Source organism: Schistocerca serialis, chromosome 1, assembly GCF_023864345.2.
Source record: "Schistocerca serialis cubense isolate TAMUIC-IGC-003099 chromosome 1, iqSchSeri2.2, whole genome shotgun sequence".
In the NCBI taxonomy this organism is placed as follows: domain Eukaryota; kingdom Metazoa; phylum Arthropoda; class Insecta; order Orthoptera; family Acrididae; genus Schistocerca; species Schistocerca serialis.
Genome location: NC_064638.1, coordinates 744,398,556 through 744,542,734, shown reverse-complemented (window position 1 = coordinate 744,542,734; position 144,179 = coordinate 744,398,556).

The window sequence follows — 144,179 nt, the reverse complement described above, 5'->3', positions numbered from 1 at the left end:
ACACTACACTCAGATGATGACAGTATGTTGGAGGAGAAAGTGTTATGTGTTTACCTGAACAAAGAGAAAATTTGTTGATCAGTTTCCCGACCATGCGTTCCAACAATTTACTCTTCGAGTCCCTCGGTGGCATATTGTACTTCAGACTCCTCAATTGTTCCAGTTCAAAAGCACCTATACAGTCAAGTGCGTAGTCCTTATGAAATATATTATTATTATTATTTTCGATTATTCCCTTTTAAGAGAGCGATTGAACTTGTGTAGTCATGATTTCTTTTTCATTCTTCGTTCTTCCCAAATTCTCTTCATAAGTTCACTGTGTTCTCTCTTGCGTTCTTCCGATCATCTTTTTCCCATTCTGCTCTCCATATGTCCTTGTTTAAGTGTGTGTTTCTTTACGATGTTTCTGAAGTGTCATCTGTTGTCTATGTTGTCTTGTGTGATCCTCAATTCTTTAATGTCTTTTTCTGTTTCAGTGATCCACGAACAACTTTGTCTTGTTTTTGCTTTTGTTTACTATCTCAAAGATTTTACTTGTGAGCCTGATTTTATTCATCCTGCTGATATATATATATATATATATATATATATATATATATATATATATATATATAACGTTAGGTGACTCACCCTATAATACAAAAATGCATGGAAGTATGTTTTTTAACACAAACCTATGTTTTTTTAACTGGAACCACGTTAGTTTTGTTAGCTCATCTGAACATGTAAACAAATACGCAATCAGTGCCGTTTGTTGCATTGTAAAATGTTAATTACATCCGGAGATATTGTAACCTAAAGTTGACGCTTGAAACCTCCGACGTTCAGTTGCGTGTTGTAACAAACATGGGCCACGGTCGGCGAGCAGCATCTGCAGGGACATGTTTACGATGACGACCGTGTTTACGAGTGTGGCTGTAGTGCACTGTTGTGGTTTGGTCTAGCTGTCGCAGTGTCCGCATGTAGCGCTTGCTGCTATTGTTATTCTGCATTCGTCTCCGCACGCAGACCAACTGTAGTACACCGTGTTACCAGACGTCTGTGATAGTGTAGTGTCGTAGGAACTGTGACCACGGTGTATTCGAACTCTGAAAAGGCGGAAATGATACTCATCTATGGCGAGTGTCGACGAAATGCAGCTGAAGCCTGCAGGGTGTATGCAGAACGGTGCCCAGACAGAGAGCATCCAACGTGCCGCACATTGCAAAACATCTACCGCCAACTGTATGCAACAGGTATGGTCGTAGCACGCAAACTGGTCCGTAACAGGCCCGTCACAGGGGAAGCGGGTGCAGGTGGTGTGTTAATTGCTGTTGCCATGAACCCACACATGAGTACACGGGACATTGCGAGAGCCGGTGGACTGAGTCAAAGTAGTGTCAGGCGCATACTGCATCGTCACCGCTTTCACCCGTTTCATGTGTCGCTACATCAGCAATTACATGGTGATGACTTTAATCATCGAGTGCAATTCTGTCAATGGGCATTAACAGAGAATGCGTTGCAGTTCTACCTGTTTACCGATGAAGCGGGTTTCACAAACCTCGGGGCAGTGAATCTACGGAACATGCATTACTGGTCCGTGGACAATCCTCGCTGGTAGAGCGACAGCGACCGTGGACTGTAAATGTATGGTGCGGAATCATTGGCGACCACCTCATTGGTCCTCACTTCATTGCAGGGGCCCAAACAGCTGCAACATACATCGCGTTTCTACAGAATGATCTGCCAACGTTGCTCGAAAATGTCCCACTGGAAACGCGTCGACGTATGTGGTATCAGCATGATGGTGCACCTGCATATTCCGCAATTAACACTAGGCTGACCCTTGACAGGATGTTCGACGGGCGTTTCATAGGACGTGGAGGACGCATGAACTGGCCAGCCCTGATCTTACACCTCTGGACTTCTTTCTGTGGGGTACGTTAAAGGAGAATGTGTACCGTGATGTGCCTACAACCCCAGAGGATATGAAACAACGTATTGTGGCAGCCCGCGGCGACATTACACCAGATGTACTGCGGCGTGTACGACATTCATTACGCCAGAGATTGCAATTGTGTGCAGCAAATGATGGCCACCACATTGAACATCTATTAGCTTGACATGTCGGGACACACTCTATTCCACTCCGTAATTGAAAACGGAAACCACGTGTGTACGTGTACCTCACCCCTCATGGTAATGTACATGTGCGTCAGTGAAAAAGACCAATAAAAAGGTGTTAGCATGTGGACGTAATGTGCTGTTCCAGTCTCTTCTGTACCTAAGGTCCATCACCGTTCCCTTTGGATCCCTACGTAATTCGGTGCTCTCCGATATACACGATCGAACAGCGGAGGAGTGTTACTCAAGCGTCAACTTTAGGTTACAATATCTCCGGATGTAATTAACATTTTACAATGCAACAAACGGCACTGATTACGTATTTGTTTATATGTTCAGATGTGCTAACAAAACTAACGGGGTTCCGTTTTAAAAAAAACGTAGGTTTGTGTTAAAAAACATACTTCCGTGCATTTTTTTGTGGTTTGTATTAGCCAATTACACTAGCTCCTCTCCTCACGTTCGGTCTGTGGAATCGATTCGTCAGTATGTGGTTTACGTAATATATCTAGCAGTAATGTTAGGTGACTCACCCTATATATATATTCAATCCACCCCCTTCTCGTGTACTTCCTTTATGCAGTTGGGCTAAATTACTGACAATAACTTCGTGGCAGATAAAGTCGTCTCTGCTTTTCTCAGTGCAGGGCCGCCAGCTTTTAATCACTGTTATGACTACTGATTAGGTTGGGGCATAAAGTGGCGCTCATGCATTTCATCCGCAGTAACTAACTGCCATCCACAATTACTGGGATTTTTATAGTCTTCCAAAGGAAATGGTTTTCTTATTTTCTGTTGGCAATCGTTAAGGAATGCGATGCTCTACATCTACGTCCGTGCTCACAAGCTGCGACATAGTCGCGGATAGAAACAGTGATCCAGGTACTATCAAATTTTTTTATTCCAGTCTTTGATCACAATATAAAGTCCTTCGACGATGACCGGTTTATGTCAGTAACGCCCATCTTCAGATCTACAATATAAACAATATACAGCTATTGGGCAGTCTATCTTCCTAAACAATACAGTATTTCCTATCGCAATGTACTCTGATACAAACTGGGAATGTTCAGATAAAATAAGGTATAGTGTACCTGTTCTACACCATATCCTAATGTGATAAAGCCGTGATGGCATCGTCAAAACATATAAATACACCCAGCAAAGCATCGTCACGTAGAACTAAAGTATGGTGTAAAATAGGCCACATCGTCCACACAATCTTTTTGCAACTGGTGTTACTGTACAAAACATACTGAAGTACAGTAGCTACCAGAAATACGAGGTACGACAATAAAGTAATGAGACTGATTTTCTTTGCAAGATGTGGCAACCCTGCAGGCTTGCGTAGGCACAATATCTTTGACCTTGGTCTATAAGCTGCATCTAGTCCAAGAGGCACATCCATGCAACTGCTCAGTCCTGAGTTGTGATGTAACAAGTTAACACATGTTTGTGTCTCTCATCATGGAAATGGAACCGCATAATACTGCGCAACGATATGTCATTCCTTTTTGCGTTAAATTGGGTGAAAAGGGGGCGACAACTTACGGTAAGCTTCAGAAGGCTTTTGGAGAGGAGCTTATGTCAAGAGCTCAAGTTTTTCGTTGGCATAAAATGTTTAGTGAAGGCAGAACGAATATTGAAGATGAAGACCGCAATGGACGACCATCAATCTCACGGACGGATGTCAACTATGCCAGGGAGCGTGAATTCGTACGAACTGATCGAAGATTATCCGTGAAAATGATTGCAGGCTGAACATCAATCGAGAAACAGTTCGTCTAATAATAACTGAAGATCTTGGTATGAGAAAGATTTGTGCAAATATGGTCCCCAAATATCTCACACCACAACAGCGAGAAACACGGAAAAATGTGGCAGCCGATCTGTAAAAGCAAATGGAAAAAAAATCAAGAATTGTTGAGCCGTGTTATTACTGGTCATGAAAGTTGGTTTTTTCAGTACGAGCCAGAGACAAAACGCCAAAGTTCGCAATGGTGCTCAAAGGGATCACCAAGACCAAAAAAAGCTCGCATGACAAAGTCAAAAGTGAAATGCATGCTTGTGTGCTTCTTTGATTCCAAGGGAATTGTTCATGAAGAGTGGGTGCCTCCTGGACAAACAGTTAACCAATATTACTACAAATAAATTTTAGAAATACTTTGTAAAAGAGTTCTTCGTGTCTGTGCCAACATTGCTGATAACTGGATTCTGCATCATGATTATGCGCCATTCCATACTAATCTGTCAGTAGAGCAATTTTTAACCTCAAAACAAATTTCAATACTACCACAGCCACCTTATTCACCAGATATCGCTCCGAGCGGCCTTTTTTTTATTTCCAAGAGTCAAAACGGCGATCTAGGGACCCCATTTTCAAACAACACAAGATGTCCAAAAAGCTGTGACGCGAGTCTCGGAGGATATTACAGAAGATGAGTTCCAGAAATGTTACCATCAATGGCAGAAGCGCTGGAAAAAGTGTGTGCAATCAGAAGGGAACTACTTTGAAGGAGACAACACTAAACTAGACTAAAACGGTAAGCAACACTTTTTTCACATCAGTCTCATTACTTTATTGTCGCACCTCGTATGTTTGCCTATATGCTTCATAGATGTCGCTACTATGGGTTTAGATGTATTCTTCATTTACGTAAGAACTATAATATGATAAAAATACCGTAGATAAAATACACGTAGCAGACTTTTAAATATTGATAACTATTACAGAAACCAGATGTGATAAAATAAAAGACGAATACACTAATATATATAAATTATTTAAAGGAAGTAAATAAAGATAATAGGTTTTTCACACTTTTATGATGAATTTACGGTCAAAAGTACAATATACGTAAAACACTGCCTATAGCAACCAGTAAATTACCTATGAAGGGTAAAATGTATATACGACAAAATAACTGTGTGGAACAAAAGACAGATCAATGATCACAGCCTTCTGTTGGCTCGGCCGCCAGGATGTTACGTAGGCTCTCATCTGATTTTAATGGGCACTCTACAAATCACACTTCAGCGCCTGGCAGAGAGTTCATCGAGTCATCTTCACAATAATCCTCTATTATTCCCCTCTCGAACAGCCCGCGGGAATAACGAACATCTATACTTTTCCGTGCGAGCTCTGATTTTCCTTCTTTCATTGTGATGATCGTTCCTTCCTATGTAGGTAGGTGACAACAAAATATTTTCGTTTTCGAAAGAGAAAACTGGTGATTGTAATTTCGTGTGAAGACCCTGTCGGAACAGAAACGCCTTTGTTTTAATTGTGCCCACCCCGAATCCTGTATCATGTCCGGACATTGTCTCCTCTATTTCTCGATAATATGACAGGATATGCCCTTCTTTGAACTTTCACAATGTACTCCGTTAATCCTATCTAATAAGTATCCCAGACCGCGCAGCAGTACTCCAAAAAGAGGGCGGACAACCGTAGCGTAGGCAGTCCCTTTAGTAGATCTGTTCCATCCTCTAAGTGTTCTGCTATTTAAACACGGTTTTTGGTTCGCCTTCCTCACGACACTTTCTATGTGTTCTTTCCAGGTTAAGTTATCGTAATTGTAATTTCTAGGCGTTAGTTTAGTTTACAGCCATCATACACACATTAAAAAAAGTTTTGCATCACCTCAGTTCCGAGAGTTCCGGAACCTGTACAGAAAATTGGAATAGAGATCAACATAAACATCATTTCCGCCCTTTTTATTGCTCATGAAAACCACACACTGCATGTTGTACCACCATATAGCGAGACCTTCAGAGGTGGAGGTCCAGATTGTTGTACACTCCGGTACCTCTAATACCCAGTAGCACGTCCTCTTGCATTGATGCATGCCTGTATTGGTCGTGGCATACTATCCACAAGTTCGTCGTGGCACCGTTGGTCCAGATTGTCCCACTTCTCAACGGCTATTCGGCGTAGATCCCTCAGAGTGGCTGGTGGGTCACGTCGTCCATAACCAGCCAATTTCAATCTATCCCAGGCATGTTCGATAGGGTTCATGTCTGGAGAACATGAAGGCCACTCTAGTGGAGCGATTTCGTTATCCTGAAGGAAGTCGTTCACAAGATGTGCACGATGGGGAGGCGAATTGTCATCCATGAAGACGAATGCCTCGCCATTATGTCGCCAGTATGGTTGTACTATCGGTGAGAGGATGGCATTCACGTATCGTGCAGCCGTTACGGTGCCTTCCATGACCACCAGCGGCGTATGTCGGCACCACGTAATGCCACCCCAAAACAGCAGGGAATCTCCACATTGCTGTACTCTGTGGACAGTGTGTCTAAAGCGTTCAGTCTGATCAGGTTGCCTCCAAATACGTCTCCGACGATTGTCTGGTTGAAGGCATATGCGACACTCATCGGTGAAGAGAACGTGATGCTAATCCTGAGGGGTCCATTCGGCTTGTTGCTGGGCCCACCTGTACCGCTCTGCATCGTGTTGTGGTTGCAAAGATGGACCTCGCCATGGACTTCGGGAGTGAAGCTGCGCAACATACAGCCTATTGTACACAGTTTGAGGCATAACACGACGGCCAGTGGCTGCACGAAAAGCATTATTCAACATGGTGGCGTTGCTGTCAGGGTTCCTCCTAGCCATAAGCCGTAGGTAGCGGTCATCCACTGCAGTAGTAGCCCTTGAGCAGCCTGAGCGAGGCATTTCATCGACGGTTCCTGTCTCTCTGTATCTCCTCCATGTCCGAACAACATCGCTTTGGTTCACTCCGAGACGCCTGGACACTTCCCTTGTTGAGATACCTCCACTGCACAAAGCAACAATGCGGACGCGATTGGGCCGCGGTATTGACCGTCTAGGCATGGTTGAACTACAGATAACGGGAGCCGTGAACCTCCTTCCTGGTGGACTGACTGCAATTGATCGGCTGTCAGACCCCTCCGTCAAATAAGCGCTGCTCATGCGTGGTTTTTACATCTTTGGGCGGGTTTAGTGAAATCTCTGAACAGTCAAAGGGACTGTGTCTGTGATACCATATCCACAGTCAACGTTTGTCTTCAGGAGTTCTCGGAACCGTGCTGATGCAAAACTTTTTTTGAAGTGTGTATTTGATTGATTTATCTTGTAACCGAAGTTTAACGGATTCCATTATAGCGCTCATGTGGGTGACCTTGCTCTTTTTATTATTTAGGGTCAACTGCCAATTTTCCCACCATACGGATAACTTACCTAAATCATGTTGCAATTGGTTTTGATCTTCTAATGACTTTGCTAGGCAATAAACGATAACATCATCTTCAAATATCCTAAGACGGCTGCTCAGATTTTCTCTGAATCGTTTATAAAGATAAAAAACAACACTACCTTGGAGAACGCCAGATATCACTTCTGTTTTACTCGATGACCTTCCGTCAATTACTACGAACTGTGACCTCTCCGACAGGAAACCAGGAATCCATTCGCATAAATGAGATGATATTCCATAAGCACACAATTTGAATATAAGCACTTGTGAGGTACGGTGTCAAAGAAGTTCTGGAAATCTACAAATGCGGAATCAACTTGAAATCCTTTTTCGATAGCACTCACCACTTCGTGTGAGCAAAGAGCTAGTTGCATTTCACAAGAACTATGTTTTCTAAATCCGTGTTGACTATGTGTCAATAGATCGTTCTCTTCGAGATAATTCATAATGATGTTCCAAAATCCTACAGATACCGACCTTAATGATATGGTCCTATAAGTTAGTGCCTTACTCCTGTTGCCTGTCTTGAACATTGGTGTGACCTGTACAACTTTCCAGTCTCTGGTTACGGATATTCCGTCGAATGAGCGATTGTACATGATTGTTAGGCAATGAGCTATTGCATCAGCATACTGTGAAAGGAACCTAACTGGTATGCAATCTGGACCGAAAGACTTGGTTTTATTAAGTGATTTAAGTTGCCTCATTACTCTGAGTATATCTACTTCTAAGTTACTCGTGTTGGCAGCTGTTCTTGATTCGAAATCTGGAATATTTACTTCGTCTTCCTTGGTGAAGGAATTTCGGAAGGCTGTGTTCAGTAATCTGCTTTAGCAGCACTGTCATCGACAGTATTTCCATTGCTGTCGCGCAGAGGAAGAATTGATTGTGTCTTGCCGCTAGCATACTTTACGTACGACCAGATCTCTTTGGATTTTCTGCTAGATTTCGAGACAAAGTTTCGTTGTGGAAACTATTATAAGCATCTCGCATTGAAGTCCGCGCTAAATTTCGAGCTTCTGTAAGAGATTGCTAATCCTCGAGATTTTCCGTTCCTTTGAATTTGGCATGCTTTTTTCGTTGTTTCTGCAACAGTGTTCTGGCGTGTTTTGTGTACCATGGGGGACCAGTTGCGTCGTTTGTTAATTTATGTGATATAAATCTCTCAGCTGCTGTCGATACCATTTCTCAGAATTCAATCTACATCTGGTCTACACTCACATCGATGATTTGCAGGAAGTAGACATTGTCTGTCAGGAAACGTCTAGCGAACTTTTATCTTTTTGGAATTGGTACATTATCTGTTTATTTTTGATGGATTTGGGAGTTAAGATATTTGTTCTCGCTAAGACAACCTTGTGTTCACTAATGCCTGTATCGGTTTTTTGTTATACCCGATATTAGCTCAGAATCACTTGTTGCTATGAGTCAAGTGAGCTTTCACAACCGTTTACTATTCGAGTCGACCCATGCACTAATTGCTCGAAATAACTTTCATAGAATGAGTTAAGCACAATTTCGTGTGATGTTTTATGCCTTCCTCCGGATTTAAACATATATTTTCGCCAACACATAGAGGGTAAAATGAAGTCACCACCAACTATAATTATATGAGTCGGGTACGTATTTGAAATTAGACTCAGGTTTCCTTTGAACCTATCAGCAGTTGTATCACCTGAGTCTGGAGGCCGGTAAAAGGATCCAATTATTGTTTTATTCCGGTTGCCAGGAATGGCCTTCACCCTTTCTAACTCGCAGGAACTATCTACTTTAATTTCGCTACAAGATGAACTACTTCTAACAGCAACAAACACACCCTCGTCAACTGTATTTAGAGTATCTTTTCTGAACACCGTTAGGTCCTTCGCAAAAATTTCGGCTGAACTTATCTCCGGCTTTAGCCAGTTGTCAGTTCCTATCACGATCTAGGCATCAGTGCGTTCTATTAGTGCTTGGAGCCCTGGAACCTTCCCAACACAGCTACCACAATTTACAACCGTTGCACCGATGGATCCTAGACCTTTCTTCCTGTGCTCGACCCGCACGCTTTGAGACTGAAGTGTTTCCCTGAGGCCCTCTAACATCAAAAATCGCCCAGTCCACGCCACACAGCTACCTGTGTAGCCACAACATACGGACAGTTTTTTCATACTTAGGACTAACTCTTCTTGTAAAATCTGCTTTGCATTTCCTAAAGACGTGCCCATTGTGTTAGCTATTAAAGGTTTACTTTAGCCACTGATCGACCACTTCGTCGGTGTATTTACTGTCGGTGTTTGCAGATTACGGGCATTGTCTATGTGGATAATCTACAAGGCAGTTGCGCCAAGTTCGAATTCGTTCATCAGTTTCGTAACTGTCGTTCACCAGCTACAGATGAATTTTCGTTGATGATAGACTGTTCAGAAGAAAGAATTTTGTGGCGGTACGATATTCCAGTTTATCCATCTGAACAAAATACGCACAGTGTGGGCGTATTTTACCGCGAGAGACGTTGGCATTTTCGACGAGGAATCTCAGAAGGCCTGTGCATTTCTGTCAAGGATTACTGGCAGAGCGCGCAGCGGCGAGCGCTCCAGATTCCTGAGGAAGTGCGCCAAGGCCTTGGAGTGCCCATGTGCGGTCAACGGCAAAGCGTTGCCTTGTGGTCGCCGCGCCCCCCTTCCCTAGCAAGTAGAGTAGCTGCGCCGGCCTGACGTACTGCCTGATTGTTTGGAAATGAGCCGCGGTCTCGGGGCGCGTCTGTCATACCGGCACGACGGCGTACCACGCAACACCGCGACACACGCGGTATCTTTCTGCGGAAACGCGTGGCTTCCCGTTGCAGGGAAAAGCAGCGCGGTTAAATGCAGATCAGCCTCCAGCCCTACGAGCTAGGAAACAGTGAATTCACCTAATATGGCGCCGAGACGTTAACAAAGACGTTTCCAGGACACAGTGACTGTGGAAATCCTCTCATAAATCAAATATATTCACACATGACACCCGTCAAGATTGTCCGAGCGAATCGTATGCATGATAATGAGGCCAGCTCTACGCCGTATAGGCGGCCGGTGTGGCCGAGAGGTTCTAGGCGCTTCAGTACGGAACCGCGCTGCTGCTACGGTCGCAGGTTCGAATTCTGCCTCTGGCATGGCTGTGTGTGATGTCCTTAGGTTTGTTAGGGTTAGGTAGTTCTAAGTCTAGGGGACTGATGACCTCAAATGTTAAGTCCCATAGTGCTTAGAGCCATTTGAACCATTTGTTTCTACGCCGTATAGCGCTTCAGATGGGAAAGCGTGAAGCTGTTTATATGCTGAGGGTAAACTACAGGAAAACACCAACCAAAATGGTTGCAGAGTGTATTTTCTTCCTGGAGCACAAATATAGAAGTATAGGGAACATAGACTGAGGTGACGAAAGTCGTGGGATATCTCCTAATATCGTGTCGGACCTTCCTTTCCCAGTCGCAGTGCAGCAGTTCTAAGTGACATGGACTCAAAACGTTTGGTGAAAGTCCCCCGTAGAAACATCGAGCCATGCTGCCTCTAAAGCCGTCCATAATTGCGAAAGTGTTGCCGGTGCAGGATTTTGTGCACGAACTGATCTCTCGATTACGCCTCATAAATGTTCGATGGGATTCATGTCGGGCATCCGGGTGACCAAACGATTCCCCCGAACTCTCCAGAATGTACTTCAAACCAATCGTCAACAATTTTGGCTCGATGACAAGCCGTACTGTCATCTATAAAAACCCCATCGTTTTAGGGAACATGAATGGCTGTGAACGATCTCTAGGCAGCCGAAAATAGCCATTTCGAGTCACTGATCAGTTCAGTTGGACTACAATACCCAGTCCTTTCCAAGTAAACACACCCCACACCGTTATGGAGCCACCACCAGCTTGCGCGGTTCCTTTGTGCAACTTGAGTCCATGCTTTCGTGCCGTCTGCGCCACACTCAAACCCTCCCATCAGCTCTTACCAACTGTAACTGGGACTCATTTTACCAGACCACCGTTTTCCAGTCGTCTAGCGTCCAACCGATATGGCTACGAGCCTAGGAGAGGCACTACAGGCGACGTCCTGCTGTAAGCAGAGGCACTCGCGTCGGTCAACTGCACTGCACTCTCCTAAGGGATACATTCGTCGTAAGTTCCACATTGATTTTAGCGGTTATTTCAAGCTGTGTCTGTTAGCTCTGAGAACTCTACGCAACTGCCGCTGCTCTCGGTCGTTAGGTAAAGGCCGTCGGCGTCTGCGATGTCCGTGGTGAGACTGAAATCTGGCATTCTCGTCACATTATTGACACTTTGGATCTTGGAATATGGAATTGGCTGGCCGCTGTGGCCGAGGGGTTCTAGGCGCTTCAGTCCGGAACCGCGCTGCTGCTACGGTCGCAGGTTCGAATCCTGCCTCGGGCATGGATGTGTGTGATGTCCTTACGTTTGTTAGGTTTAAGTAGTTCTAAGTGTAGGGGACTGATGACCTCAGATGTTAAGTCCCATTGCGCTTAGAGCCATTTGAACCATCTGAATATGGAATTCCCTAACGTTTTCCGAAGATGAGTGTCCCATGCGTCTAGATCCTACTAGCATTCCACGTTCAAAGTTTCTTAATTCCCGTCGTGCGTCCATAATCCTGTTAGAAACCTTTTCACATGAGTCACCTGAGTACAAATGACAACTCCGCCAATGTAATGCCTTTTTATACCTTGTGTACGCGATACTGCCACCATCTGCTGGGTTACTGAACAGTCTCAAGCTTATGCGTACTGCATTACTTTCACTGGAATCCATTCAATATTCCCTTGTTGTTACAAGTTTGTGACACTCGCATTGAGTGACACTTGTGTGGAGAGGGAATGTGTTCACGTTTATACTGAGCCCTGGACATTGTAGATAGTGGACAGGGGTTCCAGAAGTAGGGTACACCGGCTTGTCCGCCGTCACCTGCGACTTACTCTGGCGAAGGCCAAAGTCCATTTCGTACATAACGTTCCCTGGCCCCGAACTAATTCGTAGCCTGTGTGGCTTTCACCCAGAGTTCAGTACTGCAGTTGGCTTCTGACTGGCAAGTAGTGCTCCGCGTTCCACGTTTTAATGCTGAGATAACGGAGTTCACCGAGACCTCCTTTACTGATTTACAATGGGTATCAGTATATAATGGACTATGCAAAGAAACAAGAAGTGACTTGTTGGCGACCGATCGAAGTGGCGCAGTGTTTAGCACACTCGGTTCGCATTCGGGAGGACGAAGGTTCAAACACGTGTCCGGTCATCGTGATTTAGTTTTTTCCGTGATTTCCCTAAAACCGCTTCAGGAAAATACTGGGATGGTTCCTTTGAAAGGGCACATCCAACTACCTTCTCCATTCTTCCCCAATCCGATGGGACCGATGACCTCGCCTCCCCCAAATCAGCCAACCAACCAATTTACTGGCGGTGTGTAAACTTAAAAAAAAAAAAATGCAAAGGGAGATCATCACACAATTTGAGGGGCAGGTAGCTATGTCTGTATTCTATATGAAGCAGCAAATGAAGTACGAAAGCAGTTAGCCAGCGCAAAGAAGCGGGCAAAAGAAACAGACGCTACAGTTTCATCTGTTTACATTGAAGAAGTAGCACAGATATTCAATCGAGGCTACGACTTAGTAACATCGTCGACATTGAAACTTCCTGGCAGATTAAAACTGTGTGCCGGACCGGGCAAGTGCTCTACCAACTGAGCTACCCAAACACGACTGCCAGTACAGAAGTAAAGCTGTGAGGACGGAGAGTGAGTCGTGCTTGCCACAAGTAAAGCTGTGAGGAGGGCCGTGAGTCGTGCTTGGGTAGCTCAGATGGTGGAGCACTTGCCCGCGAAAGGTAAAGGTCCCGAGTTCGAGTCTCGGTCCGGTACACAGTTTTAATCTGCCAGGAAGTTTCATATCACCGCACACTCCGTTGCAGAGTGAAAATCTCATTCTGGAATCGTCACCATTACACAAAAATGCAAACAATTCTTACGTCGCATTAGGCGAATATATATGTGGGAACTTCACAAGATCCCACCGACTCTGGAGGAATTTTCTTCCAAGAAAATAATTTACTGATGAATGATTGCAGCATTTTTTTGTTTTCAAATGATAACAGAAGATTGAACAAAAGAAAACTGGTGTTTGGCAGCGACAAGGAAACCAGACTGCGAATCAGTCTTTGTGGATGGAACGTTCAAAAGTTCGAGCAAGCAGTTTCGACAGTTGCTTGCACTCTACGCTGACCTTAACAGTTCTTGGGAGGAAAAGAACACCATTCCACTTGTTTAAGCGATGCTGCCAAATCTAAAGCGAGAACATATGAACGTTTTTGTAAAACTGTTAAAACTAACGTGCTTGGATGGAACCCTGCAGCTCTCACCAAAAAATTCAACTTTTCTTCTACTTTGACGGTAGCAACCAAATTTTAAAATAGTCTGTTATGTAAAGATGTAGCAATGCCCAAGCTTTGACGTCCGTAACTTCATTGTTTTTCGAGTTTTGAGTTATCATCAGGTTTTTAATAGTATTCTCGAAAAGCAACTTTTGGTAATCACTCCACAATTTTCATATGCCAGCTTAGGTAGGTACAGTCACAAGAGGGAGTTCAACGGTTCTGTGCATTCAATTCATGAGAAGTATTAATAATTTCATTTCAGTGTTTATTTCAAATTGCTGTCTTAAATTTTATTTAATTATCGGTACATAAATGTGGTGTTAAAAATAAACAGATCACATTTTCGATAATATTAATGCACAGATGTATGCAACCACATCAAGACTACTTCCTGCAAAAATTTCATTCAGATTGATTAATATTTATAATAAAACATTGGCATTGTACTTATAAAATGAAACTTATGGTAAAATGGAGTAACATTTTATCAAAAAGTGAACGTTACTACGAGCACACACACACATGAAAATTCTCCAAAAGTTTTTCGGCTCCAGCTTACATGAGGCTGCTTCTTGTAATTTCGAGATCAGAATGCCTTTTTCTTGAATTTTCTGAATAAAAGTCTACTCACGGTCTTCTAGTGGGTGTGCAGTGGTCGTGATATATGATTGGAAGCCAATGCCTATTTCCTTGGGTTTGTTGATTGTCTTGAACAGGACTCCAGTATATTCCCTAAATTGTTTTTACACAGTCTACAAGCAAAGTAATTGATTCCCAACGACTGGCTGCCAATTGTTTCGCTGCAGTTTCCTGGAAATCTAGCAACTTGTTTTTCCCGGTTTGAGTTTATGCCAAGCTCGGACTGAAGATGGTTCTTTTTGATGGTTATAGAAATCAAAAATTATCTTTGGCATCTTTCGGTGCCACGTCTCCTTACGCAGTCCGTATTTCAAACACTTCTTAGGCGTACTTGTAATTCGAATACAGTCAAATCGTTTTGTGATCCAAAGATGTGGAATAGCCGTTAAATTCTCTTTTAAATTAAAGTTTTAGGTTGGAATCTCTCCTTGAAATGGAGAGTAGCCGTTTCTAAAGGGGTGAAAAGTAGCATGATGGTCAGTTTAGGAACTTCAAAGCGGTCAGACACATCAACATCAACGTACTGTGCCTAGTCTATTTGTTGATAATATGTGATGGATCTTGATACGTTTAGTGCTTCAAAACTTTGAACACAGCGAAATAATTAAGTTTACAACATCTCAATAGATTACCTGCAAAAGATTATTGACACTTGGAAGGCGAACAACGAGAAGTCGACATGCAAAAATTAAAAAAAAATGAAAATGATTTTAAGCGACTTGACTGCAGAAGGGGAGGAGAAATAATTTTCCCAAAATTTTAACTATGAATATACATTTATATTTTCAGGAGAAGCACTATGAAATGAAATGATCGTATGGCATTTTTGGCCGGGAGGCCCCATGGGGCAGTTCGGCCACCGTATTACAAGTGCTTTTTAGTTGACGCCACTTCGGCGACTTGCGAGTCAATGATGATGAAGTGATGATGAATGATAGTCATCTCGAGGCGGAGAAAATCCCTGAGCCAGACGGGAATCGAACCCGGGACCCCGTGCACTGGCGAGAACGCTACGGCAAGATCACGAGCTGCGGACAGGAGAAGCACTCAGCAAATGAGTCTTCAGTTAGATTAAATTACCATTTTGCTTTTCAGCTTGCAAAGTTTTGCACAGTTTCACTGATTTTCGGTTTACGTTGACAGTGTGGAAACTGGGCTACAGCTAGAACTTATACACCTATAGTGCGATGTTTCGTGATTAGTTTCACAGACTTGTGTAGACTTGTGTTTCTTCAATGAAAATTTTCACGACTTCACAAGTCTGCAGCTACGATTGTGTCGATGTTTAGGCTTATATGTACATGCTGCTTTTTTACACGATGAAGAGAACGAAATCACCCACAGAAGCTCACTGGCAGACTTTAGCTGAACAGCTTGTCCTCGAATTAGCATTACTCGAAAAGTGATACCACACATCGATTCTTTAGTGAATACCAAAATAAGTGATATTCATTGACATCCTGTGCCTTTGCGTTTAAGGTTTAAATAAAATGGTAGCGAAGTATAAATCTGTCAATTTAAATTTTGTCCTAAAACGGCAGTCATCATAAGGCTGCAATAGTCGTAAGAAATACCATGTTTCTCGCATCGTCAAAATGTTAAGAGAGATACTCAGTTTCATTGTAAGTTCTCATTATGTTGAATATCGTTGTCAGCTCTCGTTAATACAACGATCTTAAAAATATATTTTGCACGAAACGCGTAAATGAACCAACCTGGAACGATACATGGTTGCTCACTGGTGTGGTGTGAGCGCGAGTCAGCTTCTGAGTGTGGCTGTAACCTGTGAGAGACCGGTTAGCCCGGCAAGAGCCCCAGGCTTCGTCCAAGTGTCACCCCATGCAAGTGTTCCAACCCATTGTTACTACAGCGGCAGTCACATTGGGTACCAACTTATTTTCATTGTGTTTCAATAAAAACCTTTTTACGTAGATGTAAAATTGCCGATGAGGTTACGCTACCTTCAGAGAGGATGGCCATCGATATTTCCCGTGGAAGACGTTTTATGTAATTTTTTTAATGCAGCAACACATGCTTTCATTTTTGTCGAGTGTGTTTGTAACTAGCATAAATGCAGGTAACAACCGTTTCAACATCGTGTATTCTGTGAGAGTCCAAGTCCTCAGTCTCTCCCACAGAAATAGCTGAGTTGTGGCGAAAACAAAAACAAAAAATCTTGTACGACATTACGTGTACTAATCAGGGTTATCTCAAGTTATTCCCAGCAGAAGTGTCCTCCGAGCCCCTTAGTATCCTGCAAGCATTGCAGCACATAAAATAAGTAGGGATTCTGGAAAATGATCTAGCAGACTGTCATCTTTCAGTTGACCCTAAACGCCAAGGAATTGTGGGAGGAGTGGCAAGGCATTAGAGTGATTTTTTAATTTATTCTTGACAATTACATCTCATTATCTGGTAAGCTAACACAGGTCATACACCCACAGTTTTCTTCATAATGGTGAATCTATATACTAGTTAGGTGTTCTTGGTATATAGCATACCCCATACCGGTCACTCCGACGGGATGACCTCGCTGTGACTTGCCTCGAAATAGGAACCGTCCATTAAGCATACATGCCTTCCTAGTCTACCGGGAAGACCACCCTGTCTGTCCTGCTTGTAGTGCAAGACTGACCAAAGCCACACTTTTAACATAGTGTAACTGATATTTGGACCAGGGGGGCATCTGTTGTAAGTTAGCTTCTATCTTCTGTTTTGCTAACGAAAAAACGAAAATTGAAAGGTTTTAAAAGCTTGTTCTTTGTCGAGACTTCAGCCTAAGGTCTTTATTAATTTTGAAATCCTACATGTCTAATCCATGAAAGTGCCTTTTAGACCCCTTTGTGAAAAAGCCAGCTTTCGTCAGTTTACTTATCTTTGGTGTGAATTGCGCATTATGTTGGCAAGATAACTCAGAAAAATTAACACCTCGGCACACCTACTGCAAAAGCTAGAACTCAGGATTTCTTACCTCAAAATTGTTACGAATGCGCATGAATTTAGTTTCATGAACAAAATAATTAAATAATTACACAAGATACTTCTATACTTTACTAACAACAAGGATTCCATACTATCTGTTACAACAAAAAGATAATCTGAAGTCAGCACAAGTGATTATAATTTTGAATCAGCAATGCTTGGATGGCTTGAAGATGAAAAAGTTTCTGGTCAGGAAGATGACAATGATTCAGACACTGATCGACCCTAAGATAATGAATTCACGCCTTCCAGCGTTTCAGGTGAAGACGAACTTTAGAAGGGTTGGGTTCCTTCAAGGTCGTGATGGAACTCAGTCAAGTAAATTACTGTCACCTAGCACTAGAAACTCGAGTACACAATATCTTGAAAATTTCACCTGTACCAGTAACAGCGTAGCTGTCACTAATAACTCATGAAACTATTTTATCTCGAAAATTATCTTAAAGGAGATTGTGAGTTGATTAATTTAGAAGGTAGGCTCACTGCTAGTATTGAGAAAAAATCGGCAGAATATTTTATCTGAGGAAATGGATGCATTTTTGTTACTTGGTCACCCAAAACCAGAAAGTGTTGCTTCTGCTACAATAAGGACACTAACGAAGACAGTTGGAGGAAGCTCAGCAAATATCAGATTGGATAACTTTTTCACATGTTTTCCGTGATTTGAACAATTACAGCGGAAAGAGATTTCAGCAGTGAGAAAATTGAGACGAAACGACGAGGAAGTTCCACCGGAAATGAAGGCTTGCAAGTCCAGAGAAGCCTTATTCTCATAATATGGTTTCGAAACAATTTGGCAAGTGCTCATAAAGGAAAAAAAGTCACACTGTTCAGTTCCGTGCACCACAGTGTCACAGTTGGTGGAGGACGTAAAAAGAAGGCAGAGACAGTTTTATTCAATAACAAAGCTAAATCAGGAGTTGATTCTCTTGGACAGCATGAGACAGTCAACAAGTTGGACTTCGACTTAAGGACAAATGTAACTGATGTAGATCCCATGAATACTCGGTGTAGGTTTTCACAGCATCATCCCAACCACCAGGAAGGCAGATATGATAGAAGAAGAAGTTTTGGTGGCGTTGTGAGATGCCATAAGAAATAGCTGCAGTCAAGATGGTCCATCAATCACCGCTGTGACTCAGTATCGTGGCTGCGCCGGTGGGGCACACTGTGGCACCCAGCCAAAACAGGGATGATGGCATTGCCTCAGTAAACACCCGAGGCCCGTGAACTAGCGCCGCAATCCAAATCACGGCAATCTGCTCCCTTAGCCATATGCGTCTGTCATGACGACTGCGAAATGCCCATCTTACAGCTGCAGTGCCATGCTGAGTACGTCGAAGGTCCCAGACCTGACGAGTGGGTGGCACCGCCGTAACAAAGACACAGATAGGGAGCTGGGCAACTTTCGCAGTCGGCATTCGGCACCCGTTCCACTTTTGACCCCGTGTGGCTTTATCAAGAACTAGTTGTGAAATGTATGGATAGCGATTCAGATGAGTAACTGATGGAGACCATCCCGCCGCAGGTGGTGTCATATCACGGCACGCGACAGCGGAGAACACCAGGTATTTGGGAGCCTTCGTCGGCCGTGGCGATTCTTTAATGGGATGTTGCGCGGCCCGCTCACTACGTCCCTCGCGCGGATATGTGAGAATTTCTACTGACTGATGGACTGCTTGGAAAACGACAACTCCTGCGTTGGAACAGTTCTGCCTCTGGTTCACCTTTTCAGCTATTTAGTGCAACAGCAATCTCAATCTGCAGTGTACTTATTTTTCTTTTTCTTCAACGAAAATCTGTTTTCACAGCGATAGGAAGCCTGCTTTCAGAATACTACACTTCAGGAAGCACTGCTCTCCTCCAAGATACACGCTTCGGTTGGTCGGAAAGGAACATGCTGACTTTCACGTTCAAATCACATGCACTAGTCAATCACAACATTATGATCAGCTTTCTTCTGAAAAGAATACCTCGCTTAGATCACGTGGGAGAGAAATGATGGAGAGCAAAAGGCAAAGGAAAGATACAGGAAAGGCAGAACAATCATTCTGTCGACATCGTGAGCAGAGATTTGGGCAAATTGCTTAAGATAAGGCGGTAAGCTGAAATTTTACAAAAACTCAATTTTTAGTTTTTTGTGTAATTAGATACTACGTTCTTTTTTGAATGTCTACATCTATTATTTACTACTGTCCACTAGTTAGATATAACTGCATTATTATTTTTAAATTATTATTACATGTGTCCTCGGATATAATTTTCTATCTCTTTTAGCACAATCTTATATCTCTGGTTCTTTCACAGTTAGCGTGTTAGTTTTTTTATGGTTTGTAGAGAAATGCACGGTTCAAGTGGTGGTTATCCTGCTACAGCGCATTTCGACAGTCGAATGTGTGCAGACTCACTCTTAAACAAAAAACTATGCTGTAACTATCTGACACAGGGGCTTTGTGGAAAAAAAAAATTGTAAACTCAAACATGAACTCTGTCTCTGAAACCGTGATTAATGTTTATTTACTCCACATCTCGCTTTCGTTGCGATGTATTATCTCATGCGATATAACACGTAACTTTTTTGAACAGTCATTATTTTGCGAGTATTCTTTGGTTAATCGAAACCAGACATTTACGATATGAACACTCCACCTATGAGATCAAAGAAGAACACGTAATACCGTATCGGTGCTTTTTACGAAACAGAAGTTTAGATGTCATAGGTATGTTATACATACGTCAAAAAAAGTTTTGCATCACCACGGTTCCCAGAACTTCTGAAGATAGACGCTGACTGTGGATATTGTATCACAGGCACAGTCCCTTTGACTGTTCAGAGATGACACTAAACCCACTCAAAGATGTAAAGAACCATACATGAGCAGCGCCGTTCGCATTGTTACTTTGTGCCAAGAAGGGCTCTCAATAAGGGAAGTGTCCAGGCGTCTCGCAGTGAACCAAAGCGATGTTGTTCGGACATGGATGAGATACAGAGAGGAGGAACTGTCGATGACAAGCCTCGCTCAGGCCGCCCAAGGGCTACTACTGCAGTAGATGACCGCTACCTACGGATTATGATTCGGAGGAACCCTGTCAGCAACGCCACCATGTTGAATACTGCTTTTCGTGCAGCCACAGGATGTCGTGTTACGACTCAATCTGTCCGCAATAGACTGCATGATACTCAATTTCACTCCCGAAGTTCATGGGGAGGTCCATCTTTGCGGCCATGATACCATGCAGCACGGTACAGATGAGCCCAACAACAAGCCGAATGGACCGCTCAGGTTTGGCATCAAATTCTCTTCACTGATGAGTGTCGCATATGCCTTCAACCAGACAAGCGTCGGAGACGTGTTTGGAGGAAACTCAGTCAGGCTGAACGCCTTAGACACACTGTCCAGCGAGTGCAGCATGGTGGGCATGGAAGGTGCCGCAACGGCTGTACGATACGTGAATGCCATCCTGCGATCAATAATGCAAACATATCAGCAGTATATTGGCCAGGCATTCGTCTTCATGGGTGGCAATTCGCGCCCCATCGGGCAGGCCACATCTTGTGAATTACTTCCGTCAGGCTAACGACATCGCTCGACTAGAATGGCCAGCATGTTCTCTAGACATGAACCCTATCTAACATGCCTGGGATAGATTGAAAAGGGCTGTTTATGGACGACGTGACGCACCAACCACTCTGAGGGATCTACGCCGAATCGCCGTTGAGGAGTGGGACAATCTGGACCAACAGTGCCATGATGAACATGTGGGTGCCACGACGAATACAGGCGTGCATCAATGCAAGAGGATGTGCTACTGGGTATTAGAGGTACCGTTGTGTACAGCAATCTGGACCACCACCCCTGAGGGCCTCGCTGTATGATGGTACAACATGCAATGTGTGGTTTTCATAAGCAATAAAAAGGGTGGAAATGATGTTTATGTTGATCTCTATTCCAATCTTCCGTACAAGTTCCGGAACTCTCGGAACCGGGGTGATGCAAAACTTTAGTTCCGGGTGAAAGAATATCAGTCATAACATTCGCTGATGATGTTCCTATCATTTGTGAAAGTGAAGGAGTATTACGGTGACTGTTGAATGGAATGAAGAAATACGGAGCACAGGCAAAGGTACCATTCCTCGTCAAAACGAATCTACTAGTATTAAACGTTCGCCTTAGTTAAAGAAAACAGTTTCTGAGAACGTTCTTCTGAAGGACGAGATTGTATGAAACTGAATCATGGATTGTGGCAAGAGCAGGAAAGAAGAGAATCTGAGCGTTTGAGATGAGGCATTGCTAAATAACGCTAAAAATTAAGAGTACTGATAAGAAATTCTCTGCAAAATCGGCGAGAATCACTACCTACACCCGAACACCAAGGACAAAATACGCAGTTATCAGTGGTTCAAATGGCTCTGAGCTATACGCGACTTAACTTCTGAGGTCATAAGTCACCTAGAACTTAGAACTAATTAAACCTAACTAACCAAAGGACATCACATACAGCCAAGCCCGAGGTAGGATTCGAACTTGCGACCGTAGCGGCTGCTCGGCTCCAGACTGCAACGCCTAGAACCGCACGGCCACTCCGGCCGACTCAGTTAGCAGTGGACCTCATCTCGGAGGACGTGAAGGACATTAGTTACGATATTCCTGTTGATACTGGTATGGGCATGTAAGGATTGTTACAGCCGCGGAAGTAGTGAACCAAATGTGTGGGATTAGTTGCATTGCTGACACTCTGCCACAACCATAGTGCTCGACAATTTAAACAATATCTCTAGGGGAACAATTCTGTGTTCAGACCTGAGACTGGTCTGATGCAGCTCTCCATACTACTCTATCCTGTGCAAGCTTCTTCATCTCCCAGTACCTACTGCAGCCTACATCCTGCTGAATCTGTTTAGTGTATTCATCTCTTGGTCTCCGTCTACGATTTTTACCATCCACGCTGCCCAATACTAAATTGGTAATCCCTCGATGTCTCAAAACATGTCCCACCAACCGATCCCTTCTTCTAATCAAGTTGTGCCACAAGCTCCTCTTCTTCCCAATTCTATTCAATACCTCCTCATTAGTTATGTGATCTACCCATCTAATCTTCAGCATTCTTCTGTAGCACCACATTTCGAAGGTTTCTATTCTCTTCTTGTCTAAACTATTTATCGTCCACGTTTCACTTCCATACATGGCTACACTCCATACAAATACTTTCAGAAACGACTTCCTGACATTTAAATCTATACTCGATGTTAACAAATTTCTCTTCTTCAGAAGCGCTTTCCTTGCCATTGCCAGTCTACATTTTATATCCTCTCTACTTCGACCATCATCAGTTATTTTGCTCCCCAAATAGCAAAACTCCTTTACTACTTTAAGTGTCTCTTTCCCTAATCTAATTCCCTCAGCATCACCCATCTTAATTCCACTACATTCCATTATCTTCGTTTTGCTTTTGTTGATGTTCATCTTATACCCTCCTTTCAAGACACTATCCATTCCGTTCAACTGCTTTTCTAAGTCCTTTGCTGTCTCTGACGAACCTCAAAGTTTTTATTTCTTCTCCATGGATTTTAATACCTACTCCGAACTTTTCTTTTGTTTCCTTCACTGCTTGCTCAATATACAGATTGAATAGCATCGGGGATAGGCTACAACCCTGTCTCACTCCCTTCCCAACGACTGCTGCCCTTTCATACCCCTCGACTCTTATAACTGCCATGTGCTTTCTGTACAAATTGTAAATAGCCTTTCGCTCCCTGTATTTTATCCCTGCCACCTTCAGAATTTGAAAGAGAGTATTCCAATCAACATTGTCAAAAGCTTTCTCTAAGTCTACAAATGTTAGAAACGTAGGTTTGCCTTTCCTTAATCTTTCTTCTAAGATAAGTCGTAAGGTCAGTATTGCCTCACGTGTTCCAACATTTCTACGGAATCCAAACTGATCCACCCCGAGGTCGGCTTGTATCAGTTTTTCCATTCGTCTGTAAAGAATTCGCGTTAGTATTTTGCAGCTGTGACTTTTTAAACTGATAGTTCGATAATTTTCACATCTGTCAACACCTGCTTTCTTTGGGATTGGAATTATTATATTCTCCTTGAAGTCTAAAGGTATTTCGCCTGTCTCATACATTTTGCTCACTAGATGGTAGAGTTTTGTCAGGACTGGTTCTCCCAAGGCTGTCAGTAGTTCTAATGAAATATTGTCTACTCCGGGGGCCTTGTTCCGGCTTAGGTCTTTCAGTACTCTGTCAGACTCTTCACGCAGTATCTTATCTCCCATTTCATCTTCATTTACATCCTCTTCCATTTCCATCATATTGCCCTCAAGTACATCGCCCTTGTATAGAACCTCTATATACTCCCTCCACCTTTATGCTTTCCCTTCTTTGCTTAGAACTGGGTTTCCATGAAAGCTCTTGTTATTCATGAAAGTGGTTCTTCTTTCTCCAAAGGTTTCTTTACTTTTCCTGTAGGCAGTATCTATCTTACCCCTAGTGAGATAAGCCTCTACATCCTTACATTTGTCCTCTAGCCATCCCTGCTTAGCCATATTGCACATCCTGTCGATATCATTTTTGAGACGCTTGTATTCCTTTTTGCCTGCTTCATTTACTGCATTTTTATATTTTCTCCTTTCATAAATTAAATTCAATATTTCTTCTGTTACCCAAGGGCTTCTGCTAGCCCTCGACTTTTTATCTATTTGATCCTCTGCTGCCTTCACTATTTCATCCCTCAAAGCTACCCATTCTTCTTCTACTGTATTTCTTCCCCCCATTCCTGTCAATTGTTTCCTTATGCTCTCCCTGAAACTCTGTACAACCTCTGGTTCTTTCAGTTTATCCAGGTCCCATCTCCTTAAATTCCCACGTTTTTGCAGTTTCTTCAGTTTTAATCTACAGTTCATAACCAATAGATTGTGGTCAGAGTCCACATCTGCCCCTGGAAATGTCTCACAATTTAAAACCTGGTTCCTAAATCTCTGTCTTACCATTATATAATTTATCTGATATCTTTTAGTATCTCCAGGGTTCTTCCATGTATACAACCTTCTTTCATGATTCTTGAACCAAGTGTTAGCTGTGATTAACTTATGCTCCGCGCAAAATTCTACCAGGCGGCTTCCCCTTTCATTTCTTAGCCCCAATCCATATTCACCTACTATGTTTCCTTCTCTCCCTTTTCCTACTCTCGAATTCCAGTCTCCCATGACTATTAAATTTTCGTCTTCCTTCACTACCTGAATAATTTCTTTTATCTCATCATACATTTCATCAATTTCTTCGTTATCTGCAGAGCTAGTTGGCATATAAACTTGTACTACTGTAGTAGGCGTGGGCTTCGTGTCTATCTTTGCCACAATAATGCGTTCACTATGCTGTTTGTAGCAGCTTACCCGTACTCCTATTTTTTTATTCATTATTAAACCTACTCCTGCATTACTCCTATTTGATTTTGTATTTACAACCCTGTATTCACCTGACCAAAAGTCTTGTTCCTTCTGCCATCGAACTTCATTAATTCCCACTATATCTAACTTTAATCTATCCATTTCCCTTTTTAAATTTTCTAACCTACCTGCCCGATTAATGGATCTGACATTCCACGCTCCGATCCGTAGAAGGACAGTTTTCTTTCTCCTGATAACGACGTCCTCTTGAGTAGTTCCCGCCCGGAGATCCGAATGGGGGACTATTTTACCTCCGGAATATTTTACCCAAGAAAACGCCATCATCATTTAATCATACAGTAAAGCTGCATGCCCTCGGGAAAAATTACGGCTGTAGTTTTCCCTTGCTTTCAGCCGTTCGCAGTACCAGAACAGAAAGGCCATTTTGGTTGTTCACATAATAACTTTATTTTATCTAATCGGATTAGGGGTTTCATGTCCTCGCTTGCATCGGACCAAGGTTTAACACATACAGCTTTTTTTATGTCACAGTTATCTACGAAGTAAAAATAATTTTAATACGACAAATAGTAATAAAAAATGAACACCGACAGATTTAACACCGACTCGTGGCGATAACATATTAGACCTTCTGGTGACAAACAGACCCGAACTATTTGAAACAGTTAACTCAGAGCAGGGAATCAGCGATCATAAAGCGGTTACTGCATCGATGATTTCAGCCGTAAATAGAAATATTAAAAAAGGTAGGAAGATTTTTCTGTTTAGCAAAAGTGACAAAAAGCAGATTTCAGAGTACCTGATGGCTCAACACAAAAGTTTTGTCTCAAGTACAGATAGTGTTGAGGATCAGTGGACAAAGTTCAAAACCATGGTACAATATGTGTTAGATGAGTATGTCTCAAGCAAGATCGTAAGAGATGGAAAAGAACCACCGTGGTACAACAACCGAGTTAGAAAACTGATGCGGAAGCAAAGAGAACTTCAAAGCAAACATAAACATAGCCAAAGCCTTGCAGACAAACAAAAATTACGCAAAGCGAAATGTAGTGTGAGGAGGGCTATGCGAGAGGTGTTCAATGAATTCGAAAGTAAAGTTCTATGTACTGACTTGGCAGAAAATCCTAAGAAATTTTGGTCTTATGTCAAAGCGGTAGGTGGATCATATCAAAATGTCCAGACACTCTATGACCAAAATGGTACTGAAACAGAGGATGACAGACTAAAGGCCGAAATACTAAATGTATTTTTCCAAAGCTGTTTCACAGAAGAAGTCTGCTCTGTAGTTCCTTCTCTAGATTGTCGCACAGATGACAAAATGGTAGATATCGAAGTAGACGACAGAGGGATGGAGAGACTATTAAAATCGCTCAAAAGAGGAAAGGCCGCTGGACCTGATGGGATACCAGTTCGATTTTACACAGAGTACGCGAAGGAACTTGCCCCCCTTCTTGCAGCGGTGTACCGTAGGTCTCTAGAAGAGCGTAGCGTTCCAAAGGATTGGAAAAGGGCACAGATCATCCCCGTTTTCAAGAAGGGATGTCGAACAGATGTACAGAACGATAGACCTATATCCCTAACGTCGATCAGTTGTAGAATTTTGGAACATGTATTATGTTCGAGTATAATGACTTTTCTGGAGACTAGAAATCTACTCTGTAGGAATCAGCATGGGTTTCGAAAAAGACGGTTGTGTGAAACCCAGCTCGCGCTATTCGTCCACGAGACTCAGAGGGCCATAGACACGGGTTCACAGGTAGATGCCGTATTTCTTGACTTCCGCAAGGCGTTCGATACAGTTCCCCACAGTCGTTTAATGAACAAAGTAAGAGCATATGGACTATCAGACCAATTGTGTGATCGTATTGAAGAGTTCCTAGATAACAGAACGCAGCATGTCATTCTCAATGGAGAGAAGTCTTCGGAAGTAAGAGTGGTTTCAGGTGTGCCGCAGGGGAGTGTCGTAAGACCGTTGCTATTCACAATATACATAAATGACGTTGTGGATGACATCGGAAGTTCACTGAGGCTTTTTGCAGATGATGCTGTGGTGTATCGAGAGGTTGTAACAATGGAAAATTGTACTGAAATGCAGGAGGATCTGCAGCGAATTGACGCATGGTGCAGGGAATGGCAATTCAATCTCAATGTAGACAAGTGTAATGTGCTGCGAATACATAGAAAGATAGATCCCTTATCATTTAGCTACAAAATAGCAGGTCAGCAACTGGAAGCAGTTAATTCCATAAATTATCTGGGAGTACGCATTAGGAGTGATTTAAAATGGAATGACCACATAAAGTTGATCGTCAGTAAAGCAGATGCCAGAGTGAGATTCACTGGAAGAATCCTAAGGAAATGCAATCCAAAAACAAAGGAAGTAGGTTACAGTACACTTGTTCGCCCACTGCTTGAATACTGCTCAGCAGTGTAGGATCCGTACCAGATAGGGTTGATAGAAGAGACAGAGAAGATCCAACGGAGAGCACCGCGCTTCGTTACAGGATCATTTAGTAATCGCGAAATCGTTACGGAAATGATAGATAAACTCCAGTGGAAGACTCTGCAAGAGAGACGCTCAGTAGCTCGGTACGGGCTTTTGTTGAAGTTTCGAGTATATACGTTCACCGAGGAGCCAAGCAGTATATTGCTCCCTCCTACGTATATCTCGCGAAGAGACCATGAGGATAAAATCAGAGAGATTAGAGCCCACACGGAGGCAAACCGACAATCCTTCTTTCCACGAACAATACGAGACTGGAATAGAAGGGAGAACCGATAGAGGTACTCAAGGTACCCTCCGCCACACACCGTCAGGTGGTTTGCGGAGAATGGATGTAGATGGAGATGTGTGATAAAGGTCTGGAGGTTGTTGCATTATTCTGCATTATTTATTGTAGTTTTGGTGATTGCATATTACCTGTCCTGCTCTAAGGCCCAAGGGACGCAAACAGCCGCCATGCTAAGAGGGGTGCCAGATATGAGACAACTGCAAGAAAAGTACAGGACGTATCATAATGTAGTAGGGGCCGCTTGGGGCGCCAAACTGAAAGCGGTTCTAGCAGCGCCCAAGCGCAAGGATTGTGTACAGTGCGCATCACAGTTAGTAGCAAAAACAGATAAGGGTGAAAGTATACGAGGGAAAAGAGGGGGGGGGGCAAGGGGGGCGGCAGAAGGTAAGTCGCTTATGTGTAAAAAACTGGCCTTGCGTATTAGAGGCTTTTTCATTGTTCTGAAGGTATTTTCACAGAGACAAACGTAACTGGATCGAATTAACCGTAATTACATTGTTACTCTGTAAAGACCCACCGGAGACGACAGGTGTTTTGCAGCAAAATGCTCAGAAAATGTTTCTAAACGCACCCTAAAGTTTTGTTGGTGGTGTACGAGTTCACCTCTTAGACAACGAGTCGGGATGATAAGGCATGGGAAAAACATCAGACACTAACATCTGTGGTACTACAGGGAGCCGTAGAGCGCAAAAATAAGAGACCGAAAATTACGCTAAACAGCGAAATATCAAAATTTAAAAAAAACAGGAACTATGACGATATACTCACATTAAAAATACTTTTACTTGAATAAATGGAAATTATGATAATTTTGCATGTCTTGCATCGTCTGACAGAAAACTTGGTACAAAAGTATAATAAGATAAGAATTATGAGATATATGGAAATGAGAAGTTAGGTAATGACATAAGAGCCATGCTTCACTTTCAAGAAATCACTGAATTTGCGAAGTATCACCTCACTTACCCCTGAGCAGCAACAAACAGTACAGCATTCGTACCACTGACACAACGAGAAATAAACACCCTGCATTGTACTCCAAAAATTCGACCATGGGTAAAGGGTCCTACTGGTTTTCAACACTTAATTTCTTGGTCAGTGGGAGGCGAGGAATGTTTCCTAAGATGGGAAAATCTTGCGCTTTTAACCCGAAAATTAGACTATACTTTGTTTTACTCCATTATGCTGCATAACAGATAGTAAAATTCGATAGATTTCAACATACATCACGTGTAGTGGTTCTTTGTGAGCAACAGCTGCCCCTTTGTTTGTTAGATACGGCTTTCCTTGAACTCCTGGCTCAGTATCCTTCTTCAAGTTTCTAATTTTGTCTTTCTTTTCCATGTTGAAGCACTGGACGTAAAAGATACACATCGAAAATGACTGAAATTAGGTAAAGCGCGTTATTGCTGGTTCCAAATCGAGCAAGAAACGGGTTGTAATCTGTTTGCTGTCGCGGACATAGTCGGCACACTCAGCATTCCTCATGTCCCGAATAAAGCAACTCACATACTACTGAATATAGCGGAGGCGTTCTGAAGTAAAGGAGGCGTTTCTCGTAGTTCCAGCCTGTCTCGAGTTATTAACCACGGCACATCCACAAGTTTGAAGAAAAACAAACAACTGTGTCCAGTTGTAGCTTTCGGCGTTTCCCATTTCGAGCCATCAATTGTAGCTCATGCCAGAGCGGCATACACCCAACAAATAACTGAGGACTAAGTGCTAGTCGGCGTTGCAGAGGTTGGCACAGGAGGGGAAGTCGTGATCCAGCTACGTTAAATCACGCAGAAGAGTGATGTCACAAAAACAGAGGTTGTTACGGTTCAGGCACTAGCCTTTAGGTAAAACACTGCTGAATCGTTCTCTCTAAATGCCTGAATCAGGAGTGGATAGTCTTTTGTGCGTTAACAAGCGATATTGTCCTTTCCCTGTGCTATAAAACCGTGGATAGACATCACGGCTGCCTCCGCTACAATGGTAGTGGTCACTGTTGTGTGTGTGTGTGTGTGTGAGAGAGCAGCGGGAGAGCTCACGAGCGGCAGCGCCCTGACCCCGGGCCGTCGTGCTGGTCTGCGGTGTGTCGTGACGCACGCGTCACGCCCCGGCAGCCGGCAGCCACCACTGTAGCTCGGGCGGCCGTGCTCCCGCTGGGCCCCGCCTGGCTCTGCACACGGCGGACGCTCCCACGCTACCTGCTGTCGCCGTCTCTCGCGCGATTCTCTGGCAGCAACGACGAGGCGCTTCTCGTCCACCTGCTCGGTCATCGTCTGCTGTACGCTCGCTTCCCGTTATAGACCAGGCTCTAACGTGAATTAAAAGTACTCTGATTACGGTGGGATAATATATAGGCTCCACAACAGCTCGGGGATAACAAACTTCCTGACAGATTAAAACTGTGTGCCGGACCGAGACTCGATCTCGCGGGCAAGTGCTCTACCAACTGAGCTACCCAAGCACGACACACGCCCCGTTCTCACAGCCTTACTTCTGCCAGTACCTCGTCTCCTACCTTCCCAACTTTACAGAAGCTTTCCTGCGAACCTTGCAGAACTAGCACTCCTGTAAGAAAGGATATTGCGGAGACGAGGTACTGGCAGAAGCGAGGCTGTGAGGACGGGGCGTGAGTCGTGCTTGGGTAGCTCAGTTGGTAGAGCACTTGCCCGCGAAACGCAAAGGTCCCGAGTTCGAGTCTCGGTCCGGCACACAGTTTTAATCTGCCAAGAAGTTTCATATCAGCGCACAATCCGCTGCAGAGTGAAAATCTCCTTCTAGCTCGAGATAAATTGCTAAAAACTAACCCGAGTCACAATCCGACTTGCAGTTTGCCTGTCTAATGGTTTCTAGGGTCAACTTAATTTTGTTTTCAATATTTCATATAATTATTGGTGGAGTTTAAAAATTTAATACACCGACGGAAAAAAATTAGAACATAAAGAAATAATCAATGTATTTGTAAGGCTGTAGAGGCTTATCTCACTAGGGGTAAGATAGATCTGCCTACAGGAAAATTAAAGAGACCTGTGGAGAAAAGAGAATCACTTGTATGAATATCAAGAGCTCAGATGGAAACCCGGTTCTAAGCAAAGAAGGGAAAGCAGAAAGGTGGAAGGAGTATATAGATGGTCTATAAAAGGGCGATGTACTTGAGGGTAATATTATGGAAATTTAAGAGGATGTAGATGAGGATGAAATGGGAGATAAGATACTGTGTGAAGAGTTTGACAGAGCACTGAACGACCTAAGTCGAAACAAGGCCCCGGCAGCAGACAACATTCCATTAGAGCTACTGACAGCCTTGGGAGAGCCGGTCCTGACAAAACTCTACCATCTGGTGAGAAAAATATATGACACGGGCGAAATGCACTCAGACTTCAAGAAGAATATAATAATTCCAATCCCAAAGAAAGCAGGTGTTGACAGATGTGAAAATTACCGAACTATCAGTTTAATAAGTCACAGCTGGAAAATACTAACGCGAATTCCTTACAGACGAATTGAAAAACTGTTAGGAGCCGACCTCGGGGAAGATCAGTTTGAATTCCGTAGAAATGTTGGAACACATGAGGCAATACTGACCCTACGGTTTATCTTAGAAGCTAGATTAAGAAAAGACAAACCTACGTTTCTAGCATTTGTAGACTTAGACATTGCTTTTGACTGGAATACTCTCTTTCAAATTCCGAAGGTGGCAGGGGTAAAATACAGGGAGCGAAAGGCTATTTACAACTTGTACAGAAACCAGATGGTAGTTATAAGAATAGAGGGACATGAAAGGGAAGCAGTGGTCGGGAAGGGAGTGAGACAGGGTTGTAGCCTCTCCCCGATGTTATTCAATCTGTATATTGAGCAAGCAGTAAAGGAAACAAAATAAAAATTCGGAGTACGTATGAAAATCCATGGAGAAGAAATAAAAACTTTGATGTTCGCCGATGACATTGCAATTCTGTCAGAGACAGCAAAGGACTTGGAAGAGCAGCTGAACGCAATGGACAGTGTCTTGAAAGGTGGATATAAGATGAACATCAACAAAAGCAAAACGAGGATAATGGAATGTAGTCGAATTAAATCGGGTGATGCTGCGGGAATTAGATTAGGAAATGAGACGCTTGAAGTAGTAAATGAGTTTTGCTATTTGGGGAGCAAAATAACTGATGATGGTCGGAGAGGATATAAAATGTAAACTGGCAATGCCAAGGAAAGCGTTTCTGAAGAAGAGAAATTTGTTAACATCGAGTATAGATTTAAGTGTCAGGAAGTCGTTTCTGAAAGTATTTCTATGGAGTGTAGCCATGTATGAAAGTGAAACATGGACGATAAATAGTTTAGACAAGAAGAGAATAGAAGCTGTCGAAATGTGGTGCTACAGAAGAATGCTGAAGATTAGATGGGTAGACCACATAACTAATGAGGAGGTATTGAATAGAATTTGGAGAGAAGAGAAATTTGTGGCACAACTCGACTAGAAGAAGGGATAGTTTGGTAGGACATATTCTGAGGCATCAAGGGATCACCAATTTAGTATTGGAGGGCAGCGTGGAGGGTAAAAATCGTAGAGGGAGACCAAGAGATGAATACACTAAACAGATTCATAAGGATGTAGGTTGCAGTAGGTACTGGGAGATGAAGTAGCTTGCGCAGGATGTCTTTGGACTGAAGACCACAACAACAACAACAACAATACACCGACGGAAAAAAATTCGAACATAAAGAAATAATCAGTGTGGAGTTACGAAATTATGGGAATACATTTGTCTACGTAACATATTTAAGTGATCACAAGTAAGGGGGGATGTAATGGATTTTGGTCTAAAAATCGATTTTTCAAAAATATTATTTTCTTGATCTACACAGTTTAATCTATGTTGTGTGTGAATTTTATAGTCATAACAGCTTTAGAAATGCCTTTAAATTGTTAAACTAATCACTTCTGCACTGGTGGCCAGTCACACCTTTCCCGACATTTTGGAAACTGCTTGCTTCAGCGGAATTTTTGTCTGTGTGAATGCTATTTTCTTTAGATATCTTTGGCTGACATCTATGTCTCTGACTGACATCTATATCTTTGCCTGAAAACTTTCTTGCATGTTGTTTATTTACGTTCTGACAATACTAACACATATTAGTAGGTGGAAGGTTGAATTCGAAAACCCTTACGTGGAAGTCAAGATTTATGCATAATGGGTGGTGAAAAAACTTTGTTTAGGAAACGGAGTTTTCATGGAAATCGGTTTACCGACAAAAACGCGGAAGCAGCTCGAAATGAAGAACATAAGCTCTCAGCTTCTGCATCGAAACTTGGGACAGGAGAACTGTACAGGTGCGTGAAAGATGTTGATACGGATTCCACTGGATTCAGACTTACTGATTTAGAGCTTCTCTGCCAGGCTATAAAGTTGTCATGTTCATGAGTTAGCTGTAAAAATACGGAATGCGTGATTGCTGTTGAAGAAAGAAGAGTGGGAATAGCTTGTGATTTTAAATTAATTTGTAATTCGTGTGGCTATGAATTTCCGTTTTCCTCCTCCAAAAAAACTGACACTGGTACCGATGAAAGCTATTTTGGGTTAGCATATGCTCTGAGATGCCTTTGGCAGAGCAGAGAAGGAAGTAATTTATTGTGTGGTTTTCTGAATATGCTTTCACCTTGTGCAAAGTTTGAAGTAATAAACAAAGAAATGTCTGATATTGTATGCGACACTGCCAAAGTTTCTATGAAGAAAGCAGTAGAGGAATTGGAGGAAATAAATCAAAAAGAAATAGATCCTGGGGCAGACATTCATGACAGTGAATCTCCCACAAATGTTACTGACCTATGTGTATCTGTAGATGGGGCCTGGATGAAATGGGTCACACATCTCTGTATGGAGTTGCATCTGTTATTGATATTGACTCAGGTAATGTTTTAGATGTAGAAATTATATCTAAAATACTGCCACCAGTGTGCAAAAAGGAAAATGTCCCACAATGAAGACAGTGAGACACTGCGGCAAGAAAAGCATGTAGTAGCATGCTCTAGAAATTATAGTGGTTCAAGTGGGGGCATTGAGGCTGGTGCAGTTGTGAGGATGTTCTCCAGATCTGAGGACCAGTTGGTGATGGGGACTCCTCTTCTTTCAAAGCTGTAACAGATAAAAATCCGTACAATACAACAATAGAAAAGTTGGACTGTGTTGGCCACACCCAAAAGAGTCTTGGTGGTAGACTTCGTCGCTTGCTGCAAGAGAAGATAGGTGAAGTACTTGAGGATGGTAACCACTAGGAAGAACAGGTAGGCTTACTCTGAAAGAAATTATTTCTCTTCAGTTATTTTATGGGAGAGCTATCAGGAAAAAAAAACATAATTTAGAGGCAATGAGGCTTGCTGTGTGGGCGATTTTTTCCACAAACTATCTACTGTTCAACAGAAATGAGACGTATTCACATATACACTCATTACCAGAAACTGTTAACAATACAATTAAGCTCACATTCAGGTTTCTTGAAAATCCTGATTTATTGAGGGAATGACTTCACAAAAAGACACAAAATGCAAATGAAAGCCTCAGTAGCTTAATTTGGATTAGATGCTCAAAAAGGATATTCTGTGGAATTGAAGTACTCAAAATAGGTGTCTAAGATGCAGTTTTATGTTACAATAACAAAAATAATGGCAGAATTGAAGTGCTGAAGAGAGTTGGTACAGATCCTGGTGTGTTTACAACAAAAGCATTTTACACCATCGACGAGAGCGGGTTCAAGATAGCTAACAGATCAGTTTCTTACCTGCAAATACAGGCCAAGCAGATTCGAAGAGGAGAGAAGAGAAACTTTAAGGATGAGGAGTATTAGTATGGAGAATTTTAAAACTGAGGTAAGCTTATTACATGTAGAAGTATGAGAAGAAAATCTTTGATCCCCATTTTCTCTGTTTTACATTTTTTACGTTATTAGAAGTCTTTTGCCAAAAATGTATGTAGAAAAGGAAGTTAATTTTGGATGTGAAAAATTAAAAACTCTGTTAATGATACAATTTGTACGATAAATTAATAACTGTAGTTCAGTGGTGTTGTAACCTTCTCAGGACAGTACAATAAAATTTTCAGATTAATTGCATGATTAAAATTTGAGTTGTGGCTTTTTATAAAAAAGACAATAAAAAATTAAAAATTCAAATCTCTGGCAAAATATTAATCCTGCATATTTTATTATATTTTTTCGTTAAAACACAGTTCATTTGCTTTGCACATGCAAACTTTTAGATTTATACATTAATTAATATGGCTGAATTGATTTTTTAAATAAATGTTTGCATTTTCCGTTACAGCGATGTAAACCATTGCAAATCTGAAATGCTGGTTTATTAACAATCGCCACAATGTTGCATCCAACAATGTAAATGCGCATACATTGTGTTGTGTTTGTGGGATGAAGTTCCATGCCTGTTGCATTTGGTTGGTCAATACAGGGGCATCATTGCTGTTTGTAGATGACGCTGGACTTGTCGTCCGATGATGTCCCATATGTGCTCGATTAGAGACAGATAGGTGGTTGAGCAGGCCAAGGTAACATGTCAAACTCTCTAGAGTATGTTAGGTTACAACAGCGGTATATCGAGGAGCGTTATCTTATTGGAAAACACCTTCTGGAATGCCGCTCATGAATGGCGGCTTGGCAGTTCAAATCACCGTATTGACGTACAAATTTGCAATCAGATTGCGTGGGATAATTCCGAGTGTGGTCCTACTGTCATACGAAATCGGACCCCAGAACATAGCTCCAAGTGTAGGTCCAGTGTCTCTAGCGCACAGACAAGTTGGTTGCAGACCTGGCCTCCATCTAACGAACACATAACCATCATTGTCACCGAGGCAGAGCTATCTTTCATCAGAAAACACCATAGGCCACCATCCTGGCCTCCAATGAGCTCTCGCTTGGCACCACTGAAGTCGCAAATGGCGGTGCCTTGGGATCAGTGGATGCGCGCTACACGGGGTCTGGCTCGGAACTGACGTTACCTTGAAGTAACCTATGAAACTGTTCGTTGTGTCACTATGGTGCCAAGTTCTGCTCAAATTGCTGTTCAGATGCAGTACGATGCGCCAGAGCCATACGCCGAACACGATTATCTTTCCTCTTGGTAGTGCCACGTGGCCGTCTGGAACCCCATATTCTTGCTACCGTACATTATCATCTCCACCGCTGCTAGCAATCACGTACAGTGGCTAAGTTCTTGTCAAGTTTTTTTTGGAGCATCGCAGAAGCAACATCCAGCTTCTCGTAGCCCTATTGCACGACCTCATTCAAACTCAGTGAGGTGTTGATAATGGCGTCTTTGTCGCCTTAAAGTCATTCTTGACTAACATCAATACACCACGTCCAATCTCATAGGTATCTTATGCTCACGGCTTTACAGCGTGCATTTAAGGCAGACTAGATTTGCATCCTTATAGCTGCGCCACTAACGCCACTCTTATGCGACTGGCGCCAAATTGGAGTATACATCACATTTCAGATGTATAAACAGTCGTACCAACTTTTCCGCATCAAATGAACTCGCAGTTGCGAATAAGGACTACCATCAGCTGTAGAATGGAATGACGGCAGTGAAAATTAGTAGCCGACCGGGACTCGAATCGGGATAGCCAAATAGTAAGCCGACCGCTCGCGATAAGCGAGAAATCCGGGTGGTAGTCGTTATTTGCAATTGCGGCTTCATTTGATGTGTCTTGTAACGGCTGTGGTCGCATCGTAATAAGAACAACATAGACACTGCAGTGCCGTATGTACCAACTTTCGTTTATATCCAAGACCTCTTTCTTGGTGCTGCGATTTTTTTCTTTAATGTATGATATAATCAGCGTAGTAAGAGGTATAATGTTTCGTTAAAAGTTTATTACAGTTACAAATGATTTACACATAATTTCAAACGTTTACGAAATTTGTTTCTGATAAGCCCCCCCCCCCCCCCCCCCCCCCCCGCCACCCCCTGTACCCCATGTGACGCTGCATGGATAGATCCATTATGTTCTACAATGAAGAGACAAAGAAACTGGTACACCTACCTAATATCGTGTTTGGCTCCCGCGAGCACGCAGAAGTGGCGTAACACGACGTGGCATGGACTCGATTAATGTCCGAAGTAGCGCTGGAGGGAATTGACACCATAAATCCAGCAGGGTCCCATAAATCCGTAGTAGTACGGAACAACACGTTGCAAGGCATCCAAGATATACTCACTAATGTTCATTTCTGCGGTGTTTGGTGGCCAGCGGAAGTGTTTAAACTCAGAAGAGTGTTCCTGGAGCCACTCTAGCAATTCTGAACTCTTGGGGTGTCGCCGTGTACTGCTGGAATTACATAAGTCCGTCGAGATGTACAATGGACATGCAACTGATCAGGCAGTACGTGTGACCTGTCAGAGTCGCATCTAGACGCATCAGGGGTCCCATATCACTCCAACTGCACACTCCCCACACCATTACAGAGCCTGCACCAGCTTGAAGAGTCCCCTGCTGACATGCAGGGTCCATTGATTCACGAGGTTGTATCCATATCCGTGCACGTCCATCCGCTCGATACAATTTGAAACGAGACTTTTCCGACCAGGCAACATGTTTCCAGTCATCAGTAGCGGTGTTAACGGGCCCAGGTGAGGCGCGAAGCTTTGAGTCGTGCAGTCATCAAGGGTACACGAGTGGGTCTTCGCCTCCGAAGCACATATTGATAATGTTTCGTTGAATGGTTCGCACGCTAACGCTGGTTGATGGCCTTTACGGGAATTAACTGACTATGAACGCGGAATGGTAGTTGGAGCCAGATGCAGCAGGCATTCCATTTAGAAAATCGTTAGGGAACTGAATAGTGTGAGATCCACAGTGTCAGGAGTGTCCCAAGAATATGTCCCCATCGACAACGCAGTGGCCGACGGACCTCACTTAACGATCGAGAGCAGCGGCGATTACGTAGAGTTGTCAGTGCTAACAGACGAGCAACACTGCGTGAAACAAAAGGGGAAGTCAGTGTGGAACGTACGGCGATCGTATCATTTAGGACAGTGTGGCGAAACTTGGCGTTAATGGGCTATGGCAGTAGACGACCGACACGGGCGCGTTTGCACACAGGACGACCTCGCCTGCAGCGGCTCTCCTGTGCTCGTGACCGTATCGGTTGGACCCTAGGCGACTGGTAAACCGTGGTTTGGTCAGATGAGACTCGATTCAGTTGGTAAGAGCTGGCGGTAAGATTCGAGTGTGGCGGAGACCCCAGGAAGCCATAGACTCAAGTTGTTAACAAGGCGCTGTGCAAGCTCGTGATCGCTCCATTATGGTGTGGCCTAGTCCAACTGAACCGATCGTTGACTGGAACCATTTGCAGCTATTCATGGACTTCATGTCCCCAAACAAAGATGGAATTTTTATTAATGACTATGCACCATATCATAACATTCTGGACAATTCAAGCGAATGATTTGGCTAATCAGATGGCCTGACATGAACCCATCGAAAATTTATGGGACATAATCGGGAGGTCAGTTCGTGTACAAAATCCTGCACCGGTAACACTTGCGCAGTTATGGACGGCTATGAGGCTGCATGGCTCATTATTTCTGCAGGGGACTTCCAACGACTTGAGTCCATACCACGTGGAGTTGCTGCACTCTACCATGCAAAAGGTGGTCGGACACCATGTTAGGAGGTATCCCACGTATTTTGTCGCCTTAGCGTGGATCGCAAAGATTGTGGATGCAGCTCAAAAGAGAAATGGACGTAGGTCCCTAATGATCCCATACAACACAAGATCAAGTTTAACAACCGCAGTACGAAATTAACAACAGTTAAATTTTATTGATTTTAACGATTCAGTGACTTATATTCATGGTGACAGAGTTAGGTAGGTGGTCTCAAGACGCGACCAGCAATGGCAGTGTCCAGACGATAGTGCAGCGTTCTGGAATGTCTGACTTCTTGGTGAAGTTAGTGGCGCCAGCACTGGCAATGAAGCCAGTACTTCTACTTCCCATGTCTCATCCCGCAGTTCATTATTCTAGGACCAAATTATTACTACAAAGGAAGTTTAATATAATGAACGCTTAAATTAACTGTCTTCGTGAAATCGCTGTTTGAATTCGGGGATCTATCTTCCCTTCCTCGTAACACACGATCACAGGATGGGGCCACAGGAAAAGACCGAGCTTTTACCTGCTCTTCCCTCAAACCATACGATTTCAGGGATGAGGTCACACGGCCTTGTAAGCAAACACTTGTTGCGAAAGTGATACCTCCGCACGGCAAAGAGCGCTCGGTTGCTGCTTGAGAACAATGGTATCCATAGAGTGTAAACTCACCGTAGTCACCGCGCTTTGTTTGAAATTATTGCACAACTACGTGAAACTGTGAGCTACATTCCCAGTAGCTACACACTGCATACAGTTACATCACACGGGGACCAAATAGAGTAATGGCTCAGATTGTTCCTGTCACCTGCTACTGATGCACGGTGAACTGACGACCACGTGTAACTACGTAACACAGGTATACAGAACGAAGGCTATAATTGTCATCAGAATGGCTTTGAGCATTTTTCCATTCGCAATCACATATTAAACGTACTGACATGCACTTTGCTGAATTTGTTGTCTTGTGCTGTCTGTCGTACAAAATATTTTACAGACGGCGACAGCCACTAAATAAACTATATACGTCGGGTTGCGTTCCTCAAATACCTGTAGCCGTCGTTGACATAGTGAATAAGTTCATCAGAGAGCACCACAGATTTGCCCAAGTCTTTCATTCACTCACTCATCGTGTTCAGTAGATCTCCAGAAGGAGAAGAACCTTCTGGAATGTAGAACGAGCCAACGAATACATTAATAAAATACAAGTAAATAATAGAAGCTCAATCTGTATACTGAGTGAGCAGCATACTGCTTGTTGCTATTCACGCTTCTTGTTGTTCTTGTTGTTGCTGTGATCTTCAGTCTGAATGCAGCTCTCCACGCTAGTCCAGTATGTTCGAGTCTCTACATCTCTGCACAACTACTGCAATATACGTCCATTTCAGCCTAATTATTGCACTCAGGCCTTGGTCTCCCTCTACAATTTTTAGCGCCCCACACTTCCGTCCAGTTCAAACTGACTATTCTTTATGTCTCAGGGTGTGGCCAATCAGCTGCTCACTTTTCTCAGTCAAGTAGTGTCATAAATTTCATTTCTACCATATTACGTTCAGTTGCCTCATCATTAGTCACTGAATCTACCCACCAACGTTTAACATTCTGCTTTAGTAACACATTTATAAAGCTTCTACTCTCTTCTTGTCTGAAGCGATTATCATCCACGTTTCACTCCCGTACAATGTTGCGCATCACACATGTACCCTGAGAAACTTACTGTCATTGAAATTTATATTCAATTCTAACAAATTCTCGTTTATCAGAAAAGCTTTTCTTCCTATTACCAGCCTGCATTTTTATACCCTCTCCACTGCAGCCATCATCACTTAATTTGCCTTCTGCATTTCTATATCCTCTGCACTTCAGCCGTCGTCAGTGATTTTGCTGTCCCGACTGCTTTCAGGGTCTTATTTCCTAAACTTCTTCTATTTTAATTCCACTAAGTCCGATTACATTGGTTTTCCTTTTGTTGACCTGCTTTTTATAACTTCTTTTCCATTCTGCTGAACTGTTGTCCTAAGTCTTCTGCCGTCTGTGGCAGAATTACAATGTCATCAGCAGAATTCAAAGTTTTTATTTCTTCTGTTTGTAGTTTAATTCCATTCCAAATTTCTCCCTGGTTTCATTTACTGCCTGCTCAATGTACAGGTTGAATAACACTGGGGATACTCCCTTCTCAATCATCTGTATTTTATCCCTACTAACCTCAGAATTTCAGACATTGTATTCCAGTCAATCTTGCAAAAAGCTTTCTCTGATTCTCAAATACCATATAGGCACGGTTCCTTTTCTTCAGTCTATCTCCTTATATGAGTCATGGGGTTAGCATGGCCCTGCATGTTCCTAGATTTCTCCAGAAATGAAATAGATCTTCTCCGAGGTCGACTTCTACCACTTTTTCCATTCTTATTGATAGTTCGGTAATGTTCACACATGTCCGCACCTACCTTTTTTGGAACTGAAATCGTTACATTCAATGTTGTACTAGCTAAATTTCGCTACATAAATTAGAAATCAAACAGCTACTTGTAAATAAACTATCGTTTCCTCATTTACATTAAGTAACTGTCGTTTATATCACATTGGTAGTTTAATATTTCCTTCATTATGTCAGCATTTTTCACAGAAAACAGTAACCCACATTTATAAATACGAAGTTCTGTGTACAGTACATTAATACTTGTCGTGCAGCTTTACAGTGGACAGTCGGTGACAAATAAAGACAAATAACTACACGTTGGTCTACAAGCACTAATGTCACCAGATAGCTACCACAACAAGCTACACTCCTGGAAATTGAAATAAGAACACCGTGAATTCATTGTCCCAGGAAGGGGAAACTTTATTGACACATTCCTGGGGTCAGATACATCACATGATCACACTGACAGAACCACAGGCACATAGACACAGGCAACAGAGCATGCACAATGTCGGCACTAGTACAGTGTATATCCACCTTTCGCAGCAATGCAGGCTGCTATTCTCCCATGGAGACGATCGTAGAGATGCTGGATGTAGTCCTGTGGAACGGCTTGCCATGCCATTTCCACCTGGCGCCTCAGTTGGACCAGCGTTCGTGCTGGACGTGCAGACCGCGTGAGACGACGCTTCATCCAGTCCCAAACATGCTCAATGGGGGACAGATCCGGAGATCTTGCTGGCCAGGATAGTTGACTTACACCTTCTAGAGCACGTTGGGTGGCACGGGATACATGCGGACGTGCATTGTCCTGTTGGAACAGCAAGTTCCCTTGCCGGTCTAGGAATGGTAGAACGATGGGTTCGATGACGGTTTGGATGTACCGTGCACTATTCAGTGTCCCCTCGACGATCACCAATGGAGTACGGCCAGTGTAGGAGATCGCTCCCCACACCATGATGCCGGGTGTTGGCCCTGTGTGCCTCGGTCGTATGCAGTCCTGATTGTGGCGCTCACCTGCACGGCGCCAAACACGCATACGACCATCATTGGCACCAAGGCAGAAGCGACTCTCATCGCTGAAGACGACACGTCTCCATTCGTCCCTCCATTCACGCCTGTCGCGACACCACTGGAAGCGGGCTGCACGATGTTGGGGCGTGAGCGTAAGACGGCCTAACGGTGTGCGGGACCGTAGCCCAGCTTCATGGAGACGGTTGCGAATGGTCCTCGCCGATACCCCAGGAGCAACAGTGTCCCTAATTTGCTGGGAAGTGGCGGTGCGGTCCCCTACGGCACTGCGTAGGATCCTACGGTCTTGGCGTGCATCCGTGCGTCGCTACGGTCCGGTCCCAGGTCGACGGGCACGTGCACCTTCCGCCGACCACTGGCGACAACATCGATGTACTGTGGAGACCTCACGCCCCACGTGTTGAGCAATTCGGCGGTACGTCCACCCGGCCTCCCGCATGCCCACTATACGCCCTCGCTCAAAGTCCGTCAACTGCACATACGGTTCACGTCCACGCTGTCGCGGCATGCTACCAGTGTTAAAGACTGCGATGAAGCTCCGAATGCCACGGCAAACTGGCTGACACTGACGGCGGCGGTGCACAAATGCTGCGCAGCTAGCGCCATTCGACGGCCAACACCGCGGTTCCTGGTGTGTCCGCTGTACCGTGCGTGTGATCATTGCTTGTACAGCCCTCTCGCAGTGTCCGGAGCAAGTATGGTGGGTCTGACACACCGGTGTCAATGTGTTCTTTTTTCCATTTCCAGGAGTGTATGAGCAACATTCTGCCAAACTAACAATGACTATATCTTAACAAATTGTTATATGAGGTGTCAGTTGAGTTGTTTAGAAAACAGCTAAAGTGCTACAAGTCCGGTCCCCAGTGATCTACAGGGAAGGGAAGCTCCCGATAAGATATTGCTAATTTAGTAGAAATTGTTATGCACAACGAATAAGGTCTTGTTAAATGGAAATTACAAGGGAGTGTCTAAATAGAGCATTAAAATGCAGCTACCACATCTCACAAAGATATTATTAATGAAGGATCTCACCTAACTACAAAAGGAAATCAGAATCACTAGAACAATTCGATTTATGACCATAAGGCATAAAACAAATGATTCACCCACTGAATCAAACATGTAAACATACAATAAATAGACAAAAGGTTGTAATTATGAACTATATAAGCCTTTGTGCAGGTTGGTGGTGGCATGAAGCATGTTATGAAATTATATCCGGATACGGCCAATGACTGCGTAAATTGTTAGTGATTTAAAGAAAGAGCCCTAGAAAAGCAAGTAAGAACACTAACAGGTCCGACAAAGCACATGATGGGTGAGCTAGCTGGTTGTGAATGATAAAATTGCTCATTTATACCCTTATACAAATTCACTGCTTTTGACAATGCTGAATCCAAACTGTCTTTGAAATTTTGAAGATAGAGGGGGTAAAATATAGGGAGTGAAAGGCTGTTTACAACTTGTACAGAAAGCAGACGGCAGTTACAAGAGTCGAGGGGCATTGAAAGGAAGCAGTGATTGAGTGAGACACAGTTGTAGCTTATCCCCGACGTTATTCAGTCTGTGATTTGAGCAAGCATTAAAGGAAACCAAAGAAAAATTTAGAGAGAAAATTCAGGGAGAACAAATAAATACTTTGAGATTTGCCGATAACGTAATTCTGTCAGAGACATCAAAGGAATTCTAAGAGCAGTTGAATGGAACGGACAGTGTCCCGAAAGGAGGATATACGCAGGGTGAACATCGATAAAAGAAATACAAGGATAATGGAATGTACTCGAATTCAATCAGGTGGCTGAGGGAATCGGATTAGGAAACGAGACATTTACAGTAGTAGATGATTTTTTCCATTTGGGCAGCAAAATAACAGATGATAGCTGAAGTAGAGAGGATATAAACTCCTGGAAATGGAAAAAAGAACACATTGACACCGGTGTGTCAGACCCACCATACTTGCTCCGGACACTGCGAGAGGGCTGTACAAGCAATGATCACACGCACGGCACAGCGGACACACCAGGAACCGCGGTGTTGGCCGTCGAATGGCGCTAGCTGCGCAGCATTTGTGCACCGCCGCCGTCAGTGTCAGCCAGTTTGCCGTGGCATACGGAGCTCCATCGCAGTCTTTAACACTGGTAGCATGCCGCGACAGCGTGGACGTGAACCGTATGTGCAGTTGACGGACTTTGAGCGAGGGCGTATAGTGGGCATGCGGGAGGCCGGGTGGACGTACCGCCGAATTGCTCAACACGTGGGGCGTGAGGTCTCCACAGTACATCGATGTTGTCGCCAGTGGTCGGCGGAAGGTGCAAGTGCCCGTCGACCTGGGACCGGACCGCAGCGACGCACGGATGCACGCCAAGACCGTAGGATCCTACGCAGTGCCGTAGGGGACCGCACCGCCACTTCCCAGCAAATTAGGGACACTGTTGCTCCTGGGGTATCGGCGAGGACCATTCGCAACCGTCTCCATGAAGCTGGGCTACGGTCCCGCACACCGTTAGGCCGTCTTCCGCTCACGCCCCAACATCGTGCAGCCCGCCTCCAGTGGTGTCGCGACAGGCGTGAATGGAGGGACGAATGGAGACGTGTCGTCTTCAGCGATGAGAGTCGCTTCTGCCTTGGTGCCAATGATGGTCGTATGCGTGTTTGGCGCCGTGCAGGTGAGCGCCACAATCAGGACTGCATACGACTGAGGCACACAGGGCCAACACCCGGCATCATGGTGTGGGGAGCGATCTCCTACACTGGCCTACACCACTGGTGATCGTCGAGGGGACACTGAATAGTGCACGGTACATCCAAACCGTCATCGAACCCATCGTTCTACCATTCCTAGACCGGCAAGGGAACTTGCTGTTCCAACAGGACAATGCACGTCCGCATGTATCCCGTGCCACCCAACGTGCTCTAGAAGGTGTAAGTCAACTACCCTGGCCAGCAAGATCTCCGGATCTGTCCCCCATTGAGCATGTTTGGGACTGGATGAAGCGTCGTCTCACGCGGTCTGCACGTCCAGCACGAACGCTGGTCCAACTGAGACGCCAGGTGGAAATGGCATGGCAAGCCGTTCCACAGGACTACATCCAGCATCTCTACGATCGTCTCCATGGGAGAATAGCAGCCTGCATTGCTGCGAAAGGTGGATATACACTGTACTAGTGCCGACATTGTGCATGCTCTGTTGCCTGTGTCTATTTGCCTGTGGTTCTGTCAGTGTGATCATGTGATGTATCTGACCCCAGGAATGTGTCAATAAAGTTTCCCCTTCCTGGGACAATGAATTCACGGTGTTCTTATTTCAATTTCCAGGAGTGTAAAATGTACATTGACAATGGCCAGGAAAGCCTTTCTGAAGGAGAGAAATTTGTCAAAATCGAATGTTGATTTAAGTGTTGGAAGTCTTTTTTGGAAGCATTTGTATGGTGTGCAGCCACCTATGGCAGTGAAACTTAGACGATAAATAATTTAGACAAAAAGAGAATAGAAGCTTTTGGAATGTGATGCTACAGAAGAATGCTGAAGATTAAATGTGTAAATCACACAACTAATGAAGGGATACTGAACAGAATTGAGGAGGAAAGAACTCTGTGGACAACCTGACTGTAAGATGGGATGAATTGGTAGGATACTTTCTGAGACGTCAGCATATCATCAATGTAGTATTTGAGGGAAGTGTGGGGGGTAAAAATCGTAGAGGGAGACCAAGACATGAATTATCCATAAACAAGCAGATTAAGAAGAGTGTAGGTTTCAGTTGTTATTCGGAGATAAAAAGCCTTGAACAGGACAGAGGAGCATGGAGAGCTGCATCACATCAGTCTTCGAACTGAAGATCACAACAACAAGACAAACTAGTTAATTTCGCGTTCCTCTCGGTTTGGTTGTTGTATCGCCGGCTCATGCTTACCTCTCTTAAGGGTGCGAGTGTGGAACAAGGCTTTACTCTCTGAAACTTGGCGGGTTAGGGGCTTTTGCCCTTGCAGGAATCTCGCCGGATAATTGCAGCAGACTATGCGAGTTTCGACCAAAATAATTTTATAAACAAGTTTAACGAACTCCTGCTCGAGTGGCTTTTGTCAAGGTTAAAGTGTAATGACATGGCACGGGAATGAAGACAGAAAATCTGACCCACTTCATGACAGGTTCTCAATCACAGCCAATCAAAATCCAGGCATGTAGACACGCACTGGGAACCATGCATTCTATTAAAATAATTATTGTGAACCAATCACACTCTCACTCGGATTGAAGCAGACATTCCTGAGTGGTGTGGTTCTGACAAACGGCCAGTCCTATGGTCTCAAGCTCTAAGTTCTTCACTTGGCTTGCACGTCTTATCTCGCAAAAAAGGATCCTTCTAGCATCTCATACAATGTAGTTTTTGTGGAACACAACCCGCCCATCTACGCGATTGGTGTGCGGAGACAGGACTATGCCACTTCCCCGTTATATACCTGCTCGGAGGCAGCTGCCAGCGCCGAAGCAGTTTATATCACTCCAGTTTTTCTAAATTAAATAAGGTACACATGATACGCTGTGGCGTGATCGGTACGGTTGGCAATGAAGAACTTACATTTATTGTTCCAAGATGACCGGTTTCAACCGTCTCATGGCGCCATCATGTGATCTTATGGAACTTGTTGTAAAATGTTACATTACATAAAGTCAAAGCATAAAAGGCACTCCCCACGTATACTTATCCAAAAAAGCCAGTTGTTAAAACGCACACAGTTTATAAAACGCACACAGTTGATAAAATTCTGGTATCATCCATAAATATTAGCGGTGAGAGTCATGTTTGCCGCCAAAACTTACATTTAATCAGCCTCCCAGCGTAGAGTTTAATAAATTGAAGAGCTCTCCCCACAGCACACACGCCTGCACACCTTGTGTACGATCAATAAACAACCACAACAAATCATATGTCAGGCATGGGCTTCCGTGCAAAATGTTGTTTGCTACTGAACACATCCAGTGTACGACTTGTATCAACCACAAAACAACCAGGGTGCAACCGTCAGCTACTAAAGCACTCAGTTAATGCTCCTATTGACATGCAGAAGCTCTTTCTCCGCCTCCACTGGGATTACTGTCAATTCGTTGGGGAAAAGACTCCAACCGCTCCACTAGACTGCTGTGTCCACACAGTGACCGCACCCAAAGCTGACCTTAGTCAGTCCGGCTGACCGTATAGCTGCGCACCAGCTTCTCGAGACTCTCGCTTCTGGCTCTGCCTAGCACTCTTTCGTTCGTGTCCGTGTAGTAGCTGTCTCAGGACCTCCAGAAGCAGCCCACCGCAACGGACACCTGGCTACTGCATCTATGTGACCCCTGACGACGCACTGCAGTCTTGTCCACCTTCTCCACCGCGGCGACGGCACTGGTCTCCAGAAGGTGTTGCTTGTCCACCTGTTGCAGCTGACTGACAACGCAGCCAGTGCTTGCCATCAGTTCGGCCACAGCAGCACTCGCAGCAATCAAGTGCTCCTGCAACACACTCCACTCAAAACGACGACGGGGAGAATTACGATGCTGTTAGGCATGGCACGAAGTTGCCAAAAAAAGCTCAGTAAAAAGGTCCATCTTCTTCCACCATAGTACATGGAAGAAAAATAGTCATCTACGATCACTACAGCCAGTAATGACAACATTCTCCGTGGCGTGCGCTTTCTTAATGGCATTATGTAGTATTCACAAATGGATTTAATAACGTTTGCCATTTTATATATCTCGCAGTATTTCTCATCACGCTGACACATACTTCTCTATATTTCTGTCATAGTTTCAGTGAATGAAGACACTGAGTTGCCACAGTTTTTAGTCAGGCATATGTGACCCATTATAGTAAAATGGTGCTTACATTACTTAGGACCCCATTAATTAGGTGATGGGCAGCAAACTATTGACAGTAGCTAGCGCTTCAAGTTTCTGTCTCGTCCATCACATCAGACTGAGGAGATGGACATTCGGTGGGGCGCTAAGGTGCTGGTAACGATAAAGTCACAGAAGACTGAGACATACTGTAAGTCTATAACCTTATCGGCATTAACCTGATTTTATGTTTATTTGCAAACAACGTTGCTAAAGCTCTTAGCTGCAATAAGATATAATTATTTATATCGTTCATAACTGATGAACGGTTGACGAAAGCGAAAGCCGCAAACTAACCCAGACTACCTCTGGATGACGATCAGGTAGTGATAAAATCCACACTCGGGCTGGCTGGCATAATCGAACCAAACGACCTGGGTTCTATCTAAGACGACGTTGGCGGGGCAGGTAACAGGATTCTTGCTTCACACCCTCTGTTACGAATCGCTAGAGGCCACAGGGCGCCACCATTTACGGACCGACGCGTGACGGATACAGGTGTTGGACAAAAATATCGAGCTCCAAAGCGCAATAGGTTACCGTGTCTAGTACTGTGTAAGAAAACTTTTCCCATTCAAACCAGCTTCCAGTTGTCTCGAAATGGATAAATACGGGTCCTGAGTGGTTTTCAAGGACTTCTTACGCCGTTCTTCCTGTAACATAGTGGCATGTTCAGGTAACGATGATGGAGGCGGATAGCGATCAGCACCCTTCTCTACGAAGTAGACCGGCTAAGGCTCAATAATATTGAGATTTGGCGTCTTTGGTGGCCAGGGGAGATACGACAATTCATCCTCGTGCTCACAAAACCAATACTGTCGTCTTGGATCATACCATAACCATTTGGGATCAAACGTTGTGCCATGGGATGGACCTGATCACCCAAAATGATCACATAATCCTTGGCAGTAATGCAGCCTTGCAGATTGACCATAAAGCACATGGAATACCACGCTATGACTGCCCAATTCATCACCGAACATTGTGCAACAAGACTCACTCGAGCAAATTACTTTCTTCCATTCCTCCATAGTCCAGGTATTATGCCTTCGGTACCACATTTTCCTCTAAAGGGCATTTGCACCACTGGTGTATGGCTTTTGAATTGCACCTTGCTCTGCAATACCCAGCTTCTGGAGCTCCCCTCTTGTCATTTTGGTGCTGACAGGGTTCGCGAGGGCGACTTTCAGTTCTGCAGTGACTTTTTCAGCTGTCGTCCTCTTATATTTCGTCACAGTCGTCTACAGTGATCGCCTGCCACGATCATTCAACCCACTTTCGTCCGCGATGTGACACAGCGAATGATTTTTTTCCGCCTTCCCTGTACGTGTTATAAAACTTCGGTACGATACATCACGGAACACCTAACACTTCAGCTCCCTTGGTTACGGAAGCACCCACCACATGAGCACCAACAATACTGCACACGTTCGTGTTCATTCGGCACCGACATAATGCTCTCACAACTATACAGAACACAGTCCTGAGCACGAATGGCACTTGCAACGCACTGAGGACATCTAGCAAGTGCCGTTCGTGGTCAAATACAACAGCGCAACCTGCAGACGTGGCTTGTATTTATGTCCAGGCATGCACTTGTCACGGTGTTTCGTATTTTCATCCAACCCCAGTACCCCCCACAGGCTCTACGACGGCGACAACTGTCTGGCTTGGCGGAACGCTGCTGGTGTTATCTAAAGAGAAGATTTAATTCTAATTGTCGTATCTACTAGTTTTAGTACTCGCTGTAGACTTAAATATCATTTCCAGTAAGCTAGCTGCGATGTAATTGATGACAACTTTCTTTGCTGATTCACAAGCTGAGTACCATGAGTTATTTCAGTCTTCTGCAGCCCATCTGTCCTCCCTCCTCTCTCTTTCTGCCTCTTCCACCCCTACACTCTGTCTATCCCCTCCTGCTCCTCTCTCTGTGCATTTGATTCTCCGCCCCCTCTCTGTCCATCTGTCCCCCCCCCCTCTCTGGCCCATTCACTCCTTCTCCCTCTCTCCCTCTCCTCGTTCCCTATCAATGTCTTCTCACCCATCTAACCCCATCTCCTGCTCCCTCTCCCATTGCCCATCTCCTTCTTCCAACTTTATCTATCCATTTCCCTATCTTCTCGCCTCCCTTTCTCTGTGGATCTTCTCCTCCCCCTCAGTCCAGCTCCTCCTCCCTGAGGTTTGGTTTGTGGGGCGCTCAACTGCACGGTCATCAGCGCCCGTACGACGTCCCAATTTTTATACAGTCCAATTTTTTTCCATAGTCCAATCGAGTCACTGTCACTAATGATGATGATGATGATGATGATAATGAAATGATAAGGACAACACAAACACCCGGTCCACAGGCAGACAAAATCCCCAATCTGGCCGGGAATCGAACCCAGCACCTCGTGATCCAGAGGCAGTCCTCCTTCCTCCTCTGCCTGCCCGTGTCCTCTTTTCTTTCTCTGTCCATCTCCCCCTGTTTCTCCTCTCTGTACAATTCCTACTCTTCTCTTTCTGTCCGTTTTACTCACCCCCTTTTTCTTTACATGACCTCCTCCCCCTATCTATGTCCACCTCCTCCTTTCCCATCTCTCTCTGTCCATCTCCTAGTCCCCCTTTTCTTTCTCTGTCCATCTCACCCTGTTTCTCCTCTCTGTCAAATTCCTCCCCTTCTCTTTCTGTCCGTTTTCCTCACCCCCTTTTCCCTTCCATGGCCTTCTCCCCCTATCTATGTCCACCTCCTCCTTTCCCCTCTCTATCTGTCCATCTCCTATTACCTCTTCTCTCTCCGCATTATCACCTCCACTCCAATAGGAGGTTGCTGGTTCTTAGCCCCACTATATTTCTTTCCAGGCAGTAAATTATACCTGTTCCATGCTCGGTTGAAATGCGTCCATCGGTTTAGGAGGAGCTGTTCGCTCGTGTACGCACATGTCACATATATTTAACACATTTCAGCAATGTTTGTACACGTATTTCACCCGTATCTCTAGCTTTCGCCCTGCAATTTCATTTTGCATCTCACTGTTTATGGCACCATAAAATTAAAACGTCATGTACCATGCGTCAGATTTCACACATCTCAGTGTTTATGACGTCATAACGCCTGAACTATTTGTCGTAAAATGATATAATTTTGTAGGTACATTCAGCGGAGTATGTGAATACTGTCAACGAAATGTGTTGTGAGTAGAGTTAGTAAAAAAGAAGTAATAAATTAAAACGTCATTCATGACGCGGCAGTTTCCCACGCATCTTAGTGTTTATGATGTCGCATCTAGTCTACCGCGTGTCGTACAGTGTTATAATTTTGTACGGATATCCAGCGGTATATGTGACTCTTGTCTGCGGAAAGTGTCACGATTAGACGTAGTAACAAAGAAGTAAAAAATTAAAATGTCATGTATGACCCGGCAGTTTCTCACATATCTGACTGTTTATAACGTTATACCTCCTGAACTATGTGCTGTACAATGATGTATTTTTGCACGTGGACTCAGTGATATATATGTGAATACAGCCTGCAAAAAGTGTTGCCCATAGAGTTAGTAGTAAGGAAACAATAAATTAAAAAGTCATGCCTGATGCGGCAGTTTTACTACTTGAACAACGAAAATGTAGTAAGCGTTAAACTTTTTCCTTTCATTATTTCGTGCGTAGTGTCATCGAGGAAGAATCTCGTAGACGTCTGAAATTGTGTATACAGTTGCAACTTCTTTATTTAAGTTTGTGAATCTGTACTTAAATTGCTGAATGACTGAGAAGATGAAACTTCTTCGTTATTTGATTCTGAAACAGCTGAGTAAAACTGGACGTACCGAGCCTACTTTCTCTTTACTTTTTATTATCATGTCAACACTGACCCACAATATTCTAGTGCAACGCAATCTGACTGCTCAAAAAAATTGCAACCTGACTTCAAATAATTAATTCAAAAGATGGCCCTGACTAAAAAGCAATCTTGCAACGCAATGTGACTGCTCAAAAAAAATTGCAACCTGACTTCAAATAATTAATTCAAAAGAATGGCCCTGACTAAAAAGTAATCTTAACAATAACCTATACATTTCATTAAGCACTTACCTCACAAAAATCTTCATTACGCGACCTACTGCAATACAGCGAGCGTCAGTACTGCCAGCTAAATAAAAGATTCTAACTACTAAAGCCACCATCAGGAAAGATTTTGTTGCAAACCAAATAATGTATTGTTTACCTTACTAATGAGAATCCAGTTCAAACACGAATATAAATTGTCGTTGACATCCAATATAAAGATATATAATCGTGAATAATTTTCAGTCTCCAAGTCGGATACTTTCAGATCGTTAGCCTACGCTAAAACTTCAGACCTCTACCCTACATCAATGCTAACTTCTCACATTTAACATCCATCACTGCTGGCTGTTCACCTCCAACTGCCCAACAGTACTTCCATCACTGCTGGCGACTAACTTCCAACTGCCCAACACTACTGGCGATTAACTTCCAACAACGAGTCCAACCAGCCACAGAGTCTCTTACAAAGAAAGCGCAGTCAGAGATCCAATGCAAAGCGCTACACAGCGCTGCCAACACAGAAGCAGCCCACATACACAGTTAGTTGCAAGTCCCTAAGTGCTCTCATTGTCCCATGTTGGATGGCTACAGTTTGGCTATTCGCGCGTCGTGAGCTACGCCTCTTTTTCGTTCCCACCCCGCCCCATTGAGAGGCAGATGTTTCTCACCCACACGCTGGTTCTTTCCAGACAGGTGCACCAAGTTTGGCTGAAACTGATCCATTGGTTTAGGAGGAGATGTGGAACATGCATACATACAAACATACATGCACACATTTTTATAAAAGCTATAGATTATTATAAAAACAAACTACCCGGCGGATAGTTGTGGAGATAAATTTTGATGGTACCCAAAGTCAAATAAACCTTTGAATTGCAGGTTACAGTGGTTATTAGTTTTATTAATAGTGCTTCTAGAGAGGGAACGTAATGGAGAAATAAATTTCAATTTCTGAAATGAGAGGGGTAAAGTTTAATCTTATGCTTGTTTACAATTCCCTTACATTAATACCCACAACTAAAAATGTTGAGAAACCTTTACAGCTGCAGCTCATGTCTCCATAATTTTCATGTTATTAAAATAGTTAATGCTAATTATACTACTACATATTGGAACATGATATTAATACATCGGATTATTTGAAATGACAACTCAAAACACCGGGTTTTGCTAAAGAGATAAGCTTACTTAGTAACATTGTCCAGTTGACATCAAGTTGGTCAACAATCACAAAAATCGGTGGCTCGAGTTCTGCCCTGACAAAGTGTTTCTTGCTAGCAAGCCCTTCCAAAAGAATTCCCGCGAATGAGCTCGCAGCTGCCTGTCCTCGTCAGAACAATTTCATTTCGATGCTAACATATAAATATTTATTATTGTGGTTTGATTTTCCGCAAAATATATCTTCGATAAACCGAGCGAACGCCATACAGTAACAATAGCGGTGTGACCATTACTGATGCAAGCATACGACACGAAGGATACTGAAGTATGTAATCCACCATAGTAAACAGATTTTATCCGATAAAGAAAGAAAGGTTTGTGCGTAACAAAGAAGGTGGCCTTTTCTTTTTTCCTGTGTTAGCACATTGGCTACTATAGTGTGTTTATCAAATGCCATTTTTTATTTGAGGTTCTAGTATTATTCCTGTGGTGACACACTGATTGTTGCATATATAAAGCTCAGAAAATGGTACGTCAAACGAAAAAAGTCATCGATTTGAGCCGAGCGGTCTAAGTCGGTGCAACCATGGACTGTGCGGTTGGTCCCGGCGGAGGTTCGAGTCCTCCCTCGGGAATGGATGTGTGTGTTTGTTCTTAGGATAATTTAGGTTAAGTACTGTGTAAGCTTAAGTCCCATAACATTTCACACACACACACACACACACACACACACACAAACAGTCTTCGATTTGTGACAAAAAATGGTTCAAATGGCTCTCAGCACTATGGGACTTAACATCTGAGGTCATCAGTCCCCTAGAACTTAGAACTACTTAAACCTAACCAACCTAAGGACATCACACACATCTATGCCCGAGGCAGGATTCGAACCTGCGGCCGTAGCGGTCGCGTGGTACCAGACTGAAGCGCCTAGAACTGCTCTGCCACTCCGATTTGTGACATTTTGCTCACTTATCATATTAAATGGTCCTTTTTATGTGATTCATTCCCCATATACCATGGGCAAGGATCAGAAGTCGGGAAAAAAGAAGGTTTGAAGTCCCATTGACAATGATGTCATTAGACATGGATCAGGAGGGATGGGGGCGGAAAATGGTCGTATCCTTGCGAAGGGACCATCCCAGTATTTGCCTTAAGGAGTTACAGAAATTCTGGTAAACCTAAATAATGATGATGAGATGGATATTTGATCCAACTTTCCCCTGAACAAGGATGGAGAGGGACTGCATGTTGCTATTCAAAGCAACAAAAATCAGTGGATGGCCAGATATGTGTATCTGAGCGAACGTTATCAGCTGCCCCAGCGATTACACCCATCGAATATCTTTACTAATGACGGGGTACATTGCCTTTATGTCAACTGCATTAAAGAAAATTATTGGTTGAACACAAATTCAAATCAAGTCTCATGCAGATGCCTGCGTATGTACACAAAGAAGGTGTCGTGAACTATGAACTACTTCTGGAGGTATGTCCACCGCAGTTAGTATCTGTTGTCAACTTGTGAGACACCTTGTGGCTGCAATATATGAGAAACGGCCAAACAGTCATAACTCACATGCTCCAAAATAATGAAAATTGAGATTCTGACATATTCTCATATAGCTTTATACATAGAACATAATTCACGAAACAGTTATTCACATTTGGCACAAGATCCTTGAGAAAACCGGTGTTAAACTTCATGGTTAGTTTCAAAAGTCTCATGATCCGCGGGATCTTGTGAGTTTTGTCCCGTACCTCATCTTGACCAATCAGCGATTAGCTCACTCGGTGCCATTTTCTTGTGTGGTAGTTAATATTGATGCCAGTGGAGTGTGTTGTCTGGTCTGTTTAGTTATTTTTGGGAATATAATTCAATATAGTGGTTGGAATAAAAGTGATTTGAGACAGAAGTCATGGAAGAAAACGTTTCACGCGTAGGAGAAACAAGAATGGAAAACTTGTAAATTTCTTTGATCATTAAACTGAAGAAATGTGCACGGTAGACATTTCTTTTATGAAATTGCAAACGGTATTCCAAACTAGAGAATATCTTTTGTAAACCAACACAAGCAAAGTCCATAAAAGATGATTAATTGGTATTTATCACGATTAACATCGGAATGTAATATTATATATACACTGTAGAAGAGAAAGTGGCTTGCAGTCGGAACCAAACAGTGTTGCATATCGAGTCGCAACACGATAGTTCCCGCGAAACCAACATCGTCCAAACAGCTCAGTACCTAAACTCTCAAGATCCAAAATGGGGATTGTCAAAACTTACATGTTCCATAGCTCATTAACAAAACTCACATGATCCATAATATAACCTTAAATAATTGTAATTTCTCAATAAACAAACATAATCTGAAATATACATAATGATTTCTAACCATTGTTCTTGCACATACTGATGTCAATATATGGGACATGCGCACGACGCATGTAAAACACGTTTTTAGTCATTTGTGAAAATTTATGTTTTTGGAGCATGTGAGTTATGCTTCTAACCTACTCATATTTAACTATATGGTGTGAAACCCAAAACATATCTGAGCATTATTAGGTTGTTTTAGATGAAGCGGGACAATATATTGTTGATGATCAATTTCTCTCTCCTGTTTGTCTATTTTCTTCAATAAACTAACAAAGAATGGTATAAAGTACCAACACAAATGGATTTAACTTATCATGATAACATTTCAGTAAAGAGTATTTTTATAAAACAAAGTATGTGTGCTCAAATGGTGCCGAATCAGTGAGGTGTTATGCACTTTTGGCTTCGAAACGGGTTGTGTCACATGCAGTCCGCAGTCATATTCAAGAAGCAATATAGAACTATCATGAAAGTATGGATGTGCGACTCTGGACGTAGACGCATAATGAAACCCAATTACCAAATTATTCAGTACCACAGTTTCGTTGGTAAACATGTGTGCTCTTAAATGACTAAAACGTGTCTTGTCAGTAGCGTAAAAATGTAGGCAACAAGTGAGCAAATTCTGCAAGTTTTTCACGTTAGGATCTACAGGGTACTGAATCAAGCAAGCAAGAAATTTATGAGGGAGAAGTATTAAGATTTCCTTACTGGCTGTCGGTCTGGCACCTTGCTGTTCAGTCAGCGAAGAGGTAAAAAATATCCGTAGACTATTTCTGAAATGTGAAATTCACATCTAGGCTAGACTAGAAATGCATTGATAGAATCCGACGCCTTATTGTATCTAGTGCCATTATTTCATGTCTTCAGTAAAAACCATGTCTTCAGTAATGAAGCCATACCTGTAAAATGGTTTTGCTATTCTGTATCGCTTGTTTAACGCTTTATCAGTCAGCTGTCACAACGGAAAAGCGGGACAAGGGTACCCGTCCACACTAGTTTTAGCATGTACATGTGGAGAGTGACTTCGGCGATACTGTAAGCTTCCTTCTGCATGAACTTCACTATGTTACAGTGAACACGCTTCAGTAAAAGCGTGAATTTCTAAAACCTGAGGTAAGGACCTTACATTCAGAATTTTGATATGGAGAACTTGTGTCTGCGAGGCTAGCAAAAAGAGATATGGGCATAAAGATTAAGGTGATGCTGTTGTGTCTCCTGTCGTCCAAAAAGTAGCTCTCTTGTCGTTACACGCTGTAATAACACATCCGTATGATGACAATGAGAAGTGCGCCTTTCATGAAATATTGTAGAATCAATTTTATTAAATATTTCTTGTAAGAACTGTAGATTACGAATTAAGCGCTGAGCGCGTGGACAAAGATCACGATATTAGCGCTACTGTCAGAGAAACATTATCAACTGCGAGAAAGGAGCTGTCTGTTATGTGGAGTATTCTGAGGCGTTATTGGGACGAGGAGAAGAGGTGAACGGAGATTATAATTTTTGTCCTCAGGTGATAGCGAGAATAGGCGTTGAGTAGTATGCGGAAATTTTCCTGATGTTGAAGAGCCGCCATTGTGATATTTTTTAAAGACATAAGTTTATTTAAACACTAAGGCGAAAAAAGTCAGCTCACAAGGGGACCCTCCACACTGTAAATCACGGACTTTGATGCGCTTCAAAGGTGTTTTAGAGGCACTTACCCTGAGTACCTGGCTATCTGGTTTTTTAGCGACGGGCCTTAGTTTGTGAGAAAATCGATTTTGAAGTTCTCTGCGTGCTTTGTGTACTCGTAACACTTCGTGTATTTCGAGCAAGTCAGCGTAGCGTAGCGGTAAGGGTTCTCAGCTACTGCGGTGGAGGTACCGTGTTCGAATCCTGCTCACATATGTTTTTTTTATGTATGCAAGAACCGTCCGGTAAATTTGGTCCTAACATTCAAAATCGAGTAGACGAATTAACTGGGAAATATAGAAATGTAGGCATGTCCTGCAAAAAATCCGGGAAGTTCACGAAACTGATGTGTGAAGAATTTTTGCGATCTGTAATTCTTCCGTACTTGGGACAGAAATTTTTTTGTACATTATCGATTCGTGGGGAGGGTTAACCAATTCAACTTTATACGATATTCACTGATGAAAGGAAAGCGAGCACCTGCATCCTAAAAGTCGTCCCACCAAAGTGTGCTCCTTATTGCCAGCCCTGCAATGTTTATTTTTACCGACAGGTGAAAAACTTCATGAAAATTATTCAGTATGCTGCCGAATTGATGAAAGACAATAGAGAGATCGCTTCCAGGGAAGATTCGATAAAATTAAATATTTATAAAAAAAAATACACGAGCAGGAATTGATCACAGTATCTCCAGCGCGGTAGCTGTGAACCTTTACCGCTGCGCTACGCTGACTTGTTCAGAATATGCGCAATGTTACCGGAATATAAACGCGCAATGAACTTCAAAATCGATTTTCTCAAAAAACCAAGGCCCGTCGCTAAAAAAACCGGATAGTAAGCTACTCAGGGCAAGTGCCTCTACAACATATTTGAAGCGCATTAAAATCCGTGATTTATAGAATGGAGGATCCCCTTGTCAATTGTAATTAAATGTTACTAAAGGCTACAAGAAGATTAAATAAATAAAAGTTTGTGAAAAGATGAGCTATTTTTCATTCGCAACGAACTTCATTGAAATGTGTAACTGTTCACATGTACCCTCATTTATGAATGTGTGTCGGTTCGAGCTATCACACGGCCCAGTTCCATTGGAATCGGCCTCCTTTCATCGGAGCTGTTTTAATTTTATCAGTAACTTTTCCCCCATCTGATGCCAGCATTCAAGAATCATCGGAGTGTATCAATACACGTACCGCGTACTCACGTCTGTCTATAGCAAAGATGTATACATAGGAACGTTTCAGAGAACGACGGAGTCTAACAGTATCAGCAGCGTGGAGCAGAAGAGAGCTGCAACTTTCCAGCACAATTGTCTTTCACATTACGACGACTGTGAAAATTCAAGTAATGTAGAAATACTTTCAGAACTTGCTATGTGAACTCTGTCCTGGTGATGGATATTTAGGCAATGAGGAGCCTATACAGACTTTTTAGTATTACACATTCCATACAGCAGAAATATTTAAAACTATATTAATTTATGAGTAGTAAGTAAATAGACAACCATTACAATGCGCCGCTGTTTGCTTCTCCAGAAAAAAATGCTAGGTGTGCCTCGACCATAGTATTCGGGATTTTCCCCATTCGACAGTTGGTTCCTGCAACAATGGACATACCTATTTACGGACTAGGTGATATTCAAAAAATGGTTCAAATGGCTCTGAGCACTATGGGACTTAAGAGCTGTGGTCATCAGTCCCCTAGTACTTAGAACTACTTAAACCTAACCAACCGAAGGACATCACACACATCCATGCCCGAGGCAGGATTCGAACCTGCGACCGTAGCAGTCGCACGGTTCCGGACTGCGCGCCTAGAACCGCGAGACCACCGCGGCCGGCAGGTGATGTTCACTCGTGATGGTATTCGGAATAAGATGGGCAGTTCATTAGTGATTCGGAGCTAACAGGTGCTCTTTAAGCACTTGCCACTCACTGCTGACAGAAAGGTTCATTACATATACTGTAAGTGTGATGTCGGCTTTGATATGTTCCAGCACCTCGTCATCGACGGCTTGTGTTCGGGCCACATTACTCGGTGTCTGTTTTCGTTGTATCAACGAACCATTTTCCAACACGCACCAAGCGAGGGGATTCAACACCCGTTGTAGTGGATGCTGCCTGGCACACGATGCTTTTCTACCATACGAGACCGGCGCCTGGCAGCAATGTGACACTGAACTGGTACTGAGTCATAGTTCCCTGTGGGTGAAAAAGATGAACTGCATCGCCCCTTTTGTCACACACGTCCCGCAACACTGTACGCACGGCTGCGACATTTGGGCGATAATACATCTTGTGCCGCTTGCAAGACTTTGGCTGAAATTGCCTTTTCTGGCTCGTAGACAACATGTTCTCTTAATGAAATTTTCACACTGCAGCGAAGTGTGCGCTGATGTGAAACTTCCTGGCAGATTAAAACTGTGTGCCGGACCGAGACTCGAAGTCGGGACCTATGCTGTACCATATGAGCAACCCATGTTCGACTCACGACCCGTCCTCACAGCTTTACTTCTGCCAGTACCTCGTCTCCTACCTTCCAAACATCATAGAAGCTCTTATAACACTATCGTCCGCTACTGTTATACTATAACCTTAAAGCTGGCGGCAGTTCGTATAGTGAAATTATTTTTATCAAGCAATTATAGTATAAAGAAGCAGAGCAGGATGCCCTCTGAGAGGAATTTTGTTGTATTGACCGTGTTGTTCCTAACGGAGGTGGCTTATCGGAAGTCAAAGTCAAAATTACGTAAATATTGAAACAATAACAAACAATATTATTACCTATCTACACTGTTCAAAGAATAAAGATAATGGTCGATAGCCTAATTAGGCAAGAGAATGATTGACATTCTAGTTCAACAAAATACGCATGAGTAACTTTAACGGACAAACACAAGCTATACTTTGCCACACAAGAGTGCAATGAACTCTGGCACCTGCATGTTCACGTTAAAGAAAGTGCTAACAGTTATAAGAGAACGTGGCTATTTGTATAATGGTAACAGAAAATTACATATACTTTTGCCTTCAAGGCTTGGTCAAACTGAATGGTCTCAATAATATTACTATCAATATTCACTGTAGAATCATAAAATAGGCATAGGTTCAATATTACTTTTCAAACATTTTCCTATCTGACAAAAAATTGTAAATGTAGTTCACTGCAAAATTATGAACTGGCCATAGGTTAAGTCTCTCTCAGCTAAATGCTTCTCTATTTATAATGAAAGTTAAATGTATTTCACTAACAAACAATTTCTCACTGAATTTTGAATAAAAGAAGTTACTGTTTTCATAGATAGTGGTCTTTCTATTAATTGTTATTTGTCATGAGCATAAAGGATAAACCGTAAATGCTATTACATTATGAAAATGCAGTTTTAATACACAAGAGGAACCCAATATTGCACAGAATTTGACTTGAATAGCAAGAGTAATTAAAACTTTCTATAATTAAGTAACTTTGTGCATTTGAACTACTTTCAATGGAGGGGGGCCCTTAATCTTGACCACTGTAGCAGAGCAAACTAAACACACCTCAGTACACTAAAGAAACAAACCATTAACAAACATGAACACGTAACTTTCAACAGTAATAGTTCTAAACTTTTACCGCAGTAGAACACAATTTGATTTGGTTATAAGACAACAGCTCACCTTTGGGTGATTTTCAACAGATCATTTAATTCGCAAAACTCTGCCACAATTTTGAGAACATTCACTTTAGAAGTTGGCAACAAAATATTAATAAGCAGTTTTAATAGAAAAATTATTTTCAGCAACCATCATTTACCATATTACTCAGTTCTGCTAAAACACTGAGTTTTAATGTTCTTTCAATAACGACACTCGATAATCACTTTAGCATGGGAAGGACCCTAAGTGGTTGTGTGACTAGGGATAAAAAATCAAGGTAGGTATAAGAGTTCGAGTATAAGTTACCTTATATTTGCACACACTAAAACATCCAATGAGCTGATCCTTCACCATACATTTCTACTATTCCTTGGTTCCTTTCCAGTGACTGCGCAACGTGGTGGCGATTCCATGTTGGTAGGTGGATTTGCAGGTAGAATTGCTGGACTCTGTCATTTCTTGGTGGCGATGATAGATATCAATTCTACAATACTTCCAGCTCCTTATCCATCTATCTGAGACATTGGAAAGTGGCACGGAAAGCCTCTCTCGGCACCAGCACAATATACATCTTTTACATGAGTATTTCATGGTTTGGTAACTCGTCCCCGACTGACTCATTGTTCCACCTTTCTATCCATACCAACCACAATTTGCGCGCGCTGCATGCTTCCGTTCCCGAGGGGAACCACAACACCTTTTGTATATGAAATAACTAAGAACCTTTAGTGAAGGTCAGCAGTTTACATAACAGCAACCAAACACATTAAATAAAACAGAACATTTGCACATACTGACATTTCTAAAAAAACTTGTTGTTGTTGTTGTGGTCTTCAGTCCTGAGACTGGTTTGATGCAGATCTCCATGCTACTCTATCCTGTGCAAGCTTTTCATTCTCCCAGTAACTACTGGAACCTACATCCTTTTGAATCAGCTTAGTGTATTCATCTCTTGGTCTCCCTCTACGATTTTTACCCTCCACGCTGCCCTCCAATACTAAATTGGTGATCCCTTGATGCCTCAGAACATGTCCTACCAACCGATCCCTTCTTCTAGTCAAGTTGTGCCACAAACTTCTCTTCTCCCCAATCCTATTCAATACTTCCTCATTAGTTGTGATCTACCCATCTAATCTCTAGCATTCTTCTGTAGCACCACATTTCGAAAGCTTCTATTCTCTTCTTGTCCAAACTATTTATCGTCCATGTTTCACTTCCATACATGGCTACACTCCATACAAATACTTTCAGAAACGACTTCCTGACACTTAAATCTATACTCGATGATAACAAATTTCTCTTCTTCAGAAACGCTTTCCTTGCCATTGCCAGTCTACATTTTATATCCTCTCTACTTCGACCATCATCAGTTATTTTGCTCCCCAAATAGCAAAACTCCTTTACTAAGTTAAGTGTCTGATTTCCTAATCCAATTCCCTCAGCATCACCCCACTTAATTCGACTACATTCCATTATCCTCGTTCTGCTTTTGTTGATGTTCATGTTATATCCTCATTTCAAGACACTATCCATTCCGTTCAGCTGCTCTTCCAAGTCCTTTGCTGTCTCTGACAGAATTACAATGTCATCGGCAAACCTCAAAGTTTTTATTTCTTCTCCATGGATTTTAATACCTACTCCGAATTTTTCTTTTATTTCTTTTACTGCTTGCTCAATATACAGATTGAATAACATCGGGGAGAGGCTACAACCCTGTCTCACTCCCTTCCCAACCACTGCTTCCCTTTCGTGTCCCTCGACTCTTATAACTGCCATTTGGTTTTTGTACAAATTGTAAATAGCCTTTCGCTCCCTGTATTTTACCCCTGCCACCTTTAGAATTTGAAAGAGAGTATTCCAGTCTGAGGGTATTTCGCCTGTCTCATATATCTTAAATTATTTAAACAAAATTATTCAGCCTCAAAGATAACCAAAGAGATTATATGAGAAAGACAAAACATGATTTGCTCGTGTTGTGCATATTACAGAGATTACACTTCATTACAGTATCGAATTAATCGTACACTAATTACAGAAGTTCAACGAGGGGATGTTCAACAAAATAGAAAGCTAGATGAACCAACAAGAGGTATGTAGTGTCTAATCTATGGTGTTACACTTGTAAGTAGGCTGTTTATGTTTTCTCTATGTAAGTAGGCTGTTTATGTTTTCTTATTGGCAACGTTACGTAGCGCTCAATATGAAAGTCACTGGCTGTGCTGTGTGCAGTCTGTGGCTAGTTTGCATTGTTGTCTGCCATTGTAGTGTTGGGCAGCGGCAGCTGGATGTGAACAGCGCGTAGCGTTGCGCAGTTGGAGGTGAGCCGCCAGCAGTGGTGGATGTGGGGAGAGAGATGGCGGAGTTTTGAAATTTGTCATGAACTGCTATATTTGTATATGATGATATCAAGGTAAATACATTGTTTGTTCTCTATTAATATCTTTCATTTGCTAACTATCCCTATCAGTAGTTAGTGCCTTCAGTAGTTTGAATCTTTTATTTAGCTGGCAGTAGTGGCGCTCGCTGTATTGCAGTAGCTTGAGTAGCGAAGATTTTTGTGAGGTAAGTGATTTGTGAAAGGTATAGTTTACTGTTAGTCAGGACCCATTCTTTTGTAGGGATTATTGAAAGTCAGATTGCGTTGCGCTAACAAAATATTGTGTGTCAGTTTAAGCACAGTCATGTATAATTGTTCAAAAGGGGACGTTTCATATGTCGACCCTTAGCCGAGAATACCTCACTGGAATCTTCTGATTTTTTGTTGTAGTTTGTGTAATTAGTGTAGATTTTGTTTGTTGCTAGCGCGTAATTGTAGAGAAAATCTCCTTTGTAGTTGCAGACTTTCATTGTTGCACAGTAAAACAGTTGTGGCATGCATGTAGATTTGCACCAAGTATTTCGCAGCTGCAATTAACTAGATATTATTTTCAGTGCTATGTTAATGTGTTCTCTTGTATTTGCTCTTCAAATTGTGCTTTTCTGTGTTATCGTGTGAAATATTGTGACAATAATGGCGTGTGAAAAACGTGACACTAGGCTACAAAGTAAACTGAGAAATAATAGTGACGATGAGCGTAGCTTATCAGCACCACTGTGTAATGAATTAACAGACATTCAAAGTAGTAATTTGGTAATTGTGCATAGGGAAATGGAGCGGGCGCCAAACAATGGCGTAGGCAGTGAAACAGGTAATGAACAGGGAAGCATTATCGATCGATCGGTCGGCAACAGCTCGCCTCAGGAATACGAAATGACAGGACACAATCTTGCAAATACTGCAGATTCAGGTTTTGGGTCCTCACCGTTTTCTCAAATGAGTCAAGACACATTTTCTGCTTGTCAAAATGTGAATGTTGCCGGTGCAAATGCACTGCCGAAAAGTGTAGAGGAACAGATTCCAGACACTAATGCATTGTTATTACAATTAATGCAACAAATGGGACAAAAGCTTGAAAAGTTAGACACAATGGAACAAAATCAGAGACAAACACAGCAAAAGTTAGACACAGTGGAACAAAATCTTCAAAAGTTAGACACAATGGAACAACACCAGAGACAAACACAGCAACAGTTAGACGCAATGGGACAAAATCTTCAAAAGTTAGACACCACACTTGAACAAACACGTGAAGATTTAACTAGTGAGTTACATAACATTGAATCGAAATGTCAAAAAGTCTGTAATGACGTAAAAACACAAATTTGTGAGCATTTTCAACCCATTTTTTCGCGGCATGAAAATGTATTACAGAATCACGAAGCAGCCATAAAAGAACTGCAAACCATTGTTCATGAAAATCACGACACCTTGCAAGCTAAAATTGACTCAGTTGCATCTACCGATTCGGTTACGCAACTTGCAAAAACTCAGGAAAACTTAAAGGACACAGTAGATACTCTGAAACTTGGTTCAGAAAAACATACAGAGGAAATAATTTCACTATCGGATAAAGTAGCCGAACTTTCAGATCAGTTCACTAACTTATCTACAAAGGTAGATGATGATCTGAATAACACAAAACCTGTAGCCTTCACTGACACTGAAGAGTATGTAGAAATTAGAAAATTCAAACAAAATCAAAATCAAATCAATACACAGTACAAAAGAGAAATCCGGGAAGTGCAAGATCAGTTGGCACAAGTAGTACAAGAATTACGTATTTCAGAGGACACTCGCGCCCCAATACGGGAAGAGGGACATAGAAATACGGAACAGCCACAAAATAATAACACAGCGCATTTCGGAAATTATGAAAGAAATTGGCAATGTGCACCGAATTTTGAGATTGACCAGCCGACACGACGTAACAATGACTGACATGCAACTCGCCGACATGATGATTTTGACTATAAGCTGTTCATTACTACACGTAAATTCAAAACATTTAAGAATTCCGGCAACGACATTCATCCACAAGCGTGGCTCCATCAATTCTCTCATTGTTTTCCTCCCAACTGGTCATTGGAGCACAGGTTAGAATTTATGTGTGGCTATTTAGAGAATGAACCAGCTGTAAGAATGCGATCGGTCATTCACGATTGTCACAGTGAAGGAGAATTTTACCATGCCTTCCTCTCAGCATATTGGTCTCAAGCTACACAAGACCGAGTAAAACATGGCATCATAATGATGAAACATTTCGAACAATCTGAATTCTCCAGTCTTGTCAAATATTTTGAAGACATGTTGCATAAGAATCAGTATCTTTCAAACCCATACAGCCCCTCAGAACTCATCCGCATTTGCTTAATCAAATTACCTGAGCATTTACGACACATTATTTTGGCAGGGCGTTGCAAAGACGACATTGAAGCTTTTCAAGGACTCTTACAAGGATTAGAAATTGACACAGACAGTCGCGGGATGCGAAAACAGGAAAACAATCACTACAGGTTACATCCGTCACAATTCCGTGACGACAAAAGTAATAACTGTACACGACAAGCCTATTCTTACAACGTAAATCGTGACCAAAACAGACACCACCCATATGACAACCACTGGCAGAGCAATAATAGTTACAGAGAAAGATCGCATTTCCGTAGTAGTGACTATCACAGAGACTACCATAGAAACAGACAATATGGCAACCAGAACTATTATTATCAAGAGAGACAGAATAACTTCAGACGCAACAGTTCTGCGCGCAGTTACGATTCAGGGAGAAATTCTCCACCACATGACCGACAAACAAGAAACTATGTAAACTACCGACAAAACGACAGACCTGAATTCCATCCGTGGCTCAAACAGGGCAGGGGCCTCTTGGCAAGGTGTATTAGTAGAAGTTAGGTCTCCTGAGCCCAATAACGACGCACGCCAACAAAGAGATAGCAGACAATGACTCGCACCGCAGGTAGCCGCGTGCGCCGGCTGGCTCAGAGAAAAATAACATAGACGCTAACCTTGAGAAAAAATTCCAGTATTCTTTACCGACGTATACCACATGATAATTGCGTTGAAGTTGAAACTCTGCGTACTAGGAAGAGTAAAGGTTTACACCACATTTCACATGTAAAACAGTTTATTGAAAGATAATCTGCTTTTTAACTTTGTCTTTGCCATATAACGTTTCACTTTACATGACTAGTATGCTTTGTCAGACTTAGAATCTGTTAATATGCAACAATGTTTGAAGTTTAATATCCAGTCTAGAACCTAGGGAACATTTTTAAACAGAAATTACGAATGCATTGTTATAGTGAACAGACGGCACAGTGTTGTATTTGTACATTCTTGCTTGTTAGTTGCACGATTACGTAACGACTATCAGGCTTACATATTTAGAACATATACCGGTACTGCTAATGACATTGTAATGCAGGATTTTGGTTTACTTGAAACTACATTATGGATTTAAAGTACTTTCTGTGAGATACCAGACGACACAGTGGTTAGTTTATGTGACAACTACACGGTTTTATCACGACGCTACTAATGAGTGAATTTACAATGTTGCTTTTGCGGTGTATCTGTTTTATATCTGCACAGTTTTTCTGAATTCTTCTGGAAAGTAAAACAGGTTTTAGTAGTAACTTTTGTAGTATAGCTATAATGAGACAGGGTTTTCCGTAGCACAACAATACATTACAGTACAGTACTTTCTTCATCACAACAATAAGCGTAATAACTACGATATCTATACACAAAGCATTTCACTTTTGTTTATCATGAGGTAAGTACATTGACTTCTGCAGAACTTAGCTTTCGGAGGACGATAACTACGACACTTCCACAGAATTATCTTACAGCAAGACGCACATTTAGCGCTACAGGACACGCATTTGAGTGATTAATTTTATACTTAAAACATTTATTTTTAAAGATATTTGAAGTACAATGATACAAAGATTTTCAGTGACACATTTCATTTCATTGCTGTAATCTGTAACACCTGAGGGTATAATTACATTAATCCTCAGGGGGGTACATGCCTACTTTGTGTACCATGTGTTTGGCAAGCACAAGGAGCCCTAGCTAATATGGTATTTGCTTATACAACTTTACACATCGGTACCATATTTCTCTAACACAGAATTACACAGCTATCTGATCATTTAACTGAGAGATAAACATTTTTTTTTACTACATCAGTGACAGATGTTTACGTAATTACACAGTTGGATAACTTCACACTTACGAAATTATATTTTGTCTGTACTTTGAGAAATGCTCATATTTTTCGGAACCATTGTGATACTACGAGAGCTTTGAATGATGTATTTGGTGTGGGATCATGATTTTTAAAGTACGTTTGAGGTAGATGACACTTTTGACATGAGCAGAGAATTTTTTTAGGTTTTGAAATTATTGGAGGAAGCTAAGACGTTTTTGAGATTTGACTGAGGTGTTATGATGTTATTATTGCGATGACTATGTGTATTATGCTGTTGAGGTATGTTTATGATCAATAAGCTGATGCTATATGAGGAATTTGATGATGCTACGTATTTATTATGATGAAATATTGAAGAAGTGTCGACGAATATGTATATGTATAATAAAGCAAGGAATAATGAGTAGTGATTAGGGACTTTGGTTTGTGAAAAAGGATCTTGGAAACCGAGAATCGTACTTTAAGAGTAATGAAATGTGTGTAAATGCATGAATGTACCACAATGCCGACGAAAATTTTTTGGACACTGTTATATTTACAGGATTTTGTTTCTACAGATTTTTAACGCAAATTCTAGACCTGTGAAATTTTTTATATGAGACTGTCACTGTAGTGCAAACTGGTGTCGTAAATATTTCAGTAAGAAAGGTAAGTGACCTTGGCGTAATGCGTTTTGGGCGCCCAGCTGAGAGGTAGACGTCTGACAAAAGAAAGCCATTAGGTGCAAAAAAAAAAAAAAAAAAAAAAAGAGAGAGAGGCCATTATCCTCGCTATTGACATTCCTTTGTAGAAAGCAACGCAAATACGACACGCTCAAACTTGAAAACATATGATTATACTCTGGAGCTCTTAATTTATGATATTTACTAAAATGCCTAATGAAACGATGAGAAACATTTTACATCTATTGTCTTTCTAGTTGAGAGATTGCTCATTTTGTTTAATATCTGGTTTCCAGCTGTGTTGCAGCATTGGTTTTATAAAATAAAATTAATTGCATTTGTTAATGTGAACACTTTCTGTCAACAGATCTATTAAATAATTATTTTGTGATCCACATTCTTCGAAAAAGGAGCTCTCGGAATGGAAAGAACAATAAGAAGGGACTAATAACAGTAACTGCATATATAATTTTCTTTTCAAGTACTTGGTAATTTGTTGTAGAATTAGTTTTTGTGATGCACCACTTTAATGACATAGATATTAAGATGTGAATATACATTTCCCTTATCTGCGTTGTTGTCTTTAGTGTACTATTTTTTCTGCTTGTGGGTTTGTCATGTTTAGGTATAAGTTATTTCATTTGCTGCTGCTGTTTGCCAGGCATAGTCCTACTGAATTTTACATTGTATTAACCTAGTTTTACTACTGATTTATTTTTCTTGTTTGCTGCGCATTGCCTTATATTAGTTGTAATATTGATGCTCGCATTGCCAATTTGAATATTTTGTCATTGCTGTTTGTGTTAATTGTTTTGTGCTGCTGCATTGCCTCATCCCTTAATTTAGCATCTGAGCTCAGTAGATTTAAGTTAGCTTAAGATGGGGTAGGCTATATAAGAGAACGAGTTGTGATGAATTGGAAGAAATGCGTTGAGAAGTTATATGACAAAGATTTGGGCCAGAATGAGTACTGTACAATGAGAAATAATTATTTTGAAAGAAATATGATAGAATACAGAACGGAGATATAGGTAGGAGTTTTTGGGAATAATGAAGAACGAAGGGAGATCTCCAAGAAGTAAAGAATGTTCTTTTTTGCCAAATACTGCAGTAAAACAATCCCTGTCCTTTCCCCTTGTGTTATTACACTATGTGAATTTGTGTTTTTGTTGTCTTTATGTGTTTAGCTATTAAGATTTGCGTCATAGAATTTTTCTGATAATATGTTATTTACTTTGTAAATATGTTAGACATTATTAATTCTGTTCTGTTTAATGCTCATGTGTGAAGTTGATGTTTCAAAAGTTATTGTGATCTTTTATGTATGTACTCATGTCATAATTCCACTGATGTATATGTTAGTTCGATTGTTTTGTAAAGCCTGTACTACAAATGTTATCTGTATTGTTATGTTTTTAATGATGTATTTTGTACCTTTGTTATTGTATTCTTATGTTATAAAATTGTAATTGTCACCAGTTCATGATATTATTAACTTGTTAGTTACATTTCACTGCACACGTTTCTGTTGGTCATAGTATATGGACAATATGTGAGAAGTTGGGACTGTTAGTGTTTGCACGTGTGTTAATAATTCAGCAAGGGACTGGATAACAGCATTGCTGGTTCTAAGGACAATTCCAAAAACTTTGTGAGTGCACAAGTGGTGGTTTATGGACTTGCTATATTCTCCGCAAGACTCTTCGATGGTGAATGTGCACCTGCACAATCGCAACAGATGGCTGCTGGCCATCTCTACAAGGACTACAGTGGGTCTGCACCTCTGGTGGCCCACCAATACCATTATCTCTACAAGGACTACAGTGGGTCTGCATCTATGATGACCCATCAACGCCATTACTTCTACAAGGACTACAGTGGGTCTGCATCTTTGATGACCCACCAATACCATTATTTCTACAAGGACTGCAGTGGGTCTGTCTGTGATGACCTACCTACCAATATTCTTCAAAACTTCGAATGACTCTGCTGTGGGTTTGCTCCATTGTGGCCCATTACCTGTCAGCGTGTCAAGCATCAGCACTGTCTTTCTGTTGGAAGGACAACACTACTTCTTCAAGACTGCATGGAAATCCACTACTTCTGTGTGCAATTTCTTTTACTAATGAGACTTTGTGAAAAAAAACTGTAATTACTATTATGATGAATGATCAGGACTATCTTTATGGACTGTGAGAAAATTTTAGCTTTTGACCAACATTGTATCAATAAGTGTGTGCATTTGATTTCTTTGTTATTGTAATTATGAAAAATTTTATCAAATCATTATTGGCCACTGCCCAAAAAAAATTAGTAAAATTTTTTGTGGGGAGCATGGGGGCTATGTAAGTAGGCTGTTTATGTTTTCTCTATGTAAGTAGGCTGTTTATGTTTTCTTATTGGCAACGTTACGTAGCGCTCAATATGAAAATCACTGGCTGTGCTGTGTGCAGTCTGTGGCTAGTTTGCATTGTTGTCTGCCATTGTAGTGTTGGGCAGCGGCAGCTGGATGTGAACAGCGCGTAGCGTTGCGCAGTTGGAGGTGAGCCGCCAGCAGTGGTGGATGTGGGGAGAGAGGTGGCGGAGTTTTGAAATTTGTCATGAACTGCTATATTTATATATGATGATATCAAGGTAAATACATTGTTTGTTCTCTATTAATATCTTTCATTTGCTAACTATCCCTATCAGTAGTTAGTGCCTTCAGTAGTTTGAATCTTTTATTTAGCTGGCAGTAGTGGCGCTCGCTGTATTGCAGTAGCTTGAGTAGCGAAGATTTTTGTGAGATAAGTGATTTGTGAAAGGTATAGTTTACTGTTAGTCAGGGCCCATTCTTTTGTAGGGATTATTGAAAGTCAGATTGCGTTGCGCTAACAAAACATTGTGTGTCAGTTTAAGCACAGTCATTTGTAATTGTTCAAAAGGGGACGTTTCACACTCTCCTGCGAAACATGCAGAACTAGCATTCCTGGAAGAAAGGATATTGCGGAGGCATGGCTTTGCCACAGCCTGCGGTATGTTTTCAGAATGAAATTTTCACTCGGCAGCGGAGTGTGCGCTGACATGAAACTTCCTGGCTGCCAGGAAGTTTAACATGTTCTCTACATGGAAATAGTCAGTGCAGTGGCCTCTCTTATCACTGTACATTTTTCAAGCTTCTACTAGAATAATTTGTGCCAGCGCCTTGTTAATTCTCCCTCTCTGAGTCGTGATCTGATATGGTTCTTTAGTCAAACGTAAAAGTTAGAAACCAAGTGGTAAATATCTTTATGGAAAGAAGTATCAGAAAATATTAAAACTGTGTGCCGGACCGAGACTCGAACTCGGGACATTCGCCTTTCACGGGAAAGTGCTCTACCAACTGAGCTACCCAAGCACGACTCACGCCCCGTCGTCACAACTTTACTTCTGGCTGTACCTCGTCTCCTACCTTCCAAACTTTACAGAAGCTCTCCTACGAAACTTGCAGAACTAGCACTCCTGAAAGAAAGGATATTGCGGAGACATGGCTTAGCCACAGCCTGGGGGCCGGCCGCGGTGACCATGCGGTTCTAGGCGCTTTAGTCCGGAACCGCGCGACTGCTGCGGTCGCAGGTTCGAATCCTGCCTCGGGCATGGATGTGTGTGATGTCCTTAGGTTAGTTAGGTTTAAGTAGTTCTAAGTTCTAGGGGACTGATGACCTCAGATGTTAAATCCCATAGTGCTCAGAGCCATTTGAACCACAGCCTGGGGGATGTTTCCAGAATGAGATTTTCACTCTGGAGCGGAGTGTGCACTGATATGAAACTTCCTGGCAGATTAAAACTCTATGCTGGACCGAGACTCGAACTCGGAACTTAAATCTCATTTTGTTCGTTTTTTGATCGTTGTATCTGTTCGGGGCGGACGTCGCAAGACACCCGTTTCAGTTCGTCGTTGTTCTATTAACTCAGTTTTTTTATTACAGAGGGCAGCTAACCCTCTGACCGAACACGCTGAGCTACCGTGCCGGCATCCAACTGAGCTGTGAGGACAGGGCGTGAGTCGTGCTTGGGTAGCTCAGTTGGTAGAGCACTTTCCCGTGAAAGGCAAAGGTCCCAAGTTCGAGTCTCGGTCCGGCACACAGTTTTAATCTGCCAGGAAATTTCATATCAGAGCACACTCCGCTGCAGAGTGAAAATTTCGTTCTGGAAGTATCAGAAAAGTTATTATACTATGAATATATGACGTGGGGTTTGGAATGATTACCGTCACGTTAGTCTGGCTTCTAGAGTACTAGAGTGATTCACACCATTGTGAATACCGTCGGCTGACCTTACCGAACTTGTAAATTGCCGTATTGCGTGTGAAAATTTATTCCTGGCGCACTGGCTTCCGCGCACTCATCACTGCAACGCTTGCGGACTCTGGGGATTTAGTGCAGGGAGCAGGGGCCAGGGTGCAACAGTTGCGTGGTGGGACCGCGTCATCGCTTTGGAGTACGCCGCGAGTAAGCACTTCTGCGAAAGAAACGCTCGCCAGGTGTGGAACTGAAGACGTAACGTCATCGCCGGAAGTCTGGCCGACACATTTGCTGCGCGCAGCACACGTCACTTCCGGCCGACGCCAGCGGCGCCAGATGAAACTCGCGATTCTCGCGCCAACAACGTGCGTGGTGCGTGGTGCGTGGGCAGATCCGCTAACGCCGCTACTACACGGCCTGTGCCTTCCCTACCCGGCGCTGGACACTCTGCCAGCGCCACTAAAAGCGCGGGAATCCACCGCGCCAGGCGCCGCTGCAGCAAAATGCTGCTAATGCTTCTAATCAAAAACCAAGGAAGGAAGGGGAATTAACATTAACTTCTCGTTGATGACGAGGTTATTAGATACGACTCGACAAGTATGAGGAAGAAAACTGGCCATTTTCGCTGGTTCTCTGCTTTGCTTTTGCTCGCGTAACAACTAATATATGAGATAAAATACGTTGCTACGAAAAGAGCCCGGAAATACCTTTTAGGGATGCTGTGCTGTGACTTTCTTTGGATCATTAATTTTCAACAAAACAAAATATATTATGTTCTTATTATTCTGGATCTGGCTTATTAACGGAACATTGTTTCGTTACTGTAACTCGCTATAAAGTTCAACATATCTTCCTTACTTTACAGTTATTGAAAAGGTTACTGAAAATTATTTCGTTATCAATACTGATGTTACAGTACGCAATGTTTGTTCAACATCAAAATTCTGCAGTGGATTTTTGTTAACAGTAAAACACCAATAAGTACCACGACTAACACGAGAACATGAGACTATTATCAGAGGAAAAGATGTTTTTATTATAATGTTTGGCAGACTAGAACTACGCACAGCAAGATTTCTTTTATGTTATGAAGGTAAATTATCTTTTTGCACTGTTAATAATGTATCATCCGCAGACCGCGTCCACCTGTAAAACGCATCATAAAATCTGCTGCTCTGCCCTGCAATTCCGAAAGCTGAAAGAAATAATTTTAGTTCGCCATTACCTGTTCGCTTCTTTGCGGTATGATTGGTTTCATTTAATGCCTTTTGAATGCGCCGCGGCAGCGGCTCGTTCGTTCGTAGCGCAGCTCTGCACCACGAATAATATTTAAACATTTGAAAATGTCTTAAAAGGATGGGATAAAATACCAGGCAAGCTTATTACAAATCATAATGCAAGTTTTCACTAAGTAACTCTATTCAAAACATTTAGACAGATTAAATTATGACACACCTTTACAAATCAGTACCTAATGGCGTCCTTCTTCCCAATCTTGACAAAAGAATACTACGCAAGCATACAATTTTACGTCGCAGGCTCTTCCTACTCACCGAACTCCAAGAAGACGACAGAGAAATTAATGCTCGGTCACTACTATTTATACTCGTTGTGACATATTCTCATCTTTGTTTGATATTTAATAAGTATCGTCTGTGGTGGTTTCAGTACTTGCCGACACAGATATTATCTTTAAAAAAAATCAGTACCTAATTTTATACAAGTATAAAACATGGCACATAATGATTTCTCTTTATTACATAAAGTTCACACAATCGTTGTCCACGCAATTACAATCATCCAGTTCAATTATTCTTTTCTCCTTGTTTTACCACATATAACATGTGTTTTGCTAGGAGACATTACACCATGTTGCTTCTAAACTGACGACCCCAGTATTCGCCACAACCGCATTAAAACTAAATGTAATGAATATATTGCGAAAACTGAAAATTTTTATCTGATCAGGACTCGGATCCAGATTTGCTGCTTTTTGTGTGCCGTTACCGTAAGCATTGCGCTGTGTCAGAAGTGCTCCAGAAGTGACTCAAGCTTTCGTTATCAGAAGCTTCTACCTACAATTTCTGAACACTGTCAATAGTTCTTTTCACATAGAGTATGTGGGTATAATTCGAGTGTAGTCATTTTCCTGTCTAGAATATTTTCATTTTGAATCATCGTTTAGCTATTAGCTGATTTCGCCCCGTTGAGCATTTTTAAGGCACCTGGTAAGAAAAACAATACCAAAATTTACAGCAACTCAGGAAGAAACAGGAAATAAAATAAAAATACATTTATACAAGGACAATTAAACATCTCTTTTATCTGCATCATGGTAAAAAGTTGCAGTTTGCAGAAAGTGTCTTACATTCCTTACATCTCTGGAGGAAGCATCCTTAGAAACAATTTCTTATAACCGTGGTAGTTACAGACACAACTGTCTTGGAGGTTCTAACAATACCACCACTTGCAAAGTAGGTTAGAAATCAGATTAATAATGTCGCTCACGCAGCATATGTTCGCTTTATCGGGCAACAACAAAGTTATTGACTGTGGATGGTATCGTCAGAATGGAAATAATGCAGTCACTGTAAAAAAGTCATTAATATTGGCACTTATCTTGAATGGATTCCCATCTAGATTTCGTCGAAGTTGTTATGGCTCATCTTGTTGATTCTAGGGTGATTCCACTTTGACTGCTAGAAGGTCCAGATTTGTATTTTAGCAATATTTGAAGACCTAACAAACGCGTTTTTCAGAAAATTCTTAATGATCAAATAATCCCAGATCAGAACAGTGGTATGGTAGAAATAATTTTTGACTTGGTGTTCACGATCCACATTTTTATTAAACTTCTTGTAAATTCACATATACTTCTTCTTAATTGTCACATCATCAAGAAAACAGTTTTGTATCAATCTTCATATATTTAATTTCCACTTTAACCAAACACAAGACTTGACTGTTATTTTACAAAGCGAAATAATAACTTAACTTCTGCAAAGTGAAACAAAGACTGCTCTGTGCGCATTCGCGCCAAAACGGTTAAAAGAAGTCAAAGATTATGACAGTCTCACAGAAATGAATACATACAATAACCATATCACTGTAATATATCGATACATCGGAGTACCTATACATTAATAAAACCAAATGTGAATATTGTCACAAATATGTGTCTGTTACTTCGCAGAAAAGTAGTACGATATTACTGGTATCGAGAACTGGGGTTGGAGTGCCGTAGTGGTCACGTAAATAAAGAATCAGTACAAGGTGAAGTCCGTTTGTAAAAAGAGAAAAATGCCACCCTTTTGCGATTTTCGTCACTCTTCAGCATATGACACATTAAAACGCGTTAGAGTAACACTCAAAATGAAACTACACATAGCGTGGTCAACATCATAAAGAAAAAAATATTATTTAATTTTACGAGAGTTTGTCTTAATGCTTTGGCCCATGAATTTATCAAAAGGTTGAAGAGCACTGTGATGAAATATGTGGATGAATGAGAACGAAACAAATAAAAATCCTCTGTTTCCTTTGTTCTAAAGTAATAGGAGGAAATGTCCTAGACAATGAGAAGTGAGTGAATCGTAGAAGTGTGCACAGATAGCCACTAGCTAAGCCGACAGCTTGCGAAAACCGCGAGACCATGTCTCGCACAAATTGTCAGTCGTCACTGCATATTCATTACATTGCATGTTCAGACTTTTCTGAACGGTTTGCGCTGACCTTGTGTCAAGTCATTGCATCTTCGCTGATGCCATCCCTATCGATCCATTCAATCATTTCAGTGAATTAAAATTCGTTTAAAAACTAAATATGGATGGGCGGACAAGGGCTTTGAAAGCGCTGAACCTGAAAGTGAGTCCACTGCCTAAACCACTGTTACCTCTGTCGGCCCAGTCACACAACAGACCTCCAATAAATAACGCCCGTTGATAGCCTTTATTAGACAAAACCTCATCATCTTTCGTCTCGTAAAAATCGACTTAGACGGTCATCGTTCATATCTCTTACACTAAAATAACTTAAATTCTTAACAATATCGGAATTTTTTTTCGCCTCACGCCCGTTTTTCACATCAAACAGATCTGAAACTTATTTCCCAAGAATAATAACTGCTACTCAGCCGTGTTTTAGATTTTCCCACATGTTGTCCAATGATTGCCTGCTCGGTCTCACATGGAGCACTAGCCCTACCTACCACGTTATGAAGTCTCATAATACGTCGTGACTTCGTGTGTGCACCAGAAACCAAGTTATCAACTAATTACTATCAGTGTTGAAGAGACTCTCCTAGGTTTTAGCTTATGGTACGATATAAATGAGAAGGAAAAAAATCTTTCCACTATTATTTTACCAATAACAGGATACACAACTAATCTCATTCACAGTGACACTTCTATAGTTCAGTTCCCCCACGATCCTAACGAGGATACTGTTGCTATACAAATGATGTGCTGAATTTATATTCATGTGGGCAAAAGGGTGTACCTTTTTCACCTCCAGACTTCATTGTGCTTCTCGCGTGTAATACGACGCGTAAAAAACTGCCAAAACAAATTTCTTCAAGCTCAAACACCTAGTGCCAACCTAACACCTGCGACTGCTCAAGGGTCATGGCGTAGATATTTACTGAAGCCCAATAAAAAATCAGTACAGTCAACATAAATGAAACATCTACAAATCATGCTGCAGTAGAATTTAGTGTCTCACTCTAGCTTCACTTCATCACTGTCCCAGTTTTCCATTTGATGCAGAAGTGTTACTCACTTCTGTGTTTGGGTAAGCAGAGAAGAGAAGGAAGGGGAAACGGTGGATTCAATCAAGAACGTTACATACAATGGATGAAAGTAGAAAATGGAGAGTGGTCACTCTATAGAAGCTAAATAATGAGCTAAGAAGATTAACTTGTCAGATTAGAGAGGCACAGAGACAATGTAACTGCGTGCACATGAAGACCTTTAACAAGAAGATAAACCGGAGGTAACGTACAAAACACTGAAATAGCTAACAAGCGAAGTTCCAAGAACAGCCAGCAAATGTGGTACACTAAATGAAAATGGAAAGATGACAGGATGTGTTGAAGATAACAACCATGACGTGCACGGACAACCTTAGCACGCCTCCCGTTAAGCCGAAATTCTCAGCTTACCCACACACTTCTAATGTAGTGCACATTGCCCACTATCCTCATTACTCGCGACATTTCACCGATTCCCGTGAGAGTTCGAGCCGAGTGTGTATATGCACTGAAGAGATCATTGGCCGTCCTCGCAATAATTATGTGTATATGGTGTCTGCTCCTCCGGACAGAATTTGTGTATGAGTGGAGGCATGCTAAGGTAGTCCGTGCATTTACAATGTACACTATGTCTGGATGGCACAATGTTCCGCGCACCTGTCTACTAAGCAAGGGACTGGGGTTCGAATCCTGGTCCAGTACAAATTCTGAACTTTCTCCATCGATTTAATCGATCCCTGCTCGCGGCCAATACCTGCAATTCATTTGCGTCTCAATTCGTAGTGGCTGCTGGATCAAAACTGTCTCTGCTCTTTCAGGCACCAAATATATATTTAGAGAAAATGCGTTAGAAATAGCAAGAGGCGTAATGGAAAGAGGAGAAAGAGAGTGAAGTATGTAACAGATCAAGCAGTACTGGCTGAGTCAGAACAATAACTGCATTTTATGTTGAAGAGGATCTAAAAAGTGGGAAAAGAGTGTGGAATAAGGATACATGTAGGAAAAACAAAAACTGATGAGAATGAAAGTAAAGGATACATCAAAATATCATTGGAAAGAGGGACTGTGGAACAAGTAAAATCTTTTAGGTGCTTAGCATGTCTAGTGACGGACAGCAGAAGCTCTATCGTAGAATATTTATGGGTTACAGAGCTTTTGAAAGAGTAAATGTTCGTTAACAGCATAGATTCACCAACTGTTTTGTCTGGAATGCAGTATTGTTTGCCAGCTGATCATGGACTAATACTGCGTAGTTCTGAAATGTGGTTGTGCATTAAACGCTAAAAGTGAACTGAACTGACAGAGTTATAAATGAGCATGTAATAGTAGCAGTAGTAAAAATAGTATTAGTTACAGTAGCACTAGTAATAGCTTTACTCATCCGTGGATCACTTTTACAAGAATGAAGCCCATGTCTTGGTATTACACTTTAAGAACCAAAAAAAATTTATATACAAAAGTATTTACATATTTACAGATCTAGTTCGTCAGGAATGAGAGAGATATCCGGCCATGGTCTATACACTGAAGTACCAAAAAAGCTGGTATAGGTATGCGTATTCAGATACAGAGATAAGTAAACAGGCAGAATGCCGGCCGGGGTGGCCGAGCGGTTCTAGGCGCTACAGTCTGGAACCACGCGACCGCTGCGGTCGCAGGTTCGAATCCTGCCTCGGGTATGGCTGTGTGTGATGTCCTTAGGTTAGTTAGGTTTAAGTAGTTCTAAGTTCTAGGGGACTGATGACCTCAGAAGTTAAGTCCCATAGTGCTCAGAGCCATTTGAACCATTTGAACAGGCAGAATACGGCGCTGCAGTCGGCAACTCCTATATAAGACAAGTGTCTGGCGCAATTATCAGATCTGTTATTGTTGCTACAATGGCAGGTTATCAAGATTTAAATGAATTTGAACATGGTGTTATAGTTGGCATACGAGCGATAGGACACAGCACCTCCGAGGTAGCGATGAAGTGGGGATTTTCTCGTATGAACATTTCACGAGTGCACCATGAATATTAGGAATCCCGTGAAACATCAAATCTCCGACATCGATGCGACCGGAAAAAGATCCTGCAAAAACTGGACCAATGAGGGCAGAACAGAATCATTCAACGTGACAGAAGTGCATTGCTTCTGCAAATTGCTGCAGATTTCAAAGGTGGGTCATCAACAAGGGTCAGCGTGCGAACCATTCAACGAAGCATAATTGATAAGGGATTTCCGAGTCGAAGACACACTCGTGTACCCTTGATGACTGCACGACACAAAGCTTTGCGCCTCACACCGACACTGAACTGTTGATGACTGAAAACATATTGGCTGGTCGGACGAGTGTCGTTTCAAATTGTATCGAGCGGATGGACGTGTACAAGTATGGAGACAACCTCATGAATCCGTGGACTCTGCATGTCAGCAGGGGACTGTTGAACCTGGTGGAGCCTCAGTAATGGTGTGGGGCGTGTGATTGGAGTGGTATGGAACCCTTGATACGTCTAGATACGACTCTTAACAGGTGGTACATATGTAAGCATCCTGTCTGATCACCCACACCCATTCATGTCCATTGTGCATTCCGACGGACTTGGGCAACTGCAGCAGCACAGTGCGACATCCGACACGTCCAGAATTGCTAGAGTGGCTCCAGGAATACTCTTCTGAGTTCAAACACTTCCGCTGGTCACCGAACTCCCCAGACATGAACATTATTGAGCGTATCTGGGATACCTTGCAACGTGCTGTTCAGAAGGGATCTCCACCCCACCCTACTCTCACGGATTTATGGACAGCCCTGCGGGATTCATGGTGTCAGTTCCCTCCAGCACTATTTCAGACACTACTAGTACACACTGCTGTTTTGCAAAGAAGTTGTTTAATAAGGCAACAAGCTCGTATTACACTGTTCATTTATTTCTCAGTACCAATCGTCACACTATACACAATCATTTGATATTGTATCACTACACACACTACAAGCTAACGTCGTTCCTATGAGAAACACGTTTGGTTTCCATTTTATATACTGAAAGTTCCCATATACTTGCCTAGGAGAGGAAAGGAAACTAGTGGAAACTATAGGAAGCGCGGGAGGAGGAAAGTGGAGAGCGTGCTGTCGATTGCTGTCGTAAGACGCGTATGCTAAAGAAAAAAAATATTTCTAGACGAGTGACTTCCTTCACTACCACACAGCAACCAACCACAGTTTGTCTTTTCCGTTTAATTTGTCTGAATAGCGTCATTGTCGTTTTCGAACTATACTAGTTCACCTCACATTGCTTCTCGTCATCCTCAAGAAACATCACTTCTCAATTTCTTTATATGCCATTTTGCGATATAAACACTCTCATAGCACTTCAATTCTTACCAACAGAGAAACGTGTTTGACTCCTGCATGTTTTTACTGAATTGCTGCACCGTTGTTGATTCCAACCCTTTGTAAGTTTTAAGAATTTATTCGTTCCTATTAAACGCGCCTTCGAGGAACAGGGGAAGGAAGGAATAGTCACCGTTGCAATAGTCACCCGCAGAGGGCTCTCAACGGGGTGTGCTGGATATCGGCCCTAAAGCCTGAGTCACCGAGACCGTGTGGCACATTTCCTGCGAGGGAAAGCTGGACTCACGTCCAGTCATATTTCCAGGAGCACGACACGCCACGCGGAAGCTTTCCATCCAGTAATGAGGCAAAGTCGAAATTACCAGAAACGGAGAGAAAAGCTAAGGAAGAAAGTGTGTGGAAATCAGAAATAACAAGAGAAGAAATAATTTATGCAACGCGTTCAAAGTAAACTACTTTATTTCAGTTTATTGCTTGACATGAAAATTTTCTGAATTCGTATTTCAGCAAGTTACCTATTGAAAAACTTATAGTATACTACACATTAATGAGGATTAATGAAGAAATGTGTGTCGAGAGAAAGTGCTTCAATAATTGTTATTAACGTTTTACATCCCTCTTTCGATACATAACTTGCTGAAAGAAGAATTTATAAAAATTGTATGGTAAAAGGAATAAAATAACAATGGAGTCATAGAATAAGTTGATTTTTTCAGCATTTCATACCTCTTATTACATGGACAGAGAAAGACATAAACAAAAGAGTATAGGTTTACTTAAGTGCTTTTGGAAAACTAAAAAGCGTCTTCAAATGTAAACTTACAATGTGCTTGAAAACTGAAGTTTACTACAGACAGTGCTGATCACAAATTTTCACTTACAGGTAAGAGAAAAGTGCGTCTAATGCGAAAATCATCCAAAAACAGAGTGTTTCTCAGTGAGCAAGGCAAGACGTACATTGACAGTTGCTAAAAAAATTAATAAAAGGTAAACGAAAGGATGAATCAGGGAACAGACTGGAATGTGGGATGGAGACGTGGTTACAACTTTGATGAGACCGTTTAGAGGTGGGTGGGAAATGTAGCCAGACGATCTGACTGTAAATGGACCAGATAGTTTCTTTGTTGGATTCCGTCAAAGAAACAAAGACAGCTAGCTGACGGAAGGCGTGTATATGGCATTAGAAGACATTGTGGAAAATTCAAGAGGTGGACTTTCTCCCGCAGTGGATATCAGATTTCTAATGGTGATGACGATGATGATGATCATGACAATTAACAAGGCAGTGTGATACATGTACAGTATGAACATCATAGCTAAAGATTTGAGCTGTTTATAAATAGAAGTCCTTCTTATATTAAGAGTATTTTAATATCAATTGGTAATAATTTCCAATGATCCGCTGCTTGTTGCCATAAAGAAAGTATATTGTGAACAAACCACACTTCGAGCTGAACACATGGCAGCGAGATTCTCATGGTGAGAGTTTGTGCGATCATAAAAAGAGCTTAAACATAGAAGCGTACTACTGTTCTCGGATTCATTTCTTTGCAGAGAATTTCTCCTGTTGGGCAATAGTGTGAAATGAGGTTCTTCGTGCTGGAAAAGTATACTGTCTTTCGAAGATCATTTGCCTTCTGAAAACGTTGCTCCAGATCTGACGTAAGAAAACACTGATAATGTGAGAAAATGTTGCAGGCTATTCGAATATGACACTTATGGAGATTCAAAATTGTATTACTACTGCGAATCAATCTGCTTTAACTGTCAGGTCTTGCTACGCGACGTGATCTGTTGCATGCCACACGAGAAGCCAGACGAATGAACTGGTTTCGATTCGAGTTAGAACACACTACCTGATGAAAAACGTCCGGACACCCTAAGTAATGCAGAATTAACCACTAGATCTCACTAGAGGCGGACTAGCCAGTGTAAAAAAGGGTGACGAGCACTGTATTGCCTGTAGGGGAGCAGTAACAGCTAAATGGGTCACTCAGGTGACCTCAGCGACTTGGAGCGTGGACTAGTCATTGCATGTCATAGTAACATGGGAAACATGCAACAAGTACCGCCACACATTTTTTTTCTCAGCCAATTTTGCTTGAAAAAGTGCGGAAATTGTTGCAGGGCATCGCGAGATACTCCACCTTCAGCTCATATAGTTTTACGAAGTTCCGATAGATGGCAGCGCTATTCGTCCTTTTCAAAAAAATGGCTCTGAGCACTATGGGACTTAACTTCTAAGGTCATCAGTCCCCTAGAACTCAGAACTACTTAAACCTAACTAACCTAAGGACATCACACAACACCCAGCCATCACGAGGCAGAGAAAATCCCTGACCCCGCCGGGAATCGAACCCGGGAACCCGGGCGCGCGTCCTTTTCAAAATTGCGTCTGTAACGAAGGTGCGTTCCAAGCAGAGAGTTTCTGTTGGTGGAAAACCAGAACATCGCTGGTATTCATAGGCGTTTGCGTAATGTCTACGGAAAATTGGCAGTGAACAAAAGCACAGTGAGTCGTTGAGCGAGGCCTCTGCCACCATGGCAGCAAGGTCCTGCGAACCTGTCCGATCTCTCTCGTGCCGCTCGACCGCACACAGTTGTCACATCTGCAGTGTTGGAACGTGCGGACACTCTTATTCGAGGTGACGCCGGCGAACTTCTCCATGACAACGCAAGGCCACACACCCTTCTTCGCACCCATGAGCGGCTCACAAAACTTATTGAACTGTTGTTCCACATCCACACTACAGCCCGGATCTAGCACTTCCGACTTCCATCTGTTTGGCCCAATGAATGATGCACTTCGCAGGAAGCAGTACGTGGACGATTGGGATTTTTTTGTTGCAGCAAGACGTTGGCTCCGACGTGGACCAGTAGAGTGGTACCACGCGGGCATACAGGTACTCCCAGTAAGGTGGTGTAATACCGGCGTACCGAATGTAGATTTTGTTGAAAAATGTAATTTTGTAGCAAAAGAGAGGGAAACACTATGGTGTACTGGAACCCTGGAAAAATAATCTGCTTTCAGAAAAAAATATGTAGCATTACTTATTGAACGCCCCTCGTAAATCCATCACAAACATTTAAATCCTTCTAAAGCTGCTCAAACCGGCTGTTGGTGATGTGACTGGAAGTAGAAACGCGAAGGAACAACCACAGCTAAACAAAGAACAGTCAGGTGCGATTGACAGGGAACGTCGAGCACTGCGGAGGGTTTCGTAAAATACCGCATGAAATCAGCGGAAGGAACCACTCGTGAGTTCCAAAGTGCTGCCAGCAGTCCGGCTAACACAATGCTTGTGCGTTGGCAGTTAAAAAGAATGGGCCATTTCCCCCGTATGCTCTTCACACAGTAACCAGTAAAAAACTAGGTGGCTTCACGATATCGGAGATGGAGCATCCCACGCCCCGGCACCCACCATCTGGCCGCCATCAAATGCACTGATATGGCGCTTCCTGCTCACACTGCACTCTCTCGTTCTCCTGACACATTTCAGCTCGAGCTTTAACAACATCGCAGTCAAGTCATACACTGAGCCATTACCATTCACTACTGTGACAGGGCCACTCCTTCTCTAACAGTAGACATCTCTGACTCCATGAGTGTATAACGTCTCATGGAGAATCAAAGGCCACCGTGTGAGACTTACACATATGACTATTTGCTTCCTTCAGTATCTGATCAAATGTATCCAGACAGCTATTAGTGCACATTAATACGAGTTGTGTCCACCCGTCGGCTTTACGACGGTTTGAACTCTGCTGGATACACTGCCAGCGAGACGTCAATGTCCATGGAGGAATGGCCATTCTTCCTCAAGAGCCTAAAACAGAGGAGGTGGTGATTCTGTACGTTCTAACTCCTGCCAAAGGTTCTCTACTTGGGTCAGTTTGGTATATGGGCAGACTAGTGCATTCCAGGAATGTTATTGTCCACAAACCATCACCTCACAGACGACGCTTTATTACAGGATGCGTTGTCCTGCTGATACAAACAATTACAGAAATGTTTCTCTACTGTACGCCGTACACACTTCCATAAAATGTGTACACGTTCTACTTCCACCCCACCCCCTAAGACCCCGCTTTTCAAGTGAAAACTTTCAGCCTGTCGTACTTCTGTGATCTTTTGTTCCCATTCCACCTTTCGCCAAGAGGTTAAATTTAAAACTATAGAATGGAAGATACACCGTACATTTGTCCACAATGCTCCTGTTTCCCCTACAAGTTTATGTAGTATTACGTACATGTGACACTGTTCAGGGTGTCTCCAGACACGTCTTCGCGAAGTGGGACTCATCACTGAAGAGAATTTTACTCCAGGCAATGAGATTTCAGGCCGAAGACGTGTCTGGAGACACCCTGGACAGTTGCGGGGATACCAACCTGAATGTCGGCCACCATACGGTTGTACAACCAGGCGTGATGGTGTAGGGTGCCATTTCTTTTCATATCCAGGCGTCTTTGTTTGTCATTCGCGGTACCTTTAAAGCTCAGCGGTAAGTCGACGACACTCTGCCTCGTTTTGTTGTCCTTCATGGGAAGTCGTACTGGACTTACATTTCAGCAATATAATGCCCGCACACACACGGCGAGAGTTTCTGCTGTATATTACATCTACCGATTTCATTCCCATTCGGAAAATGCCTCAGCCGAAGTCCTTTTCTTTTGTCTCAGTGTGTAGCTGCGCGATGAAATTCGTAGTAAATAAGCCACCACAATATGAGAAGAATAGCGATGTGCATTCATACAGCAATAGAAGAAAGTAATGACGTTTATTACCCACTATTAAAGCTGTCAGTAGCTTGAAGACGAGGTCAATATGCATCAACAAAAATGAATCACCATTTGTTCAATAAACTAAAGCATCTAATAGGTATAAAGCAAGTTTAAATCTACACTTAAATCATTTACTGGACAACTTGTATGCCATAGATGAATTTCTATTTGAAGAGTGAAAATTACTATGTTAATTAATCTTAAATTTACGGCAGTGTGCAACAGAAGAACTGTAAGTCGGCATATACCCATTAACTCAAGAAAATCGTGTATACAGATTACGTAAACTGACGCGTTCCACAGCATTTCGATAAAAGAAAGATCGTTCAAATGAGCTGTGGAATATGAAATTAACTAACATAGGACACAGTTAAATAGCTAGAACAGGCAAGATTAACAAGACTTTTACCCGCTGATGGCTCTGAGAAAGCGTGATGTGAAGACCAGTATCCCACTAAACAAACCCACCGGGACGGCAGTCGTTACCGGTCACATCGACAGCGGCGGGCAGCGACGTACAGGAGGTACGCTGCACGTGTCCAACAACTCATCGACATTACTCTATATGCTACTAAACAGACACATGTGAACCTACATTAAGCTTTCAAACTCTTGACAGGTCACTTAGTCTGAGGACTAAATTAAAAACAGGTCTCTCTTCAAGGCTTTTAGTGACCGAGCTGTTCTGGGCGCTTCAGTCGGGAACCGCGATGCTGCTACGGTCGCAGGTTCGAATCCTGCCTCGGGCATGGATGTGTGTGATGCCCTTAGGTTAGTTAGGTTTAAGTAGTTCTAAGTCTAGGGGACTGATGACCTCAGACGTTAAGTCCCATAGTGCTTAGAGCACTATCAGGGCTTTTAGGAGGTTTCTGGACGTTTCTATCGACTATGATGTAAATGCCGTAATATGAAACCCCTCCCAAAAGTGTTCGAAGTTAGGAATTCCTTTCCCTCACTACCGACTCGCCTGGAATTTGTCTGAAAAGATGCCAAACAGCTCCCCTACCATGGGAAAAGAATGATCAGTAGGGAGAGTGTTGTACCTATTAGATAGTGCAGCCAGGAAAACATGATATTTGCTGGTCGGTGTTTCAGTCTAGCAACTCATTTTAGAATCACGTGAAGCAATGCGCACTAGAAACCACCATAAGCAGTTTCGAGCACTTACTACTGTTTTTTTTTCTTTTTGTTTGCGAGACATGAGGTTGTGTTTTGTGATTGTTTGTAAATATCATGAATTCTGCGTAGTTAAGTAGTACATTATACGAGGGGTTTTCAAAAGAAAAGGTACAAAACTACACTGCGGATATAATTGGAGTCTTTACTCGAAAGTAATCAACAGAACCTGAGAACACGTATCCCACTGCTTCACGAGCCGAAGGATTTCTTGTTCCCAGAATTCCTGTGGCCGTGATAGAAACCAGTCCTTCACTGTGTATTTCAGTTCGTCGTCCGAGTTGAAGCGCTCTCCTTTGAGATTTTCTTTTCTTTTCAGTGGACCAAACTAATTCTTCAGATATAGAGTTTTAGGGTGGGTAAAGATTGTGTATACAGAATTTTTAAAACTAGTCACATCACGTGCGGACCGTTAAGCCATACTTCGTCAGTCGTGCAGCATCTTGTGTCTTGAAACGGAAGAAAAAAATGGAAATGAGCATATGGCATCGTTGACTAGGAGGCCCCGTCCGGGGAAGTTCGACCGCCAAGTGCAAGTCTTGTTTCAGTCGACGCCACATTGGGCGACTTGCGAACCGGTGATGAAGATGAAATGATAATGAGGACAACACAACGCCTAGCTCCCAAGTGGAGAAAATCTCCAACCCGGCCGGGAATCAAAACCGGGCCCGCTTGCATGGGAGGCGAGTACGTTACCACCCAGCTAAGCAGGCGGACGAAACGGAAGAAGATCTTCTACCGTGGAGCACGTGATATTTACCAATGAACAGAGTTTTTTAATGTCTTAACAATTTTCCCAGCTTTGAAAATGGAAATATGTGTTCGTTGCCAACTGCTTCTATTTCAAAAGGTTTGTAGCTTGTAACTGATTTTTGATAATACTTCTTAATTTGATTTCACTTACTGATTACTGGTGTGTAGTAGGTGAAGCACACATGCCGCGCGGCGTAGTCGGGCTGTCTACGGGGGTCTCGTCACGCTTCTCGCGGATTCCCCCGTCAGAGGTTCGAGTCCTCCCTTGGGCATGAGAGTGTGTGTTGTTCTTAGCGTAAGTTAGTTTAAGTTAGATTAAGCAGTGGTTAAGCTTAGGGACCAGTGACCTCCGCAGTTTGGTCCCATAAAGTCTTACCACAAATTTCCAAAATTGAAGCACACAGGTTATTGAATAGAGTACTGAAAAGATTTTCTGGACTGCAACACTTTTAAATGTAAATAGAATATTTACTCTTAGGCTCATAAGCATGTTGCACCTGGGAGTAGTTTTTCACATTTCGAAAAAATTTATTTTACCGGAGTAATTTTTGTAATTTCACAAAAATACTGTAGGACATGTAAACTGAATGCTATCATATCAAAATGGCATAACTAAATATATACTGATGGAGAAAAAAATTGTAGCATCAAGAATGATTTATGCGACGTGAACGAAAGTTGGTAGGCACGTTTCTATATCTGAAAAGTGATGTCTGTTCAAACTTCCCTCCAGTAGCATAAAAGTGGCGCTAGTGGCGCCAGTATAGCGATGCGAATCAGTTATCCTTTAAGTAGACGCTGAAACGATTGTGGGCGTTAGTTGCTTTTCAGATTGGACATGGTGAGTCGATGGTAGTCAAGAATGCCTTTAAAGAGACAAAGACACCATTATGAATACCTCACTGAGCTTGAACGAGGTCGCGTAATAGGGCTACAAGAAGGTGAATGTTCCTTGGGTGATACTGCAGAAAGACTTCACAGGAATTAGGCACTGTACATCATTGCCGGCAGCGGTGGAGAACGCACAGTAGCAAGAAACCCGGGCCCCGTACGGCTACGTGAAACTACCGAGAGTGAATATCATCGTGTTCGACGTATGGCTCTGGTGCATCGTACTGCAGCTGTAGCAGCAATATGAACTGCAGTTGGCACCACAGCACTTCAAGGCCAGCTCCGACCCAGATCCCCGTAACATCTATTCCACTCACTCCAAACCACCGCCATTTGCGATTTCCGTAGAGTCAAGAGAGAGCCCATTGGAGGGCAGGATGGAAGTCTGTTGTGTTTTCTGATGAAAGCTGGTTCTGCCTCGGTGCCAGAGATGAGCGGGTGTTGGTTAGGAGCAGGCCAGTTGAAGATCTGCGACCAACCTGATTGCGTGCTAGACACACTGGACTACACCTGGAGGTATTGTCTGGGGTGCGATTTACTATGTCAGCACGAGTACTTTCGTGGTTATTCCATGCACCCTGACTGCAAAATTTACACGTCAGTCTGGTGATTCGACCATTTTTGCTGCATTCCATGGGGTGTTTTTCAACAGGTCAACGCTCGCCTGCTTACCGTTGATGTAACCTAACATGCTCTACAGAGTGTCGACATGTTGCCTCGGCCTGCTCGATCATCAGATCCGTGTCCAGTCGAGCACATATGGCACATCATTGGACGACAACTCCAGCGTCATCCACAATCAGCATTGACCGTCCCTGTTATTGACTGACCAAGTGCAACATGCATGGAACTCCATACCATAAACTGCCATCTAGAACCTGTACAACACAATGCATGCATGTTCGCATGCTTACTTTCAACATTCTGGCGGTTACGCGGGTTGTTAATGTACCAGCAATTCACAATTGCACTGGGTTACATTAACAGGTATTCTTCCAACGTTAATCACTTAAATGTGTTGCCTAGACAAATGTATTCCCGGAATTTCATTACTCTACATTAATTATTTTTTGGTGTTACGATTTTTTTCCGCCATCTTTTTTTTAACACCTATTACAGGTGTAAGTAGGCTGTTTAGGTTTTTATGTTGGTAACGCCACGTAGCGCTCTGTATGAAAATCACTGACTGTGCTGTGTGCAGTCTATGGCTGGTCTGCATTGTTGGAATGCTTGCTATTGTAGTGTTGGGCAGGTGGATGTGAACAGCGCGTAGCGTTGCGCCGTTGGAAGTGAGCCGCCAGCAGTGGTGGAAGTGGGGAGAGAGTTGGTAGCGGACGATCTGGACGTGTGTCCGTCAGAAAAAGGAAATTTGTAAGACTGGATGTCATATATATATATCAGTTCATGACATCCAGATCGTCCGCTACCAACTCTCTCCCCACTTCCACCGCTGCTGGCGGCTCACTTCCAACAGCGCAACGCTACGCGCTGTTCACATCCACCTGCCCAACACTACAATAGCAAGCATTCCAACATATATATATTATGACTTATGAACACTGTTAAGGTAACTACATTGTTTGTTCTCTATCAAAATCTTACATTTGCTAACTAAGCGTATCAGTAGTTAGTGACTTCAGTAGTTAGAATCTTTTATTTAGCTGGCAGTATTGGCGCTCGCTGTATTTCAGTAGTTCGAGTAATGAAGATTTTTGTGAGGTAAGTGATTCATGAAAGGTATAGGTTATTGTTAGTCGGAGCCATTCTTTTGTAGGGATTATTGAAAGTCAGATTGCGTTGTGCTAAAAAATATTGTGTATCAGTTTACTGTTCATCAGAATAAGTAAAGAGAGAAATGAATGAGTACGTTCAGTTTTGCTCAGCTGTTTGAAAATGAAATAGCGTAGAGGTTTTCCAGGACTGTCATTTATAAATATTTCCAAGGGGATGTTTCACTGGGCTGGCTAGAAGCAAAAGTCTATGAAGTGTTCCATGGCCCTGTATAAAAATCGCTGTGCAGAATCCTAGAATCTACAAAAGCTTCAGCCCATGACAGATACTAAATGTGAAATAGAGGTTTTTAGGATAGATAACAAACATGCGATGGACAGAAGTTTCGCAACGAAGAAAGAAGAAGATACTCGTGTCAGATATGTAATTTATTGGCACTGAATGAACATAATGAAACACCAAAAATTTTTGCTTCCGAATTATCGAAACAGACGTTGTAGGACGGATAACAGAAGATAGGATATTGCAGGGCCTGTGTTGTTCAGAAGTAAGATGCGATGTTCCGTTCAGGAAAAGCGGTGAATACAGTCGTTACAAGAGAAGTATTCGCAGCTGCGAATATGGACGATCAGCAGCCTTATAATGGTGCTGTTGTTGTGGTCTTCAGTCCTGAGACAGGTTTCATTTAGCTCTCCATGCTACTCTATCCTGTGTAAGCTTCTTCGTCTCCCAGTACCTACTGCAGCCTACATCCTTCTGAATCTGCTTAGTGTATTCATCTCTTGGTCTCCCTCTACGATTTTTACCCTCCACGCTGCCCTCCAGTACTAAATTGGTGATCCCTTGATGCCTCAGAACATGTCCTACCAACCGACCCCTTCTTCTAGTCACGTTGTGCCACAAACTCCTCCCCAATTCCATCAATACCTCCTCATTAATTATGTGATCTACCCATCTAATCTTCAGCATTCACTTCCATACATGGTTACACTCCATACAAATACTTTCAGAAACGACTTCCTGACACTTAAATCAATACTCGATGTTAACAAATTTCTCTTCTTCAGAAACGGTTTCCTTGCCATTGCCAGTCTACATTTTATATTCTCTCTACTTCGACCTTCATCAGTTATTTTGCTCCCCAAATAGCAAAACTCCTCAACTACTTCAAGTGTCTCATTTCCTAGTCCAATTCTCTCAGCATCACCCGAGTTAAATCGACTACATTCCATTATCCTCGTTTTGCTTTTGTTGATGTTCATCTTATACCCTCCTTTGAAGACACTGTCCATTCCGTTCAACTGCTCTTGCAAGTCCTTTGCTGTCTCTGACAGAATTACAATGTCATCGGCGAACCTCAAAGTTTTTATTTCTTCTCCATGGATTTGAAAGCCTACTCCGAACTTTTCTTTTGTTTCCTTTACTGCTTGCTCAATATACAGATTGAATAGCATCGGGGAGAGGCTACAACCCTGTCTCACTCCCTTCCCAACCACTGTTTTCCTTTCATGTCCCTCGACTCATGGAACTGCCATCTGGTTTCTGTGCAAATTGTAAATAGCCTTTCGCCCCGTGTATTTTACCTCTGCCACCTTCAGAATTTGAAAGAGAGTATTCTAGTCAACATTGTCAAAAGCTTACTCTAAGTCTACAAATGCTAGAAACGTAGGTTTGCGTTTCCTTAATCTTTCTTCTAAGATAAGTCATAGGGTCAGTATTGCCTTACGTGTTCCAACATTTCGACGGATTCCAAACTGATCTTCCCCGAGGCCGGCTTCTACCAGTTTTTCCATTCGCCTGTAAAGAATTCGCGTTTGTATTTTGCAGCTGTGACTTATTAAACTGATAGTTCGGTAATTTTCACATCTGTCAACACCTGCTTTCTTTGGGATTGGAATGATTATATTCTTGAATAGAATGATGACAATTAGGATATGTGCCGGCCCGGGACGCGAAACCGTATTTCCCGCTTACCGCGAAATGACAGGCACAAATCGTCATTTTCGTCAGTCCATTACGCAAACTGATGGTTGTCCATATTCGCAATTACGAATATATTTAGTGGGTAGCAGAAGAGTTACATTTTCTTTAATTAACATCTTCCACTGGCACTGATTAATGACAGCAATGCGTGCCTTAGTAAACACAGTTTACGAAATGTGCTATTAAAATGCAGTTTCGATGCGGAAGTCACGGCAGGCTCCTGAGAAAAATCTCGCTGCAGTAATTAATCATAATTCCGTACGCGGCGGGTGAGAAGAAAAAAATAGCAGCCGGTGTTTATTAATAAACCGGTGGGCATGGCAGTCGATCCGCACATTAAGATCGCGTAGATAGCGCGACGGGGTAAAAAAGAACGCCTCGCCGGAAAGTCGCCGAAACGAGGCCACACGGCGGAGAACGGCAGCCCAGGACTGGCGCTCCGTACTGCACGGCGGCCAGAGGTGGCCGGTAATTGACGGCTCGGCGAAACACTGGCGTTTCCTGGAACGCGGCGAGCGGTCTTTTTGCGCCGCTGGCAGCTGAGCGGTCGATATGGCGTGCGTGACGGGACTGCGGGCGGCAGTGCGTCGCTGCCGTGGCGACGCCTCCATATACGGCGCGGGCGCACGGTACGTGTGTGAGGGGTCCCAGCGGACAGCGGCTGCGGCACGCCCTGCGTCTAAAAGGAGCCGCCGACGCGTCTTCCTATTGACTATCTTACTGCGCTCGTAGTCCACTCATTTGGTAGTTTTACGCGGAAAGTTAGCCGGGAGTTTTGAAATTTTTTTTATTTTTGTAGATTTTCGCGTGCCCTTTTCGAATTTTTACTTTACCACCTCGTATTTTCGCCGCTCGCGCATCTTTGCCGCTCGCGCTGCCATATTGGAAAAACGGCACCCCATAATCAGATTTTTGACAATATCTGCCTTACGACCAATTTTACGATGAAAATAATTATGTAATAAATTAGACTAGAGAAAATTTTCCGCAATGTCGAAAACAGTAGTTTTAGTGTACTGGCGCCGCAAAATCCATTCCAACACGCATTTTGGACACAAAACTCTTTTCCACATCACGAGTGAGGTAAAGCAAGTGGTGCACCTTTTTTAATAAGCCTAATCGCATTTAATGTATAACGAAATTTTGAGTATTCTTCTTCGCTTCCTTTTTGCCCAAAAAACTCATTTCCACGCCACCAATGATGTAAAGTAAAGGCATGGTTTTTTCTTTTTTTGGTTCTTTTCTTTCTTTGTTTGTTTCCTTTTTTTGTGGTATCTAAATGGCTCTGAGCACTATGGGACTTCTGAGGTCATCAGTCCCCTAGAATTTAGAACTACTTAAACCTAACTAACCTAAGGACATCACACACATCCATGCCCGAGGCAGGATTCGAAGCTGCGACCGTAGCGGTCGCGCGGTCCCAGACTGAAGCGCCTAGAACCGCTCGGCCACTCCGCGCGACTTGTGGTATCTCCAGCATGCCTAATCGACTGTTACGACATTTGGCGCAATCGCCAAAAAAATTCATTTGCAAGCCATCACTGACTACATTTTAGGTCTTGCTGTTTCCCTTTAGCAGACTCGACATTACTCTTGTTTCTGTTAAATATTGCCGCGCGGGATTAGCCTAGCGGTCAGAGGCGCTACAGTCATGGACTGTGCGGCTAGTCCCGGCGGAGGTTCGAGTCCTCCCTCGGGCATGGGTGTGGGTGTTTGTCCTTAGGATAATTTAGGTTAAACAGTGTGTAAGCTTAGGGACTAATGACCATAGCAGTTAACTCACATAAGATTTCAAACTCATTTGAACCTTTGTTTAATATTCACCGTCCATTATCGCGTCCTGAATTCTATCAGTCACATATTCGCTGACCCAGTCACAAGTCTGCGAATAGGATGCTTTTCAGAAATGTACGGAACCGGAATTTACCTGTTCAGTTTGGAAGATATCATGTGTGAACAAGGCATGCAGCGTTTCATAAGAGTGGAATTTTCTGAATCCGTACTGATTTCACGGCTGAATGTTTTTTCCCTCCAGGGAGAAGTATGGAAGATCAGTGTTTAAGGTCCGGTCGACATGGCTGGATAACAAATGTGCAAAAACGTAAAAGATTAATTTTCATTACCACAAAAAATACTTTTTCGCAACCGCAGAGGATAAATTTTCACTATCGCTAAATGAAGTTCCTGTAAGTTTTGTAGCTCCGTGATTGTCCTATTCCATCCTGCACACATAATTACTGCTGCTTGTAGATGGCGCTAGATCGAAGATTGTGTGTTGACTGTATGGCCACAGGCAAAAGTTACTGTATATGGGGCTACACAAGACAGATGGTTGGCTGTATGCTGTATTCGGTGGTGTACTGGGTATCTCGATGTACAGTCGGTGTGAGAATTTGCGTGAGCCCTCGCCTCATAGTTATGCTGAACTGCAAAGTTTCACTGTCTGTTAACACAGCAAGGAGACGTGCTACCAACATATTGTCTACAAGTGTAAAGTCGAAAACCTATCTGAACATAATCAGAGAATTATAGCTTATCCCGATAACGCCAAAAGAGTGTTTTTAATAAAACAAGGTATCCCAAACTGTCACGAATTAGCAGGACAATACGCACTTTCCGCTTCAAAAAGTTCTCTCTCTACCCTCAGTCCACAGACATAGCGCAGTAACGTTACATGGCTACCACAGAAATATGCAAACGTAGCAGTAGGGGTGGGCACATAACAAAATCCAGTTAACAGGTCACTCAATGCAAGAATTACGTCGCTAAGACCGTATATAACAATCCTTTTTTTGTCCCAGTGATGGCCAAGATACAGAAATCGAAACGTATATGACGAAGTAAACTGCAGTTTCTGTTGGAATGAGCTTCGTGTAATCAAAATCATAAATTTGCTGTGCCTGAGTCATCCCTTAAGTGAGAATAATTCAGAATATTTAATCTAAACGACAATGAAATATCGAATGAAGTTACTAGGATAACTCTGAACCAAACTAGGAAGTAAATCGACGATCACATAGTTCTCAAACATGTTTTACGATGTTCCTGCTCAGCTAACGTGAATCTTGAGCTAGCTGGAAGCAGGGAAGATTGCCCTTCGAAGACGCGGTGCCGCCGCATTTACTAAGAGCAGCATAAGCCAATGAGTTTTATTCGCATTACTGCAACTATGATTTAGATTTAAGGCGTAGTTGCGAATAATATACAGATCCAGCGAATGCAACTCAAACATTTTAAATAAAGAGCAGCGAGAATTATTTTGACGGTTCTCCTTTTTTGGAGATGTCTTGGATATTTTTATTTTTCTGCCATAAGCAAACATAAAAATAAAAAACACATTCACTAGAAGCGATTTGCATTTTAGCATCAGCAGGTGGTATTAACATATGCCGGCCGATGTGGCCGAGCGGTTCTAGGCGCTACAGTCTGGAGCCGCGCGACCGCTACGTCGCAGGTTCGAATCCTGCCTCGGGCATGGATGTGTGTGATGTCCTTAGGTTAGTTAGGTTTAAGTAGTTCTACGTTCTAGGGGACTGATGACCTCAGAAGTTAAGTCCCATAGTGCTCAGAGGCATTTGAACCGTTTTTATTAATGTATACCTGGAAACAGTTTTCCTTGTGAATTTTTGCTTTGGCCCAACCTCTAATGCTTAATAAAACAGACGGAAAACCTATCTGGCACTGACTTTGGATGTTCGCGTTTTGTAATCAAATTTCATGTGCTGCGATTAACATATACTCGCAGTTTCAAATCACAAAAGTGAACCGCGCAAGGGAAATTTTTGCAGTGATCGAAAAACGGAATTAAAAAGCTGCGAAGATAATGAAACAAGTGAATCACTGCTGTGAAAGTTGGATTCTATATTCTGGTAACATGGAATGAGAAGCAGCCGTGATGATATTGTGAAACAAGGGACGAAAAATGCCGACAGTTATGTCTCAAAGACATCGTTCTTAAGCAAAACTGCCATTCATTCGAAAAGATAAAAGAAACGTCTGACAGTAACGATTAGAACGTAACAGCTGATGATGATTCCTCAATAACAACGAAATCGTCTAATGAATTAGCTTTTCAATTTTCAGACAGCTCAAGACAGAAAGTAACCAAAGCAACAACAAGACGTTACCCTAGGTAGGTGTGAGACGGAAGTTCTATGTAGTACCTAACAGCTGTCAATTTTTCACTTGTAGTTTATTTCTCAGTTGTTTCACACCAACGAACAACCCCCAGGCTATCCCAACATTCATATGTGAACTATCAAGAAGTAATTGTGAGAGGTGGCAAAAGCCCGCTCTCATATTTCTATCTTAGTCAGAGTAACTCGATTTTCCTCTCTAATGGCATGCGGTGAAAAGTTGCTATTCCTTCACACGCGGACTTCCCACGCAGCGTCTCTCGTCACCCGGGTGGTCCGGTGACAGGCGAGTTCCACTGAGCTTGAAAGGGTTAAGCCGACGGGTGTGAGGGAGCCGAGTGGATGCTTTCCAGAAGCTGACATTGTCATAAGAGCGGGAGCGACACGCCCAGATGCGCCGGAAGGGGCAGCTGGGAGAGAGATTCCGTTACTTCGCAGAAACTTAGTGAAAACCGTTTCTGGCGGGCTATTATCGAGGCTTGGGAATGAGTTGTGTTCCCAGGCAGTCTTGGCGGGCAAATTCCCGCGTTTTCTGCAAAATCGTAACTGTGATTGACTTGCTCAGGGCATAGCTCCGTAACGTAGCAAAATCGGCGCAGAAATTGGCGCCAAAAATCTCCATTGGTGGAATGGTAGTGCTTCGGCAATAGAGTGGAATTTTCCGCCGGTTTTCGAGTTGCTGATTGGAACGTTTAACCACGGCCACTGTCGTGGGGGCGAGAATGTTCTGTGTTCGGCTTGTACGGGTGCTCTTGAGAGGGTCGGCTCTCGCCTTTCGGTTGGAGTAGGTTACAAGACTGACCTCTCGCTGCTCTGGACAGCCTGCCTTCCGTTGGCTGTCTAATATACTTTTATTTAATTGTAATTGTTTGACGAAGTTGCTGAAGTTTCGACTTCAACGTAACTTTCCGAGTACAGTTGGCAATTGAGCGTTCTGCGTACAAGCGGCCTATGTTGTCTGTCTTGAGCAGTTTTGGCTAAAGTTGACTGTATCGGAGTTACTGCGTGACTTAGCTTGTTAAAATCAATCACTGTACCATCAGTGATTGTGTGCCGAGCCTTCTTCATCTCCCTCAGACGCGCATTGTATTGCTAGGAAGTCTAGTCTGGAACAACCAGACCAGAATAATTTGTTTCGGGCTATACTCGCGACATTATCATCACCACGACGGGACGTCGAAGCAACCAGCCATCACCTCCGGTACGCCAGATCGTGTCCTTGCAGTTAAGAAGACAGCTTGGTAATGTACGTCTGCAGCACCGGCAAAGCAGGCAATTTTGCTAGGTGATAATCAGAGCTCAGCAGAGCGTGCCTGTTCGTCTTTTCTAACTTTGTTCTATCTTGGGTGTTCATTGTCTGAGTTCTCACTACTGTAGCAGCAATTAATGTTGCGTTGGCTGTGTGTTTCTCTTAAGATTTGAGTCGCAAGGAATTGGCTCCAAATACCACTTCGTCATAAATGTCACAATCTAGTTTAGGGACAACTTCACCTTCACAGCATTTATTTGAGTATCCAATTTGAGCCAATTTGATGTATTGTAAATGTTTCATGTGTTTTGTTTATTATTTTGAGTTTAATCATAATAAATCATATTGTTATTTTGGACAGAACTTTCATTCTGTTAATCGGTAGAGCAACCCTATCATTTCTAGCTACGTTAATGAAACTATCCTTTATTTAACTTATTTATCAAATTAAATTATTGCAGGTGCCAAACTCTTTTCTACTCCACTTGCAGGGTCGATTACAGCCAGTTCGCGTTTCTTTTTAATCCATGTGCAACAGCAAAAGTTGGAGTTGGAATAGGGGGGGCTTAGAGTATCATTTACATATGTAGATTCTAGAAGAATTTAGTGTTAAATACACTGCTAGCTCCGGCACCTCGCAATTGTTAAAATAAGACAGTTATTTTACATACTACGGAACTTGTGGCCAGATCTGACTCAGTGGACAATGATAATTGTAACTTCATTTCATCTTGGAAACTATTGGAAAATTTTAATAACGCTTTCGAGAGACTCCTGCTCACATCAACGAGTCTCCTGAGGCAATTGCTCATCGGCTTTTGCTTAAATAAGGGTTGAAGATCAATAAATAGCGTAAAACCAGAAGGACACATATGCATGGAGGCTAGACACCTCACTCTTTATATCACAATGTAATAACCTAAAAAAGTTAAGCATTGGTAAGGCAACGAAACTACATGAAATGAGGTTGATGAAATAAAGTAACCGTTTCGATATGAAACCTAAATCATTCCTTCCGTAAGTGTCTCCTTTCTGAAATCACATTTCACAGCTAACAAACGGCAAATACTTGTAGCTGAAGATCTCTTCGAGCCGATTTAAATATTTCGGTAACTCGAGATCTCAGTGGAAAGCGTTTGCCACACTATACTGTCGTAATATCGGTCTCACTGCGATGCAATTCCCTACTAGCACCATACAGTTTCATGGAAAGCTCAACAGAATTATAATTTCAGGAAGAGATTCAAAAATAAATAACAAAAAAGTCCACGAATTGTAGGAAATGAAACGTGGCAGTTTCCATGGAATCAATAATGTTTAATCTTAATTTAATAAGCCTAATTACATCACAGCTGCCTCACTGGATTCCAGGGTGTGGTGAAGATCGGCATAAGGGGTCCATAGGGACTGGCCGAGCTATATTTCAGGTGCAGAAATACTGCAAAAACTTCGTGTTCCATGCGCGAGAGTGGATTTACATCAGCAGTATCCTGAACCTATATGTTCCAAGGAGGAGGTGGAGTAAGTCGCTCTTTGACGCAATCGAAACACCGCTTGGTGAAAGAAGGGCGAAAATAAATGGACAGTTATTCAAATGTTTGTGTATTCCTAAGACTTAAACACTACTTAAACTAACTTATGCTAAGAACAACACACACGCCCATGCCCGAGTGAGGACTCGAACCTCCGACGGGAGGGGCCGCGCAATCAGTGACATGGCGCCTCTAACCGCTCTGCCACTCCGCGCGGCAACAGTTATTTTGTCTTAGGTGTCAACACTCGATGGTTTCCGAGAAAGTGACAGTCAAAGTTTTGACGCTACTGTATCATTTCGCACACATGGTGTTAAAGCGAGCGAGTTTGTAGCATAGTGGCTAATAGCACAGGTTAGAATTTTTGTGCTCCTATTTTTGTGACATGGAGAAATACAATGAAATTATGTACAAAATAAATTTTAAAATTAGATTTTATCATCGTAAATGTTACATAGCCTAAAGCAACACACAGTAACTGAAAATGAAAACACATAAATTCTGGTACATCAATTTTTGCTTTTTATTTTTTATTTTAACTTTTATACCAATGTATTCCCCACGGTCACATCTATCATAAAAACATTCAGAGCATAAAAAAATCAAAGCATCCTCAGCAGTGTGCGAAGGCACAATACCAGTCACATTCTGTAATGTGATTATGATTAGGTAAAAGCAGCTCCGTTAACGTTCTAAATTCCTCTCGATCTGCCGATAATATCACGGCAAATATAAAACATTTTCTCGACACCTGGAGTCTGCAGTTGATTACTGAACCAGATGTATATTTTAGTAGTTTCATCGCTTCTACGTCTGACTTTGTAGTTTGCTGCGCAATAAGAACAGCGCACTTTTGCAGTGGGCAAAGGTAATAAATACTTCAGCTGTCAGTAAATGTACACGTCATAGGGTTGACAGAACGACACACACTTTGGCGGAATTACTTTTAATGAACATGTCGATATTCCGATTTTATCGACAACCAGGCCTTCATATAAGAAGGGATAAGCTTTGCCCATCCCACGAGTCCAGTGCACAGAAATGCATTTATGTAAGGTCACAAAACTTTGTCCAAAAATTGATGTTAGGTATCTTTAGTGAGCTTTCCATGTTTTGTAGCTGTCGTGTACACTTTATAATGCCGTTCCATTGGCTGGTTTACTTTTTCTTGGACTCGTGAACCAGATATACCACTGAATGTTTGGAGACGAAAAAAAACGGTTAGTAACAGTTTCGAGAAGTGTACATTGATACTGGGCTGTATATAAGTGCACAAGCTCACAAGTACAAGTCAGCTATCACGATGAAGGATCCAATTGACAAGCAGAAGATCCATGCGAGATAAATATAAATGATTGATTCGTGCTTAGTCGAACGTTTTATTGAGATCAGATATAGTGTATATGTGCTTACTGCAAGAGCACTGTGGCAGTGGACAATGGTTGCAACATCCTCTTTGCTATCAGAAAGCTATGAATTCATACTCTCAAACACCTGCTGCGATTCATTCAAAAGGAAGCACACAATTCGGTAAAGCTGGGCCAATCCCTAGGGGCTCCATATGTCGGTCTTCAGAAACTAAAATACTGTCGAAATTGATCACCACATCCTGCATCCCTTTTGACAACTATGATGTAGCTATGCTTCGTAAGGTAAGAATAAACAGTATTGGTTCCCTGAAAATTGGCATGTTTCATTTCCTGCAGTTCGTGGATTTTTTGTTATCTCTTTCTGACTCTCTTACCGAAACTGTAAATTTTCTTAACTTTTCGATGAAACTGTAGGATGCTAGTTGGGGAGTGCATCGCAGCGGAAATGGTATGACGACAGTATCGGGTGGCAACATTCCCCACTGTGACCTGGAGTTACCAAAATGTTTAAGACTATTCGAGAGATCTTCAGCTACAAAGATTAGCGATTGTTAACTGTGTAGAGGCAATTTCAAAACGGAAATACTTACTGAAGAAATGATTTAGATTTCATCTCGAAATGTTTAATTTATTTCATCAACCTCAGTTTATCTAAATACGTCACCTTAACAACGCTTAACTTTTTCAGGTTATTGCATAGTGATAAAAGAGTGAGGTGTCTAGCCTCCACGCATATGTGTTCTTCTGGTATCATCCTCATCATGTGATATACAACTTTTAGTTACGTAAGAGCTGATGAGCAATTGTCTCACGAGACAAGTCGATGTGCGCAGCGAGTATCCTGAAAGCGTTATTAAAATTTTCCAATAGTCTACAAGATGAAATGGAGTTACAATTATCGTTGTCCACTGAGTCAGATCCGGCCACCCGTACAGTAATATGTAAAACTGCAGCCTGTTTTAACAATTGCAAGTCAATAGTTCACGCAGGAGGGTTGTGATGTCCTAAATGGTTCGTTAGTGTGAAACAACTGAGAAATAAACTACGAGACAAATGTTCCAACTGTCAGATTCTTTGGTTCCTCTCTGTCTTAAGCTGTCTGAAAACTGAAAAGCTCCTTCAGCAGGCGATTTCGTTGATACGATCAGACGTGTCTTTGGTTTTGTCAAAATCAATGACAATTTTGTTTAAGAATGACATATCTCACACAATTAGTGTCGGCAATATTTGTTCCTTTGTCACATTCTCACCACAACTGCTTCTCATTACATGTTACCCGAATACGGAATCCAACTTGCACTACAATGACTCACTTGTTTAATTATACTCGAGGCTTTTTCGGTCATTGCGAAAAATCCCCTTGCACGGTTCACTTTTGTGATTTGACTCGCATTGCAGAAATATTGAGTCATGCTGCAGAGGCAGCGAAAGTGTTGCCAGTGCAGAATTATGTACACGAACTGACCTCTCGATTACGTCCCTTAAATTAACGATGGGATTCATGTCGGGCGATCTGGATGGCGAAACCATTCACTCAAATTGTCTAAATTATTGTTCAAACCAATCGCGAACAGTTCTGACGCAAACGCCGCTGCTCTCGATTGTTAAGTAACGACCGTAGACAACTGCGTTGTTCGCAGCGAGAGATAATGCCTGCAATTTGCCATTCTCGGCACACTCTTCATACTGTAGGTCTCGGAATACTCTGTTCCCTATCGATTTCCGAAATAGACTGCCCCATGCAGACAAACAAAAATTTCGCGAAGCGAAATGTAGTGTGAGAAGGGCTATGCGAGAGGCGTTCAATGAATTCGAAAGTAAAGTTCTACGTACTGACTTGGCAGAAAATCCTAAGAAATTTTGGTCTTATGTCAAAGCGGTAGGTGGATCAAAACAAAATGTCCAGACACTCTGTGACCAAAATGGTACTGAAACAGAGGATGAAAGATTAAAGGCCGAAGTACTAAATGTCTTTTTCCAAAGCTGTTTCACAGAGGAAGACTGCTCTGTAGTTCCTTCTCTAGATTGTCGCACAGATGACAAAATGGTAGATACCGAAATATACGACAGAGGGATAGAGAAACAGTTAAAATCGCTGAAAAGAGGAAAGGCCGCTGGAGCTGATGGGATACCAGTTCGATTTTACACAGACTACGCGAAGGAACTTGCCCCCTCCTTGCAGTGGTGTACCGTAGGTCTCTAGGCGTGCGTAGCGTTCCAAAGGATTGGAAAGGGGCACAGGTCATCCCCTTTTTTAAGAAGGTACATCGAACAGATGTGCAGAACTATAGACCTATATCTCTAACGTCGATCAGTTGTAGAATTTTGGAACACGTATTATGTTAGAATATAATGACTTTTCTGGAGACTAGAAATCTACTCTGTAGGAATCAGCATGTGTTTCGAAAAAGACGATCGTGTGAAGCCCAGCTCGCGCTATTCGTCCACGAGACTCAGAGGACCATAGACACGGGTTCACAGGTAGATGCCGTGTTTCTTGACTTCCGCAAGGCGTTCGATACAGTTCTCCACAGTCGTTTAATGAACAAAGTAAGAGCATATGGACTATCAGACCAATTGTGTGATTGGATTGAAAAGTTCCTAGATAACAGAACGCAGCATGTCATTCTCATTGGAGAGAAGTCTTCCGAAGTAAGAGTGATTTCAGGTGTGCCGAAGGGGAGTGTCGTAGGACCGTTGCTATTCACAATATACGTAAATGATCTTGTGCATAACGTCGGAAGCTCACTGAGGCCTTTTGCGGATGATGCTGTGGTATATCGAGAGGTTGTAACAATGGAAAATTGTACTGAAATGCAGGAGGATCTGCAGCGAATTGACGCATGGTGCAGGGAATGGCAATTCCATCTCAATGTAGACAAGTGTAATGTGCTGCGAATACATAGAAAGAAAGATCCCTTGTCATTTAGCTACAAAATAGCAGGTCAGCAACTGGAAGCAGTTAATTCCATAAATTATGTGGGAGTAGGCATTAGGAGTGATTTAAAATGGAATGTTCATATAAAGTTGATCGTCGGTAAAGCAGATCCCAGACTGAGATTCATTGGAAGAATCCTAAGGAAATGCAATCCGAAAACGAAGGTAGTAGGTTACAGTACACTTGTTCGCCCACTGCTTGAATACTGCTCAGCAGTGTGGGATCCGTACCAGATAGGGTTGATAGAAGAGATAGAGAAGATCCAACGGAGAGCAGCGCGCTTCGTTACAGGATCATTTAGTAATCGCAAACGTTACGGAGATGATAGATAAACTCCAGTGGAAGACTCTGCAGGAGAGACGCTCAGTAGCTCGGTAAGGGCTTTTGTTGAAGTTTCGAGAACATACCTTCACCGAGGAGTCAAGTAGTATCTTGCTTCCTCCTACTTATATCTCGCGAAGAGACCATGAGGATAAAATCAGAGAGATTAGAGCCCACACATAGGCATACCGACAATCCTTCTTTCCACGAACAATACGAGACTGGAATAGAAGGGAGAACCGATAGAGGTACTCAAGGTACCCTCCGCCACACACCGTCAGGTGGCTTGCGGAGTATGGATGTAGATGTAGATGTAGATGCTTCCAGCTCCAGCTACCATTCCCCTTTCAGAGTCTGTTAATTCCCGTCGTGCGGCCATGATCAGGTCGGAAACCGTTTCAGATGAATCACCAGAGAGCAAATGACAGCTCCATCAATGCACTGACCTTTTTTATACATTGTGTACGCGATAATACTACCGCCGTCTGTATATGTGTATATCGCTATCCCACGACTTTTGTCACCTCACGAGGAACCCCTTGAGTCCAAGGTTCCAAAAGGCCAATGACGTTTACGGCGTTTGACGCCCCACATATAGTCTACCATGCAACCAGAATGCTGGTTGCCAATAGCAACAGGGGGCGGAACTGGAGGTATCCATTGGTGAGCACAGCATGAGGCTACGGAGCGTAGTTGGACTGCTTAGTCGCCGAGTAACTCACAACGATGCTGCAGTGCTGGTGGCGTTCATACGAAGGAGTACAGGGGCAACGACAAACAAACATTACATTATATGTACAAGAACAGTTACTGAAACTGACTTTTCATCAGAATTTCGCAAAATGAGAAAAATGTAGCATACAAAATAATAGCGTTTCTGCAAGATGAGTCAGTGAATGTGTTGTGTCATTTACACTCGACTATGCGGGCCAGCCGGCCATGGTGGCCGAGCGGTTCTAGGCGCTCAGTCCGGAACCGCGCTGCTGCTACGGTCGCAGGTTCGAATCCTGCCTCGGGCATGGATGTGTGTGATGTCCTTAGGTTAGTTAGGTTTAAGTAGTTCTAAGTTCTAGGGGACTGGTGACCACAGATATTAAGTCCCATAGTGATCAGAGCCATTTGAACCATTTTTGTGCGGGCCACGTACATCAGGAATATAATGGTGACGATACGCGATACGGTCTTAACAAGTAAAAGTCAAATTGAAACATATGTCGTGCCACGTAGTTCATCATTCTTGTCGGACAGGGAGGTACAAGTCCCGTCTCCAGTGAAACATAGTAAGGAACAATCGTCCAAGGAGCGGTTGCTGAATGTAATTACGTACATGGAAGTTCATCCGTATCAAAAAAAGAAAGAAACTATTATCAAAAGATTTCGTTTTATTCCGCTGCAACACCAACCGTGTAGCGCATGAGAAAAACTATAGACGTTCAAGGGAGAACAAGTCGCACTTGTTACAAAAACTGGTGTTTGCACATTTCAAGGATGCTCGGTACAATTTACAGGATGCGTCCGACAGTGGCCCACTACGTTAGGCACAGCAAATTGCGCGCCACGTAGATTACAGGGATTTCAAGGGAAGCAGTGGATACTAACTTCAGGTGGTGTTGCGAACTGGAAGACGTAAGACTCTGAGCACTATGGGACTTAACGGAAGACGTAAGATAACGGAATGTGAAACAAAGCGTCAACTTGATGATGAACAGCAAACTGCGGATACGATCAGAAAATTTGTAGATGAGATAAACAAACTCATCACATCGTTCAGTAAGGAATTTGTTTCCAACTATGACCAATCGACATTTGAAGAGGAAAAGAACATGAAACGAACCCCAGAAATTAGAGGTACCATAGATTTGCATCATGATCAACTAACTTCGAACCATTCGTATACAATCATGCCGATTGTTAATCTGGGTGGTAAATTGTCTGGAAAGTTATTTATTGCGCTGCGAGAAGTTGGAGGTGCTCTGATTCCTACGATTCTTTCTCGTGTGTGATCTTGCAAGGGCAGAAGGGAATATTTACGTCAGAGCAAGCGGGAGTGAGGAAATGGGTGTAAGAGAACTACAACTGTGATACGAGCACTGCTTTTGCCCAATAGCTGGTCAAAATGACTCGCATTTGCTTGAAAATGGCTCTAATCACTATGGGAATTAACATCTGAGGTCATCAGTCCCCTAAACTTTGAACTACTTAAACCTAACTAACCCAAGGACATCACACACATCCATGTCCGAGGCAGGATTCGAACCTGCGGCCTCAGTAGCAGCGCGGTTCCGGACCGAAGCGCCTAGGACCGCTCGGCCACAGCGACCGGCACATTTGCTTTATTGCTAGTCTGTGACATCGCATTACTAGTGTGTGACATCGCAATCCATATCATCTGGAACTACTGGACAAATTCAGCCTCTGGATGTTTATTTTTTCCATGCGTAATATCTGCAGATACCTGTTAAAGGACAGCCAGTTTCACTGTAAGCTCTAAGACATACTGCTTCGCATTCGGTTGCAAGCCATCACATTCCATCAGTTATCACCATCCAGTAACTCCAATATGTTTCTATACGCATTCTTTAAGAGTGAATACCTAGCTGAACATTCTGCACTGTTGTAACTCCCAAGGTGTTCGCCTTCGATTCTGGTCGTGCGAACCTTTAATAGTGATCACTGCGGCGCGCCATTTTTCATTTGGTGTTCACGGTGCAAGTTAATGGTTTGTTTTGAACATTTCTTGAATGTCGACAATGTCCACTTTGTGAAGTGTAATGCATGCATACCTAGACACTAATTTTCTGTCGACCTCCTGATGCATATGGTGAGTCATTAGGAGCTAATATTTTTCCTGTCGTAGTTGTGAGGCGCGCGGAGTGGCCGTGCGGTTTGAGGCGCCATGTCACGGATTGCGCGGCCCCTCCTGCGGGAGGTTGAGTCCTCCGTCGGGCATGGGTGTGTTTGTGTTGTTCTTGGCATACGTTAGTTTAAGTAGTGTGTAAGTCTAGGGACCGATGACCTTAGCAGTTTGGTCCCTTAGGAATTCACACACGTTTGAACATTTTTTGAACATAGTTGTGAACACAACACTTTCAAATGACTTACTAAAGACTGAACTTGCGACCTCGCACGGAAGGTGTTCCTTGTCAGTGTATTCGCATTAGTGATTTCTAATATTTTGTGGTAAAGATATGTGTCATTTTAGGATGGTTAAAATAACAAGTTTAGGCACAAAGCTGGGCTGTGGAAATGCAATCCGCCGGTGTACGATATCGGATTGTTTTGAGAAAGAGTAATAAAATCGGCCGTGCCCTTGCAAAGAAACCATCTCACTATTTGCCTGGAGCGGTTTAAGAAAATCACGGAAAACCTGAATGTGGATGGACAGAGTCGGATTTGAACCGTTGTCCTAGCGAACGCGAGTCCTCTGTACTACCATACCGCCCCCTCGCTCGCTTTTTCCTCGAGGAGCTTCGCAATGTTCGACCTTAAGACACGCTCATTTTGTGGCTATTTTCTACAAACATTTCATCTCAACATGATTACCGAGTTCAAAGACAAAGCGGCAGAATCAACCAAAAGCTGTTACTGAAATAACAATGTTACGAGGTTAATGGGAGAGAGACGAGCAGGCAAACTACGCGGTTAGTGCGTTAGCTGTCGTAATAAACGTGGTGTCCTTTTCACTTAATGGGAAATAACACACATATAAATTTCCGTGGGACAGCGCCATTAAGGTAGCCGTGCAGCGGACGGAGCTCCTCGGCGTTTGGTTATGACGCAGGCGTGTCGCCTTAACGGGAGAGCCGCGGTCATTAGTGGCTATCCCTACGCACCCTCATTAGCTGCGCCGAGTGCGAAAACGGGTTAACAGTTCCACATGTCTCCACCACTGGCCACTCAGCTCCGCTAAGGTAAGCCGGTCCTGTGGCCGAGCGGTTCTAGGCGCGTCAGTCCGGAACCGCGCGACTGCTACGGTCACAAGTTCGAATCCTGCCTCGGGCATGGGTGTGTGTGATGTCCTTAGGTTTAAGTAGTTCTAAGTCTAGGGGACTGATGACCTCAGATGTTAAGTCCCACTGCGCAGCTGGTCCCGGCGGAGGTTCGAGTCCTCCCTCGGGCATGGTTCAAATGGCTCTGAGCACTATGGGACTCAACTGCTGTGGTCATCAGTCCCCTAGAACTTAGAACTACTTAAACCTAACTAACCTAAGGACATCACACACATCCATGCCCGAGGCAGGATTCGAACCTGCGACCGTAGCGGTCACGCGGTTCCGGACTGCGCGCCTAGAACCGCGAGACCACCGCGGCCGGCCCTTAGCGTCATTTAGGTTAAGTAGTGTGTAAGCTTAGGGACTGATGACTTTAGCAGTAAGTCCCATAAGATTTCACACACATTTGAACATTTTCGTTAAGTCCCATAGTGCTCAGAGCGATTTGAACCATTCACTAAGGTAAACAGGCGGATCCTGCCGCACAGATGCCCGGTTTCGCCAAAACAACTGCGGCGCATCTCTGACTCGTTGTTCTGCCCAGGACGTCACGATGCACTGGCTTTCCATAGATGAATCAATACAGAGTAATAATTGTTGAAAATGGGGTGATATTCAGTCCAAAAGCCGATTTAATGCAATTCTCCACGTTAGCCTGACCTGTGCAAGCCTCTTCATATCTTCTCAAGTACCGTACCATACTACATCCTCTTGAAGCTGCTTATTGTACTCAAATCTTGGACTCCCTCAACAATTTACACCATCCTCCTCCCCCAAGCACATCCCTTCATTATCAAACTGACCATTCCTTCACGCCTAGTGATGTGTCCTATTAACTGAAATCTTCTTTTAACCAAGTTGTGCTGCAATTTTCTTTTTCTCTCGTGTTCGATTCAGTACCTCCCTTAATTATGCGATTTACCAATCTAATCTTCAGCTCTCTTCTACAACACCACATTTCAAAAGTTTCCACCCACCTTTAATACTATCTTATCAATTAGAGATGGTTTTTCATAGCCCGCATCTAAGGAAAAAGGGTTTGCTTGTAAACAACTTTTCTGCTATTAGTAATGATTTGCGTTTATTTATATTTTACATGACGCGTTTCGGGAAATGTTTCCATTTTCAAGTGCATTTCTCTCTGTGTACTATTCCATTTTCTCGTAATGTTTTTGATGTGTGAGCTCCTGCATTTTTCTGTTGACTTTAAGTTTCTTTGTGGTCAATATGAGTCTCATACGAATAAACATTTTACACAACTTTTTGTGCACAGTATACATCGAGAATAACAAACGTACGTAAACATTTTCCGAAACGCCTTGGGTAAACTATAAATAAATGAAAATTGTGACTGGTAGCACAAACCCACCCACATTTCACTTCCGTATTTGTCCACATTCCAGACAAATACCTTCATAAAAGATTTCCTAACATTTAAATTTATATTCAGTGTTAACAACTTTCTTTTTTTCAGAAATGCTTTCCATGCTAGAGACAGTCTACATTTTACATCCTCTCTACTTCGGCTACGATCAGTTATTTTGCTGCCCAAATAACAAAACTCGTCTACTGTGTTTAGGGTTTCATTTCCTAATCACCCAACATTTCCCGATTTAATTCGACTTCATTCCCTCAGCCATGTTTTACTTTTGTTGATGTTCATCTTATGATTTCGTTTAAAGATACTATTTATTGCATTCAACTGCTTTTCCAGGCCCTTTGCTATCTCTGACAGAATTACAGAGTCATCGGCAAATTTTGAAGTTTTTATTTCTTCTCCCTAGACTTTAACTACTTTTCCAAATATTTCTTTGGTTTCCTCTACTGCTTGCTCAATTTACATATTGAATAACATCAGGGATAGGCTACAACACTGTCTCACTCCCTTCTCAACCACTGCTTCCCTTTTATGTCCCTTCGACTCTCATAACTGGAGTCTGGTTTCTGTACAGGTTGTATATAATCTTTCGCTCCTTGTATTTTATCCCTGCTAACTGCAGAATTTCAGAAAGTGTATTCCGTTCACCACTGTCAAAAATTTTCTCTAAATCTACAAATACTATAAACATAGGTTTATCTTTCTTTAACCTACCTTCTAAAGTAAGTCTACGGTCAGTATTCCCCCGCGTGATCCTGCACTGCTCCAGAACGCAGACTGATCTGCCCTGAGGTTAGCTTCAACCGGTTTTTCCATTCTTCTGTAAATAATTCGTGTCAGAATTTTGCAACCATGATTCGTTAAACTGACGGTCCAGTAATGTTCACACCTGTCAGAACCTGGCTTATTTTAAACACCAGCTATTGCATTTTTCTTGATGACAAAGGGTATTTAGCCTGTCTCATATATCTCCCGTACCATATGGAGTAGTTTTATCGTGGCTGCATCTTCCAAGAATGTCAATAATTCTGAGGGAATGACGACTATGCCAGGGGCGTTCTTTTCATTTCTTGTCTTCGATTCTGCGGCAAACTACATTTAACCATTAACGTTAAGTAGTCATCAGCTTGATATTTAATTTGACTACACAATTGTTAACTGGTATGATATTATATAATACAATATTTTCTGTCGCTGACTGTGTATCGGTTCACGCAGGCAAAGACAAAAATTACATGTGACATCCAGTTCAAGGACGGGAACGCCGTTCAAAAAATGGTTCAAATGGCTCTGGGCAGTATGGGACTTAACTTCTGAGGTCATCAGTCCCCTAGAACGTAGAACTACTTAAACCTAACTAACCTAAGGACATCACACACATCCACGCCCGAGGCAGGATTCGAACCTGCGACCGTAGCGGTCGCGCGGTTCCAGACTGTAGCGCCTAGAACCGCTCGGCCACTCCGGCCGGCAGGGAACGCCATTTATTGCTCAGAAAGGTGTAAAGAAATGTTAAACACCACAAAAAAATCTATATGGTTTCTTGGGCGTTCCTGAGTGAAGGGTTAAGCTAAGATGTCTACCAAAGGTGACGTGCCATTCTTATGCAACGAACTTGATGACTGGACCAGTAGTCTTCGTAAGCTGCTACGAGAGATAGTTTTTGAGCTGAGCTCTGTCCGACTATGCTCAATCTTGTCACACCCAAGATAATCCATCAGGACGTCTGGTGATTAAGTCAGTTATCAAAACTCTTTGTATAAAAATTGGAATCGTTATCCTCGTCGCAAGTCGGAAAAAATATTTTTAATTGACCCCAAAATCTGTTGATGTTTAACTTCAACCTGGCGTTAAGATTCGTTTTCATGGGTTTAAGTGATCTCGCTCTCGTCTTCCCAAAGTTGTGTGTGTCAAGCGTCTGGGTATCGCGTCAGTGACTGCGCCGAGCGATTTTACTGTGCAGCGTAATGTTCTTATTGATGTGGACAACTACGGGATGAAAGATGGAATCTGATACCAGTACATAGTCTACTCCCCCAGTTCAAATGCACTGCTACCAAAGCGTAATGCTCCCATGCTGTGGATGGATCACCATGAACAATGTCACATTGTGGAAAGTTTTAGAATTAAGTCAAGTACATTGGAACGTAGTCTGTTTATCTGTTGTACGCAACCATTCGTCGTTGCTTCAGGTCCAAGAACTAAAAATAAAAATTTCTTCAAAATTATCACCCGAACTGGCTACATCCACTTGCAGAGGCCGCTACACATACTTAAGTTTGGTACGAAGACAAATGTAGCGTATTACTAACATAAAGCTGGAAGTGTATCCAATAAAATCCATGAGAAATTCGCTTCTTCCTAAATCTCATGGAATAAGGTTGTGGCCTGCGATGTCGTAAGTAGATGTAAAGTGCTTTTTGGGCTTGATTTTCTGGGCGCTAATGTCACTGTCGACGTCATCAATGAGTCATGCTATTTCCTCACCTCCCACCACCCTCCCCCACCACACCACCCACCCCATCTCACCCGCGCCCCTCCGTCAACGGCCATTTGCCCTATGTATAAAATGGAGAGAATTAAAATTTTGCCTGGAATTTCAACATTTTGGTGGGGGGTTGTCCGCAGATGATGCTGTTGCATGTAGAGAAGTCGCAACGTTAGAAAACTGTAGCGATGTTGCAACTGGAAGTTGACCCTCAAAATAAACAATGTAGCTTAGTGTGCGTACAAAGTCTATTGACCCATTATTATTTGCTTAAATGACTGCCAAAAATCGTTGAAAACAGCCACACCATTAAATAGCTTGGAGTATATGTACGGAGCGGTTTAAAGCGGAATGACCACCAATACAGGTCGTAGAAAAGGTAGATGCCATAGAGAGATTCATTGGGAGAATCCTCTGGAAGTGTAGTATGCATGCGTAGGATGTAGTTTACAAAACTGCCGTTCAATTTATCCTAGAGGTTTATACGTACAATGATTTGCAGCTTGTACGAATCTCAGGAACTTTATGATAAGTAAAAGTCGGCGACGGTGTTGTTCAAATAAAGTTTCATGAATACTTGAATATTGGTCCTGTCTAGGACCCTTACCAGAGTTACTGACAGAATTTTTATTTAAAATAAAGTTTCATCTATACTTGAATATCAGTCCTGTCAGAGATTCTTTCCAGGGAGGACTGACAGAGGTAATAGAGACGATACAAAAAAAAAGCTGAGTATTTCGTATCGGTTTCTTCTGGTAAGCACGAAAATGTCATGGACATGCTCATCCAATTCTAATAGGCATTGAACATCACATTGTAGTTTGCAGTGTACCTTCTTAGAAGAGTCAACGATCATCTATCAGCTTCCTACACAAATCTCGCGAAGGCACCACTAGCGAAAAACTACACACACTCTACCTCTTACGGAAGCTTTCCAACAACCATTGCAGAATGAATGAATGAATCTGCGGATGACTGAAGAAACGAATGTCCATCCCACGTGCTAATTGCGACTGGAGCTGGAAAGGAGGAAATGAGAGGGGTACAGGAAGTAAGCTCCACCACATACCAGAAGCTGCTTTGCGAAATTCGGATGTAGAACAACTGCATACGTCACTAGAAACGCTGTAAGTAGGCTGTGTAGGGTTTTATGTTGGTATCGCCACGTAGTGCACTGTATGTAAATCGCTGAGTGCGCTGTGTGCGGTCTGTGGCTGGTTGGACTCATTGTTGGAATATTCGCTTGTGCAGCGTTGGGCAGATGGATGTGAACAGCGCGTAGCGTTGGACAATTGGAGATGAGCCGCCAGCAGTGGTGGATGTGGGAGGAGAGATGTCAGAGTTTTGAGCGGACGATCTGGACGTGTGTCCGCAAGAAAAAGAAAATTTGTTTAATTGGATGTCACAAAATTATATTTATATTATGACTTTTGAACACTTAAGGTAAATGCATTGTTTGTCCCCTATCAAAATCTTTCATTTGCTAACTATGCCTATCAGTAGTTAGTGCCTTCAGTAGTTAGACTTTTTTATTCAGCTGGCAGTATTGGCGCTCGCTGTATTGCAGTAGTTCGAGTAACGAAGATTTTTGTGAGGTAAGTAATTCTTGAAAGGTATAAGTTATTGTTAGTCAGGGCCATTCTTTTGTAGGGATTATTGAAAGTCAGATTGCGTTGCGCTAAAATATTGTGTGTCAGTTTAGTGATGAACAGAATAAGTAAAGTGAGAAACGTCTGAGTACGTTGAGTTTTACTCAGCTCTTTTTGTATCAAATAACATAAAAGTTTTTCCAGAACTGTCATTCGTAATTTTTCAAAGGGGACGTTTCAACGCAATCCATTTGACGTAATGTCACTGGGTAACTAACTTATACCATAGATCTTAGTTATGACTATGATTTTATATTGCAACAAATCTTATTTTATGCTGTGTAACCAAACTTTGTGTTCATGCCAGCGAGAGTGGCCGAGCGGTTCTAGGCGCTAAAGCCTGGAACCGCGCGACCGCTACGGTCGCAGGTTCGAATCCTGCCTCGGGCATGGATGTGTGTGATGTCCTCAGGTTAGTTAGGTTTAACTAGTTCTAAGTTCTAGTGGACTGATGACCTCAGAAGTTAAGTCCCATATTGCTCAGAGCCATTTGAACCATTTTTTTTTTTTTTTTTTTTTTTTTGTATTCATAGTGGGAATTTTATGGCCCTCTTAACCCATCATGCATTCTAATTCAAGTTTGTGGCGATGTTTTATATGTCAATATGCAGTGTATATACACTTTCCATCCACCTCATTGTGACCACTTGTTAAAAAACTGAGTAACCACTTTTTGCAGCGCGGATCGCTGAGACAAGTAGGAACGGGGTCAATGAAGTGCTCGAAGGTACCAACAGGAATGTGGGGCTATGCCAATTCGATTGCCAAAGCCAGTTCGCTAGGTTTCTCGGTTGAGGATCCATGATGCGAACAGCCTGATCGAGGTTATACCATAGATTCTCATTTGGGTTTGAATTCGAGGAGTTTGGTGGTCAGGGGAGCACGGTAAACTCATCCTGGTGCTTTCCGAACTACGCATGTACACTGCGAGCTGCGTGGCACGTTGCATTGTCCTGCTGGTAGATGCCATCGTGCCGAGGAGGAACAAATTGCACGTAGGTGTGGGCATGGCTGCAAGGACAGGTGCATATTTGTTTAGACTCACTGTGTCTTCCAGAATGACGAGAACACCCAGAGAATCCCATAAAAACATTCCCCAGACCTTAATGCTCTCTCTTGGTTGCAGGGTGTTTGCTTTCAGATGTTTCACGCCGTGCGCGCCAGTGGTTATCTCTCACGTGGAGCATAAAATGTGATTCATCTGAAAAGGCCACCTGTCGCCACTCTGCGGACATGCAACTGCGGTACTGGCGTGCAAACTCCAGTCTTCAACGCCGATCAAGAGCGGTTAGCGTGGGTGCATGAACCAGGCACCTGCTATGGGGATCTATACGTAGGAACGTTCGCTAAACAGTCACTGAGCATAGACCCTTGGTTGATCTGGGAGATCAGTTGCTCAATAGTTGCACTTCTGTTTCTTAGTTTACTCATCCCGAACTCGAAACGACGATTTGTAGCGATTACTTGTATTGTATTGTATTGTATGTTAACCGGGGACGTAGAAACGACGGAGAGGCTCCGTCCCCGCCGCAGCCGCAGTGGTCCACAACTCCACGACGACTACCGCAGTCCACTTCAACCCTCCGCCGCCCCACACCGTACCCAGAGTTATTGTGCGGTTCGGCCCCCGGTGGTCCCCCCAGGGAACGTCTCACACCAGACGAGTGTAAACCCTATGTTTGCGTGGTAGAGTGATGGTAGTGTACGCGTACGCGGAGAACTTGTCTGCGCAGCAATCACCGACGTAGTGTAACTGAGGCGGAATAAGGGGAACCAGCCCGCATTCGCCGAGGCGGATGGAAAACCGCCTAAAAACCATCCACAGACTGGCCGGTTCACTGGACCTCGACACAAATCCGCCGGGCGGATTCGTGCCGGGGACCAGGCGCTCCTTCCCACCCGGAAAGCCGTGCGTTATACTGCACGGCCAACCGGGCGGGCAGCTATTACTTAGGAGACAAAGAACTTCTTAGCCGAGAATTTTGACAAGCCAACGCATCGCTTATTTCATGTTTTACGTAGCTAATAATTCAATGGAAAGATTTTGTATATAGCTGACACGAGATGTTAGTAATAATCTTTATAAAGATATGTTGTCATTTTGTTCTTCTATGCATTATTTGTATAACAATTTGTAGCACATGGTAACTTAGTTTTACCGAAACCGGATAACTACAAAAAAGTTTTTTGTATCGATCTCGGCTAAGATGTTTTTCTTCTCCTAAGTGAGCATTTCTATTTGCCTGTAGCGCCTCCGCAGCCGTTATTCACCAGTGTCATCTATGGCTTGTGGTGCACCAAAGTTGCCTCGGCACAGGTTCTGGATCGCGCCATTTTGCCATGCACCCACAGCGGCGCGCAAACAATGTACAGACTTAGTCGTTTCAGATATGTTTCTAACTTTGGTCCAACAGCTAATGATCATGCCCTCCTGGACATCAGATAAATCGCTCCGTTTCCACATTACGACAATGAATACAGTTTCCCTGCGTCCCCCGACATACCCTCCTCTGCTAGTGCTGCCACCTGCCGTCTGTAAGTGATTATTCCACGTCGACGTCGAACACATGCAGTGGTCACATTAATTTGACCGGATCGTGTATGTCTGCATCTTCTATAGCACGAGTCCCTCAGTATCGATGTAGCCTATCATTGGCGCGACGGTTCCCTACTTGGCGGCCGGAGTGGCCTAGCGGTTCTAGGCGCTACAGTCTGGAACCGCGCGACCGCTACGGTCGCAGGTTAGAATCCTGCCTCGGGCATGGATGTGTGTGATGTCTTTAGGTTAGTTACGTTTAAGTAGTTCTATGGCACTGATGACCTCAGATGTTAAATCCCATAGTGCTCAGAGCCATTTGAACCATTTTGATTCCCTACTTGTACGACTTTTTATGTACGTTATAACACATTACAAATTCCCTTTAGTACTTATATCTCCCGGTCAACTATTTTAATACAACTGTTTGAAAGATGACTATTTTAGCGTGAAAACCGTCCACGCAACATATTCGTGCGCACTATGACAGTCACTTGTCAGCCTCAAAGCTCGGCAGTCACATGTGTGTCTCTTGGCGCGGAGCATCACTAGGTTCAAACTGTGAGGTATATCTTGACGAGTAGAGCGAGCTTTGAATGAATCCGGCCACCCAGAATGCTTGGGGTCACATTTTGGTCTGACAGCCCTCGTGGGCACAGCACAGACGCACTTCTTCTCCTGATCCTGCTGCTGTGCCTACTGTCCGTGGCGATGATAGTGATAATATGCTTTGTCTTGTGGTCTAAAGATGGCACATTCAGCCGACTTCTTTCTGCATTGTGGTGCGATTGTTACTGGCTTCGCGCATCTCCGCTGCATTTAGATGGCTACAAATCACGTGGCCTTTCAGATCATGGAGACTGATGGCAAATCTCGCTCTGGGCATGTACATGCAAAGTAAGTGGATTACGGATGAAAAAGACCCACAGTGTCTCAGTACAAAAAATTCCGAACATTCTGAGGAAGCAAGTATTATTGCACACTCGATTCAAAATAGAACGTCCAAACGACAACAGCGAAAAGTTAGTAGAAATTCGTGCGTCCGTAAGAAGACCGATGCGAGAAGCATACAGCAGCTTACACTGTCGCACTTTAGAGGAAGATCTCGCCGAGAAACCAGAGATCTCCCGGTCATACGTAAAATCACTAATCGGGTCATTCCAGTCATTCTTCGACCAGTCTGGTGTGGCAATAGAAGACATCAAAAGGAAATATGAAGTTTTAAATTTCAAGTTTAAGAAATCATTCAAGCGGAAGGATCGTACAAACATAGCGTCGTTTGACTGTCGTGCAGACTTCTGCATGGATAACAAAGATATAGGCATCCGTGGTATAGTGAAGCAACTCAAAGAATTGAAAAGAAATACGTTGCCACGACCAATTGGTATCCCAGTTCGGTATTACAAAGAGTTCTCTGCGGCAATGGCTCCTTACTTACCTTTCATTTATCGCAAATCTCTCGCCGTTTGAAAAGTTCAAAGCGACTGGAGAAAAGCGCAGGGGACTCCTGTACATACCAAACGTAACAAAACGTAGCTTGCCTGTCCCACACATGATGTCCTGCGAACTATGAATGAAGGGCAACACGGAGATACCACATTTCTCGACTTTTGAAAAGCGCTGGAGACGGTGCCCCACTGCAGACTGTTGCCGAAGGTCCGAGGATATGGATTAGGTTTCCAAATATGTGAGTGGCTCCAAGACTTCTGAAGTAATGGGTACCAACAGGGTGTTCTCGAGGGCAAGTGTGCATCAGACTAGAGTATTGTCGGGAGTAGGGATGGATGGCCACGATTTTTTAAAAAGCCGGTTTCACAGCCCAGTTCGCGAGATCAACCTGAAAGCTTCCGTAAATTGGCTTTTCAGTTCGTAAGAGACAAACATCGACTTCGTTACAGAGATATACCAGATTTCATACCAGCTGAAAATTGTTAAATAATATTTAACACTTGGCCACCTTACCCAAATACACTCCTGGAAATTGAAATAAGAACACCGTGAATTCATTGTCCCAGGAAGGGGAAACTTTATTGACACATTCCTGGGGTCAGATACATCACATGATCACACTGACAGAACCACAGGCACATAGACACAGGCAACAGAGCATGCACAATGTCGGCACTAGTACAGTGTATATCCACCTTTCGCAGCAATGCAGGCTGCTATTCTCCCATGGAGACGATCGTAGAGATACTGGATGTAGTCCTGTGGAACGGCTTACCATGCCATTTCCACCTGGCGCCTCAGTTGGACCAGCGTTCGTGCTGGACGTGCAGACCGCGTGAGACGACGCTTCATCCAGTCCCAAACATGCTCAATGGGGGACAGATCCGGAGATCTTGCTGGCCAGGGTAGTTGACTTACACCTTCTAGAGCACGTTGGGTGGCACGGGATACATGCGGACGTGCATTGTCCTGTTGGAACAGCAAGTTCCCTTGCCAGTCTAGGAATGGTAGAACGATGGGTTCGATGACGGTTTGGATGTACCGTGCACTATTCAGTGTCCCCTCGTCGATCACCAGTGGTGTACGGCCAGTGTAGGAGATCGCTCCCCACACCACGATGCCGGGTGTTGGCCCTGTGTGCCTCGGTCGTATGCAGTCCTGATTGTGGCGCTCACCTGCACGGCGCCAAACACGCATACGACCAACATTGGCACCAAGGCAGAAGCGACTCTCATCGCTGAAGACGACACGTCTCCATTCGTCCCTCCATTCACGCCTGTCGCGACACCACTGGAGGCGGGCTGCACGATGTTGGGGCGTGAGCGGAAGACGGCCTAACGGTGTGCGGGACCGTAGCCCAGCTTCATGGAGACGGTTGCGAATGGTCCTCGCCGATACCCCAGGAGCAACAGTGTGCCTAATTTGCTGGGATGTGGCGGTGCGGTCCCGTACGGTACTGCGTAGGATCCTACGGTCTTGGCGTGCATCCGTGCGTCGCTGCGGTCCGGTCCCAGGTCGACGGGCACGTGCACCTTCCGCCGACCACTGGCGACAACATCGATGTACTGCGGAGACCTCACGCCCCACGTGTTGAGCAATTCGGCGGTACGTCCACCCGGCCTCCCGCATGCCCACTATACGCCCTCGCTCAAAGTCCGTCAACTGCACATACGGTTCACGTCCACGCTGTCGCGGCATGCTACCAGTGTTAAAGACTGCGATGGAGCTCCGTATGCCACGGCAAACTGGCTGACACTGACGGCGGCGGTGCACAAATGCTGCGCAGCTAGCGCCATTCGACGGCCAACACCGCGGTTCCTGGTGTGTCCGCTGTGCCGTGCGTGTGATCATTGCTTGTACAGCCCTCTCGCAGTGTCCGGAGCAAGTATGGTGGGTCTGACACACCGGTGTCAATGTGTTCTTTTTTCCATTTCCAGGAGTGTATTAGGGTTAGATAGCCAGACAAGTAAGAGATAGACGGCCATCATATAAAACACATTAAAATGCAAGAGAAAAGCTCAAAAAACTTTTAACACTTTAAACACGTTTTATTGAATCTCTTGATGTAAAAAATATTTTATAAAGATATGAATTGTAGGTTAATTATATCTTAAACAGAACCTCATTTGCAAAAAGCATTTTACAATTCTTGAATTTTTTAACGTTTTTATTAACTCGTTGGATCGTATTAGTTTTATGTAGAAAATAAGGATAAATCGTCTGAATTATGCACTTAATTGAATCTAGAATCAAGCCCACCTTGGTATTTACTTTATTAATAGCATTTTAAGATCTTCTTCTTTCCATGATCCCACAGAAGAATGTACTTATGTGGTATCTGTAAACAAATAACGATGCCATCAAAATTTAATGCATAACATGTTAATAAGATGACCATCTATCCCGATAACGGAATGGCCGTCTCTTCCGATTAGGCGGGAGAGACAACCATAGCACGTCATTAAACACGGAAGACGCAAACTCAAAAAAAAATCTACGTACCGATAAGCAGTTAGACCTAAATAATTCTAAAACTATAGTTTCCCTTATTGCTTACAGCCTGAGTTATGTTTAAATCGGGAGGTTAGGACCAACTACATAATTTCATGGTATACTGAAAACTAAAATCATAGATATCATTTGCTTTTAGCTGCAATGAAGAGTCATCCGAAGCAGCAACAGTCACTCACGTTACTAACTACCAATTGCCCGGCAGCGCTGTACAACGGATCGTGAAAGAATTACAGGCGTCGGCCATCTCTCCGGTATGGCCGTTCATCCCGGATTTGTCCTACTCCAGAAATGTGTGACTGGAGCGCTCTTATTATCTGTATACATAAATGATCTGACAGACAGGATGAACAACGATTTACAGCTGTTTTCTGATGACGCTGCGGTGTACGGGAATGTGTCGTCATTGAATGGCTGTAGAGGGTACAGGATGCCTTAGACAGAATTTTGAATTGTGGTGATGAATGGCAGCTTGCTCTAAACGTAGACAAATGTAAATTAATGCGGGTGAATAGGAAAAACAATCCTATATCGTTCGAATATAGCATTAGTAGTCTGCAGCCTTACACAGCCACATCGATTAAATAACGAGGGTTAACGTTTCAAAGCGATATGAAATCGAACGAGTACGTCGTGTTGGTAGTAGAGGAGGTGAATGGTCGATTTTGTTTTACTTGGAGAATTTAAGGAAAATGTGGGTCACCAATAAAGTAGACAGGGTGTAAAACATTAGTGTGATCCATTCTTGAGTACTGTTCGAGTGTCTTGAATCCCCATCAGGTCTGTTTAAAGGAAGAGGTCGAAGCAATTAAGAGGCGTACTCCTATATTTGTTACCGGTAGCACTCAAGTATTGCTGCTTTGTGAATTCAGATGGGAAACCAAGGAGCAATCTCGAGGCACTATCGAGGAAATTTATTTGTGGCCGACTGCAGAAAGATTGTACTGCCACCAACGTAATTCTCGCGTAAGGATCACGAAGATAAGATGAGAAAAAGTAGAACATGTATGAAGGCTTATAGTCAGTCGTTTTTCCCTCACTTTGTTTGCAGATGGAACTGGAACGGATACGTCTATTAATGGTACAAGGTACCTTCCGCCATGCTCCGTATGGTTTCATGGTTTCAAGTACAGTATCTCAATGTTCTTCCACTGGTACGATAATGCTTCAGAAATTAATAATATTATTCTATAGGTTTCTTTTGTCTATAAAAACCGGTGAGTATCTATCGGATTGCGTTTATCCATGAAGCATGTTATTCGGTGTATGAACATTGTTCATTACATTGCACTCGAGTACAGTCAGGATTTTACTAATTTATTGTCCTTCTCACCCGAGTTTGTTCAAAGGATCTTAGCATGTGTTCCATACTTGTAAATGTCTTCATTTATTAACTACTTTCTCAAATTGTACCACATTGATTTTAATTTATTTAAACTTTGGGTGAAACGGCCTGAATTAAGCAATGTCCACAGTTGTAGGATGTAAGAATTTTCAGCTATCAAGGTAAGTCAACGTCGCTGTGAAACTTCGAGACTCATGCCACTGGAGACGGAGTCATCGAGATAATTTCTGATACCACATAAGCTCATGGTTTTTCAGATAATTAGGTGGCGTAGGGCACAAATGGCAAAAACATTTACCTTGCACAAATTGCGTGTATAAGATAAAATATATTTACCTACATATCCAGTAGATACATGAGATCTACTATCAGGATTCTAATGTCTGTTTAGTCTTAGTTAAGTCCGGTGCACCCGCCATTCTTCCGTTACGTTTTGCGAAAGCCCTGCCGCTCCGAAACTTTAGTCATCACTGTCAGACTGCGTTTACTTGCATGTGGGTCAGATATGATACAAAGGGGTGACATTTCAGGGCGTTAAACCGGGTTCATAATCTCGCGTGAACTCCGAGGCTACATTGAAATGAAGGAGAGCAACCTCTACTATACGAACTGTGTGGTGGCCTGTCGTCTTGGAACAAGACATCAGCGTTGGGGAACAAATATTGTACCATAGAATGGACCTGACCAGCCAAAATGTTGATATAATCCTTGGCAGTAGTGCGACCTTGGAGAGCAGCCGCGGGGCTCACGGTATAAAACGATATGGCTACCCAAATTATCATCGGACCCCGCCATGTTTCACTGTTGTGACGTAAACTGGGCTCGAAATTGGAAACAGTCTGCAACAACACTTATCCGACCAAATAACTTCCTTCCAATGCTCCATAGCCAAGGTTTTGTGGCTTCAGCACCACGTTTGCCTGGTACTGTCATTTGCAGCTCTCACTGCAATTCCCCACTTTTGGAGCTCCCTTCGTGTTGTTTTGGGGCCGACAGGGTTTGGGAGAGCGATATTCAGTTCTGCAGTGACTTTTGCGGCTCTCGTCCCATTATTTTCCGCCACAATGCTCTTCAGTGGCAGTCTGTCACGATCACTCATCACTTTCGTCCGTGTAGTGACAGAGGATGATGTTTTTTCCGCTTACTCTGAATGTGATATAAATCTACGATACAGTGCCTCTTGAAACAGCAAACACCTCGACTCCCTTGGTTGCGAAAGGAGCCACCAGACGAGCACCAACAATTTTTCGAAGTTCTAATTCACTTGTTTCCGACATATCAGACTCACAATTGCGCAAAACGCCGTTCTGACCACGACTGACAATTGCAACGTGTTGTGGACATTCCACGGGTCATATACAGCAGTGCCATCTATTATTTTGGCTAGCATCTGCATTTATGTTCAATCAGGCATTGGTCGCGGTGTTTACATATTCTTGTCCAATCCCTGTACCTTCCGTGACAATACCTCCGGCACTTGTCTGAGCAATAATCTGTGGCCACGCGCGACTGGTGTATCCTGAAATAGGGGAATACCAACGTGCTCCGCTACTCGCAAGTCTAGGTGACCTGTCTTCGAGCGACCGACAGCGGTATTCCTGCTAATCTCTATGATCTGTGGTGTGCAGAGAGCGAAGGTGCAGCTGAGGGGCTATTGTTTTTGTACTCCATAGCGTCCAGCTGTTTCAAAATATTTTATGTACATTGAAATGGCAAGAAACTTGTTGCACTTTGGCTTCATCATCGGCTGCTATAATATGCAATACTCCACGGCAGTCACTGTCAAAACAAATTTCTTTCCATGGAATTGGACTTCGGCGTGGTCGGTTCCCCCGTATCGCAGCACTCACGGTAAGCACTTGACACGGTGGAAGGTGAAAAGCTCGGTGCCTTCACGATGTCAGAGATGGGGCGCCCACGCGCCGACACCCACCACCCGGCCACTATCAAATGCGCTGATATGGCATGTCCTGCCCAGCCAGCAATCGCTCTTCTCTCCTGCCCCAGTCTCGTCCGGGGTCTGACAACATCCTCGTCAGGTAACTCACCGGCTATTACCATTCACTACTGTGACAAGTGCTCCGTTTCTGGCCGGCCGCGGTGGTCTAGCGGTTCTAGGCGCTCAGTCCGGAACCGCGTGACTGCTACGGTCGCAGGTTCGAATCCTGCCTTGGGCATGGATGTGTGTGATGTCCTTAGGTTAGTTAGGTTTAAGTAGTTCTAAGTTCTAGGGGACTGATGACCACAGGTGTTAAGTCCCATAGTGCTCAGAGCCATTTTTTTGCTCTGTTTCTCCAACAGCAGACACCTCTGGCTCCGTGAGTGCCTAGAGTCTTGTGAGACTTACGGAAATTACTATTTGCTGCGTAGACTGATTAATCAAAAGTAACTATACACCTATTAGTGAACATTAATATGGAGTGCGTCCACCCTTCGTCTTTATGACAGCTTCATCTTTCCTAGGGACTCTTCCAGTGAGCTGTCTGAATGTTTTTGGAAGACTATCTGCCCAGTGTTCCTCAAGAGGTGAAACCAGAGAAGGCAGTGATATGGACGCTGGGCTGCGCAGTGAAGTCGGGGTTCTACTCGTAGCTCATCCCACAAATGTTCGATTGCTTTCAGGTGGAGACTCTGGGTCGGCGAGTCCATTTCCGGAATGTTGTTGTCCATAAATCATTGCCTCTTTATGACAGGGTGGATTGTCATGCTTATATAGTCATCATCTCCGAACTGTTCCTGTAACATATCCTTCCTCATTCAGCATTTTCTTAAGCAAAATAAAGGACCGCACCCTAACCTCGAAAACACACCCCCATATCGTGGCACCACCTCCTCTGTACTTCGCTGTTACCACTACACGTGATGGCATGTAACGTTCTGTAGGCATTCGTCAACCCCGAAACCTTCCGTCGCACTGGCGCGGGGTGTAGCGTGACTCTTCACTCCACATCATTCACTTCCAGTAGTCCACCGTCAAGTGGCTTATAAGGAGCTCCTCGGCCATTGTACCCCTTTCAATTCCCTACGCACACTCATTGCGGTAGCTGAAATACTGGTAGCACTTTTGAACTCACGAGTCGTTCCTTCTGCCGATTTCATCTAGTTTTTCACAACTACCTTTCGCAACGTTCGACGGTCCCTGTATGTCAGTACATGAGGTCTGCCTAGTCTTGGATTATTACGTTCCATGGTTGTTCCTTTGCGTTTCCGTTTCACAGTGACATCAGCAACGGCCGACATAGGGAAGTTGAGAAGAGCTGAAATGCATGCTACTAACGTGACATCAAATGGCTAGTCCACGTTCGAAATCATTGAGCTCTCCGACCAATTTCTGCTAATATTGCTTCTCTGCTGTCAACATAATTCTCCTCGACACCTTCTCTAATGGTATGTACGTCTCTCGATTCTCAGTTGCATAGGCGTGTACGCACACTCTTCATCAGACAGTGCATAATGGCAATATTAATTATAAATAAGAATTGAGATGAATAGGAAAACATATGTGTTGGCAATGGAGGAGGACTGCGTAGGTAAATTTCAATCATAAAGATTCCCAAAATTAGTAATAAAATGATATTTATATAAAGAAATTCTCAAACGATGCTTCTTCTTGTGAAATGTCCAGCACAATCAGACGTTTGAAGTCATTACAAATCCTGTAAAATATTAAAGTCCTGTCACTGTGCCTCTGGATGATGCCCACGTAGAGTCCAGAGCTGGCCTACGTTTCCTACGGAGCCCGTCTCGGAGACGACGGACGAATACTGCAGCTCGTGGAGCCGGCAGTAACTGGAGACTTAACGCGACTCGGCGCACTGAAGAGAACTGTCCGCCGTAGCTCAGTGGTCTGGCATTTAACGAGGCATCGATCAACCACTATCCACACACGATGCCCATGGGTTGGCAGCTGCGGCCCCTGGCGAACCTCGGTGTAGTTCGTACTGGCAACCCATACAGCTGCTGCGCTACGAGTGTTTTGAATGCGGCTTATCGATTGTGGTGGGTACTCTCTGGAGTCGTGAGTACCGTCATCACAGTATGCGGCTTTCATTAAGTAGGGAAGACTTTTGATAGAATGGACTGGAAGATAAAGTTCAGAAAACTAAATAAAACTGGCATAGACTGAAGAGATAAAAGACTTGATCTCAATCTATACCGTTTATTCTCAGTCTTTATTCTTAGTCTTAACTAGAATACATTAACAGATATCAACGCCACTAAAAACATGCTACATTTATTTAATTTGTATATAAAAAGTACGATGTAAATAATGAAAAGCGGCACGAAAAGAATCGCAATTAGTGAAAAACAAATAAATTGTGTGTCATCTTTGCAGATTCTGAAAATGGTATGAATTATACGCTAAAGTTTCGTCTGATGTCTCGACAAACACAAACCAAACATAAACGCAGATAACACAAAAATAATGGTAACAGATAACTCAGACAGACAAGCAAGGGCAAACATTAGGATAAGAAATAAAATATTACTTCAATGAAATTAATTTTGCTTCTTCGGGAGTACTATAACAGACGGCAATGCAAGTAGTATGGCTATTAAAAGATGATTTGCAATGACTAAACAAGTCTTCATAATTAAGAGAAATTTATTAACATCAACCCACATTAATTGAGAAACAAGAAGAAATTCATCAAAGGCTTTATTTGAAGCATTTTAAGCTGTGTTTTGAAGGACGGACTTCAAGAACACAAGTAAAGAAAAAATTATAAGTAACACACATGTGGACATGGAGAAGAGCCACAAAACATCCTGCACTCAAACAGATCTAATGAACAAATACAAAAGAAATTGAACCTAGAAAGGACGTTGGTTAACATCAAATGTAAATGAATTGGACACCTAATTCGACATAACAGCTTCATGGAAAAAATCTTATGAAAATGCACAGAAAAAAATCAAGAGTCAGCTTCAGAATATTCATATTACAAAAGGTTATCAGTGGAACGAACTGCAGCATCAAATGGTGAAAATCGCGAAGCACAGAAAAAGATGGTTGCGTCAACAAAGTGTTTAGTGTTCGATAGCGGTGAGGAAATCCATTTTGTGGTCAGAGAGAGAGCAGCAGCTGTAGCAGCGCTGCAGTGCTGTGCGCACAGTGTGTGGTAGTCCACTGTCAGACACCGCTTTCTAGGCCAGCCTGCCATCCTAACGCCACAATTTGTGGCCGCTGATGGCTTACGTAAGATCCATTTATGAAGAGCCCGTGTCTTTGACACGCGCCTCACACTACTAAACTGTAACTTCATGGCCCAACCGACCGCGTCCAAACAGACGTCTGAAAGCGAATACGAGGAAAGAAACAGCAAGTTTCGTAAGACAATCGCAGTCCCAATGCTTGTTTACGGAAGTGAATCGTGATTTTCAAGAAAATCGTGTGCAGGCAACAAAAAAATGGCTCGGAGCACTATGGGACTTAACTTCTGAGGTCATCAGTCCCCTAGAACTTAGAACCACTTAAACCTAACTAACCTAAGGACATCACACACATCCATGCCCGAGGCAGGATTCGAACCTGCGACCGTAGCGGTCTCGCAGGTCCAGACTGTAGTGCCTAGAACCGCTCGGCCACCCTGACCGTCACAGGCAACAGAGATGAGACTTCGAAGAGCAGTAAACGGATGCACAATATCTGACAGATTTCTAAATCCGGAAGTTAAGGAAGAACTGAATACACGGGGTGTTTATAACTTAGTTATTCAAAAGTATACTTTGATTGTGAAAAAGATAAATAACTTACAAAAATGTTTGATACAGCAACGAATGCAGTATATCTTCAACTTTTATTTGCATATGTTCAGTGAGTAATACGACAACTGGTTTGCAGTGAACACATTGTGTGTTGTGGGCGATCACTCTGTTTTTGAAATAATTGAAAAGCCACGATCGCTTCAGTATCGTTTACTAGATGACCGGTTTCAGCACTCTAAAGGTGCCATCATCGGATCTGAAACGTTAATCTGAAATGTTAATTCACTTTTCAGATACGATGATGGCACCTTCAGAGTTTAAATGTGTGTGAAATCTTATGGGACTTAACTGCTAAGGTCATCAGTCCCTAAGCTTACACACTACTTAACCTAAATTATCCTAAGGACAAACACACACACCCATGCCCGAGGGAGGACTCGAACCTCTGCCGGGATTAGCCGCACAGTCCACCTTCAGAGTGCTGAAACCGGTCATCTAGTAAACGATATTGAAGCGATCGTGGCTTTTCAGTTATTTTAATACGACAACTGTTCCATCTGTAATCAGTGTCCTGTCAAGTCCTACGAAGCAAGTCTTAACGTACAGTAGCAGCCCCTGTTATCCGTTGTCGGGGCTCCTCGACGTTTCCCGGAATCGGAGGAATAAACACTGTCTTTAATGCAATCCATTACACAGGGATTAAATCAGGTGATCGTGGTGGCCAGGATATTGTCCCACCATGTCCAATCCCAGGCTGCTGGCCAACTCTGACCTGGCGTCCTATGTGATACACAGCCGATATCGGAGAAATAACGGTTTGACTCTGAGCGATGGCTTGCGATATTGAGTCCTGAATTGTCTCTGAGCTGTAATAACGGATCTGGATTCGTGAAACCATAAACACTGCCCACGCTCTGCACCGTTACACGACCCCATGACGACTGTTGGAATAATTCATTCGCCGCGTGGATTGGCCGTGCGGTCTTAGGCGCCATGTCACGGATTGCGGGGCCCCTCCTGCCCGACGGTCGAGTCCTCCCTCGGGCATGGGTGGGTGTGTTGTTCTTAAGTTAGTTTTAGTAGTGTGGAAGTCTAGGGGCCGATGATCTCAGCAGTTTGGTCCCTTAGGAATTCACACACACACAATAACTCATTCACGCATACCACATAGAGGGAACGTCGGGAATTAACAATTTTACGAGGGAATAAACCTTGAAGATATTCTGCATTCAGTGCTGTATCAAAACATTTCTGTAAATTATTTACCCTTTCTACAATTAGAGGTTAATTTTGTATAAATAATACATAAAAACCCTGTACAGGGCGTTCAGAAACATCCTGAAAAGCTTGTACGGATGTTGCTGAGAAATTAACGTTGTGCTGTTTCCGATTTAGTAAGCGTTGACGTTTGCCAATCACATCGCTGCGCACTCAAATTCAAGCACTTGCACGCGATAAAATGCGGCAATACACAGACATATATCGGTCCGTGATCACCACTTGTTCAAGTGCTCACTACCAGTTAAAATGCGCCTTTTCCGGAAGTGATAAATTTAAGCTAGGTGAGAAAATGCCAATAAAATTGAAAACGGCGAAACTTGTCGGATGTTTTTCTTTACATCTACATCTACATCTATACTCCGCGAACCACCTTACGGTGTGTGGCGGAGGGTACTTATTGTACCACTATCTGATCCCCCCTTCCCTGTTCCATTCACGAATTGTGCGTGGGAAGAACGACTGCTTGTAAGTCTCCGTATTTGCTCTAATTTCTCGGATCTTTTCGTTGTGATCATTACGCGAGATATATGTGGGCGGTAGTAATATGTTGCCCATCTCTTCCCGGAATGTGCTCTCTCGTAATTTCGATAATAAACCTCTCCGTATTGCGTAACGCCTTTCTTGAAGTGTCCGCCACTGGAGCTTGTTCAGCATCTCCGTAACGCTCTCGCGCTGACTAAATGTCCCCATGACGAATCGCGCTGCTTTTCGCTGGATCATGTCTATCTCTTCTATTAATCCAACCTGGTAAGGGTCCCATACTGATGAGCAATACTCAAGAATCGGACGAACAAGCGTTTTGTAAGCTACTTCTTTCGTCGATGAGTCACATTTTCTTAGAATTCTTCCTATGAATCTCAACCTGGCGCCTGCTTTTCCCACTATTTGTTTTATGTGATCATTCCACTTCAGATCGCTCCGGATAGTAACTCCTAAGTATTTTACGGTCGTTACCGCTTCCAATGATTTACCACCTATGGCATAATCGTACTGGAATGGATTTCTGCCCCTATGTATGCGCATTATATTACATTTATCTACGTTTAGGGAAAGCTGCCAGCTGTCGCACCATGCATTAATCCTCTGCAGGTCCTCCTGGAGTACGTATGAGTCTTCTGATGTTGCTACTTTCTTGTAGACAACCGTGTCATCTGCAAATAGCCTCACGGAGCTACCGATGTTGTCAACTAAGTCATTTATGTATATTGTAAACAATAAAGGTCCTATCACGCTTCCCTGCGGTACTCCCGAAATTACCTCTACATCTGCAGATTTTGAACCGTTAAGAATGACATGTTGTGTTCTTTCTTCTAGGAAATCCTGAATCCAATCACAAACCTGGTCCGATATTCCGTAAGCTCGTATTTTTTTCACTAAACGTAAGTGCGGAACCGTATCAAATGCCTTCCTGAAGTCCAGGAATACGGCATCAATCTGCTCGCCAGTGTCTACGGCACTGTGAATTTCTTGGGCAAATAGGGCGAGCTGAGTTTCACATGATCTCTGTTTGCGGAATCCATGTTGGTTATGATGAAGGAGATTTGTATTATCTAAGAACGTCATAATACGAGAACACAAAACATGTTCCATTATTCTACAACAGATTGACGTAAGCGAAATAGGCCTATAATTATTCGCATCTGATTTATGACCCTTCTTGAAAATGGGAACGACCTGCGCTTTCTTCCAGTCGCTAGGTACTTTACGTTCTTCCAGCGATCTACGATAAATTGCTGATAGAAAGGGGGCAAGTTCTTTAGCATAATCACTGTAGAATCTTAAGGGTATCTCGTCTGGTCCGGATGCTTTTCCGCTACTAAGTGATAGCAGTTGTTTTTCAATTCCGATATCGTTTATTTCAATATTTTCCATTTTGGCGTCCGTGCGACGGCTGAAGTCAGGGACCGTGTTACGATTTTCCGCAGTGAAACAGTTTCGGAACATTGAATTCAGTATTTCTGCCTTTCTTCGGTCGTCCTCTGTTTCGGTGCCATCGTGGTCAACCAGTGACTGAATAGGGGATTTAGATCCGCTTACCGATTTTACATATGACCAAAACTTTTTAGGGTTCTTGTTTAGATTGTTTGCCAATGTTTTATGTTCGAATTCGTTGAATGCTTCTCTCATTGCTCTCTTTACGCTCTTTTTCGCTTCGTTCAGCTTTTCCTTATCAGCTATGATTCGACTACTCTTAAACCTATGATGAAGCTTTCTTTGTTTCCGTAGTACCTTTCGTACATGATTGTTATACCACGGTGGATCTTTCCCCTCGCTTTGGACCTTAGTCGGTACGAACTTATCTAAGGCCTACTGGACGATGTTTCATCATCATCATAATCCACCCCGCAACACCCTTACAAACCTTTCAGACTCTTTCCGACCCCCTTATATTTGATATCCTGAATAAAATGTGAGGACTGTTCGGAGCCGGACGGGATGGCCGAGCGGTTCTAGGCGCTACAGTCTGGAACCGCGCGACCGCTACGGTCGCAGGCTCGAATCCTGCCTCGAGCATGGATGCGTGTGATGTCCTTAAGTTAGTTAGGTTTAAGTAGTTTTAAGTTCTAGGGGACTGATGACCTCAGATATTAAGTCCCATAGTGCACAGAGCCACTTTCCAGTACCTCGTCACAGAAAGCAGCCGCCTGTGCTTTCCGCCAATTCTCTACGCTGGTCTGCCTTTCGTTGTTTGTGCCAAAATGTTGTCTTCGTAGCCAGCGTTTCATGTGAGGAGAGATGAACAATGGTTGGACCGAATTAAGGGCTGAATTGTTGGTGATAAAACACTTCCCATCGGAAACGCTGCAGGAGCGTCTTCATTTCCCCTACCGAATGTGGCTGAAAATTGTCTTGAAGAAAGAAACGCATGATATTTATGTCATGTGGGCTGCATAGCTTCAGGCGAAATGTCTCACCAGATCCACATACTTGACAAGAGACACTGTTGTTTTAAAGATTTCTGCATCATCACTTTGCACTCTGAACTGAAAAGAGCGACGTGGAGCGATCGACAGGCACAGTAAAGACACTGCCCAGCACATCTGTGCAATGTTCCTTCGGATTTTCACAGCGATTACCATTTCACGCCTAATCGGACTTCACGCATACGCCTCATACAAGAAAGTAGGAGAAACTGGAACGAACATCTCAAAAGAATGAGTGTAGAAGGGTTGCATCTATAAATAAAAAGATTTAACCGAGGTGGGAGAAGGGGTCCAGAAAGACCGGGAAGGCGGTGGGTACCGTAACAGACAAAACAAAAACGGTCAAGTCTTCCTGCCATAGGTGTTATGTGGTTCTGATAGTTTACACGTCACATCTGTGAGGAATATCGATGTGGAAGTTTCCCACGTAGTGTTGCAACCCGCACCAACTGCGACGTCTAGTTAACGTTTTCGCGGACGGCACGTTTGCAACAAATGCGAAGGAGCAGGGAGCTCGGCTGGGAAGCAGCGGCCCTCACCCGCCGGCGCGGCAGTTCGTATGGGAGCGGCGGATGCAGGAAGAGCGTGCGTGATGTGCGGCGCGCTGCGTGGGCGGAAGTGGGCGTTCCAGGGCACGCACGCTGCGCCGGGACGCTGCAGCCTGCAGCAGCGCAGCACAGCTCGCTGGCTGCTCACAAAGCGTCTGTCACACTCAGCAGCTCTTCAAAGCATGGAAGGACCGGCGACGTTACACACGACAAAAACGCCGTTTTTATTTGCACACGTGGCATAAAAATCTACATCTGGCTCCTTACTATGCAAAGCACTCAGTCGCATGGTGCAGAGTACTACCGTATGGATCACATAATAGGGTTTCTTCTCTTTTCACATGCATAGGTGAAATACCCTCAGACTTCAAGAAGAATATAATAATTCAAATCCCAAAGAAAGCAGGCGTTCACATATGTGAAAATTACCGAACTATCAGTTTAATAAGTCACAGCTGGAAAATATTAACGCGAATTCTTTACAGACGAATGGAAAAACTGGTGGAAGTCGACCTCGGGGAAGATCAGTTTGGATTCCGTAGAAATATTCGAACACCTGAGGCAATACTGACCTTACGACTTATCTTAGAAGAAAGATTAAGGAAAGGCACACCTACGTTTCTAGCATTTGTAGACTTAGAGAAAGCTTTTGACAATGTTGACTGGAATACCTCTTTCAAATTCTGGAGATGGCAGGGGTAAAATACTGGGAGCGAAAGGCTATTTACAATTTGTACAGAAACCACATGGCAGTTACAAGAGTCGAGGTACATGAAAGGGAAGCAGTGGTTGGGAATGGAGTGGGACAGGATTGTAGCCTCTCCCCAATGTTATTCAATCTGTATATTGAGCAAGCAGTAAAGGGAACAAAAGAAAAATTCGGAGTAGGTATTAAAATCCATGGAGAAGAAATAAAAACTTTAAGGTTCGCCGATGACATTGTAATTCTTTCAGAGACAGCAAAGGACTTGGAAGAGCAGTTGAATGGAATGGACAGTGTCTTGAAAGGAGGATATAAGATGAACGTCAACAAAAGCAAAACGAGGATAATGGAATGTAGTCGAATTAAGTCTGGTGATGCTGAGGGAATTAGGTTAGGAAATGAGACACTTAAAGTAGTAAAGGAGTTATACTATTTGAGGAACAGAATAACTGATGATGGTCGAAGTAGAGAGGATATAAAATGTAGACTGGCAATGGCAAGGAAAGCGTTTCTGAAGAAGAGAAATTTGTTATCATCGAGTATAGATTTAAGTGTCAGAAAGTCGTTTCTGAAAGTATTTGTATGGAGTGTAGTCATGTATGGAAGTGAAACATGGACGATAAATAGTTTAGACAAGAAGAGAATGGAAGCTTTCGAAATGTGGTGCTTCAGAAGAATGCTGAAGATTAGATGGGTAGATCACATAACTAATGAGGAGGTATTGAATAGAATTGGGGAGAAGAGGAGTTTCTGGTACAACCTGTTTAGAAGAAGGGATCGGTTGGTAGGACATGTTCTGAGGCATCTAGGGATCACCAATTTAGTATTGGAGGGCAGCGTAGAGGGTAAAAATCGTAGAGGCAGACCAAGAGATGAATACACTAAGTAGATTCAGAAGGATGTAGGTTGCAGTAGCTACTGGGAGATGAAGAAGCTTGCACAGGATAGAGTAGCATGGAGAGCTGCGTCAAACCAGTCTCAGGACTGAAGACTACAACAACAACAACATGATGCGCCAGAAGATTGATTGGTTACATACCGCTATGCGCCGTGTAGTTATTCTTTTCTCCGTGGCCCCTACCGAGCTGATAGGCTCTGAGGTGACGGAAGTCATGGGATACCTCTTAATATCGTGTCGGACCTTCTTTTTCCCCGCGTAGTGCAGCAGCTCGACGTAGAATGGACCCAGCAAGTCGTTGAAGTCCCCTGCAGAAATACTGAGTAATGCTGCCTCCATAGCCGTCCATAATTGTGAAAGTGTTGCCGGTGCAGGATTTCGTGCACGAACTCATCTCTCGTTTATGTTCCAGAAATGTTCGATGGGATACATGTCGGGCGATCTGGGTATCCAAATCATTCGCTTGAATTGTCCAGAATGTTCCGGAAATCAGTTGTGAACATCTGTGGCCTGGTGACATGACATCGTTGGTTGGGAACGTGAGGGCCGTGAATCTGACCAGGCTACGGTTTTTCAGCCGTCTAGAGTCCAACCGATATAATCACGAGACCAGGAGAGACGCTGCACTCGATGTCGCGCTCTTAGCAGAGGCACTCGCGTCGGTCATCTGCTGCCAAAGCCCATTAACGCCAAATTTCGCCGAACTGTCGTAACAGATACGATCGTCGTACGTCCAACATTGGTTTCTGCGGTTATTTGACAGAGTGCTGTTTGTCTGTTAGCTTTGACAACTCTGCGTAAATCCAGCTGCTCTCGGTCGTTAAGTGAAAACCGTCGGCCCCCTGCGTTGTCCGTGGTGGGAGGTAATGCCTGAAATTTAGTATTCTCGGCAGACTCTTGACACTATGGATTTCGGAATACTGATTTCCCTAACGAGTTCCGAAATGGAGTGTCCCACGCGTCTAGCTCCAGCTACCATTCCGCTTTCAGACTCCGTTAATTGCCGTCGTACGACCATAATGACGTCGGAAGCCCCTTCGCAAGAATCATCTGAGTATAAATGACAGCTTCGCCAATGCTCTGCCCTTTTATACTAGTTTATGCGGTACCACCGCCATTTGTATATGTGCATATCGCTAGCCCATGACTTTTTGTCGCCTCATTGTATAGGGTGTTCTATACGGTCCAGTCAAATTAACGTGACCACCGGTTGTGTTCGACATCAGTATACAATAACCACTCACATGACAGTACTAGCAGTGGCGGATATACAGGGTGATCAAAAAGTCAGTATAAATTTGAAAACTGAATAAATCACGGAATAATGTGCATAGAGAGGTGCAAATTGACACGCGTGCTTTGAATGACATGGGGTTTTATTAGAACCAAAAAATACTAAAGATCAAAAAATATCCGACAGATGGCGCTTCATCTGATCAGAATAGCAATAATGAGCATAACAAAGCAAGACAAAGCAAAGACGATGTTCTTTACAGGAAATGCTCAACATGTCCACTATCATTCCTCAACAGTAACTGTAGTCGAGAAATAATGTTGTGAACAGCACTGTAAAGCATGTTCGGAGTTATGGTGAGGCATTGGCGTCGGATGTTATCTTTCGGCATCCCTAGAGATGTCGGTCTATCACGATACACTTGCGACTTCAGGTAACCCCAAAGCCGATAATCGCACGGATTGAGGACTGGGGACCTGGCAGGCCAAGCATGACGAAAGTGGCGGCTGAGCACACGATAGTCATCAAACGACGCGCGCAAGAGATCTTTAACGCGTCTAGCAATATGGGGTGGAGCGCCATCCCGCATAAACATCGTACGTTCCAGCAGGTGTTCATCAGCCAGGCTGGGGATGATGCGATTCTGTAACATATCGGTGTACCTCTGACCCGTCACGGTAGCAGTTACAAAACCAAAATCACGCATTTCCTCGAAGAAAAAAGGCCCGATACGGTAGATGTGGTAAATCCAACCCATATCGTGACTTTCTCGCCATGCAATGGAGTTTCCACGACAGTTCTAGGATTTTCGGTAGTCCAAATTCTGCAGTTGTGTGCGTTGACAGACCCTCGAAGCGTGAAGTGAGCTTCGTCGGTCCACAACACGTTACTCAACCAATCATCATCTTCCGCCATCTTTTGAAACGGCCACACCGCAAATGCCCTCCGCTTCACTTAATCGCCAGATAACAGTTCATGATGCCGATGGATTTTGTACGGATAGCATCGGAGGGTACGCCTAAGTGCCAACCAAACAGTAGTGTATGGAATGCCGGTGGGACGTGCGACTTCACGAGCGCTGACTTCCCCGTGCATAGATGAACCCGTTACAGTCTCCATTTGTTCCTGAACTGTCTCAGCAGCATTACACCTTGTGCTCGGTCGGCCACTACGGGGTCTATCGTCTAAACAACCCATGGCTTTGAACTTCGATATTATTCTCGCCACAGCTGCATTTGTCAACGGACCTTTACCCGTTTGAATCCCCTTCCTATGGCGATAGGCTCATAACGCTCAACTAGCACTGTCCCCATTCTGATAATGGAAATGAAATGGAAATGAAGTCCCATGCTTCTTTACAGAGCGTAGGGGAACGATGCGGGAGACCCGCACCGCCTTACTAGGCAAGGTCCTAATGGAGATGGTTTGCCGTTGCGTTCCTCCGACCCCATACAGCTCCACTAAAAGCGCCTTTTCAGGTAACGTCGACATGCTGCGACTGCTGGCGCATCTGATTCTCTCTCTCATTACAGCTCCTTTTACACACGATTATCATGCGCAGTCATTGACGTTTTGCCGCCCAGCGCCATTTGACGGACATTTTGTGAACTTTGGTTTTTTTTTGTTCTAATAAAACCCCATGTCATTCCAAGCATGTGTGTCAATTTTTACCTCTCTATCTACATTATTCCGTGGTTTATTGAGTTTTTAAATTTATACTGACTTTTTGATCATCCGGTATAAACTGTTTCGGAGGGACTCGGAAAAACAATTCATACGTTTTCGTAATGGAACGGAGCGGTTTATCTTACGTTCAAAACAGCATGATCACTGGCTTTAGGGCCGTGGGTGGAAGCATTTCAGAAACGGCTAAGTCCGTAAACAGTTTGCGTGCCGCTGTGGATAAAGTATACCGTGCATAACACTATCCAAAACAGGCTCCGAGGGAAATAAAGCGCACCACGGGACGTAGATGACAGGGATGAACGACGCTTGCGGAGATGCGACCGGGCGAGTAGACGTGCAACTGTTAGGCAACCGACGGCCCAAATAAACCAAGGGGCTACCAACAGTGTCGCTCAATGACCGTTCAGCCAACGTTGCTTCGTATGGGACTCCAGATCACGCGCGGGGTTCGTGCACCCATGCATGGAATCTGCACGCCAGTACCACAACTGAACGTCCACTGAGTGGCGACAGGTGGCCTTTTCAGATGTATCACGTTTTATGTTCCATCGCTGCGAAAACAAACACACTGTAACATTAGTCGAAAGGTTCCAGGACGGAGGAGGGAGCGTCTTCGTGGCATTCCCTGAATGATGTTGTCATTCTGGAAGGTTGGTTGGTTGTTTTGGGGCAGGAGACCGGACAGCGTGGTCATCGGTCTCATCGGATTAGGGAAGAATGGGGAAGGAAGTCGGCCGTGCCCTTTCAGAGGAACCATCCCGTCATTTGCCTGGAGTGATATAGGGAAATCACGGAAAACCTAAATCAGGATGGCCGGACGCGGGATTGAACCGTCGTTCTCCCGAATGCGAGTCCAGTGTCTAACCACTGCGCCACCTCGCTCGGTATTCTGGAAGGCACAATGGATCAACACAAATATGCACCTATCCTTGGGAACCACACTCACCTGTACATGCAGGTCGTTTCTCGACAGTACTATGGCATCTACCAGCAGGACAATGCAACATGTCACACAGCTCATAGTGTACGTGAATATCTTGGAGAGCACCAGGATGCGTTTACCGTATTCCCCTGGCCACCAAACTCCCACGGTTTAAACCCAATCGAGGATCTGTGGGGCGACCGCTGTGACCGAGCGGTTCTAGGCGCTTCAGTCTGGATCCACGCGGCTGCTACTGTCGCAGGTTCGAATCCTGCCTCGGGCATGGATGTGTGTGGTGTCCTTAGGTTAATTAGGTTTAAGTAGTTCTAAGTCTAGGGGACTGATGACCTCAGATGTTAAGTCCCATAGTGTTTAGAGCCATTTGAACCATCTGAGGATCTGTGGGACCGTCTCGAGCGGGCTGTTTGCGCAACCTAGCGCAGCTGGTCCCGGCACTGGACTCGGGATGGCTCCACATACCTGTCGGTATCTCCCAAAACTTCACAGGTTCTCTTCCTGAATGCCTCACAGCCGCCAAATGTAGTTATTCAGGCTTTTGAAAGATTGTCAAATTAATGTGACTGGACAATGTAGTATAATCGTAGACCCTTAATTTTATTCTTATTCTTAAAACTATTGAAGTGGGCCTTGGCGCGATCGTTGGCGTCTGATATCAACAGAGCGCCAATCCAGGTTTTTATGTCACTCAAATAAACCTGTGACCATTCTACATCTACATCTACATCTACATTGATACTCCGCAAGCCACCCAACGGTGTGTGGCGGAGGGCACTTTACGTGCCACTGTCATTACCTCCCTTTCCTGTTCCAGTCGCGTATGGTTCGCGCACAATATTATCTGTTGGTCCTATTTGGTATGGGCCACACACATTTCAGCGGTGTTCTGGGATGGCTCGCAAGAGTGTTGTAGTGTTCAGTAAGCAGTCTCCTTTGCAGACTGACTTACTTTTCCTGGCATCCCACCCACGAACCGAAGTCTGCCAGCTGCGTTACCTACGACCGACACTATGCTATCGATTTTTCCACACCATGTACCAGCAAACTCTTAAATCCAGGAATTTGTGTGAGATGACAGATTTATACTATGACCCATTGATATTTTAGTCATACACTATGTGATCAAAAGTATCCGGACACACCTAAAAACATATGTTTTTCATATTAGATGCGTTGTGCTGTCACTTACTGCCAGGTACTCCATATCAACCATCTCAGTAGTTATTAGACATCGTGAGACAACAGAACAGGGCTCTCCGCGGAATTCACGGACTTCGAACGTGGTCAGGTGATTGGGTGTCATTTGTCTCATACGTCTGTAAGTGAGATTTCCACACTCCTAAACAACCCTAGGTCCACTGTTCCCGATGTGGTAGTGAAGTGGAAACGTGAAGGGACACATGCAGCACAAAATCGTACAGGCCGACCTCGTCTGTTAACTGACAGAGACCGCCAACAGTTGAAGAGGGTTGTAATGTGTAATAGGCAGACATCTATCCAGACCATCACACAGGAATTCCAAACTGTATCACGATCCACTGCAAGCACTATGACAGTTAGACGGGAGGTGAGAACACTTGGATTTCATGGTCGAGCGGTTGCTCGTAAGCCACACATCATGTAGGTAAATGCCAAATGACGCCTCGCTAAGTGTAAGGAGCGTCAACATTGGACGATTGAACACCCCTTGTTGTTTTGCGCGGCAATATAACAGCACAGGCCTACATTGATGTTTTAAGCACCTTTTTGCTTTCCATTGTTGAAGATCAATTCGGGAATGGCAATTTCATCTTTCAACACGACCGAGCACCTGTTCATAATGCACGGCCTGTGGCGGAGTGGTTACACGACAATAACATCCCCGTAATGGACTGGCCTGCACAGTCCTGACCTGAACCCTATAGAACACCTTTGGGATGTTTTGGAACGTCGACTCCGTCCAGGCCTCACCGACAGACATCGATCCCGCTCCTCAGTGCAGCACTCCGTAAAGAATGGGCTGCCATTCCAGAAGAAACCTTCCAGCACTTGATAGAACGTATGCCTGCGAGAGTGGAAGCTGTCATCAAGGCGAAGAGTGGATCAACAGCATGCTGAATTCCAGCATAACCGATGGAGAACGCCACGATCTTGTAAGTCATTTTCAGCCAGGTGTCCGGATACTTTTGATCACATAGTGTAGGATACTACTTCTCTGCTTTTAGTGAAGTTCACGGTGTCTCAACTGTTCTAGCGAATTGTCCATCTTTACACTACTTTGAAACCCCGTCAAGTCATGACGTATTTCTGAAGTTTTTTCAGATAGTAGTTCGTTACAGATAACTGCATATTCTGCAAGAAATTGAGAGATTAAAAACGTGAGAGAAATCGTCAAACAAACGGCCAGAAGCCAACAGGCAATATGTTAACAAGCAGCCACGGACACCTCAACAGTTCTGTGCTACGGCTCTAAGGCATCTGAAACAAAACCAGAAAAAAGGTGACTGTGTAATGAATCGTTACTACATAAACGATGAACGATTCGCGCAATACATAATAAAGTAATGAAAAGCATACATCTTGTTGTTATCTCCTATCTTAAAATTCCTGTCATGTTTATTTAAACTACGCAATAGTCAAAACTGAAAATAAAGACACCGTCGCTAGATAAAGTCTCGTGAATAATTTTGGCACGAAATTTTGCAACAACCAATCCAAAATTAGCTTGAGTATGATTGGCTGAAATAAGCAGAAGAACTGCGAAACAATGCATGCGCAACAAAATCTATCAGCTCTTCAGTTCTGTTCGAAATTTGACAACCTTTAGGTTTTTTTGACCGAAAATAAATTTTCTTCCAGATAGTATAGTAATTTTTGAAGAAAATGCAGTAAAAATTTGCTACTTTCTTCTGACAATTATTTTTATAGCAGTTTTGGAATTAGTTAATTTTCTGCCTAATCATCGATAAAGCTTTAAGTGCTCGATCAAATAGTACATCATTTTCTACAGGGCTCGGCGTATTTATGGTTTGGTAAAGAAATTGTTTGACACGTCCAAAGATTTTCGAATATTTAAAGCCGCTGGTGAATAAAATCTTTAATGTATAAACAACGAAACGATCAATAACTGTAATAACCAGTTTTTTTAATTCTATCCAAATATTGTATTTAAAATGCAACGCACGTCTACGAAACACCGTTTCATGTTTAAACACGTGATTTTTCGTACGTAATCCCCTAGCGGTGAAATATTTTTGCAAACGCTTCTTAAAATTACCGTGAGAATATATTTTTATTATCATACGTATCACTTTAAACCGTCTCGGCACCTGCGATTTGCATAAAACCGGATTTTACCTGCAGTTTATGTGCAACTTTAGACCACTATATCGTGACAACGGGTAAAGCTTTCAAAAAACAACAGGATGACCATTAATTACATGTATTTTTGTACCTTCTTACGAAACTTGAACCGATTCGGACAAGTTTAAAACACAGAAGTGGCGCGCATAAAAAACTCACATAAACCTGTTTTTCACGTAAAATACGAAACAAGCTAGATTTTTCAAAGCGAGTTTTCAAATCTATCGTAAGAATGCTCCTTTTGTTTATTTGATTCACTGTAAACCGTTTCCAACATACAATTCACGTAGGAACGAATTTTACATGCGACATTTAGCTCGACTTTTAACCAACTTATGTGTCAATCGATAAAGGTTATTGGATAAAAAAACTATTTTTGATGCCATCCATTTATGCAATGTATCAACCTATTCGTACAGATTAAAAGTATAGAAGCTGGGGTTCCGGAAACCTCCAAGAAAAACGTGTTTTCTGCACGTAAAATCCAAACGAAACAAGATAATTTCAGAAGGTTAAAACTTATCTTAGACCACGGTCTGTCGCACCGATGGACCAAATTTGAACCATCAGTCTTGCTCCAGTCCGGAGTTATTTAAGGCTGACTGTTTTTGTACATAAAATCCGAACGGTACACATACAAAAAGCGTCATTAACTGAGCATAAATTGCAGCCCAATTGAAGTTTTCTGCGAAAGGACTTAATCGATTCGCTCAATTCGCCTGGCACCATCTCCAGTTCATTGTTCAAATCTTGCTTAATATACTGTAAGATAGCAGCCGGCCGATATGGCCGAGCGGTTCTAGGCGCTACAGTCTGGAACCGCGCGACCGCTACGGTCGCAGGCTCGAATCCTGCCTCGGGCATGGATGTGTGTGATGTCCTTATGTTAGTTAGGTTTAAGTAGCTCTAAGTCTAGGGGACTGATGACCTCATATGTTAGGTCCCATAGTGCTGAGAGCCATTTGAACCATTTGAGGTCTTGTGATACGGCGTCCCATTCCTCCACCAGCGCGACTGAGAACTGCTGGATGCTCGTTGGGGATGTGGACATGCTGCGATACCTCTCTCCAACGCGTACCGCCACAGGTCCAGGATGGGAATCAAGTCAGGGGATCGGGCAATACAATCGATTTGTCAAATATCCTCTAGTTCCAAGACCTCCTGCGACCTGCGCTGTTCCATGCGGTCACGCTTAGTCGACCATGAAGACGAAGTCTGGGCCGAATGCACCCCTAAAAAGACCCAAATTGTGAAGTAGCACAATGTCATAACAACGTTGACCAGTGAGTGTTCCGTGTTCAAAGATTTGGAGTCGAGCGATATTATGCCTCCGCACACCATAATACTTGGATCACCATGGCGATAATGTTCGACAACTTTCCTGGGTGCGTTACGTGCCACGTGAAGGTACGTCCAGAATGTCTACCGAGACTGAATCTGCCCTCATCCGAGAAGAGCACACTACCTCACTCAGCGTTGGGAGAGTCCCTATGCACGATCGCAAAAGGTGCAACCAATTTGCAGATGGTAACGGAACACGCCGTACTGGTCGTCAGGCAAAGAGACAACCCCCATGCAGTCGCTGTGCCACTGTGAACGAGAGACTGCGTGCTTTGGAGTTCTGTTAAGGTGTGGTTGTAGTTGCACAGGCTGTTTGACGTGAGACACTTCTTGCCTTGTGCACAACTTTGCGGTCATGTGCTGCTGCAGTGGACACCGTGGCCGATCACCTCCTCGCCTTCTGGCTGCAGTGCCTGGTGTTCGGAGCACTCACCATGCACGTGAAACAATGCTGTTGGTAATACCCAACGCCTGGGCTATACTTGTCATACCTCGTCTTTTTTCCAGTTTCCCGATGGTTCTCCCCCGAGTGAAGTAATCTAAATGTTGTCTCAGTGCCATGTTTGAATGAAGAACACCACCATAGTGCACAGTAGCTGCTCGCTGATTAGCACACACTGTCTTCTCCCGTTCCTTCAACTGACTCGTGTTGCGGGTCCAGTTTGACGCTGTAATAACGCTGACTGTACGACGTCCACCTTTCTGTAAATGACTGGGAAATCTCTGGCAACATGCACCCGTACGTCAATTCGTTCCTGCCGACTAGTTAATATGTTATGTTCCTTTATTTAGCTCGTCCTTAAGTTCACAGGCAATGTGCAATCTCCGCCCGCCAGCTCGGCTCCAACCCGCCACCAGCAGTTGGGGCTGAACCTTCGACAATGCCAGTCACTCGTGCTGGTGAACCGTCAGAAAAATCGTCAAACGTCGGCCGAAGAATCCGAGGCAGAAGCAAACAGGCAGTATGTCACTATTAACACTGACCATTATTACACGACACGAACAGGGGGGATTCAAGTACAATTCCCTGGGGCACGACTGAATTTTCTCTTACATTCGTCTATTGTCCTGCGTTACGGTCGTGGTCTTTCCGACAAGACAGCAGTTAATTTGAGTTGGTCCGAGAGAAGTTCACTAGTCTTCCATCTTTTTGTTGTTCGATTTTCGACGTCCAAGCACTGGTTGTCCTCATGATACCGTCTTCGCACCACCAACGTGCTGGAAGCAATTGGAAACCAACAATTTGTCGGATTCCCAGGTTACTTAGGCTACTTTTTACAAAGAGTGTGTCGGATGGCCATTGACTTTTCTCCTTCTGATTCATTATGAAACTCTTAAACTATACACAATGACAACAAGTTCGTACAAATCATTTGATTCAAATAGGAAGGAAGCTGCCATCACTGGATAAGAACCAGGCGTGCGTGCGAGGCTCAGGAAACTTAAGAGAACATAGTCACTGCCAAAGCCTGTTGGGTAAAAGTAGAGAAGCAGTAGGATAGTACGACTCTAACAGCTCTATTACTTTCATCAGATGACACGCTTAGGCATGATAAGGATAAGGTGGGATAGATCATGGTGCCAACCGAGTGTTATAATCACTTTGCCCTGAATACGTGAATAGAGCAGGACAGAAACTCTCTAGTAATGATCCGCTGTACCGTACACTGTACACTCGCTTCTGATCTACACATTCTGATCTTTAGAAATTTCGTCCAATGTTTTGTTATAATGAAATCATATTGTCTTCATCATTACTACAGGAAAAAATTGATAATTTTGGTTTAATTCGAGAACTACCGGAGTAATATTATGCCTGTTACAGAACACATTCGTTTTTAGAGTAAATTTTCCCCTTTTGATGATACTGGTCTTCAGAAGATAAAGTTATGAGACATGAGCCACTTCACTGCTCTCTTCAAACTATTGACATAGGCGTGTGTTTAAACGTATCTACAGCGTAATGGCGTACATATTAGCTATGGCCATTCTGCTACTTCGCAAATTACTTCCGTTGTCGGTGCTTTGTTTCAACCGTTCCTATTTCCATACACGAAAGGCGTTTTCTCCTCGACGTAGGTGAAGCACTTTTCGAGTGAAGCACTGAATGGTAATAAAAGCTCGTGTAAAAAAGAACACGAGAACAGATTAGAAGTTCCATCTGGATAAGTCACAAAGAAATGGAAATGCGTCATGGACCATCTGGTTGTGCTGCTCCGCATCTATTTCCCGAATGTAAGCCGAAGGTATTTCCGGCAGTAGAAATAGCTGCTGCCATTTCCGTAAACCGGAGCTGTCGTCCGTGGGAGGCAGTGTGTGTCACGCACGCACCGAGTGGGTCGCGTGGAGGCGTTAGTCGGCACAGTTCTATTGTTCCTGGCAGTGAGGGGGCTTCGCTCTGCTTATCACTAAGTGAGAGCGCAATCGGGGCTGACAGTTCACAAAAATCTCGTTATACGCGATAGTTACCTTCCGCGGAATCGGAGCGCTTACCGAATTCCCGTAAATCGAGAGTAATTCTGTATGTAAAATATGGAGCTAAGTTCTCGTTTACTCACACAATAAGTTTAAAATATTAAGGTTTCTTAGTATTTTGCCTAATATAACTACCATTATTTTAGTGAAACGCATTTTAATGCGAAATTTATACGAACAAAAAATTTAACACTGAAACACAAAATAATTCACTGAAGTTATTATTCCACCTGCAACGAACTCCCAGCCTGCTCTTGTCACAAGCCTTTAGTGCCCTAGAATTCTGAAAGTGAAATGATAATTAAATCGAAGCCCTAAGCTGTCGACTGGCGTTGACATACATCAACGGGGACAGTTGAAAATGTGTGCACCGACCGGGACTCGAACCCGGGATCTCCTGCTTACATGGCAGACGCTCTATCTATCTTTTTTTTCATTTTGTTCGGTATTGTTCGTTGCGTTTGGTCTGCGCGGACGTCGCAAGACATCCGTTCTGCTGATCATTGATTCCTTTATCAATTTTTTATTACAGAAGGCGAGCATCCCTCTGACCGAACACGCTGAGCTATCGTTCTAGGTTCCATCTGAGCCACCGAAGGCAGAGAGGATAGTGCGACTGCAGAGATTTATCCTTTGCACGCTCCCCGTGAGACCCACATTCCCAACTTAATGTCCACACACTACATTCGTAGATTCTAAGAGTGGTACATAATTAGTAGTTTTAATTTGGAGTCCGTGCAGCATTTCGTCTGAAAAGAAGGGTGCAAAGGGTCATTGGCAGCCTTAATCCAGGTGCTGTTTTTGCTTCAATTGAAATGAACGTGCCACTAAGCAATCGCTTCC